The sequence below is a fragment of the Heptranchias perlo genome, chromosome 1 (assembly GCF_035084215.1).
Source record: "Heptranchias perlo isolate sHepPer1 chromosome 1, sHepPer1.hap1, whole genome shotgun sequence".
NCBI classification, from domain to species: domain Eukaryota; kingdom Metazoa; phylum Chordata; class Chondrichthyes; order Hexanchiformes; family Hexanchidae; genus Heptranchias; species Heptranchias perlo.
The window spans coordinates 130,365,809-130,509,987 of NC_090325.1; the positions used below are offsets into that span (position 1 = coordinate 130,365,809).

General features: G+C 44.4%; 1 protein-coding gene across 1 annotated transcript; it reads right to left on the reverse strand.

Annotated features, from left to right (window-relative positions):
- Positions 1-6,350: 6,350 nt before the first annotated feature.
- Positions 6,351-96,137, reverse strand: enpep (glutamyl aminopeptidase). The gene is made up of 20 exons (XM_067991007.1): positions 95,385-96,137; positions 54,847-54,988; positions 54,140-54,271; positions 52,919-53,039; positions 45,199-45,353; positions 43,257-43,370; positions 42,360-42,494; positions 39,173-39,238; positions 37,836-37,901; positions 37,569-37,720; positions 34,926-35,008; positions 22,963-23,096; positions 22,784-22,839; positions 14,721-14,871; positions 14,544-14,617; positions 14,349-14,450; positions 14,063-14,233; positions 11,220-11,360; positions 7,896-7,977; positions 6,351-6,915 (listed from the first exon to the last, which is right to left on the reverse strand). Exons 1-20 carry the CDS (start codon positions 96,068-96,070, stop codon positions 6,772-6,774), a joined length of 2,907 nt encoding a protein of 968 aa, XP_067847108.1. The 5' UTR covers positions 96,071-96,137; the 3' UTR covers positions 6,351-6,771.
- Positions 96,138-144,179: the final 48,042 nt, after the last annotated feature.

Sequence of the window (144,179 nt, forward strand, 5' to 3'; positions counted from 1 at the left end):
TGAACCAAACTTACCGTTTCTGATGCGATCGCATGTTGATTGATGATGATTAACGTCCTGTCTGGGTTTCGCGCCCAGCAGCTAGCCTGATTGACAGATTGGCTGCCATCAGGAGCTGCAACACGAGGGGGGGAGGGGCGAGAAAGAGAGAGAGCCAGACGTCATCTGGGGCTGGACTGGAAGACCGGGGCGGGGAGTGGGGAAGATCGGGGTGGGGGGGGGAGAAGGGAAGGTCGGGGGTGGGGGGGAGAGGGAAGGATTGAGGGGAGGGGGAAGATCGGGAGGACATCGGGAGGAGTGAAGCGTGGGACATCGGGAGGACATCGTGGGGGGTGAAGAGTGGAATATCAGGAGGACATCGCGGGGGGTGAAGAGGGGGAGAATCGGAGAGGGAGACATCGGACATCAGAGCAGGGTGCACTTCCGTCTATGTTTTTTTATTTAGATTATTTAGTATCTTGTTCCCTGATCCAGCCCGTCACGCCTGGTTTTACCAGGCATGAATCAGAAGTGGTGGGCAAGCCGCCCAGATAAGTTAAAAATTATTCTAATCACTTACTCTGTCACAGGTAAAGTGCCTGAAGTACCTCAATGAGGTACATTTGGCTCTTTAACTGTCATCCTGCCGGCTTTAATTGCCGGCGGGACTTCCGTTTTTGGGTCTCCCGCACGCACAAAGGTGGGTCCCTGGGAAACTTGGAAGTCGGCGGGTTGGAGCCGGCTTCTGAACCCGAACGGGATTTCCGCGATTTTCGGAGCCCCCCCCACCCCCGCAATTGCCTCCTAAAATTGAGCCCTTTTGAAGACCATAGACATTGGTTCTGATATTAACGTGAAGACAGTAACGCAGCGGCGGTGGGGGGGAGGTGGCTGATAGCGGAAGATGAACGCGAAACATCGTGGGAAGGGTAGGAGCGTCCGATTTCAAAGGGGATGCCTCATTATCATTTTAATTCCGGGTTTTGCATCTCCAGTGCACGCAAGTGGATGTGACACGGACCTGCACGACGTGATTTTACCTTGATTATTTAAAGGCCCAGTTCTGAGGAGCAACAGATGAGGACCTTTGGAGCTTAGAAGAGTAGTGTTTGAAGGATAAAAGTGAGTGACATGTCTGCAAAGGCTGTGCCCAGGTTCAGTGAGTCATCGCTGGATGTCCTGCTGGGTGAATTAATTGCTAGAAGGGAGGTCTTGTTTCCCACCAATGGGAAAAAGAAACCTGCTGCCACCACAAAGAGGGCTGGAAGTGGCACAGAGGGTGAGCAGCAGGAGCATCACCATGAGGACCTAGATCCAGTGCAGAAAACGTTTCAATGACCTGACCAGGTCAGGAAAGGTGAGCAAAGTTTCAGATATACCTACATCCTGTAGTGCACCCTCTCTCACTCTGTCTTGTCAAGTATTCTTCATTCACAGCACTCCTCACATCCACTTCACTCTCAACAGCACCCATCGTTCCATTTACATGCACATCCCTTCATCCTCACTCCCCTCTCATCCTCACTCCCCTCACATCCTCACCTACCCTTCCTCCTTCCACGGGTGCCGCTCACCCCAATCCTCATGTAATCTGATATCACCTCAGCACACGTTCCTCAAATGCATGTCAGTGCCACTCGTCATGCACCTGCCTGATTGTCACCCTCACCGAATACACTGCATTCATTGGATGCAGACATGCCTCAGAGCCATGCGTAGGTCTGTCGTGCCACCCTTGCAGGAGAAGAGAACGCAGAATGCGAGGGAGAGAACAAGGACCGGAGGCAGACCCCCACAGATCGTGGTGCTTTATCCGGCAGAAGAGGAGGTTTGGGAGATGAGAGGCATATCTGCCTCCCTAGGCATCGGTGATGGCATGATTGGTAATGCATTGGAGCAGGGTGACAGCATTAATCTCTCAGATCCATATATCCTACAAGACAAATGCATCTTGAGTTGACTTCTGCACTTCATTAAATATGATCACTTTATCATGTGTTTTTTAACATTTGTAAAGTTCCATTACTAAATCTTTCCCTTGGCTTCTCTCCTCCAGGGCCATCACACAAAGAAAACAAGCCCTTGCCCGGAAATTAAGAGGACTCCTCAGAAGAGCTCATTCCTGCTAAGGGCTCACCGTCACAGGAGGCATGCTTTGCAGGCACCCGCACAGATACTAGCACATCGGTGGGTCCTCTTAGACAGTTAGGTGGGATGTCACCTGGGGAATCACACGGCACAAGTGAGCATGGACAGCTGAGGAGAACCCTTGTTGGGATGCCGTTCTATCCAAGCTCTGCTCAGCTGGACAGAGATGCTGAACCCGGGGGGCCATCAATTAAAAGGAGAATGCTGGAGGCTCAGCAGCAACAGTGGGAGGTACTGGCAGTCCTGACAGGCACACTTTCCACAATGGCACAGAGGATGGAGGAGTCCAGCTCGAACACTTGTGGAGTGATTTCGCAGGCCCTTTTGAAGATTCAGTGTTCCACTGAAAGTCTGGCTGCCTCTATGGAAGTTATATCAGGGAGCACAAATGAGTCCTTGCAGGTCCAGACGGCGGCTTTGCAAACTCTGAACATGAACATGTCTGCACATCTCACCCGTTGCCACCCGCCTCAACCAATACCCGACACGCTGCCTCCTCTCCCGATGGCTGAGTCTGCCCCTGCACAGGTGTAGGAGGTGCAGTCATTGGCAGGGCCCTCACGGCTCCAAAACACAGAGGTCATCGGCTGCAAGAATTTCAAAAGACCGAGCAAGGAACAGAGCAGCCTGTCACTACCTCTGCTCAAGCCACAGGGGGTTGCACCACATAGAAGTGGAAAAGAAAGGCTTTATAGTTCACCAAGGGTAAGCACATGTTTTATTTTGATATTTGTTATTGAAAATCTTCAGTTGTATGACATTAAATTTATTAATTCGCACTACATTCCCGTGTGCCCCATTATTGAATGGCGAGCGCCCATTCTGTTTTTAATTGTTTGGTGCTGTAGATGGAGAGATGAATTGACTGACACCAATTGGAGGATGTGGAACCAGTGGATGAACGATTACAGGACTGCTTGTGTGAGGGGGAGCGGGGAATGGTTTTGTCACATTGGTCCAGTTTGAGTGACTAACTGAACCTTCAAACTACCAGGGCATCCCTGGCATCTTAAGCAGCAATGTGATCGGCTGGCCTTGCGTTGGGCACCCCATCTTCCTTCTCGCCATCGTGATCCTCATCAGATGAGGAGCCCTGAGCGGCTTCTTCCTCCTGGACCTCTAGTCCTCGCTGCTGCGCCATGCTGTGCCGAAAGCAGCACACCGCGATTATCCTGGAGACCCTCACTGGCGAGTTCTGAAGGGCACCTCCACACCTGTCCAGGCACCTGAAGCGTAACTTCAGCATGCCGATGGCTTGTTCGATGACACGTCTGGTTGTCATATGGCTGGAGTTGTACTGCTCCTGGTGCTCATTGGTGGGGTTCCTCAGAGATGTCATCAGCCAGGTTTGAAGGGGACATCTCTTGTCGTCTAGCCGCTACCCTTTAAGGACTGTTCCAGGAATATGTTGGGGATGTTGAACTGCCGCAGTATGAAAGCATCATAGCAGCTCCCAGGGAATCTGCAGACCTGCATGAACCTTTTCTTGTGGTTGCTCACCAGCTGCACACTGATGGAATGAAATCCCTTGTGGTTGACGAATGCTTCTGGTTGGTCAGGGAGGTGCTCGAATTGCAACATGTGTGTAATCAATGGATCCTGTACCTGTGGGAAGCCAGCCAGAAATGTGAATCTGGGTGCCCGCTCATTCTGGCTGTTGTCATCGCAGGGGAATTTTACATAACTCCCAACCTTGGCAAACAATTCACCTATCATCTGCCATATGCATTTATGTGCAGCCGACTGCGAGACCCTCGATATGTCTCTGGTAGTGGCCTAGAAGGAAACGGACGCAAAGAATTTGAGGCCGGTGGTGACTTTCACTGCCACTGGTAATGCATGGACACCAGGTCCAGCAGGCAACAGGTCTTCTTGTAGGAGGATGAAGAGATCTGCGACCACCTAATGTGACAATCTCAGCTTTTGGAAGCACTGCTCCTCCGACAGGTCAAGAAAGCTGAGCCTCTGTCTGTAGATCCTGTTAGGTAAGTAGGGCCTTCTGCGAGCCTGTCCCCTCTGTTGCTTCCTTCTCTAATGGCCACCTGCAGCTCCCTCCACATCACGCCCTTTCTGCTGTTGATCCTCATTCTCCTCCTCTTCCTCAGTCCAATCGAGGGCAGCCATTGTGCCACCCATCGTGGTCTTCTCTGTGTAAACACCTCCAAACTCTCCAAATAACTCTCCCGCACCAAGTACTCTCACCAAACCGTGTCCCACAGGGAACTGACAAAGGACCTGTGAGCACTGAACCATCAGGCCTCCTGACCTTTGACCACCTCGATAAAGTGGCGAGTAATCTCGCCTCCGTCTCACTAGCGAATTTCCCGACCCCCAGGTAACCTGTGCTGCATCAGTTGATTTCAATTCAGGCTCCCAATTGCATTGTAGGAGCCCGATTTAAATATGTTAATAAGCATACCACCTCTCCACGATGGGACACTCGGGTGCCCTGATACTGCCACCGTAAAAATAGCGGTGGACGTGTATGCAACAGGTTGGAATCAAGTTCTGCGAATTTCACATTTACCCCCCCCCAACCAACTCTCTCCTGCCTGTCGTGAGGTGGGGGGGGGGGCGGGGGTTAGTATCGAGGCCGTGATCTTTGCCTCCCACCACAAATTCCCTCATCCTTTGTCATCTCCAGACTTGACTATTCCAGTGCTCACCTGGTCGGCCTCCCATCCTTCCACTCTCTGTAAATTTCAGCTCATCCAAAACTCTGCTGCCCGTATCCAATTCAACACCAAATCTCACTCACCCATCACCCCTGTTCTCTTCGACCTACATTGGCTCCCGGTCCTCAAAACCTCAAATTTAAAATTCTCATCGTCATGTTTAAATCCTTTTGTGAGCTCACCCCTATCTATCTCTGTAATCTCCTCCAGTCTATAACCTCCCTATCTGAACTCTCTGTTCCTCTGACTCTGGCTCTTGTGCTTTCCCCCTCCTTTCTCCCCACCATTGATGGCCGTGCCTTCAGCTGCTTTGGCTCCATACTCAGGAATTTCCTCCCTAAACCCCTCTACTCAGCCACCTTTCTCCCTTTTAAGATCCTCCTTAAAACCCATCTCTTTGACCTCACCCCTCCTCATATCTCCTTCTTTGCTTCGGTGTTCATTTGTTTCTGATTACACCTCTGTTAAGCCCCTTGGGACATTTTCCTATGTTAAAGGCGCTAGATTAATGCAAGTTGAGATCGATATACAGTTTTCCTATTATAAAATGTTTACATACGTTTTTCTATTATACATGTTGACATGCAAAATGTTACAGGAAGTAACGTATGTGGACAGGAAGTGCATGCCATGAACAATATTTTTAATAATATAGATATCTTCCCAAAGCCTATTTTAACAACTTATAAAAGGATACAATTAAATTAGTTCCTTTAACACAGATCACTGTTAGTTTGTTAATTTTTATGTTTATTATATTTATTTATGTTTTAGGGTCATTCAGTGCAGAGCAACTGTTCATTTTTCAACAGATTTGAGACTGTCACTGCCAAATGGAAGAGGGACAGTTGGATACAGGATTGCTAATAACTACAGTTCTACCTGTCTTCTTCCCCCCCCACCACCTGACCAGCTAGATAGAATACTATAATGCACTTACTAAATAGTCTTTAAGTGCACTCAAGAAGGATTTTAATGTACTAGGCCTTCAGAGTCAGCCATGACATGTTTTTAAATACAGGCAGTCTTTACTGTTGTTAGTTACCAACATAGTGCAATGGGCACACAGATAACCAGAAAGCTGGTACAAAAGGAATATAAATTCAGGGCCATATAAATTCTCTACATAATCCACAGTATTTGTTCAATTGGCAAAACTGCATAAAGGGCAGGGGGGCAAAGGACACTGAATGGTGCAGTGGTTTATCAGACTGCCATTTTTTGCTTCTGGGTTACGGGTTCAATTCCAACCCAGACTAATAAAATGAATGTCTTTCTCTCCCTTTCATTGCTGAGGCTATCCGTTATTCACCTCTCCTGATTTTCCTCTCCATTGTCTTTGATGGAACGGAAAATCGGAGCGATGTATAATAGGCGGCCGATCCGATATCGCCCGTTTTATACTATCGCCAAAAGTTAAAATTACTCCCAGATTAGTCATAGAACTAAGCTGACATACGAGGGTCACCGGAAAGCATTTTTACACATGTAAACAAAGAAAACAATCCAGTATTACTGAGATTCAAATAAAAACAGCTACAATCAAGGTCTGTTGCATAAAATGTTCACATTTTATTTAGTTAAAAAACCCTCTTTGTTGTATGTGCTGCAAAAATGACAATGCATGGCTTATTCCAGCTCGATTGTATCGGTTGTAAACACTGTCATCATAAGGCAGAATGGTTGCAGTAGAAAAACAAAAGATAGCTTCTGAATTCTTGCACAACCTATATTGGTTGGCCAGGTCACAATTAAAACATTTTTTTAAAGCAGGAATACTATGGAAAAAAATATTTATCTCATCATTTTCCATAAAATTTTAAATTTTCCAGCAAAATAGTACAAATACAATTGACATGGGACCTTAATGCTACCCCAAAGCAGTTGATGCAATCTTCCTATTCCCTTGCATTGTGTTTACACAAAGGAGATTGTGCTCCTATTGATGCTTTGCACCATCCTTAGGTTGTTAGGCATTGTCCTGCAGCCACTGTTTGATTTCAGCCTTGTTGCTTTTTAACCAGTCTATGTTTGTCTGCACAGTTTCAAGAGCTTGTTTACGAGGAACCTCTCCTGCTCCAGCATTTGGATATTTTGCAAAGAAATCTTTCATCTTAATGAAAAAAAATAAATTGGGTAACTCAGAATCATAGAATCATAGAATCATAGAAGTTACAACATGGAAACAGGCCCTTCGGCCCAACATGTCCATGTCGCCCAGTTTTTACCACTAAGCTAGTCCCAATTGCCTGCACTTGGCCCATATCCCTCTATACCCATCTTACCCATGTAACTGTCCAAATGCTTTTTAAAAGACAAAATTGTACCCGCCTCTACTACTGCCTCTGGCAGCTCGTTCCAGACACTCACCACCCTTTGAGTGAAAAAATTGCCCCTCTGGACCCTTTTGTATCTCTCCCCTCTCACCTTAAATCTATGCCCCCTCGTTATAGACTCCCCTACCTTTGGGAAAAGATTTTGACTATCGACCTTATCTATGCCCCTCATTATTTTAATAGAATGTAAAATTTGTTAAACAAAGTAACAAAAGGATTGTTTTCCATGCAGGCTTTCATAGTTCTCCCTGTTATCTGTGACAAAATGTATACCTAAACTGTTTCACAATCCCTCATATACATCTGGATCATCTACCGTTAGAACAAGTTAGTAATGCTACTAAAGCACCTGAGTGCCCTTCCTAAATTGCTGTTGGGTTTGATTCTCTCTTGTCAACTCAATTACAAACCTACCTAGGCCAAGACCTTAGATTGCTAACTACCCACCATCCTTCCATGCCACTAACTACTCAAGCCACCCCCTTGTCTCACATCCAATAAATAATCTGCCCTGATCCCATCTTCCCTCCTCCCTCTTCGGTCAATGACACTTGCTAAAAATTGACATGACGCACACCTGTGAGTAATGCTCGCAAACCGTACTTAACTATCTACGTGTATACTTCTCAGTACGTATCTGTGTATGTTTATGACCTTGTCTCATATGTACCATGTCTCATTATGATTTGTGAACTCTGTAAAACTTATACTGACGCAAAAAATAAGAGCTTTTTAAAATACCCTTCCTGATGCTTACCTGCCACAGGCTGAGCTCAGTGTTAAATGAACTCGTTATTCTTGAAATTAGTCGTCCTAGATTTCTATCGTTAATTGTGTATCTGAAAGATGAACAAAATGGAATTTTACCAAGATGTTATTTAAAGCAATACTCCAAGATATTCCATGATGGCCTTATCCTGAATACTCATGTTTAAAAGGCAGCCCATAAGATTTTCTGAGTGAATACTGCCAGCAAGGGACCTTGTCCGCTGGCCACGCATATCAAGAAACGGTGGGCGTGTTAGCTACAGTTGCCTGATATGCAAGGCTTTCCGTTAACAGCATGTACTCAGAAAATCAGCCCTATTTGTGTACCAACACTTAAAAAAACAGATTATCTGGTCATTATCACATTACTGTTTGTGGGACCTTGCTGCACTGTCGGAGGTGCCATCTTTCGGATAAACCGAGGCCCCTTCTTCCCTCTCAGGTGGACATAAAAGATCCCATGACACTATTCGAAGAAGAGGAGGGGAGTTCTCCCTGGTCTTCTGACCAATATATATCCCTCAACCAACACCTAAAACAGATTACTGTTTGTGGCACCTTGCTGTGTGCGAATTGTCTGCTGCGTTTCCCACATTACAACAGTGACTACACATGAAAAGTACTTCACGGCTGTAAAGCGCTTTGGGAAGTCCTAAGGTCGGGAAAGGCACTATAGAAATGTAAGCCTTTCTTCTTTAATTAAGCAAAAGAAATAGAAGTTCAATTATTTTGTTGTTGAAAAATCCCAGTGTAAATGGGCTCCTAATTGAGACCTTCCTTACTTAAACATTTGAACATGGCATGTCTTTGCTCAGTGCTGGCTCCCAGCATCCACCCACCCCAACACTACAATTGTGAATTTCACCTCTAAAATTATACATTTTTGATGTTCCACTGCAAATTCTTTGAGTTAAATAGGTATTGTGAGAAGGACTGAGATGCAGTGGAACAATACCTGTGAAACTGACCATTAACAGCTGGGGAGAAACATAAATTTGAATAAGAAACTAAAGCTACATAGTCAGTAATTTTGGTGTAAGATAAGGTTAATCCTGTCAGTACTGGGAAAAGGAACATTTTGTTAGTACTTTTATTGCATTAAGCTTCAGCATCAAACACCCCTAGATCAGGTACAGCATATGCCAGGTTCAGTGTAGAGTTCCCATCACTCTGCCTTAACAACATGTTTTAATTCCAATCTCAGAAAGCCACTTCCTCTTACTCCCAGTAGGGAGCTATGCTCAATGGAAGCACGAGTCAGAGATTTGGGGCTACAGTGTTGCAGTCCCATCTCTGTTGCTTGCTCTGTTGAGCTGTGGCACCATGCTTAGGGTTGCCAACTTTGGTTGGAGGTATTGCTGGAGGTTTGATCACATGATGTCTGATCAAGTGACATCTGATCACGTGACGTATGCGAATGTCATTGCATTTATGATATAAAGGTTGGATCCCCGGTAGTTGAGCATCTTTGCTTGTTGTTTCGTATCAACAGCTGTTGTGCGAGAAGGTGCGAGAACCAGGAGGTCACCTGTGAGCAGGCAAAGAGGGCAAACCGAGGACGGGGAGGAGGGGAAACTCAAGGTGGGGAAGGGACTTGCGGGGGGGAAACTTAGAGGTGGGAGGAACTTTGATTCCACCAGTAACTCACTGAAATTAAACCGATAACTAATAATAATACTGGTAACACTCAGATTCCACTTGTAACCAGCAGTAATAGAATAACTCACTGATCGTCTATTGGTAACTGGTAGTAATAGGTGTAATGCCCCAATATCCTACCTGTAATCCTATAATCCACTGATATTCACCCTGTAACTACAGCTAGAATCCCCTGCACTACACAAGGTGCAGTCAGGCTCTCCAATCAATGCCACTTTTAATGTGCCCTATCTTTCTCCCTACCTCCTTGGACTCAGATTCTGTGTGAAGGTGACAACTCTGAACTGGGAGCCTTAGTCAGAGCCGATCTGTAATTGCACTTCACACGTCAAAACCAGCCAGCAAAGACTAACCTGAACCAAACCTAGAGATTGCACAAAGGACAGTGGGCTCTGTGTTAAGGAGACTTCTCGAAGGGCACATTGTCCTAAACTCAGCTCAGCACCCACATTTCTAAACCACATCCTGTCTTGGACTCAATAAAGAAGAGTTTTCATTGAATTGTAGAAATTACAGCACAGGAGTATGCCATATGGTCCCCCCCCCCCATACCTCTGCAGATGCTGGCTCTCTCTCCTGTAAACTCATTCCCCTAGATCCTTTTATATACCTCCTTTTAAAATACTTTTTCCACTGCCTTTTAAATTATGTTCTAGTTTCTCAATAGCCATGTAGGGTGAAGCATCCCATGGTCTAATATCCCTCAGTTCAAAAACTTTTGTTCTCCCTTCCCCTTTGGTTCTTCCAATGAAAATCCTCAATCCCTGTCCTTTTGTTCTTCATTCGCTCACCAGTGGAAACAATCTTTCACTGTTTACCCACAGTAAAGACCCAGGTTTTACTCAACCCCTTTCTCTCTTCCCCCCTCCACCCAGACTCCCAGCAACTAGCTGGTCCTGTTTCTGGTCTCCCCTAAGCGGGGGCCAGCTCTCTGCAATGGTGGGGTGGGTGACAGCACTGAACGGGAGGCTTCTCCGCAATGGCATCCGGTGAAGTCGGGGGTGGGGGGGGAGAGGGGGTGGCTGTGGAGGGAAAATTAAAGCTCAAAATTCTCCAAGGCTGCTAGCAGCAGTGCTCGGGAGATCCATGCCCTATTCATGGAGACTCCTGGATAATCCCAGGAGGGTTGGCAACCCTAACGATGCCGGGAGTGCAGAATCACAGAATCCCTTTATTTATGTAGGACCTAAAACTGGAATATTTAGCTCAAATAGTTGAGACTTGTGCATAAGATAGGAACTGAGCAGTGTGCTTAAAATGTCTTGTCAACCAGTTTTTATGGGTGTAATCCCATTTAATTTGCAGTATTTTACTTAAAAATTAAGAAGCAATCATGGAGCAGAAACAGTTTGTTCTGCTATATCTGCAGGCCGAGCTGATTTATTTATTTGAATCTCAATTCGTACTTTCCTGATTCTTTTAACCCATTTTTTTCATTTAATTTGCAGATTCATTAATCCTCCAAAAAATTTACAAAACCAAGCAATCATATCACTAGACTTGAATAGTACCTGACAGTGTAATATGTTTAGTTAAATCACTGGTTAGGGCTCAGTATTGTGCTGGTGCTAATTTGACAGGAATCACATCTATACATGTACATGTACCTACAATCAAATTTATACTGACAGATGGAGAGAAGAGATGATCCTACCTTCCCACTAAGTATTCCCAGTTGAGTCGTGTCCAATCCCAAGCCATAGTTTTCCCGTACTTGTTGTATGAAATGTAACGGATAATAGTGAACACATCCTGGCTCTTAATGAGACTTTCATTTTTAAGATATTTTAAGAACCTGTAGTACAAAGCAAAGGGAAATTTAAACATTTTCAAGAAGTGAACATTTTTTTAAAAATCAGCCAATTCAACACATTACAATTCGTAGGAAACAGAATTTTTGAGAAGACTGATTCTCAAGAAGCTATGATGTGGAGATGCCGGTGATGGACTGGGGTTGACAATTGTAAACAATTTTACAACACCAAGTTATAGTCCAACAAATTTATTTTAAATTCCACAAGCTTTCGGAGGCTTCCTCCTTCGTCAGGTGAACGGTGTGGAAATGAGATTTTCGAATCCTTCGCATTTTAAAATCACAGAACAATGCCCTAGTAAAAACGGGATATGATGCTCGACTCATCGATCGACAGTTCCGACGGGCCACAGCGAAAAATCGCGTAGACCTCCTCAGAAGACTAACACGGAACGCAACCAACAGAGTACCCTTCGTCGTCCAGTACTTCCCCGGAGCGGAGAAACTACGCCATGTTCTCCGCAGCCTTCAACATGTCATCAATGATGACGAACACCTCGCTATGGCCATCCCCACACCTCCACTACTCGCCTTTAAACAGCCACCCAACCTCAAACAAACCATCGTTCGCAGCAAATTACCCAGCCTTCAGGAGAACAGCGTCCACGACACCACACAACCCTGCCACGGTAACCTCTGCAAGACATGCCAGATCATCGACACAGATACCACCATCACACGAGAGGACACCACCCACCAGGTGCACGGTTCATACTCCTGTGACTCGGCCAACGTTGTCTACCTCATACGTTGCAGGAAAGGATGCCCCAGAGCATGGTACATTGGCGAGACCATGCAGACGCTGCGACAACGGATGAACGGACACCGCGCAACAATCGCCAAACAGGAGGGTTCTCTCCCTGTCGGGGAACACTTCAGCAGTCATGGACATTCAGCCACCGACCTTCGGGTAAGCATACTCCAAGGTGGCCTTCGAGACACACGACAACGCAAAATCGTCGAGCAGAAATTGATAGCCAAGTTCCGCACCCATGAGGACGGCCTCAACCGGGATCTTAGGTTCATGTCACACTACACGTAACCCCACCAGCGAACAAATGTTATCTGTTTTTAATATAACGGGTCATTGACTGTCTTCCTTCTCTCTCTCTCTCTCTCCTTTTTTTTGGGGGGTTTGTATATTCGGTGGCCTTTTTAGGTGACACCTTTCTGTCTGCTCACTGTGATTGCCTTGGCAACGGGCAGTAATCACCAGGCATTGTTCTGTGATTTTAAAATGCGAAGGATTCGAAAATCTCATTTCCACACCGTTCACCTGACGAAGGAGGAAGCCTCCGAAAGCTTGTGGAATTTAAAATAAATTTGTTGGACTATAACTTGGTGTTGTAAAATTGTTTACAATTCTCAAGAAGCTAATTACTGATATATTTTTGAAACTTATAAAGGTTTTACTGGCAGGTTGGGCACTGGGCAGGACTTTTGTGAATTGTAGTTAAAATGACGTTGAGGTGCTAATTGCATCATAGGGTCCCAATTTACATGTATTCTTGAGGCCCCAACCTGCCTGTGACGGGCACATTGGCTGACTCCCAAAAGTGCGCCGTTAAAATGGCAGCAGGCAGAAGCATGTTGAGAGTGCAGCAGTAAGTACTCTACTGTTATTTTAACCACCTGCCCCCGTTGCCATTGGGCGGGCAGGGTTAAAATTGGGACTTTGATTTCTGAGACCAGGGGACTGATTTTTGTATCCCTACTATCCCATTTACGCTGGACAACAGGGTGGCAGGCAAACTAAATTTTTTAAAAATAAAGTCTCACCCGCGTTCCACCTGAGGTCCACCCAACTCGGTTTTTGAGCGGGCCTGTAAAATGGCCATCCGTCGGTGCCGCCCAAAACAGGCAAGAGCCTTCTTTAAATATTTAAATTGAGGCCTTACACCCGTTGTAGGACCCCAATGTGATTTCCATGTACCAAATGGGTAGCGCACACCAGCCCATTGGTCCCTGGCATGTAACGGCCTAATCAGTGGTCCTTAAAGGGATTGCTGCAGGCTGCTCCAAAAATGGACAAAATACATTTTTTTCTTTAATTTTTGTGGAGCCAGGAAGAGCAGGAGTGCCCCTCCTGGCCCCACAACAATACTCCAGCCTGCTGCTGGTCCCGGTGTAGCCCTGCCCCACCGGGATTACCCCCCATCTCCTCCCCGCCACCCCAGTCTGTACTGTCAACAGGCTCGGTGTAGGAGTTAGCCAATTTCCCAACCCACCCGACCGGTGGGCTGCCTCAGAGTATCTGTTTGAGGCTCACAGCTTGCCAGCCGCATGTTAATGTGGCCCGACCACCAAGATGGCTCGGGCATCTCACTGCTGCAATCGGGTGAGCGGCTTGATGGCAATGGCTGCCGCCAACCCGATTACCACAGCAAACCAAAATCGGCTTCTGATACTTTTCTTGCCTTATTCTGTACCATCCCAAGAGCAATAATATACTTCCTACAGTATAACAACCAGTACTGGACACTGTTCTCCAGATAGAATCTAGCCCATCAGTCACTTAGGCAGCCCCATCAGGATTTTACTTGGTAGAAAATAGGCAAAAATCTTTAATTGGTTAAGTACTTCCATCCTGCTTATGAATTGGTAAAAAGATTGCAATAAATGTTTCAAAGTAGGTCAATAGAATGGTTAGCGATCTATGTAAATGGATGCAGTATTGGAACTACCTGTCCAAAAGCCAAACATCCTCCACTGAAGCCAGTCCGTACAGAAGCTTGACCTGCTCCTGAGCAAGAGGTGTTTCCTGGTACTTTTTAAACATAAATTCCCATGAAGACGTGTTCTTTGACCTTTGCATCCCATAGCGGTACACAATCAGACGCAGATTTGGTGATATCCTAGATAAAAAAAAGTGATTTTAAACTATTACCAAATGGCACTCTTCATTTTCCTTCCATCAAATTTAGATTATTCTTACTGGCTAGTATTTAATACAAAAGACAGTATATTCACCGATTTCCTGCCATCCATTGTTCAAATAATGTGGACGCATTGCTTAATGCTTCTGCATCTCCCATCCGGCATGCAAGTCCCAAAACATTTTCCCTCAATAACCTGTGCATACACCAAAATTAATCTTGTGGGTTAGTTTATATTTTGCAATAGATGGTGTGTTTCATAATTGTTTTACAAGTAACAATTGCAAACCTTTCCAAATGGGTCCCTGTATCTCCCCATCCAAGTTTGTTTGTAATGGGTTTAACCTGCTTCTTCCAATAACCCTACAAAAGTACAAATATCAATTTATCTTCATTGTCAAGGAAAACATACATGCCAAGTACTTCAGGCCTTTTTCTGGCCTTCAAGGTATTCATTTTAGCTCACCTGGAACTTCGAGTAAAGTATGTTATCGCCCTGTAGCATGTCCCGAATATACGCACTGGATGAAATCGCTTTCGCCCAAGGCAAATATTCTGCTTCACTATTCAGATATTTTGTCATGTTTAAAGCTACCGAGTAGTCTAAGAGAGTCGCTCTGCAACAAAAGGCAAAACATTAAAGGAATAGTAATTAGAGTTCAGACTCCCATTACATTTTACTCATGCCCAGTGCAAAGGTTGACTTTGAGAATCACTGGCAGTGCTGTAGAGATGTTACATGCTGCCTGGGAGTCTTTTCTGGAGGAGAATGTAGAGACAAGTCAAAGCTGAGACAAAGTTTAGCTGTCAATTAATGTAGTAAATAAATAAAATGTAATTATGAATAGAGGATGAAAGTACACTCCTTAAAAAAAAACTGGTGAACTATGTGCTCATCAAGAGGAGGGACGAGAGTGAAACGTTGGGGGCAATATTCAACTTCTGCAGGGGCACAAAATGGGCGGCAGCAGATCGGCCGCCTGAATACACCCCGCCCGATTCTCCTTTCCATTATCACTGCTTTTCTACTTCAGATCCCTAGTGCCAGCATCAAACTCTCCCACTGCAAGAATATCAAAGCTAGTTTCAGAGCAATGCTCCCGTAACCATGCCGCAACAATGGAATAAAACTTCCTATGTTAGTAACATTGTAAACATAGCTGGAAATTTCCTATGTTTGCTATTTCTACCAACATTGTACACTTTCAAAAACAACTTCATGATTTAGCTGGAAATGGTGATCAGAGGAAATCTCCCAACTTGCATAATTTTAACCTCTGGTATACAAGCGTCATATTCCGATTTCTCCCAGCAGCCATACTTGTGACCTAAGAGGACTGCAGGATAGCCAAGTAACAGCATGTTCAAAAAAGAAAAAAAGGAATAACCCGGTAACAATAGATCAGTTAACCTATCATTAGTAGTGGGTAAGTTTCTAGAGGCCATAATATGGGATAAAATGAATACTCACCTAGAAAGAAATGAGTTTATTAAAGACAGCCAACATGAATTTGTAAAAGTCAAATCGTGTCTGACAAATAAAGTTCTTTGAGGAAATAACAGAGTGGATTAAGAAAGGAAATGCAGTGGATGTTGTGTACATGGATTTTCAAAAGCTGTCAAGGTGCTACATAGGAGGCTTGTTGAAAACATTAAGGCACGTGGTATCAAAGGGAATATGGTAGCATGGATATGGGGTCAATTAAAAGACTGAAAATAGGGTAGTGGTTAATAGATGTTTTTGGCCTGGAGGGATGTAAACAGTGGTGTTCCCCAGAGTTCAGCGTTGGGACCATTGCTCTTCTCAATTTGTAAATGATCTGGACTCATGCATAGAGGGCACAATATCAAATTTTGCAGACAGCACAAAAGTAGGGAGTGTGGTTTACTATGAAGAGCACTCTAAGTGAATTCAGGAGGACATAGCCAGGTTAGTAGATTGGCCAGATGTCAGATGAAATTTAATGTAGATAAATGTGAAGTGATACATTCTTGAATGAACAATGAGAAGAAATATACACTAAGTGGTAAATCAGCCATGATCTAATTAAATTGCCAAACAGGCTTGAGAGGGTGAATGGCCTACTCCTGTGGTTATGTTCTTTGATTGTAAGAGCAGACACTTAGGAATTCAGATACACAAATGTTTAAAAGTAAGAGGACAAGTGGCTAAAACTGGGGAAGAAAATCAAATTTTTATAAATAGAGGCATTGAACATAAGAACATAAGAAATAGGACCAGGGCTAGGCAAAAAGGGCCCCCGAGCCAGCTCTGTCATTCAATAAGATCATGACTGATCTTCTACCTCAACTCCACTTTCCAGCCCAATCCCCATATTCGTTGATTCCCTTAGTGTCCAAAAATCTATTGAACTCAGTCTTGAATATATTCAATGACTGAGCATCCACAGCCCTCGGGTAGAGAATTCCAAAGATTCACAACCCACTGAGTGAAGAAATGTTTCCTCATCTCAGTCCTAAATGGCCGACCCCTTATCTTGAGACAATGACCCCTGGTTCTAGACTCTCCAGCCAGGGGAAACAGCCTCTCAGCATCTACTCTGTCAAGCCCTCTAAGAATTTTATACGTTTCAATGAGATCATTTCTCATTCTTCTAAACTCCAGAGAGTATAGGCCCATTCTACTCAATCTCTTCTCATAGGACAACCCTCTCATCCCAGGAATCAATCCAGTGAACCTTCATTGCACCCCTTCTAAGGCAAATATATCCTTCCTTAGGTAAGGAGACCAAAACTGTATACAGTACTCCAGGTGTGGTCTCACCAGAGCCCTATATAATTGCAGCAAGACCTCCTTACTCTTATACTTCAACCCCCTTGCAATAAAGGCTAACATACCATCTGCCTTCCTAATTGCTTGCTGTACCTGCATGTTAACTTTCTGTGATTCATGTACAAGGATACCCAAATCCTTCTGAATATCAACTTTTCTTAGTCTCTCACCTTTCAAAAAATATTCTGCTTTCTAATCTTCCGACCAAAGTAGATAAATCTCACATTTCCCCACATTCTACTCCATCTGCCACCGTCTCACCCATTCACTTAACCTGTCTATATCCCTTTGCAGCCTCTTTGTGTCCTCCTCACAACTTCCCTTCCCACCTAGCTTTGTATCGTCAGCAAACTTGGATACATTACACTTAGAACATAAGAACATAAGAAATAGGAGCAGGAGTAGGCCAATCGGCCCCTCGAGCCTGCTCCGCCATTCAATAAGATCATGGCTGATCTGATCCTAACCTCAAATCGAAATTCATGTCCAATTTCCTGCCCGCTCCCCGTAACCCCTAATTCCCTTTACTTCTAGGAAACTGTCGATTTCCGTTTTAAATTTATTTAATGATGTAGCTTCCACAGCTTCCTGGGGCAACAAATTCCACAGACCTACTACCCTCTGAGTGAAGAAGTTTCTCCTCATCTCAGTTTTGAAAGAGCAACCCCTTATTCTAAGATTATGCCCCCTAGTTCGAGTTTCACCCATCCTTGGGAACATCCTTACCGCATCCACCCGATCAAGCACCTTCACAATCTTACATGTTTCAATAAGATCGCCTCTCATTCTTCTGAGCTCCAATGAGTAGAGTCCCAATCTACTCAACCTCTCCTCATATGTCCGCCCCCTCATCCCCGGGATTAACCGAGTGAACCTTCTTTGTACTGCCTCGAGAGCAAGTATGTCTTTTCTTAAGTATGGACACCTAAACTGTATGCAGTATTCCAGGTGCGGTCTCACCAATACCTTATATAACTGCAGCAATACCTCCCTGTTTTTATATTCTATCCCCCGAGCAATAAAAGCCAACATTCCATTGGTCTTCTTGATCACCTGCTGCACCTGCATACTAACTTTTTGATCTTCTTGCACTAGGACCCCCAGATCCCTTTGTACTGCAGTACTTTCCAGTTTCTCGCCTTTAAGATAATAACTTGCTCTCTGATGTTTCCTGCCAAAGTGCATAACCTCACATTTTCCAATATTGCATTGCATCTGCCAAATCTCCGCCCACTCACCCAGCCTGTCTATATCCCCCTGTAGGTTTTTTATGTCCTCCTCACTCTCCACTTTCCCTCCCATCTTTGTATCATCTGCAAACTTTGATATGTTACACTCGGTCCCCTCCTCCATATCGTTAATATAGATTGTAAAGAGTTGGGGACCCAGCACCGACCCCTGCGGAACACCACTGGCTACAGGTTGCCAGTCCGAGAATGAACCGTTTATCCCAACTCTCTGCTTCCTGTTAGATAACCAATCCTCCACCCATGCCAGAATATTACCCCCAATCCAGTGATTCTTTATCTTGAGCAATAATCTTTTATGTGGCACCTTGTCGAATGCCTTCTGGAAGTCTAGATACACTACGTCCACTGGTTCCCCTTTATCCACCCTGCACGTTATGTCCTCAAAGAACTCAAGCAAATTTGTCAGACATGACTTCCCCTTCGTAAAGCCATGCTGACTTTGTCCTATTAAATTATGTTTATCCAAATGTTCTGCTACTGTCTCCTTGATAATAGATTCCAAAATTTTACCCACCACAGATGTTAGGCTAACTGGTCTATAATTTCCAGCCTTCTGCCTACTACCCTTTTTAAATAAGGGTGTTACATTAGCAGTTTTCCAATCTGCCGGGACCTTTGCCGAGTCCAGAGAATTTTGGAAAATTATTACCAAAGCATCCACAATCCCCACTGCCACTTCCCTCAAGACCCTCGGATGTAAGCCATCAGGTCCAGGGGATTTATCCGCCTTGAGTCCCATTAATTTACTGAGTACCAATTCCTTAGTGATTTTAATCATATTTAGCCCCTCCCCCCCTCGAGCCCCCTGATTGTCCAGTGTTGGGATATTCTTAGTGTCCTCTACCGCAAAGACTGAAACAAAATATTTGTTCAGCATTTTTGCCATTTCCATGTTTCCCACCATTAATTTCCTGGTCTCATCCTCTAAGGGACCTACGTTTGCCTTAGCCACGCTTTTTCTTTTTATATAACTATAGAAACTCTTGCTATCTGTTTTTATATTGTTTGCTAATTTATTTTCATAATCTATCTTCCCTTTCTTAATCAATTCTTTAGTTACTTTTTGCTGTCTTTTGAAGACTTCCCAATCTTCTATCCTCCCACTAAGTTTGGCTACCTTATATGTCCTTGTTTTTAGTCGGATACTGTCCTTAATTTCTTTACTTAGCCACGGATGGCTGTCATTTCTTTTACACCTTTTTTTCCTCAGTGGAATATATATTTTTTGAAAGTTGTAAAATAACTCCTTGAATGAACACCACTGCTCATGTACCGTTTTACCCTTTAATCTATTTTCCCAGTCCACTTTAATCAATTCCGCTCTCATACCATCATAGTCTCCTTTATTCAAGCTCAGTACGCTTGTTTGAGAACCAACCTTCTCACCCTCTAATTGGATATGGAATGTAACCATGTTATGGTCACTCATTCCAAGGGGATCCTTAACTAGGACATTATTAATTAATCCTGGCTCATTACACAGGACCAGGTCCAAGGTTGCTTTCCCCCTTGTAGGATCAGTTATATACTGCTCAAGAAATCCATCCCTAATACACTCAATAAACTCTTCCTCAAGGCTGCCCTGCCCAATTTGATTTGTCCAGTTAATATGATAGTTAAAATCCCCCATAATTATAGCTGTTCCCTTATTACATGCCCCGACTATTTCCTGATTAATACTTCTTCCTGCAGAGTTGCAACTATGAGGAGGCCTATATACTATGCCCACTAGTGTTTTTTTCCCCTTATTATTCCTTATCTCTACCCAAGCTGTTTCATTATCCTGATTCTTTGTCCCAATATCATTTCTCTGTATTACAGTGATTCCTTCCTTTACTAACATAGCCACCCCACCTCCCCTTCCTTCCTGCCTGTCCTTCCTGATTGTTAAATAACCTGGCATATTTAATTCCCAGTCGTTGTCACCCTGCAGCCATGTTTCTGTAATGGCCACAAGATCATACCCATACGTAGTTATTTGTGCCGTTAACTCGTCCATTTTGTTACGAATGCTACGTGCATTCAGATAAAGAACTTTCAAATGTGTTTTGTGACACTTAGTTCCTGCTTTTTCCTTTTTTAACACTTTACCTTTTACTCCATACCTTCTGTCCCTTCCTGACACGCTTTCCTCTGTCTCCCTGCTCAGGTTCCCAACCCCCTGCCACAGCTTTGATGCTGGGTTAATCACCTTACGCCTTCTAGTTTTTATTTTTTCTGTCGTGCCTAAAGTACACTTTCTTTCCGCTGCTCTACGTTTTTTCCTTTCACTTATTCTTGAACAACTGTTTGTATTATTTGTATTGTAGATTTCCCCTGGGTCTTCCCCTCTCTTGCTGCTCTCAATTTTATTCCCTTCTGACTCCCCGCTCAGGTTCCCGTCCCCCTGCCACTCTAGTTTAAACCTTCCCCAACAGCACTAGCAAACACCCCCGCGAGGACATTGGTCCCGGTCCTGCTCGGGTGTAACCCGTCCCGCTTATACAGGTCCCACCTTCCCCAGAACTGGTCCCAATGTCCCAGGAATCTAAATCCCTCCCTCCTACACCATCCCTGCAGCCACGCATTCATCCTGTCTATTCTCCTGTTCCGAAACTCACTAGCACGTGGCACCGGTAGTAATCCTGAGATCACTACCTTTGAAGTCCTGCTTTTTAATTTATCTCCTAACTCCTTAAATTCACCTTGCAGGACCTCATCCCTTTTTTTACCTATGTCGTTGGTACCAATATGGACCATGACTACTGGCTGTTCACCCTCCCCCTCCAGAATGCCCTGCAGCCGCTCTGTGACATACACTTGGTCCCTTCATCTAAGTCATTGATGTATATTGTAAATAGCTGAGGCCCAAGCACTGATCCTTGCGGCACCCCACTAGTTACAACCTGCCAGTCCGAAAATGACCTGTTTATTCCAACTCTCTGTTTTCTGTACTTTAACCAATCCTCAATCCATGCTAATATATTACCCCCAATCCCATGAGCCCTAATCTTGTGTAACAACCTCTTGTGTGGCACCTTATCGAATGCCTTTTGAAAATCTAAATATACTTTATTCACTGGTTCCCCCTTATCTACCCTGCAGTTACACCCTCAAAAAACTCTGATAGATTTGTCAACCATGATTTCCCTTTCATAAAACCGTGTTGACTCTGCCTAATCATATTATGACTTTCTAAGTGCCCTGTTACTAAGTCCTTAATAATATATTCTAGCATTTTCCCTACCACTTATGTCAGGCTAACTGGCCTGTAGTTCCCCGTTTTTTCTCTCCCTCCTTTCTTGAGTAAAAAAAAGAGGTAAATAGCTTGATAAGGTAAATAGTAAAATATTATTTCCACCAGTTGGTGAATTGATAACTGGAGGGCATAAATTTAAGATCATTACCAATTTTTTTTTACATAGATGCTTGTTAGGACGTGTTTTACCAAAAACAGTGGTGTATGCAGAATCCACAATAACTTTTAAAAGCAAAGTGGATAAATATTTGAAAAAATATTTTTTTAAAGGGTATGGGAAAAAGGCAGGCAATGGGACTAAGTGGGCAGCTCTTTCAGACAGCCAACACATGAGCTCCTTCAGTGCTGTCAAGTTCAACGGGGGAAACTTTCAACTGCTGGCCGCCCATTTCTCACCTGTAAAATTGGTGGGGACCTTGTGCACCCATTTCCCGCCTGAATCAACTTTCAGACAGGCCTTTAAATGAGTGCCCAGCACTCCTTCCCAAAACAGGCGGAATGCTGTTTGGATGTGCAAATTGAGGTCCCACACCTGTTTTAGGATGCCTATTGATACTTTCAAGGAGAAATGGGCAAAGCATGCACAGTGCATGTCAGTCCCATCTCTCCAGACGGTGGGAGGCCTATCCTGCAGTCCTTTTTGGGATTGCTGGAGGCCTGTCCCAAAAGACAAGTTATTTAAAAAAGATTTTTGCGTGGCCAGGAGAAGCAGAAGTGTTCCTCCCGGCTCCACAATAAATCTTCCGGTCCACTACCAATCCATTCTCGCACCCCCCACCCCAGCATCCGCTCCCCCAGCAGGTCTTACCTGCCACACAGCAGCGTGCCGTAGCTGGCCAATTTTTCTCCCAAGAAAACCTATTTGGAACCTGCAGCTCACCGAGTAAATGTTAATGAGACCCGAAAGTGAAAGTTGAAAGTGCTTCGGGCCTCCCGACTGCTTCATTAGGTAGGTACCACAGGCACATTGCTGATATTGCGCCCATTCACCTCCCAACTCAAAAGGCTCCTGCTATGATTATACAGGTGAAATAACCAATTAGCACTAATTTAGTTTTGTGTCGTAGGCCTTTGCCCACTAGGAATTGAGTTGAGATTTTCCAACCCTGAAAGCTATCAATTTGGCCTGGATTTGAATCAAAGTCCTAGAGGCAAAAAGACAGTGTGATAAACCTTTGCATCGCCCAGTTCCTCCTCTGGAAACATTCTCTTTCAAAAATCTAGAATTAAGTAACTCAAACACTTACCTTCCAAGTGAAAATGTGTCATCGATAAATCCTGTACGATCAGCAATTGAAAAGAGCTGAATAGAGAAGCAGATGTTATACAGAGTTTTGTAAGCACAGAGCTCTCTTTAAAGAAACTATACAGTTCCTAGTGTTTACATTTTGGAACCTAAAACTAAAGAAAGGACAATCAGTCTTACTGTATAGTTCGTTATCAGCTGATTGATGATATGATTCCAGGTTGGCGTTTCATACTTCACACGATAGAACCCAACATGGTCTGTGTTTATTTTCAGTAATTCATCAGTAGTTAGGTTATGCTTTAAAGTAATACCTAAATATTCAATAAGAACAGAAAAAAAAAACATTGATACCTGCATTGTAACAAGACAGATAAGCTGGACCAATGCTAGCCCACTGTGAGCCGTGTCTATAATGAGCAAAAGTCTTCTTTTAATGTAAAAAAACTCTTCCTTATCTCTTAATCTGACATCTTCTGTCTATAAGTTCTGTCCTTTCCTGTCTCTAGATGATCTAATTCATTAATTCACCAAAACACATTAATGCTGCCATTTTAAGATCACAACTGCTGCTTCCTGTAAGATTTTCTTTTTCTTGTCTATTGCCCTTCCTCCAGATCATTTACCGCCTATGGCCAAGATTTGCTCTCCGGCCGTCTGAAACTGGCAGCACTAAGCTTCATGAAATCTGACATCTAATTTTCCTTCCCTCTTGTGGGGAGGGAACCACTCAGTGATGCCCGCAAGTGGCACAACCCAAACATTCAGTCACTTTTATAATGGTGCCAGTTCTCCAGGACAGCACCAATCTCATCTCTTTTCTGTACCTGTGCACCACCAGTCTCCACTGAGGGGCCAATAGCAAGAGGCCTGCATTTTTCCTTGCCTCCAACCTCCATTCTTCAGATCCACAAACAATTGGGTCCCAGAAATAGCTGGAAACATGAGGGAGAATTTTAACTCCCAGGCAGGAAAGCCTAGGGAGCGTCTGGCCCATCTGTGACCTGTGACCAATAGCAGGAGACCCAAGTGATTTTAATGGCCAGGCTTCATTAACATACAGCTGACCGACTTCCCAACCAAAACGGCCAGGATGCTGGCGGGAAGCGACTGCTTGGCCATTAGAATCAGGCGACTCGGAGGCCAATGGTTGAACCCAAGATAAGTGCAGGAACAGGGGTTCTGGGGTGGTCAGCAGTTTGGGAAGGGGGTGGGAGGGTGTGTCTGGGCACGGTGGGCCTACACTTTGATTATGGGGCATGGAGGAGCACTCCTTACTTGGAGGGGCCTCTTCTCCTGTTGATCCTCCTCCTGCTAGCTTCAGCCTGTCGGGAAAGCCATAGCAACTTACCCACTTAGGCCAATGTTAAAATGGCAATCAGGTTCCACTGATATCATTGGGACCCGATCTGTATAGTTAGAGAAGGACCCCATTGCTTCAGGTGGGTGTCGATGTCGCCTGCAATTTAAAAATTGCAGTCTGCGGTATCGGACTGGGAGATCAGCAGGTAAGTCTCCCCCTTCATTATAACAGCCCTCCCAACCTGGTTTCCACCAGAAATAAAAACAGAAAATGCTGGAAAAGCTCAGTAAGTGAGGCAGCATCTGTGGAGAAAGCAACAGAGTTAACAAAGTTGAAGGCCTTTCGTTAGAACTGGAAGATGTAAAGAGTTAAAGTTTTTAAGCAAATAAAGAGCCGGGGAAAGGGGGGAAGGAGAGGAGGGGAGGAAAGAACTAAAGGGAAGGTCTGTGATAGGGTGGAGGGCAGGAGTGATTTAGTGACAAAAGGGATGATGGTGCAAGGCAAGGAAGGTGGTAATGGCACAGTAAAGAAACAAAAGATGGATCTAGAGGTAAATGGCAACAGCAGAACCATAACCAACTGCTGCAGTCCAATAAATATATATAAAAATTATCAAAAAAAAATGGGAGCAGTGGTTACGGTCTCAAGTTATTGAAATCAATGTTGAGTCCGGAAGGTTGTTAAGTGCCTAATCGAGAATTGAGGTGCTGTTCCTTGAGTTCCTGATTTCCACCAGAGTAAGAGGGTTGAAATTCCCCCCATGGAGTGGGCTTCCTTTGCAGTATAATGTGCTGTTGGGGTGGAAGTTTGCTGCTGATGGCATACCGTGAATTTAAAAGTGCCTTAAAAGTGTAGAAATGACGTGGGCCTGAATTCATATCTTCAAATTCTGGAGCAGATGGAATTACTGTTCCAGTGTTCTGTTATTTTTGTTACTTTAAAGGAACTGTATGTCACAATTTAAATTAAAACTTGTCTAAACAATATGTATTTAAAAAAAATCTCTCATCACATCTTTAAAAATATCTATTTTATTAAGCAGATGTCCCTCACATTGCCAGAACCACCATTTTGGAATCAACTGACTACGATTTTTCATTGCATGTTCACGACTGGCAAGGTACCTCGCTACGGGCAAGGACTCAGAAAAATCTACCGTGTAGAATCAAACTCACTTAATCAAGTTACAAATAACTAAGAACTGGTAAAACCAATATAGATATTTTATTGTCCAATACCTATATTGATGAAAGCATTAGAGAAAATCTTTACTCATATATGTGTAATTTGGAAGTTACTGCAGACACACAGGCAGCTCAGTACTGAATCCTTCCAACCTCCCTAAAATTAATTAAGGGAGCAGTAAAAGGGTTACTGAAGACTGAATAGTGAAATGTAGCAAAACAGTTAAGTTTAGTTAATAATCTATAAATTGAGGCATGGCAGGGCACCTCAGATGTGTCGAATGCACGTCTTGTGCCATGTGGGAACTCCAGGACGCTTCCCGTGTCCTGAACAAAAACAGGTGCAAGAATTGTCGCCAGCTGGAGGAGCTCAGGCAGCAGCTGGCATCACTGCACTGCATCTGCGAGGCTAAGAGTTACGTGGAGAGCATGTTTCTGGAAGTGGTCACCCCACAGCTTAAGAGTGTGCAGGCAGAGAGGGACTGGGTGACCGCCAGACAGACAAGGAGGACCAGGCTGGTAGTGCAGGAGTCCCCTGAGGGTATCTTGCTCTCCAACCAGTATTCAGTTCTGAATACTGGTGGGGGAGAGGGTTCCTCTGGGGAGTGCAGCCAGAGCCAAGACCATAGCACCATGGGTGGCTCAGCTGTACAGGGTGGGAGGAGAAAGGTCAAGAGAGCAATAGTGATAGGGGATTCTATAATTAGGGGAACAGACATGCATTTCTGCGGCCGCAGACGTGATTCCAGGATGGTGTGTTGTCTCCCTGGTGTCAAGGATGTCACTGAGTGGCTGCAGAACATTCTGGAGGGAGAGGGTGAACAGCCAGATTCATGGTCCATATCGGTACCAACGACATAGGTAGAAAGAGGGATGAGGTCCTGCAGGCAGATGTTAGGGAGTTAGGAAAGAGATTAACAAGCAGGACCTCAAAGGTAGTAATCTCCGGATTACTCCCAGTGCCACGGGCTAGCGAGTATAGAAATAGGAGGATAGAGGAGATGAATGTGTGGCTGGAGAGATGGTGCAGGAGAGAGTGCTTTAGATTCCTGGGGCATTGGGATCAGTTCTGGGGGAGGTGGGACCTGTACAAGCCGGACGGGTTGCACCTCAACGGAGCTGGGACCAATGTCCTCGTGAGGAGGTTCGCTAGTGCTGTGGTGGGGGGGGGGGGGGTTAAAACTAATTTGGCAGGGGGATGGACACCAGGATGTAGCATTGGAAAGGAGAAACAAGGTGCACAGAGAATTGGGAGAGAAATATAGCACCAGAATAAGAAATAGTAGAGTATCAGGTGGGATCAGACTAAGAACGAGTACAAGAAAGTTTAAGATTGGTATACAGTGCATGTATGTAAACAGACCAAGCATAGTAAACAAGGTTGGTGAGCTGCAGGCACAAATAGCCGCATGGGATATTATGTCATGGTGATAACGGAGACCTGGCTCAAAAAAGGGCAGGATTGGGTACTAAATATTCCTGGATACAAGGGACCCGATATTAGCGGGGAGGTGGGATGGCAGTGGGGGGGTGATTGGGCGTGTAACCCACCCAATAAAATCTGTCCGTTCCCCACGCAATCGCGGGTCAATTGGAGCCACTTGACGTGGCTTCCGGGTTTGCCGTCCAAACGCTGCGCAGCGGGCGGACTGCACACCCGCATTACAGGCTGTCAGTTGGAGGAGCTCTATTTAAAGGGGCAGTCCTCCAATAACTGCTCCTGGAGCAAACACCCACACGCCAAATTGGAGAAGCCCAGGGGAAAGGCTGCTCCTAGATTTAGTGAGGCCTCACTCCAGGTGCTACTGGATGGGGTGAGGAGGAGGGATGTGTTCTACCCGGCGGACGGGAGGAAGTGCCCTGCCTCTGCCACCAAGAAGGCCTGGCTTGAGGTGGTAGAGGAAGTCACCAGCAGCAGCAACATCTTCCACACCTGGATCCAGTGCAGGAAGCGCTTCAATGACCTAATTAGGTCAGCCAAAGTGAGTACACTTACTCATTCGCCTAAATTCCAACTTCCACATCACCGCCCCCACACCACAACACATTCTGCACTGCCAACACTACTCTATCACATCACTCCTCACACCCACTGAAAGCTCATCCTCAACTTACCTGCACTTACTCACCACTTCCTCACCTTCCCAGTACTCATCCCACCACTACCACTCAACCCAATCCTCATACAATGTCATGGCTCTGTCTCATACTCACCCTCTAATGCATCTCTTTCACGGTCAGCTGCGCCCAAACCAATGCATTCATCGGTTGGCCGTGTCACCATCACTCACTCACGCGTCTGTACTTTCTCCCCTTATAGAGGAGAGCCCAGAATGCACGGTAAAGGGTGGGGACCGGAGGGGGGCCGCAACAAATCGTCGTCCTCACAGACGCGGAGCAGGAGGCACTGCAGCTGAGCCGCACCCTCAAGTGCTTGTCCGTCGGGGACGCCGAGACTGGCACCAGACAAACATCTGGTGACAGAACTTTAACATTCAGCACACATAATATGAATTGATGTTAACATGCCTCGCCATCTTCAGCACCTCAGTTATGCTCATCGCAACATGACACATCTGTGATCATGCTTAATATTGCCTTCTGTTCTCTTACAGGGCCTTCAGCGGCCGCAGTGACGGCAGAGGTCGATTCCTCAGAGGATCTGCCGGCCGCTGAGGGTACACCGTCACATATAGTGAGCTATTCACCAGCGCAGATACACACACCTTGGTGGATCCCAGTCTGCAGTTAGTTGGGGGTCGCATATGTTGAGTTACCACATGCATGTGAGCACGAGCAGACAATGGTGGCAGGAGCAGCTGTGGAGAGTCCGTGTCAGTGGGAGCACTCCTCTCCAGGCTCTGCTCAGCTGGACACAGATGCCGAACTCTGGGGGCCATTTTTTAAAAGGAGAATGATCGAGGGGCAGCAGCACATTTGCGAGGTGCTGGAACAGGTGCCATGCGCACTCTCCTCAACCGCGCAGAGAATGGAGGAGTCCAACTCCTGCATGAGTGGAATGGTGGCACAGGTATGGGAGGGAATCTCTGAGATACTGTCACAGGGGCGTGAGGGCATCTCTGATATATTGTCGCAGGTAAGTGCGGGAATGTCTGTGATGGAGGGAAGGCTAGCCTCCATGGAGTGTCAAGCGCGGCTCACAAATGAGTCCATTGAGGCCCTGACAACGGCCGTTCGGACTCAGGGTGAACAACATCCTGCCGCCTTAAACAGGCAGGCAGATACACTAGCACTGGCCTTACAAGGCTTTACACATGTCCTCCAAACTGTTGTCCAGCAGGGTGGTAGGAGTGGTGTGGGCCTGGCCCAGGGGAGGGATGATGGCAAAAGGGGACATGGAAGTGGGGACGCCACTCAAAGAGTCCCCACGTCTCACCCGTTGCCCCACTCTCAACCAGTATCCACAAAGTTGCCTCCTCTCCAGGTGGTCAAGTCTGCCCCTGCACAGGTGCAGGTGGAGCAGTCTTTGGAGGGGCCCTCACGGGCACCAAAACCCAGAGGGCGTAGGCCCAAAGCATCTAATCGGTCAAGGCATGAACAAGAGCAACCTGCCACTACCTCTGCTGCAGCCACAGGGGATGCACCATGTAGGAGTGCTCGTAAGTGTAAGGCGAAGGTTTTGTAAGCACGAAGGGGATCCACAAGGGTGTTTGACGGTTGGTCATGTTTTTTATTTATATTTGCGTTTTGTTAAACTCACTTTAATATTATTATTGTCACCACTACTGCCATGTCTTGGTCATGCTTGACTGGCTTCTGTAATAAGGCCCTTTCATGAGGTTCACCATGAATGCCGACACTTGATGCCACCCACTGGGTCACTCTACAGTGGGCGTATGTGTAGTTGCAGGACTGTTTTGTGCAGGGGCGGGTGGGGGGGGAAGAGGGTTCTGGTGTGGCCGCTGCTCTCTCCAGGTGTTGAGGACTGGACTCTTCACACTGTCTGATGTTAGGAGAACCGTTCACATATCAGTGACTCCCAGGCCTCACAAGCAGCCAGGTGAGCCACTGTTCTGCCCATGGGTTGCTCCTGCTCCTCCTCCGCCTCCTCCTCCTCAATGTGGGTGGCAGATGTGGATTGGGCCTCCTCAAGCGGCACCCCTCTCTGTTGTGTCATGATGTGCAGGGCACAACACACCACTATAATGCATCCCACACTGTCTGGTGCATATTGAAGCGCTCCCCAAGAACGATCAAGGCACCTGAAGAGCATCTTGAGCAGCCCTATAGCCTGCTCAATTGTAGACCTGGTAGCGATGTGGCTGTTGTTATATCGAAGCTGTTGCTCGGTGGTGGGGTTCCTCAGAGGTGTCATGAGCCATGTGTGCAGGGGGTATCCCTTGTCCCTGAGGAGCCAGCCCGTACGGGTGCTCAGTGCGTGGAAGAGGGCGGGATGTTGGATTCCCGGAGGATGAAGGAATCGTGGCAGCTGCCAGGGTACCTGGCGCACACGTGAAGGAATCTCTTGCGGTGGTCACAAACGAGCTGAATGTTGATGGAGAGATAGCCATTCCTGTTGATGAACAGTCCTGGCTCATGTGGAGGTGATCGTATTGCTAAATGAGTGCAATCGATTACAGGGAATTACAGACCAGTTAGCCTAACATCAGTAGTGGGGAAAATGCTAGCATCTATTATAAAAGATGTGATAACAGAACACTTGAAGGGCATTAACGGGATTGGACAAAGTCAGCATGGGTTTATGAAAGGGAAATCATGCTTAACAAATCTGCTGGAGTTTTTTGAGAATGTAACTAGTAGAAATGATAGGGGAGAACCAATGGATGTGGTGTATTTGGTTTTTCAGAAGGCTTTTGATAAGGTCCCACACAAGAGGTTAGTGTGCAAAATTAAAGCACATGGGATTGGGGGGAATATACTGGCATGGATTGAGAATTGGTTGACAGACAGGAAACTGAGAGTAGGAATAAACGGGTCTTTTTCCGGGTGGCAGGTAGTGACTAGTGAGGTACCGCAGGGATCAGAGCTTGGGCCCCAGCTACTCACAATATATATCAATGATTTGGATGAGGGAACTAAATGTAACATTTCCAAGTTTGCAGATGACACAAAGCTGGGGTGGAATGTGAGCTGTGAGGAGGATGCAAAGAGGCTCCAATGTGATTTAGACAAGTTGGGTGAGTGGGCAAGAACATGGTAGATGCAGTATAACATGGATAAAAGTGAGGTTATCCACTTTGGCTGTAAAAACAGAAAGGCAGATTATTATCTGAATGGTGATAGATTGGGAAAAGGGGAGGTGCAACGAGACCTGGGTGTCCTTGTACACCAGTCGCTGAAAGCGAGCGTTCAGTTGCAGCAAGTAGTTAGGAAGGCAAATGGTATGTTGGCGTTCATTGCAAGAGGATTTGAGCACAGGAGTAGGGATGTCTTACTGCAGTTGTAGAGGGCATTGGTGAGACCACATCTGGAGTATTGTGTGCAGTTTTGGTCTCCTTATCTGAGGAAGGATGTCCTTGCCATGGAGGGAGTGCAACGAAGGTTTACCAGACTGATTCCTGGGATGGCAGGACTGACGTATGAGGAGAGATTGGGTCGACTAGGCCTATATTCACTCGAGTTTAGAAGAATGAGAGGTGATCTCATCGAAACATATAAAATTCTAACAGGGATAGACAGACTAGATGCAGGGAGGATGTTCCCAATGACTGGGGATTCCAGAACCAGGGGTCAGAGTCTCAGGATACGTGGTATGCCATTTAGAACCGAGATGAGGAGAAATTTCTTCACTCAGAGGGTGGTGAACCTGTGGAATTCTTTACCACAGAAGGCAGTGGAGGCCAAGTCATTAGATGTATTCAAGAAGGAGATAGATATATTTCTTAATGCTAAAGGGATCAAGGGATATGGGGAAAAAGCGGGAACAGGGTACTGAGTTAGATGATCAGCCATGATCATTTTGAATGGCGAAGCAGGCCCCAAGGGCTGAATGGCCTACTCTAGCTCCTATTTTCTATGTTTCTATGTTTCTATACTGCATAGCAGAGTTTTGGGTGGAAAGTAAGAATTTTGAGTGAAAGCAGAAAGGTCTTGCAGCCAAAACTTTTTCTGAAGTGACAGAGTGCCTTGCTGCCATAAATGACGTTTTCTCCCCACCTGTCAAATAAGCATTTGCATCTCCCACTGGCTGCTGGCTGAAACACGTCTGTTGCAACAGGGAGCATTTCCCACAGCACAGGAAACACACTGAGGTTGCTTCAAAATCGCACCCCTGCCAAAATGTCTGCTCAATCAAGTAGTTCAAGTATCTCAGCTATCGGACAAACTATGCAAATTATCATCCCATCAGCTTTAATTGCCGGTGGGACTCCTGCGTTCGGGAGGCACGCGCACACACGAACATATCACTGGGGAACCCGGAAGTCAGCGGGTTGGAGCCGGGCTCCGAACCCGCACAGCATTTTAGCGATTTTTAGAGCCCCCCCCGCCCCCAATGCACCCGCTCCATCACCCAAAAATCGGCCCCAAGGTGTTCAGGAAAGATAGGGAAGGAAAGAAAGGAGGGGGCTGGCAGTATTGATCAGGGAGAGTATTGCAGTGCTGGAGAGAGAGGATGTGCTGGAGGAGGCAAGAACAGAATCTATTGGGTTAGAATTAAGAAACAATAGAGGTGCCATTACACTACTAGGTGTAATCTATAGGCCACCAACTAGTGGGAAGGATATAGAGGAGCAAATTTGCTGGGAAATTACAGAGAGGTGCAAAAGCCATAGAGTAGTGATAACGGGATACTTCATCCTAATATAGACTGGGAAAGTAATGGTGTGAAGGGCAAGGAGAGGGAGGAATTTTTGAAGTGTGTTCAGGAGAACTTTCTTGACCAATCCGTTTCCAACCCAATGAGGAAGGAGGCATTGCTGGATTTGATTCTGAGGAATGAGGCAGGTCCAATGGAGCAAGTGTCAGTGGGGGAACATTTAGGGAACAGCGATCATAGTATCATAAGGTTTAGAATAGCTATGGAAAAGGACATGGACCACTCTAAAAAAAATATTTAATTGGAGGAGGGCCAATTTCATTGGTATGAGAACAGATCTGGCCCGGGTAAATTGGAATCAAAGATTGGCAGGCAAAACTGTAATTGAACAATGGGTGGCCTTTAAGGAGGAGATGGTTCGGGTATAGTCTAGGTACATTCCCTCGAGGGAAAAAGGTAGGGCAACCAAAGCCAGAGCTCCCTGGATGAAAAAATAGAGAGTAAGGTGAAGCAGAAAAAGAGTGTGTCTGACAGATGTCAGGTTGATAACACAAGTAAGAACCAGACTGAATATAGAAAGTTCAAAGGGGAAAAAGGAAATAAGAGGGACAAAGGGAGAGTATGAGAATAGACTGGCGGCTAACATAAAAGGGAATCCAAAAGACTTCAATAGGCATGTAAACAGTAAACGGGCAGTAAGAGGAGGAGTGGGGCCGATTAGGGACCCAAAAGGAGATCTACTCATGGAGGAAGAGAGCATGGCCGAGGTACTAAGTGAGTATTTTGCATCTGTCTTTACCAAGGAAGAAGATGCTGCCAGAGTCTCAGTAAAGGAAGATTTTACTGAGACTCTAGTTGAGATACTGAATGGGCGAAAAATTGATAAAAAGGAGGTACTAGAAAGGCTGGCTATACTTAAAGTAGATAAGGTACCCAGTCCAGATGGGATGCATCCTAGGTTACTGAGGGAAGTAAGGGTGGAAATTGCGGAGGTTTTAGAAACGATAATCCGGGACAGAATTAGCAGTCACTTGGACAAGTTTGGACTGCTTAGGGAAAGCCAGCACAGATTTGTTAAAGGCAAATTATGTTTAACTAACTTGATAGAGTTTTTTGATGAGGTAACAGAGAGGGTAGATGAGGGCAATGCAGTTGATGTGGAGCATATGGACTTTCAAAAGGCGTTTGATAAAGTGCCGCATATTAGGCTTATCTTCAAGATTGAAGCCCATGGAATAAAAGGGGCAGTAGCAGCATGGATACAGAATTGGCTAAGTAGCAGAAAGCAGAGAGTAGTGGTAACGGTACTAGGACCATTGCTTTTCTTGATATATATTAATGACTTGCACTTGGGTGTACAGGGCACAATTTCCAAATGTGCAGATGACACAAAACTTGGAAGTGTAGTGAACAGTGAGGAGGATAGTGATAGACTTCAAGAGGATATGTACAGGCTGCTGGGGTGGGCAGACACATGGCAGATGAAATTTAACACAGGAAAATGTGAAGCAAAACATTTCGGTAGGAAGAATGAGGAGAGGCAATACAAATTAAAAGGCACTATTCTAAAAGGGGACAGGAACAGAGAGATTTGGGGGCACATGTGCACAAATCGTTGAATGTGGCAGGGCAGGTTGATAAAGTGGTTAAAAAAGCATACAGAATTCTGGGCTTTATAAATAGAGGGGCAGAGTACAAAAGCAAGGAGGTTATGATGAACCTTTATGAAACACTGGTTTGGCCACAATTGGCGTATTGTGTCCAATTCTGGGCACCGCACTTTAGGAAAGATGTGAAAGCCTTAGAGAGGTTGCAGAAGAGATTTACGAGTATGATTCCAGGGATGAAGGACTTTGGTTACGTGGATAGACTAGAGATGATGGAGTTGTTCTCTGGGGAACAGAGAAGGTTGAGAGGAGATTTGATAGAGTTATTCAAAATCATGAAGGGTCTAGACAGAGTAGATAGAGAGAAACTGTTCCCATTGGCGGAAGGGTGAAGAACCATAGGACATAGATTTAAGGTGAATGGCAAAAGAACCAAAGGTGACATGAGGAAAAACTTTTTTACACAGCGAGTGGTTAGGATCTGGAATGCACGGCCTGAGGGGGTGGTGGAGGCAGATTCAATCATGGCCTTCAAAAGGGAACTGGATAAGTGCTTGAAAGGAAAAAAAATTCAGGGCTACAGTGATAGGGCAGGAGAGTGGGACTAGCTGGATTGCTCTTGCATAGAGCCGACGTGGACTCGATGGGCTGAATGGCTTCCTTCCGTGCTGTAACCTTTCTATGTTCTAAAACCTATGTTGATCTATAAGATTTTATTGCATTAGGTTTTCACTTTATTAAGTGATATATATACATATACATGTCTTTATCTATGAATATATATTTATAGACTATATAGTCATTTGATGTGTATGTTGTCTATTCTTCACTTTCCGTTGTCTGTACAGGAGTCCTTTAATTGTGAACTGTTGAGCTGGATCTATAGAAATAATTTGCTCCAAAATGAATCAACCAATCAGCCAATTATACAGGTGAGGTGACTATCCCCTTGTATTGTTATCTTGTAAATGGGTATATATGAGATAATTTCATATTCAATAAGCTCACAGAAATAAAAACAATTTGACATGTTAGGGGGCATTTTCTGAGTTTGCACTCCGAGTGGGCAGCCTCATCTGTTGGGAGCTCACCAGGACTTCCAGAGGCGGAGTTTCAATTTGCCACCGAGTGTAAAACTGGCGTTGCAGATTGGCCATCCATGAAAGGAACCAGACGATTTTCATTTCCATGACCTGCTGTCTACTTTCAGCATTTTCTGCTTTTATTTCAGATTTCCACCATGTGCGAGTTTTTGTTTTATTAACAAGCCTACAATTCTGAATCCCACCTTTCCGTCATCTTATACACACCTGCTGAATTTGACAAGTTGAATAGTTCTGTTCCATTCTTTCCACCCAGTGTGTGCCATTTTATGGGGATATTCCATCGGTATCTGAAATTGAAAAAAAAGGATTCAGTATTTTATGAGGCTTGTTGTACTGTTTTACCATAGTATTATGGGTTGTGCTGCTCTGAACTTTCCTCTCTTGTTCCTTCTAAGCTCCAATACACTGCCTTACACTCTTTTCCTCCTCACTACATTCCCACTGTGCTGAAATCAAAGCCTAGATTTTCTGGTCAGGAGCAAATCCAACTGTAAATGGGGCAACATAATCATATGAACATATGCAAATGATAGACAGGAGAAGACCAGCTGGCCCTTCAAGCCTGACCCGGAGGAGCAGGAGTGCACCTTCGGGGCCCATAAAAATAATCTGGGCCGCTGCCGCCCGGGGCCTCCCCCCTCCGCGACTGCACTCCCTTTACCCCTCCCAACAACTTACCTTGCTGGCGGCAGCTCCAGCCCGTCTGCAATCTGGAGGGCTGCATCGGGACGCCTATTTGGTGCCTTGCAGCTCGCCTGCCAAATTTAAATGAGGCCAAAGCCTCAAAATGACGGGGGCCTTCTTCACCACCGGAATGGGTGGCCGACCACCGCACTCCGCCAGTCGGCCACACAAAAGCCAAAATCTACCCCTTTAACTATGTAAGCTCTGTTTCAGGGTGTACATTCCTGTCACCATTCTAACATCATCATCTTGTGTTTCTATAAGTGTTCAAGAAGAAGCCGCCACAGGCGCCTACGAGCACAGTACATCACAACACTCAGAGTCATTCACTTCATCCATTTGTAGCAAGCAACAGCACAGGTACACCCAACTTGGGGTGTTTAAGTAGTCAGTTTGATGTGAGTGCACCAGGTGAGTCACAGAGCACATGTGGGAAACAGCTGGTGACAAGGGCAGAGGAGGTATAAGAACCTGCTGGGCAGAAGGACAACTCATGTCCTTCTTCAGCTGTAGAGGCCTGGGTTGTAGCTCATGAGACCTGTATTTAAAGGGCTGTTATCTAAGCACCAACATTTTTTGCAGTCATTTGAGGATGTGCCAACACTTTGCAAGATGTGCTCGTGATTGTGAAGTTCACTACCTGGCGTTTATGGCTGTTTAACAGAACTGCAGTCCGGCATGGAATGCAGGTAACTACAGGGCCTTCTGCAGCGTAATACCCCTAGTGAGAGAAGCCTTAAACCAAGTTGGAAAACCTCTCAAGCTGCTGTAGAGGTCTTGGGATCCAACCTCCAAAAGACTGTTTTGTTTGTTTCAACATGCTAAGGGCTTGGATGCAGACACTAATTACACAGAGCTTCATTGCTCATATTGTCCCAGAGATCTGATGCCATGGAGATTACTGCACATGCTGAGAGAGTGCTCAGCAGTAGGGGCATGGCTGGAACAGGCATAGATGCGGTTGCTCGCTCTCAGGGGTATTCGAATAACCATTTAAATGACAGGAGATGTGTTACAAAGTATGCAGCCACCACAGCAACAGATGCGGCTGAGAACAATTGCAGAGCCGTCTCACAACCCAGAACAAGGAGACAGAGGGTCACTTCAATCTCAAGAGCCCTCACTGACATACAGGAGCCAGCCACCAGACTCACTCCTGCCACTGAGACACCATCTCTATCACCAAGAAGGACAAAAGCAGCAAGATCATGGGAACACTGTAACCTCCAAATTCCCTTCCAATTCACATATCATCTTGACTGGGACATAAATCGTCCCTCGTTAAACATCTCTGGATCAAAATCACGGAATTCCCGATTCTATCATGGAAGACCATCAACTCAAGGACTGCAGTGGTTCAAGGAAAAAGCCCACCACCACCTTCTCAGGGCAACTATGGATGGGCAATACATGCAGCCTTGCCAGCATCAGCCACATCCCAGGAACAAATAAAAATTGTATTAAAGGAGCACTAAGTTATGTTCTAGAGCATCAACAACAGACACTGTCACCAAAGGGAAGCATTGGGGCAATAAATATTAGGTACATATATGCATCGCTTATAGAGTATTAAATATGGCTGCACCTTACTTTTATTGTGTAAAGTGATAACTGGTGAAAGGAATGGAATCCAATGGTAATTGAATGAGCACAGAGGTCAATGTTGGTGAGGGTACATTTGCCACTGCACTGTGCACATGTGGAGAACTATTAATGCAGTGGCAAATGGGATCTCATCGCTCGTTTTAAGTGATCAAATTTAGTGCACAGCTCATTCCAATGAGAATCAAGGTAAATTGCTTGTGCACTAATTATATACATAATTAAATAGATTTATATATTAAAATGAAGCTCTCATCTGTTTTTGTGAGAGCTCCTTAGGCCTGCCTTAAGGCCCAACTAGAGGCTTGCGTGTGGCGTAGAATGGGCCAAGATCCAGGAAGATCGATCACCACCCAGTTTCCTGACCGTGACCATTCTGCTACAGCATCATCAGTGATGGAGTCCTAAAAATGTACCCTGTTGTTCTTAAGCATGTTTAATCATTGGATTAAGTTAGTCCTATAATGCATATTTGAAACCAGTTGTAAGAGGTTATAAAGTAAAGAAGTGTATTCAAAACAATCAAAGTGAATTAGTTATACACTGGACTGGAAGTCTTACTTCAGAAATGAAGGAGGTTGAGTCGGATCTGCTTTTGCATCTAACAGGAAGCGTTTCTGTGTGATCGTTGAGTTTAATTCGACATTCAGCACAGGGAAACCCATCTGTCGTGTCCACGTATCCATCACTTCCTTTACAGGATCACCACTGACCTACAGAAGAAATGAAAACAGTGCTGCATAATAACAGTGGAAAATTGAGATGAGCACAAGCAGCAGATTCTCTCACATAAAATGGACCAAAATATACAACCTAAACTGGACCTACCTGAGCTAGGGCTTGCCAGAAGTCATCCGTTTTTGCATTTTGAAACTTATGATCCTTGAGGTATTTCTGAAGATAGAATGTAGCATTTAAAATATTTTCTTCAGCAATTGTAAACAAAGTTTTTTTTTGGTAAGGCAAGTACTATTCTCCTTCAGTCTCCTTCTTGGTTTCTCAGTGCTTTTAATCATTCACAGCCAAGATGTAGACAAGTGATTGGGGGTAAATTTTAACCCCCAAGAATGGGTGGATTGGGGAGTGGGTGGGAGGTTAAAATAACAGGTTTTTGGAGCGGGACCACATCCTGGCTCCAATTCACCCACTTCTGGGTTTAACCCAGGCAGGTTTTTGCATGTGGACAGCAGACACCAGGAAGTCCTGTCCCCACTTAAAGCCGGCGGGCCGATACTTAAAAGGGCAATGTACCTCATTGAGATACTTAAGGTACTTAATATTTTGTGCGTTGGACAATTAAAATGAATTTAACCTTACCTGCTCGGGATTCTCATCGCTTCCGAATCCCGTCAGGTGAAAGCAGGCGGGAAGAGCCAGATCCATGAGGCGAGTGCCTTTATTGCACTGCTTGTGGGTCCAGAGGAGCAGGAGTGTTTCATCCAGGCCCAAAAAGCTCACCTGGCGCGACAGGAAACCCGCGATCGGCCGCCATCCCCCCCCCCACCCTGATGATGGACCCCACCCCCCAAGGTGGGCGTCCACCTACCTTCGACTCTTCACCTGACCTCCAGTGACCTCCGATCTTCTTACCCAGCCCCCCGATCTTCTTCCCGATCCTCTTAATCTTTTTCCCGCCCCCCCCCCCCATCTTCTTCCCGGCCCCTCCTATCTTCTTCCCTTCCCTCGTCATCTTCTTCCCGGCATCCCCCCATCTTCTTCCCAGGCCCCCCCTCATCTTCTCCCCGGCTCTTCTCCCCGGCGCATGATCCCTCCCTCCCTCCCTCCAATCCCTGGGTGGCTATGGGTGCAAAACCCGGAAGTGAAATGGATTGGCCTCATTAAGGTCACAATCTGCCCACTTACCTTTCGGGTTTCGCACCCGAACATCTTCCCCCCTCCCTTCCCAGCTGGAAGTTAAAATTTACCCCTAGATTTCCATCAATGTCATTTGGATGACTCTCCTTCTGATTTGCCCTCCATCTCTGCTGGGAATCTGCTGGCCTCCAGTTGGTGTCCCCCAGGACAGCATTACTAATAATGAGGACTCACCATTAGAGGAATATCAGCACAGATAACCATCTTAGGACAATGGTCTGGAGCTCTACCATAGTGCTTTGTCTATTGCCACACCTCCTTATGAAAACAAAAAACTCAAAATGTTGTACCTGGCATCCCCGCTGAAAACTTTCTGGAGTCATCCAGTCACGCAACATACGTAGAATCGAGGCACCCTGCAACCATAAGCACATGGCATGAACAAAAACATAGTAGTCCCTCACAGTATGATCTCTGATTACAGCACACAATGTTATAGCCCTTACATTAAGGACAACAAAAAGAAAATAGGAAATGCAGGAGGAACTGTTTTTACTGAAAGGGTGGTATGTCTGTGGAACAGATTATTGGCATGGGTGGTGGAACAAGAAACTTTAATGGGTTTCAAGAAAAAATTAGACAGGTTCTTGTCAACAAATGGGATTGAGGGTTATTAGAAAAGCTCCAAGAGAATGCTCTGGATAGGTAGGCAAGTTGGATCGAAGGACTTCTCCGTCTGAAACTGGTAATGTGTTACTATGTTAATAGAAAAACCATAAGTAGAAAAAGCTCAATTCAAAGAATAATAGTTGGGGCCGATTGTGCTTCAATAATATCTGTTGCTGCAATTCTATGGTTCAGCAAGTAATTTGAACTTGTCCCACTTCATAGAGGCTGAGGGGTTGAAATTACTGGTTGAGGGAGAGAGGAAAAGATTTCCATCTAGGGAGGTTATGCGTTTGGTATGGAACATAGTTCCACCGGGATTACACCCCATTTATAGCGTTCCTTTAATTCCGGTGGGGGGGCACGTGGCGGACCATCTGTCCATACCCCCCCACCCCCCGCACCTCCCCGCCCCACCCCCCCCCACCCCGGTCAAGAGGGCATGTCTGGGGAAGTTCCTGGGTTACCTTGAAACACCTTTATAAAGTCTCAGGGGAACTCATGCAAGATTATTTTCAACAGAGCTCCGCTGGCTCCATTGAGAGCTGCAGAAAAGCAAAATTCACCGGTTTGTTATGCCCTTACTGAACTTTTCTCCCAGCCTTGGAAGGGCATGGAGCCCCTCCGATTTTCCAGGCCTCTGAGCGGGTGCTGCTGATGCACCCTTGCATTCACTGCTAGCACCCCCCTCCCCTCTCCCCAGCCCCCGACCATGTAAATGACCCCTGACGAGGTCTGCATTGGTGCATCTGGATGGCCAGGAGTTCTGCTCCACTGCACTTGCACTGGCAGAGTGGGATTCCAGCAGGATTCCTGCTGGATTTTCGTTGCACTGGAATGAAAATCGGGTAGGTTCTATAAAGAGTGGGCGGTCCATTCTGCCAGATTGCTACCCACACGGTGAATAGGAAAATCTCGACCCCAATGCCATTACAGAAACCTTTGACAAATTGCAAATTAATATTGGAAATTAATGAAATAGTGAAATATTCTTTCCACTTTTGGTAAATCAGTAACAAAGTGGCATAGACTCAGGATTATCACTGGGAGAAGGAAAATTAGAAGAAATATTTTCACACAGAAACTTATTAGAAAATGGAATGCATTACCACAAGTGGTTATTGGAGCAAAAATTATAACATCATTTAAAATGAAACTGAATAAATATTGAAAAGGAAGAATATAAAAGGAGATGGTGAAAGGGCAGGGAAATTGATAAGTCCAGTTGAAGAGAGAGCACCAGTTCAGGCACAATAGGCTGAATTGCTTCCTGCTATATTGTAGTTTCTATAATTCAACAATTCTATAATACTTGCAAGGCTACTGACTGTTTTTGATGAACATTGAACTGTATTTTTTTAATGTATATTAGCTTAGAAATTACTTTGGCAATATTAGCAGATGAACACCGATACATTCATAAAACATCCTGTTATTTTAAGACAGGTGTTAACTCATGATATAATACCTCCACTAAATAGCAGACAAAGGAATGATCACCCTTCCAGTGGAAAACCTTACCTCCCAAGAATGCATTCTGGAATTTCAGGAGCACGCTGGATTAAATTTTGGCTTTGTGCGATAATGTAAAGTGGGAGATAGTGAGTCAGCAGCCCGATTTTGTGTCTCTCCCAATTTTAATTTCCACTGAAGTCAATGCAAATAATAATCGGGAAAGATGCAAAACGGGCTGCCAACTCACTATCCCCCGTTTTACATTTTCGCACAAAGTCAAGATCTAACCCGCTAAGTTAAAGGCTGGAAAATAGTAGAAAGTATGTGACTACATTTCCAATATACACTGCTGATGGGCAAGGCCTCCTGCTGACAGCATGAGGTCACAAAATTGCCACTTTCACGTCAAAACACTGGTTTAAAGGGATCTTTAGTGTTAAATTGTGTGTGTTTCTTACAAGGTATCTAAACATGTGATATAAGCAGCCTCATACTAATTTATGGTGCTATTGCCTTTTAGAAATTAGAATACTTGTATGCAGTTGGGCAACAATCATAAAGGCTCATAAAATGAAATATTTGAACAAATACATTTACTGTGGTATGAATATAATATTCCAGTAAATTTAAAGTAGGTAATGCTCTATTACAAAGGCTGTAACTGGTTATCATTATGCTCCAAACTGGCCACTGTTTGCATTCAAAATTTATAGTTTGCAAGGCAGATATTGTTTACAACATTACTTTGTTCACAATCAATTCAGCATATCTTTCATTTCACCGTTAACATAATTCAATACCAAACTATCTTGCTGTTAACAGATGTGTGCAATTCAATTCAATAATACAGACAGATACAAGTGTTAACTGCTCACTATTGCACATTTCTCAAATATAGTGGCCCCTATTTACAGTGTCAGATTCTATGATCTACTATGAGGTTAAAATTGTGCAGTTGAGAAACACATTAATTCCTCTATCCATGATATTAATGAAAGCATTAACTTTAAAATAATGAATTTCATACAAATAATGCATTCCTTACTAGTATCACACAGCACAATTTCATCCCATAGTTTCTGAATCATTCTGTAATTGAAAACCATGTAAAATATTGCTGCATCTTTTATGTATGTAAGAAATCTTACAACACCAGGTTATAGTCCAACAATTTTATTTTAAAATCACAAGCTTTCGGAGATTATCTCCTTCGTCAGGTGAGATAATCTCCGAAAGCTTGTGATTTTAAAATAAAATTGTTGGACTATAACCTGGTGTTGTAAGATTCCTTACATTTGTTCACCCCAGTCCATCACCGGCATCTCCACATCATATTTTTTGTATGCCTCACAAAATAGCGCTACAAAGAAGTTCCCAATATATAACTCATTTATAATAACTAAAGGCAGTTCTTACCTTACTATACGATATCCCATCAAATACTGAGGTAATTTCTGCTGGCGTTGATACACTAACAATGATCGGATGGGATGATAACAAGGCATCATCAGCCATTACAGACAAAACATCTTCTATGAGAATCTGATCCAACTGTGAAAGATAATATCAGAGATATTACTGATCAAACCAATCATGCATAATTGTTCAATAAGTTACTTTTGCCCCTGGAACATGCCAGTGTGTTAACTTATAAAAATTGATGCAATACAATTAGAAAATAAGAGACGATAATAGCTGCTTTCACTGGAAAAAATAACAAAGAATTCCTAACTTTCATCATTAATTTTAATTAATTGTACATATTTGTTAATATACAGACAATTAGCCACATAGATCCTGGATTAGAGGATTAATAAACAATCGGAGTTGGTAACTAAGTATTGACAGCAGTGGTGTATCCAAACGTGCATACATTCTCTCAATGAAATGCTACAATTTAAGTTACTGGCACTAGAAAGTGAGCCATTGCTGTTTCACGTCACAGTGATGCAACATTATTAAATGAAGTGTTTTTCAAAAACCATTAGATTATTTTCAGGACCACTGATCAGCCACTTCATCCTTTGATGCAAATAGCCTTGTCAATTTTAAAATATTTTTTTTCTCTTCCATTGTCCCTAATTTTCTATTCCAGCCACCTTGCAGGACGTTGATCACCCTCTTCCAGCTCAGAAGACAGTGAGCTGCTAATTTGTTAACTCAGTGTTAACCCACTTACTTTAAACGGGTTAACACCTCCATTAATATCTCCACTAAAATAGTAGAACGAGGAATTTCCAAAGAATGTGTTGAGCATTTGTATGCTGGTATCCCACGATGTAATTTCAGAACCAATAAGAAAGATTGACTTACCATTAACCAACTAGGTTCAACTGCATTTACTCCAATGTACTCAAAGAAACTGGCAAATCCTTCATTCAGCCACAAGTCATCCCACCAATCCATGGTTACAAGATTTCCAAACCACTACAAGTATAAATACATGTGTTATTAACATGCTAATGAGTTTGATAAGTTTGGTTTCAGTATATTTGACTTCAACCAAAAGAAAATCAAACGAAACATCTGGAAGTACGAAATCTGGGGGTTTGCACATCTATTTCCGCAATTTGTCAATTTGCACCTCACATTTCTAGATCTGATGGCTCCCATGATTTTCCATGCAGAAAGACGCAACCTGCAATCAAAGTTCAACTTACAGTATGCCTTTAGGCAATCTTAATGTGACTTATAATATACAAATAGGTGGGTTTATTTTTTGAGTCTCACCTTCCTCCCTATTGTTCCTGGATTGTAAACACTGTGCATGTGCAACGTAGATCTGAGAGAAACCAGATGTAAACTACATATGCTAAACTTTCACAGGATTTTTCAGGTTTACACATGTTAATGAATGGCCTTCACATTAGGACAATGCACAATGTTAAGTGGACCCTTCCCTGCTTGAGCTATCCTTCAATTTGTTAGCACAGCCAGACAAACTCCTGATTCAACAGCAAGTAAAGCAATCTGGATTTAGGGTAAATGTTACAGTTTTGCAGCACAGAGCTTTATGGGACAAGAGTGCAAATAAGGAACTCAGGTTTGGGACATGCTGACCTCAGCACCCAAATTCCTGTTATGTGCTCCTGTTATGCAAAGATCTTTCCAAAAGTGCTAAATTTAAAATTTATCCCTCTAGTGTCAAAAGCTACAAAACAGACTTTTGCCCTGAATATATGTCCATGACTATGGAGGAGGAATTTAGCCACTACAGAACCAGTTTTTGAGCAATGACAGTTATATTTATCTTTCAAAATATGGACACGCGAATTGTACAATGGATTCAATAATGTTTTGCCACATACTGAACAATAGCATTAGTTAGATGAAAATAAGAAATTTGCACTATATTTCATAACCAAATCACTCATTCAAAACCTCACAACTTGCAAATAGAAAATATTTTTGAAATGGTCTCCCTCATAACTTCTGCCCATCTTGTATGTTACTGGGGATTTGATGACAGTATTTTTATTTGTTAGCTTTTTTGCATTTTGCACCATTTGTAAACCATGTTGAAATAAAATAACCTTTGAGATACTCCTAAGAACAAAATAAGGTATGAACAAGCCCTCTCAGCCCATATTCAGGACCTCACAGATCATTCTCATCTCTCCTTCCCCCTTACTAAGTCAGGATTCTTTACTTTTAGTTGAATTAGGAATCTTTCAGTGCGTTTCCTTAATTTTTCAAAAGGGTCAATAATCACCGAGTTTGATGGAGGGCTTTTCAATAAATGAACAACTTTACATGGTAAATAGTTGCTCTTTAACTTACAAATTGTTTAGTTTCCTTAACTTATACTCAGAACCCCGGTTTCTCTCTCATGCTTAACACAAAGAACTACACCTCCATCTCATTGATTCCCTTCATCATAATTTTAAAAATCCTGGATCATGTCTCCCTTAATCTTTTTATCCAATTGATTTTATTAGATCCCTTTGCCTTTTTTCATAGTTCATTGATTGATGTCTTATCAACATTATCTCCTTCTTTGAAATCTTATCAGTGTCTCTATTTCTTTTCCTAATTATATCTAATTTCTGTGCTGGTGTTCACCGTTAGTGGGAACCCAGCAATTCCAGACACACTGAATAGGCCAAAAAAAAACTTGCCTTAAGGAAGGCAGAGGAGACATTTATGATCTGGCACAAATCTTAAAACAGATCTCATTATCAGCAGCTCATTATAGATCCCTAATAATGCACAAATTGGGCATTCCTGAAAACTGAATGTTGCATCCTTACAGTACCTGGTGAACAAGTTCATGGGCAATAACTGTAGCAACCCGTTGCTTATTGTTTGACGAAGATTCACTGCTATCAAACAGCAGGTTAGTCTCTCTGTAGGTGATCAGTCCCCAGTTTTCCATTGCACCAGTACCAAAGTCTGGGATGGCAATCATATCTGCAATGTAAGTAATATCATCAAAAGGAGTTACATGATAGAAATGTGTACATTGTATTCACTTTATTATTTCAGAATTACAAAATAAGTAACAACCACTAGAACCACATGATGAACCAAATATTCATCAAATTTTGACCAACAGTTCACAGCTCCCATTTTCTTTTGTCATTTGTAGATTACCTGATGATATATTTGGTATTCAATGATTAGATGTCAGATCTTCATTATTTTATGATTAATATTAAGTACTAATTTCAATTACAATTTATTTCTTACTTTCGAGAAACTGATTAATGTTCTGATTTCCAATTGAACTCTGTATATTCCGAAGCTCTTTTTAGATATAGAAACTATTTGCAATGGGGAAAAGTAGATAACGGAATTTATTCTACAAATTAAGGATACCTAATTATTTATAGCCCATCAGATGCATTCAATTCCACCAGTTCCTGTACATTTTATTAGGTTTTGTACCTTCCTTTCCATGTTTTGTAATGGTTACCATCAACTAGGTGATTGAGACAGCAAGTGTTCAGAGAAGAAATGAACATATTGTGGATGTTGGTGTAATGAACAGCATGAACAATATATTTGATATAAAAAAACAGATGTGTATCCCATTCCCTTTCTTTGCTATAATGGTCAGGAATGAGTTTCAAGGGTTACCTAGCCAGTAGATTAAATTTTGTATTGCATTGTTAACCATTAATTGTTTCTTTAACATTAAAATAGTTCATTTCAAAAATAATAGACTATGAAATGTGTTTAATTCTATTAGATTAGATGTCTTTTATCTCTCTACTGATAGGCAGCCATCTTGAAAATCCCTGAAGCAGGGCTGCCAGAGCCAAAAATAGAGCACCAACAGTCATCTGATGCCTTGGCCTACTGGCCATTCTTCATCTGATGCCTTGGCCTGGTGGCCATTCATCATTTAATGCCTTGGCCTAGTGGCCAATCTTCATCTGATGCCTTGGCCTAGTGGCCATTCTTCATCTGAAGCCTTGGCCTACTGGCCATTCTTCATCTGATGCCTTGGCCTACTGGCCATTCTTCATCTGAAGCCTTGGCCTGGTGGCCATTCTTCATCTGATGCCTTGGCCTGGTGGCCATTCTTCATCTGATGCCTTGGCCTGGTGGCCATTCTTCATCTGATGCCTTGGCCTGGTGGCCATTCTTCATCTGATGCCTTGGCCTACTGGCCATTCTTCATCAGAAGCCTTGGCCTAGTGGCCATTCTTCATCTGATGCCTTGGCCTGGTGGCCATTCTTCATCTGATGCCTTGGCCTAGTTGCCATTCTTCATCTGATGCCTTGGCCTAGTGGCCATTCTTCATCTGAAGCCTTGGCCTAGTGGCCATTCTTCATCTGATGCCTTGGCCTGGTGGCCATTCTTCATCTGATGCCTTGGCCCAGTGGCCATTCTTCATCTGATGCCTTGGCCTAGTTGCCATTCTTCATCTGATGCCTTGGCCCAGTGGCCATTCTTCATCTGATGCCTTGGCCTACTGGCCATTCTTCATCTGATGCCTTGGCCTAGCATTCATTCTTCATCTGATGCCTTGGCCTACTGGCCATTCTTCATCTGATGCCTTGGCCTAGCATTCATTCTTCATCTGATGCCTTGGCCATTTTACATCTGATGCGTTAGCTAAATGGCCTTTCTTCATCTGTGGCCTGAACAATGAAGTCTAGGTTCTCTACTTTTGGTGTGCTCTAGATTTGAATGGCTTGTAAGGAGATTAAACAGACTTAAATACAAGTGTGCTGCTTACATCCAATTTTTCAAGGTCATCTCATTAGCATTGCTTTTGGTGCAGATTTGGATGGGTGCAGCAATGGTAATGGGAAATTGTATGTAAGTGAAATTCAAAGGGAATTTGGGGGTGGGGGGAGGCATAACAACTCTTAAAGCCTTTGATAAGTTTCAGAAGTCATCTTAACCAATTAGAAGCCTTTTCTAAGACTGGAGAGGGAGGAGACTAAGAAATAACAGGAAAAAAGATGGTAAAGGAAACCTAAGGAACAAACATGAATCTGTAGGCACATGCAAGAATAACCCGGTGTTCAACCTCTATTTGGTGGTTGTTAAAGTGGAGGTGGTACTACATGAGGTGGTTGCAAGCCTTCTGTGCCACTCCATGGCACCATCCCCACTGACGAACATTGCAGAACGCCTGTAAGGCTTCAGGCCACAGCTGATTGTTACTGTCACTGAATGTGCCAGTCCTATGTTGCAAGGTAGCTGTAGATCAATGCAGAAAATTGCACAGCTGTGCACCTAGCTCTCTGATGATCCAGAACCTGTGAAAACAGTTACCCACAGTCACTAGCAGGTAGGTGCACCAAGACCTGAAGATATGGTTAGTAATGTTTTGGTGGGGTGCAGCCAATTAAGGTATGTCCAATTCAAATGATCATCTTTTAGAATTGATGTCCTGCACACCTGAATGTCGGAAAATGGCATTCCTGCACCCAAATGCATATATCAATAAAGTCCTGCCTATTTTGAGGTGGACACGTCCAACAGCGTTGCTCTACACCCTCTGGAAACTACATAATGGCATGAAACTCTTATTCATTTTTGGCTACTGACAGCCTGATTAATGCCACTACCACAGTGAACAATCTGGGTTTGAGCACCAATATGTTATTCAGCTATGGAGAGCATCGTAGCCAAACCTAATTCTGTTCTCACCTGACATCCAGACACATTCCACCAAGAGTCACTGGACAGCGATTAGGGGCAGAAACTCCAATTGATTATTTACCCTCTAATCCTGGGGCTCTGTGGCTAATTGTAGCACCCGAACTGCTTCACCAGCTAAATTCAGCTAGATCAGCACAGACTGGGAATCAAACCTGGGACTATATGGTCTGTATTTATACCGGGGAGTAACTTTTCCTACTAATGATCAGGGGAGCATGGTGGAGAAATATATATATTTTTAAAAATATTTTACCGTTCTTATATTGTTGTTTAGAGATTTCTATTTGCAGTAAACTGGAGGCACAAATCATTGGTACCAACACAAAGCATCAGAGTGGTAGAAGATAGATTTATGCCTGTAATTTCCCACACAGTGAGGTTCTACTATCTGAGACATCAAGGGGCCAAAGTAGCAAGTAGACCAGGCATTCCTTTCCACAGGGTCCTGTGCCTAGAACTTGTATGAGGTAATGATGGGAAGGAGGGCAAATTCAAGGATGAGTTAACCCAGTGAACTTTCAAGGATTTCTCCACCTATGTTGACTACAGAAAGGTACTATCAAAATCCTGAGACCAGGATGTTCCATGCCCACCTTTCTCACATTTTCCTATTCTAAACTCTTCAATCCTGCTTTCATCCCACTCTTAGCATCGAGACCGTCCTGGTCAAAGTCACCAGTAACATTATTTTTGATTATGACTGCTATTTGTTATCCATCCTTTTCCTTACTGACCTATCAGAGGCTGTCAACCTATCTTCCATCACCACCTCTTCTTCCTGATCCACTTCCACTGCACTGCCCACTCATGGTCCAGTCTTACCTGAATCAATAGTGCAAGTACATCTCCTGCAATGGCTTCTGCTCACCTGCCCCCATTGTCACCTCTGGTCGACCCCAAATTTCCATCTATGCCCCATCTCAATCCTCATTAATATGTTGCTCCACAGCGACATTATCTGTAAGCATGGTGTCAGCTTTCTCATGTAAATCAACAATGTCCAGCTTTAACTTCCATTATAACCCTTGATTTCACAACTGTCACTATGCTATTGGACTGCCTGTCCAACATCAAGTTGTGGATGAGCCAGAATTTCTTGCAGCTCAGCACTGGTTTGACTGTTTGGCCATCATTACAAACTCTGCATCACAGACTTCAACCCATTCCCTTCAGTTTACACTCAACCCAATGGTCCACAACCTCATACTGCCACTGAAACCCTCATCCTCCCCCTACTCACCTCCAGATTTGATTTTTCCACTGCCCTCTCAATGGCCTCCCAAGCTACAAACTGCATAAACTCCAGCTCATCCAGAACCCCACTATTTGCATGCTTTACTGTACAAAATTCCATTCACCTATGACCCTGACCCAATGCTACCTTAATAGGCTCCTGCACCCCTACATCCCTGCTTGCATCCTCCACTATTCCAGCTCTGGTCTAATCCATATTCTCCCTCCCTCTGCTCTACCTACAGGCATCTTGCCCCTACATTCTGCAACTCACTCCTTGAATCCTTGGGCCTCAGATATTTACAATCTATATTAATGACTTCGATAAAGGGACTGAGTGTAATGTATCCAAGTTTGCTGATGATACAAAGCTAGGTGGGAAAGTAAGCAATGAAGAGGACACAAAGTGTCTGCAAAGGGTTAAGTGAGTAGGCAAGTAGGTGGCAGATGGAGTATAATGTGGGGAAATGTGAGTTTATTTACTTTGGTAGAAAGAATAGAAAACCAGAATATTTTTTAAATGGTGAGAAACTATTAAATGTTAGGGTTCAGAGAGACTTGGGTGTCCTGGTACAAGAAACACAAAAAGTTAGCATGCAGGTACAGCAGGCAGTTAGGAAAGCAAATGGCATGTTGGCCTTTATTGCAATGGGGCTGGAGTACAAGAGTAAGGAAGTCATACTACAGTTGTACAGGGCTTTGGTGAGACCTCACCTGGAGTACTGCGTACAGTTTTGGTCTCCTTATCTAAGGAAGGATATACTTGCCTTAGAGGCAGTGCAGAGAAGGTTCACTAGAGGGTTGTCCTATGAGGAGAGGTTGAATAGAATGAGCCTATAATCTCTGGAGTTTAGAAGAATGAGAGGTGATCTCATTGAAACATATAAGATTCTGAGGGGGCTTGACAGGGTAGATGCTGAGAGGTTGTTTCCCCTGGCGAGTCTAGAACTAAAGTGCATAGTCACAGGATAAGGGGTCAGCCATTTAAGACTGAGATGAGGAGGAATTTCTTTACTCAGAGGGATGTGAGTCTTTGGAATTCTCTACCCCAGAGGGCTGTGGATGCTGAGTCATTGAGTATATTCAAGGCTGAGATGGATAGATTTTTGGATTCTAGGGGAATCAAGGGATATGGAGATCGGGGTTGAAGATCAGTCATGACCTGATTGAATAGCCGAGCAAGCTCGAGGGGCCGTATGGCCTGCTCCTACTTCTATTTTTTATGTTCTTAATGCAACATCTTGCTACATCTGTTCCCACCTTCAAATCCTCCTTAAAACATACCTCTTCAACAGCTACTTCAGCCACCTTCCCAAACCGCCCTTCTCCCTGCTCCACTGCTGCTCAGACCTGTTTCCCCCAATTGTGAAGCACCGTTGGATATTTAGCTAAGTTAAAGGCACTATATAAATACAAGTTGTTGTTGCTGTTGGCCTGCCCATTCTATTAGCCTGGAAATGAAGCATAGAGTTGAGGAGAAGGGCAACGTAGAGGCAGGGTAGTTATTTGAAAAATGGAAGGGGAATATAATAAAAGCCTTTATTGGTAACAATGATAGGAATGAGGTTAATAGTCTTGGGCTACTCTAGTAAAACAGCAACTGGCAGTAATTCGGTGCAGTTTTCAGAAAAGGATATTAACGACATCTTTGATATTGTAGTCAGTGTGCTGTGAAATAACTGGAGCTCATTACTGGGAAACTACATGCCCAGTATTCACCAAATGAATACACACATCTATTTACTGTATTACATTATCAGGTTGCATCAGTTCCCGCAAACTTGTCATTAAACAATAATATAGTTGAAAGTAATAACTGTATAAGGTAATAAATAATTCCTCCGGAAGTTAACCCTGGAAAGTCTGGAGAATTTACTGATCTGCAACCTTCAAAAGTAATCTATTAGTTGTTAAATGCTTTGGAACTCCTGTGGACATAAGACACTACATAAATGCAAATTTTTTCCTCCTATTGTATAAAGGATGGTTGCGTGACCCACTTCCTGTATTGTAATTGGCCCAATGCTTCCATCACAGAGTATAATAATATATTAACAATACACCAGAATCGAGCCTTTGGTGTAGTGGTGGGATTCCCGCCTGAGTCCGAAGGTGTAGGATTGAATCCTGCTTCAGCCACTCCTGCCAAGCTCCGCCTCTGAATTCTGGTTTGACATTCAGTGGGATACTCGTGCCCAGTGGGTGTGGGTGCCCTGTCGTATGGGTTGTGGGAGTCCATGAAACCCTTCCACCATACAGGACTAAACACCCTATCAGCTGGTATAAAGATGGTTACAGCCATAGAAGGAGCGTTCATGATGCAGCTTGTCAGATTGTTAATCAGCCTGTGAATCCGTCCACCATTTCACCCTGTTCTCCAAGGGAAGAGTGTGAAGATACAATTAAATAAAAACACACCTGTAATGCGTGGGCGGATAAAAAGCAAAAAGGTAATTAGAATTGGTAACAAATGTGATCCAAGACTACTGACAGAAACCACAGATAAATAACTACATTTTTCTACTTTGTTTCATAGAAATGTTACAGCACGGAAGGAGGCCATTCGGCCCATCGAGTCCGCGCCAACTCTATGCAAGAGCATTCCAGCTAGTCCCACTCCCCCGCCCTATCCCCGTAGCCCTACAATTTTTTTCCTTTCAAGTACTTATCCAGTTCCCTTTTGAAGGCCATGATTGAATCTGCCTCCACCACCCCCTCGGTGCATTCCAGATCCTAACCACTGTGTAAAAAAGTTTTTCCTCATTTCACCTTTGGTTCTTTTGCCAATCACCTTAAATCTATGTCCTCTGGTCCTTGACCCTTCCACCAATGGAAACTGTTTCTCTCTGTCTTCTGTCTGGACCCTTCATGATTTTGAACACCTTATAAAATCTCCTCGCAACCGTCTCTGTTCCAAGGAGAACAACCCCAGCTTCTCCAGTCTATCCACGTAACTAAAGTCCCTCATCCCTGGAAACATTCTAGTAAATCTCTTCTGCACCCTCTCTAAGACCTTCACATCTTTCCTGAAGTGTGATGCCCAGAACTGGACACAATACTCCTGTTGTGGCCGAACCAGTGTTTTATAAAGGTTCATCATGACTTCCATACTTTTGTACACTATGCCTCTATTTATAAAGCCCAGGATCCCATATGCTTTTTTAACCGCTTTCTCAACCTGCCCTGCCACCTTCAACGATTTGTGCACATATGCCCCCCCGATCTCTCTGTTCCTGTACCCCTTTTAGAGTTGTGCCCTCTAATTATATTGTCTCTCCTCATTCTTCCTACCGAAGTGTATCATTTCACATTTTTCTGCGTTAAATTTCCTCTGCCACGTGTCTGCCCATGCCACCAGCCTGTCTATATCTTCTTGAAGTCTATCACTATCCTCCTCACTGTTTACTACCCTTCCAAGTTTTGTGTCATCTGCAAATTTTGAAATTGTGCCCTGTACACCCAAGTCCAAGTCATTAACATATATCAAGAAAAGTAGTGGTCCCAGCACCAACCCCTGGGGAACATCACTGTACACCTCCCTCCAGTCCTTACCGTGTTGTAATTGTTTAATCAAACTTTGTAATAAACAACAAAAAAGATAAAATCACATTAACATTACCTAATTTAGGAAGAGCATAACTTATATTAAAATATTGTTCGAAGTAGTCAAATATTGTTTTCATTGTGTCTGCTGCATATATTGCCGTGTGCTTCTGTTCAGGCTGGACATAAATTCTCAGCTGAAAAATGAAAACAAAGAAAAATAGAATTAAACAAATATAGTATTATTGAATTCAGTTTATTCTGTAAGAAAAACCTTTGTGACCTTACATCTTTTCACAAAGAAACAGATGCATTCACTTTTCTTACAGCAATTCAATCCCAGGTGTTTGATGAACTCCATATATTTTTTTAAATCTCTCCTTCCAATTTTTCCCTCCCTCTCCTAAAGCTTCTTACTCGTGCTGGGGTCAGGGTGCGCAGGTGCCAGGCACTCCCTGATATTTCATCCAAGTGGTCACTCTTCACAGATAAGCTGACGAAGTGAGTGTCGACAGATTATTCTACTATGGGGGCATCACAGCTGAACTTGATGCTGACATCGGGCAGCATCTACACATGTACATTTTCCCAGCATCACTGGATAGTAGCCAGGAGCAGGAATCTTGGCTGATTTTCCCCTCCCTAGCTCATAAGTACTAATGCCAATTGCAGCATCCTAACTGCTAGGACCATCTAACTCAGCCCAGATTGAGGATCGAACTTGTGGCCTTTCAAATCTTTGTGGCTAAACTCCAAATATTTTAAGAAAGTCACTAGGCAGTGCTGCAAAGTTGTAACACCCGTGTTGGTCTCTCAGCGCCAAATCTGTTTAGGTGTCATGGACCCACGACATATGACACTGAACCAATGGGTGATCCGGACCAAACAACACACAATGGGGGTCATTTTGACTGTGTGTGAAATTATAAAACAGATCATAGTGAATAGACAGTTTGTTTTACATCTCTTCCGATTTTTATTTCAACTGAAGTTAACGGAAATAAAAATCAGGAGAGATGTTAAATGGGCTGCTGATTCGTTATCACCCGTTTTATACTATCGCACAGCCAAAAGTATCCCCTATTATTGCAATACCCTTCTACTAGTTAGTGTCAGCGATAACTTTTACTTCATTTAGTTACTTCGCAGTGACCACTATGTGGAATAAACAGATCTCTGGAGTGTGTGGAAAGTTCATGGAGGGTATGGAAAGTTCATGGAGTGTTCAGATTTTGCAAAACAATGAATACTTTGGTATAAAAATGCTATCTTGTTCCCAAGATATTAAATAACTCACAGGGATTCCACTTGATGATATTCTTTCTTCAAATGCAAACTGATGAACAGCAAAACAGACCAAATAAGTACTCATTTTGACGGATGTTTTAAATGTTGTTTTTTTCTGGCCACCACTCAGATTTTCCTCTTTCTGGAAGATAAAGAAGCTCATTAAATCCACGCTCCATGTACCATTGAGACACCTGTATGTGTGGATTTGTTTCAGTGTCTTTATATCTATCATTGTACTAAAAATATATATATATATATCGTGCATCCACCTCATTTCAGGGGTCACAGTTTAAAGTGTCAAAAGTATAAAGAGAAAAGGCTAGTTATGTCTGGGCTGTTTTTAATCAAGAGCAGAATCTTCAAACCTTTCCCAACCCCCCAAAAGCAGAATCTGAGGATTTACGTGTTAACTGCCAGTTTACAGAAACTTCCCTCGGCATTGGCCTATTTAGATCACTTCCCCGTATGGAGTACTTGAACAGTCGCCTTAAAGTGATAGGCTAGGTTAAACACAGCTCCACCTTAGCAGCTAAACAAACAGCCAGGCTCCAGATTCTAGATTACCCCTGAGCAGCACCACAGGAGTTCAGCTGGTAAAGAGAAATTCAGATTAAACATGCTCCCCATTTACCCATAAACACATCTGTGCATGTGCTTCAGCAATTCTAGGCCAATGACTGCACCGATCTTATTTTTGAAGTGTTATATAATTACCTCAATTGGCATGTTTGAAAGTACTTGATATGGCTCATTGTATATTAAAGAGATGGTGTATGTCGCTTTCTTATTGGGTTCATCGAAACAAGGGAAAGATTTCCGTGCATCTGTTGGTTCATGGTCAGTAGCTGCAATGCTCCTGTTAGTAAAACAACACTTTTATGGATACTTAAAAAAAAAGAATGAAAAGCACCAGAAAAATCAAAAATAACAAAATCACTCTGGAAAATAATTTTTTCAACTTTTTCTGATCAGGCATTGTTATAGCAAAGTACAGGTAATGGGCAAACGAGAAGCAACACTCAGTAAAAAGCAAATCCCTCCTGCCCCGGTGAAGTTTTCACCATCTTTTAAATAACTGCCTCTGCAGTCGACTAATCTCCCACCATATACACTGTACTGTGTATAGATAGAACATGCACAAAAACCGCAGTATGACTCTCATCCAACTACACAAATACATGGTGCATGATCTTAGTCTGGAAAAACGGGTGGGTTGGGGGGGCGGGGTAGTAATAATTTCAAAAATCTAAAACCCGCCCCCAATCCACTCATTTACGATTTTCAGGGGGTGGGATGAGGGGTGGGCAACCAACCCGCTCTTAGGAGGCGAGTCAGGCATTAGAAGCTTTTAAGGAGGCTGTGGGACTCTATTTTCAAAGCTTTTTTGATTTTAACCCCTGGGAGCTGGGATTCCAGGCTTTCTCCTTCACGCCATGAGAGGAGGCGAGAAGGCCCGAAACTACAGGTAAGTGCCTTTAGAGCACAGCTTGTGGGCCCGGAGGAGCAGGATTGCTTCTCCAGGTCCAACAAGCCGACCTGCAGCGACCCTACAAACCCGATCGACCGCACCCCCCCACCCAGTGAACCCTGATCCCCTCCACCCGGTGACCCCCGACACCCCCCCGATGACCCCCCCCAATCTAACACTTACCTGTTCACGTCCTCCCCCTTCTTCTTTTCCCTTCTGACTAAAAGCCAGCCTGTCAATCAGGTTGGCCTGTCGGGCAGGAAACCAGCACAAAAAAAACGTCCTTATGTTAAAATCGTAAGGATGTCCGAGAAACCCCTGCTTCCGGGTTTCCCGCCCACCCCCCACCTTCCCGGCTCCAGGCGAAAATCATGCCCATGATGTCTTGCTAAATATTATGCAAATTAGGCAGCATAATTGACATGAATCGGCCCAATTGTAAATATCAGCAAGGAGATAGGGAACCAAACTTTTGTCCAGAAATTGCAACCTTATGTGAATCAGTGTAAACATTTCTGCCTACAGTAGTTGAAAACAGCTTACAACAATTACTTCCTTTGACTAATGAGTTTCTTGTGCCACTTACACTGATGTTTAACTAGGTGTGAGCTTTCTCTTTCTCACCTTTTACTTTCTCACATGGAGTACAGTTGATTGCTGACCAGCAAACATGTTTCCCACATAATTTGATTATTTGCAGGATTATTTACTTAAAAGTTAATTAAACCTAAATTCTAAATGTAGCCTGAAAGAGCACTCACTATTGCAGACAATCTTTACTTTTTTAGTCCAGTTGAGCAATTTTGCTGCTGCCAACCACTGCACACAATTTACTACTGTTCGAAAATTACGGTCACCTTTATAAAATCACCCTATAATATCTGGTTATTTGGAAGCAATAACATAGCTGGGAACAGGAAGTTCCTACTGTAAGCAATCGCTTTATTTGCCAGGAACCGTGTTGCATTCATTTAGTTTGTTGGTTTTATTAATAAAATGTACTAATTAAATCATAGAGAAGAGAGAATGTGAAATTGGTTCCACTAGCCAATTTCTGCTCAGCATAATTGTTGCACGTATTCTTTTTATTGTCAGCATCTGTTACAGAAATTCACTAACGCAAAGTGCAGATATGATCCTTTAAAACGAATTTGCTCAAACCTTCCGGCAAATGACTCTCTCCTCAGTTAGTCACTCCCGTACGCAGTCTGACGTCTTTCTTTTGTGGGAGTTGACTCACACTACCCTATATCGGCTTGTATAATTGTGTGAGGCGGGGGGTAGCAATCGTACCCCCTTGCCACCAGAACTGGTCACATGTGTCTTTTGCATGTGTACTTCTTCAGTTTCTCCGAAGGCAGACCAAGCCTACACGTGATGAAGCGAGGCTTGATATGAATAATTCAGCTGCTTCGTTACTCAGCATGTGAACATACAGAAGAATGTGATCAGATTCACATTTCCATCAGCACAACTTGGGCTGGATTCTTCTCGGTGTTCCTGCCTGAAATTGGGCGGGATTGTGGCAGAGAATGATTGAAAAATCAGGCAGTAGGGCCTCCCGCTGCCTTACTGAGTAGCAATTCCCTGCCCCACCCGCCAAGACTGGTCACTCCTTCCCCGTTCACCACATGTAAACGATGGAGGAAGGCAAGGCCAGGTCCCTGATCGATTTTTATGGCGTCAGCCCCTGTTACTGCTAATTCCCAGGGCCACTATGGGGAAGGTGCAGTATTCCCCAGAAAGAGATGGTAATTTCCCTGAGGTGCCTCCATGGAGGTAGAGGGCCTTGTGGTGATCTCTTCTTCCTTCATTTCACCCCCCCGGCACTTACTTGCTGAAGGCCCCAGTCTTAGCCGAGGCCTTCAGTGAGACATTTCTTCCAATCTTTGGTAAGCTTCAGCTCCTTTAACACTGAACCCACCTTTTCTGGTGCTCCTGCCACAGCATCAGCAGAATTTTTCCCTTCTGCAAAGGCAGGCTGCCTCTTGGTGGTGGCAGTTCTGCACACCAAACAACCCCGACCCGGGATTGCAGCAGGCGGAAGTCCCACCTCGCAAGAACACTGCCGCTGGGTGGAGAATCCTGGCCCTTGTTCTTGTGTAATAACACAACATAATGAACATCCTGCACTCATACATAGCAGTGAGTTCTTGACTGAAATAAAATAACTTCTCTGCATTCTAGCCTTCAACCCACGGCAGAATCTCCTTTCCCTGCAGTCTTGTGTCTTTGTTTTCCACTCAGCCGGACTCGAGTGTTCACTTTTAGTTAAACTGACTACACCCCTCCTCCCACCCAAGAGCAGAATCCACCAGTCTAACTTGACAATGACCCCTGTAGAATTGAAATCAAGAGTTGTCACAGCAGCAAGGAGTGTGAACAGTCACTGGAATGTCAAACTATCTTTCATCGTCTCTGCCATATTGGTTCACACAATCTGAATCTTGGGCCCTGTTATTTACTCGGAGCCGGTAAGAGTGTGTGGGTGGTGGGGAAGAGATTTTCCGACGGGAAAGCCAGAAGTAAGGGTTTCCCGCACATCGTGGCGATCTTAGATTTTTTCAACAGGTTTCACGTCAGGCAGCCAGCCAGATGGACAGGCAGGCTGCCTGTCAGGCGGGAAAGCAGCCAGGGAGCCAGGGGTCTTTGGGGTTGGAGGGGTGGGGGGAAGAGATTGGGGATTCAGATTAGTTGGGGAGTCCAATCGTGCAGGGGTAGGGGTGGGGAGGTTGAGTCGGACATTGCGGGGGGGGGGGGGGGGGTGGCTAAAATTCCTCTCTTAATCTACCTCTCCCAGTCCTGCTGTACTGTGAATGTAACCCCTTGAGGGCTAAGATTAGCTCGATAATAGTACTCTTATCGTATATTATACCAAAGTCACCCCATAGGTACATGGTCTGAAATCCTAAAATATGACAAACATGAATTTGCAAACCCATATTTACAAAATATATATGGAAAAGATATTAACAGCAAGAAAGAAGAATTAATTATTGTCATTCTCTTTTATTGTGTATTTAAATTGTCTTATTTTAATGTATTTTTATTGTATCTTCTATGGTTATTGCTTGCATCTCTCCATGTTGCATTTAGCCACCAGGCTACTCTGTTACCAGGAAAGGAAGAAACCTTGAATGTTTACTCCATAAAGATGAAAGATTTAATTGTGCATTATATTTGCAGTTACTATGCAAACACTGCTGCAATTCTGAAAGGCTAATTTAATTTCCAAGCTCCATTGTGACAAATTACAGAAACTCCTGACTTGAAAGCTCAGTCCTGTCCAGGTTTCTGCTGGATAAGAAAACAGATTAAAAAAATACCAAATTCTTAAAATTAGTCATTCAAATTTGAGCAGATTATTATACCTTACAAATTACTGTTAGCAATGCTAGTGCAGTACATTTGTATTACATTTTTGTCCATTATTTTAAACACAGTCATTAATCCATTTATTTTAAATGTGTTATTGCCTCCGTGAAAGTAGCAGACAGAGCAATGTCATATCAACATTAGATGTTCATCGGCTGATATTGCCAACGGTAATTCATAGGTTTATGTACATTTCTAATAAAGCTGGATGCAAATGGAAATAAGTTTCACAGTAAAAAACCCAAGCATCTATTAGAATATACTCATTTGTATTCCGATCTGAAACTCTGTTAGTCTGAAGCATTACAAATTCTTCAATAAGGTGAACACTTGCTTCAAACAAATAGACTGCCAGCTCCAATGGCACTATTTTAATGACTTTAAGCCCTAATATTTGGAAATGCATAAATGTATGGTCAGTGCTCACAGGAAATTTGTAACGTCATTGAACATTACCCAAAACTGCTTCCCTTTCCTGTGCAAAAGTGAAAATGGAGATGGAGTAGGGTTGGGCTTCAAAACATACAATTCTAAATGCTAAAAATGCCCTAACTAGCACAGTTACATCTTACAGTTTATTGTGGTGAGATTTGACCAGATTCATTAAACTTCCTGTTTCTGTGTGCCACATTTAACCCTTACAACAAGTTGGCACGTCCAGTACTGTTGTACTCCAGGGTCAGTGATGAGACATCTCATTTAACAGGGTCCCTTCCATGTCTGATCAATGATGTCCAATCTTTGCATTCTGAGCTTTCGATTGGCTAAAAAAGCCTTTAAAACCATGACATTGTGGGGCTCAAGAGGAAGATAAAAGTAAAATGCTTCAGTTAGTTTTCCATGGGAAAAAGGCAGAGCAAGCACAATTTCAATATCTGGGGTCTACAAAAATCACAGTGTGAGATATTTTGCAAATTAATTAATGCCCTTTATTGTCTTCCTATTACAACAGGATAATAAATATTAAACATATGTTTTTGACAAAAGGCTATTAAAATTGATAAGAAAATGGTGAGTGATAACTTATGTTATGCACAGTGATAGTAGTAATCCATGAGTAAACAGTAGTGTATGATTTAAAACAGTGTTTTCTCGCCTCTAAGTTGCTCCTATAACATGCTGAATTACTAAAATTTTTCAATTTTTACAATAATTTCTGCAGTTATGATGCACACAAACTTGCCTGTAAGAGTGGCTCTTGACCCCACTTTGACTGTATGTTTACCACTAGTGCAAAAGATACTTTCCACCTCAACAAACATAATCTTGATGATTTTTGTATAATCAGCAGTTTGTTGGAAAAGGCAGCCTTTTCCAACAAACTAGTAGAAAGAAGCAAAGAAAGAAGGCAAAGAGAAGAAAAAAACTTCTATTTATATAGCACCTTTCATGATCTCAGGTCATCCCAATGTGTTTTACAGCCAATGAATTAATTATTGAAGTATAGTCACTGCTGTAATGTAAAGAAATGTGGCAACCAATTTGTGCACAACAAGGTCCAACAAACAGCACTGAGATAAATGACCAGATAATCTGTTTTTTAGTGATGTTGGTTGAGGGATGAATGTTGGCCAGAACACCGGGATAACTCCCCTGCTCTTCTTTGAATAGTGCTATGGAATCTTTTATGTCCACCTAAAAGAGCAGACGGCACCCATGATAATTACATCATGGGATACTAAAGTACGAACACCAAATGTGTTCATTCTAAATTACTTTCTCTACTATTTCAGAGTCATTAGCCAATTTATTTTAGATGGGTTAATGGCTCCATTAAATAGTGGAGAAAGAATTGTAGACAAACATGTTAAGCACTCATGCTCTAGCATGTCACAGTGTAAATTGCCAGGTCACAGTCTGGGGCAATTGAAAGATCCCTCGGACAAGACAACAATACATAATAAATTTAGTAGTACTAGTTGATCTCATGTGACATTGCTCACAGACAAAAAATTGTGTGCGTGTCTCTCTCTGTAATTATCTCCCACTATAATCCTATCTCTTATTTCTCTCCATTTTTCGTTCACTCTTTAGGGGTAAAATGTTTTGGGTAATAGTATAAAATGGGCAATAGTGATTCAACTGCGCATTATACATCTTTCCCAATTTTAATTTCCACAATGGATATGAAAATTGAGAGAGATGCATAACGGGTGGCTGAATCTATATATCGCCCATTTTACACTATCACCCAAAATCAAAATTGCCCCCTTTCTGTCTCCTTCTTTCTCTCTGTATGGCTTTCCCATAGTTTATCTAACTCTTTTTCTCTCTCTTTCTAGAAATCTCTTCTTTCATCAATCTCTACTTTCTTCAGTATGTCTTTTACATCCTCTCTATGCCTCTCAGTTTATTTTTCTCTTTGCTGTGTGTATCTCTACCTCTCTTTCTTTCTATGTGTTTTTTTCTTTTTTTCTTCATATCTTGCACAGAGGTCTGGACCCAGACTTTAGAGTTCAACCCAGAGATAGCTGCAGAAATGATTTTGTCTCTTCCTAGATGTGAAGGAAAGATTGGGAGGAATGAGGGCAGGGTCTGGGCTGAGAAGGAGGGAGAGGTTGCAGTGGGGAACGTAGATTTGGAGAGCTCGTAGGGCCGTAACATTCACAAACAAATATGCATAGAAACAAAAAATATTCACACAGACTCACATACTCTTGCACTCACACATATACACAAACACATTCATGCTTACACTTAAAAGTTTTTTTTAAAAATTCTGTGCAGAGGATCATACAAATGCCTGGGAAGCACTGAAGAGGAACAGACGATAAAGTTATAAAATACTAAAGATCAGCTCTGGCTAGGCACTGGCTACAGGATGACTGGAGCTACTGCAGACCTGATTTTTTGAACATAAAGAGACATAATGCAGTTCTTGTCAAAAGAGCTGACTGTCTTGTGGCTGGAGCTGCGAGCTTATGTTTAAACATTTATGTCTGAAGCTCTGATTTGTCTAAGTCGATGGCAATGTGAGTGGTCAGTTTTACCATAGTTACCGTCCACACTGCTCTCACAAATGGTGCAGATATTCAAACTGAACTCCGCAGATCTTAGGGGACCCACGAGAGGATCCGGGGGCCATAAAGTCATCAGGTTCCTGTCTATCATCAGATTTCTGTATTCTGCCTTACAAGTACATCATTTGTGCCACTGTATACTAACCAAAAATGTTTCCTGATCAACTTTTTCTAGCTGACACTGTAGGCATGATATTTACTAGGAGACGTGAAGAGAGCAGGGAGGGTAGATTTTTGTGTGGGAAACCCTGAATTGAAGTGAACGCGTCGGGATTTATGATCGCAGTTCAATTCAAGGCAATTATTTTTGCTTCCAGGTTTTGCATCTCCAAGCTGTGCAGTGGGTGTACTGTGCACCCACATGATGCAATCTGAACTCCACTACTTCAAGGGCCAATGTAAAAATGGATTTTGGAGGAGAAAGGAGGAAAGAAAGGTATGGATTCCCAGGTTCATGGATGCTTCACGTGAAGTACTGCTGGGTGTAGTGAGAACCAGGAGGGAAACAATTTATCCCAGTGATGGGAGGAAGAAACCTAGTTCTGCCATCAAGGAGGCATGGATAGAGGTGGCAGTAGAGGTGAGCGGCAGGAGCACGGTGCCCAGGTCTTGGCTGCAGTGCAGGAAGCGGTTTAATATCCTAACCAGATCAGGAAAAGTGAGTACAGTTGCTGATTCACCACATCCTGTGATGTGCAAGAACCCTTCCTCCCCCTCACTCAGTCTTGCCAAGCCTACTCCATCACATCACTCCTCACACCCACTTAAGTTTCAGCAGCAACTATCCTTCACTTTCTATGCACTTCCTCACCTCCCCATTTATCCATCCACCGCTGCCACTCACCCCAATCCTGATGCAATGCGGTGCATCTGTCTGATAGTCAGCCTGACCCAATGCACTGCATCCATCAGGTGAATGGGTCACCTTCAGTCACTCACAGGTCTGTTCTTTCGCCCCTTGTTGGAGAAGAGAGTGCAAAACGTAAGGGAGAGGGCGAGGACTGGAGTTGGACCATCAAAAATAGTCCAGCTGACAGACGCAGAGGAGGAGTTAATGGAGATAAGCGGGACAGCTGCACCCCTCTCCGTTGGAGGTGGGGAGACTGGGAACCCGCAGATGTCTGGTGACAGAACTTAAACATCTCTCACACATGTGATGACTTTATTTCATCAATGACTGAACAATGAGCAACCTGACTATGGTGATTTTCAAGATTGTTACTTTGCCAGGACTATTTCAACTCCAACATTAATTGTGAGAATGTCTGCCATGGAGAGAGTGGCCACCTCCACGGAGCTTTATGCATGGCTCTCAAATGAATCTATGCAGGCCATGACCACAGTCATGCAGGAGATGTCTGCTGCCTTCAATGAGATGACAGATACCTTATCCATGGCATTACAACGTGGCACATATGTTCACCAAGCTGCTGTCCAGAGTGATGATGGCGAAAGGGGACATGGAAGTGGGAACTCCACTCAAAGCACTCCCACGTCTCATCCGTTGCCCACCACCCCCCCATCAATAGGTACCCGCGGTGCTGCCTCCTCTCCCAATGGACGAGTCTGCCCCTGCACAGGTGAAGGTGGAACAGTCTTTGTCAGGGCCCTCATGAGCTCCAAAACACAGAGGTCGTAGGCCAAAAGCATCTCTGCAGTCAGGGCAGGGATTTGAGCAGTCTGCCTCTACCTCTGCTGAAGCCACAGTGGATGCACCATGTAGAAGCAGTAAGAAACTGTAGTTCACCAAGGGTACGCACAATGGTGCGTGAAGAAATGTTGTTAAGTGTTCTTTTTTAATATTGGCACATAAAATTTATAAATTAGCACCACTTCCGTGTCTTGGCCATTATTGCGTCCCAAGTGTTAAGACGCCCTTTCATTTGCTTCATGGTGAATGACAATACCTGACGGTACCCATTGGGTGGATATGCTATGGGTGTACTCGTGGTTGAAGGACTGTTTTATGCAAAGGGGGGGGGGGGGGGTGGGGGGGGGGGGTTGGTGTTGTTGGTGGTAGTCGGCCGGAGTACCTCAATTGAGAACTAAGGTTCTCTTAGTTATTAAGAGAACCTATGAGAGATGAGGACATCCCTGGCATCAATAGACGCAGCTGGTCTGGCAATGGGTGCCCCTTCTTCATGTTCCTCCTCCTCCTCTTCCTTTTCATCACCGATGATGCTGCCATCAGAGGATGATTGACGAACGCCTTTATCCTCCTCCACCTCTAAACCTCTCTGCTGCACTGTGTTGTGCAGGACGCAGCACACCTCAATGATTCTGAAGACCCCTACTGGCGATTACTGAAGGGCACCTCGACCTATCCAGGCACCTGAAACGCATCTGCAACATGCCTATTGTTTGCTCAATGACACACCTGGTGGTGATGTGGCTCTGGTTGTATCTCTATTGTGCCTCGATGGTGGGGTTCCTCACATTATCATGAGCCAAGTTTGCAGGGGGTATCCCTTGTCTCCAATGAGCCAGCCCTTAAGTCTGTCTCCTGTTTGGAAGAGGTCTGGAATGTTGCACTGGCGCAAAATGAACACATCATGACAACTGCCAAGGAATCTGGTGCACACCTGCATAAATCACTTTTGGTAGTTGCACACCAGCCGTGCATCGATGGAGTGAAAGCCCTTTCAGTTTATGAAGACTCCTGGCTGATGTGGTGATCCTCGGATTACCACGTGTGTGCAATCGATTGTGCCCTGCACACGTGGTAAGCCAGTCAGAGAGGTGAAACCGACTGCCCATTTGCAGAGGACAGTCACGTAATCGGACGCCCTGGCAAACAACCTGTCACCTGCCTTATACACTTATGTGCTGACGACTGACGCACCCTGGAGATGTCACCGGTGGCACCCTGGAAGGAACCAGAGGCAAAGAAATTGACGGCAGTAGTCCTGAAGGATATAGCTGCCAGACTGGGCCTGCAGCAGGTGGTGAGCGAACCAACACGAGGGAAAAACCCACTTGACCTCGTCCTCACCAATCTACCTGTCACAGATGCATCTGTCCATGACAGTATTGGTAGGAGTGACCACCGCACAGTCCTCGTGGAGGTGAAGTCCCGTCTTCACACTGAGGACACCATCCAATGTGTTGTGTGGCACTATCACCGTGCTAAATGGGATAGATTCATAACAGATCTAATAGCTCAAAACTGGGCATCCATGAGGCGCTGTGGGCCATCAGCAGCAGCAGAATTGTAGTCCAGCACAATCTGTATCCTCATGGCCCGGCATATTCCTCACTCTACCATTACCAACAAGCCAGGGGATCAACTCTGGTTCAATGAGGAGTGTAGAAGAGTATGCCAGGAGCAGCACCAGGCGTACCTAAAAATGAGGTGCCAACCTGGTGAAGCTACAACTCAGGACTACATGCATGCTAAACAGTGGAAGCAACATGCTACAGACAGAGCTAAGCAATTCCACAACCAACGGATCAGATCAAAGCTCTGCAGTCCTGCCACATCCAGTCGTGAATGGTGGTGGACAATTAAACAACTTACGGGAGGAGGAGGCTCTGTAAACATCCCCATCTTCAATGATGTGGAGATGCCGGTGATGGACTGGGGTTGACAATTGTAAACAATTTTACAACACCAAGTTATAGTCCAACAAATTTATTTTAAATTTCACAAGCTTTCGGAGGCTTCCTCCTTCCTCAGGTGAACGGTGTGGAAATGAAATTTTCGAATCCTTCGCATTTGTAAATCACAGAACAATGCCTGGTGATTACTGCCCGTTGCCAAGGCAATCACAGTGAGCAGACAGAGAGGTGTCACCTAAAAGGCCACCGTTGTCTACCTCATACGTTGCAGGAAAGGATGCCCCAGAGCATGGTACATTGGCGAGACCATGCAGACGCTGCGACAACGGATGAATGGACACCGCGCAACAATCGCCAAACAGGAGAGTTCTCTCCCTGTTGGGGAACACTTCAGCAGTCATGGACATTCAGCCACCGACCTTCGGGTAAGCATACTCCAAGGCGGCCTTCGAGACACACGACAACGCAAAATCGTCGAGCAGAAATTGATAGCCAAGTTCCGCACCCATGAGGACGGCCTCAACCGGGATCTTGGGTTCATGTCACACTACACGTAACCCCACCAGCGAACAAATGTTATCTGTTTTTAATATAACGGGTCATTGACGGTCTTCCTTCTCTCCTTTTTTTTTGTTGGGGGTTTGTATATTCGGTGGCCTTTTAGGTGACACCTCTCTGTCTGCTCACTGTGATTGCCTTGGCAACGGGCAGTAATCACCAGGCATTGTTCTGTGATTTACAAATGCGAAGGATTCGAAAATTTCATTTCCACACCGTTCACCTGAGGAAGGAGGAAGCCTCTGAAAGCTTGTGAAATTTAAAATAAATTTGTTGGACTATAACTTGGTGTTGTAAAATTGTTTACAATCTTCAATGATGGCGGACTCCAGCGCGAGTGCAAAAGACAAGGCTGAAGCGTTTGCAACCATCTTCAGCATGAAGTGCCGAGTGGATGATCCATCTCGGCCTCCTCCCGATATCCCCACCATCACAGAAGCCAGTCTTCAGCCAATTCGATTCACTCCACGTGATATCAAGAAGCGGCTGAGTGCACTGGATACAGCAAAGGCTATGGGCCCTGACAACATCCCGGCTGTAGTGCTGAAGACTTGTGCTCCAGAACTAGCCGCGCCTCTAGCCAAACTGTTCCAGTACAGCAACAACACTGGCATCTACCCGACAATGTGGATAATTGCCCAAGTACGTCCTGTCCACAAAAAGCAGGACAAATCCAATCCGGCCAATTACTGCCCCATTAGCCCGATGCTCAGTTTGGATTTTGCCAGGTCCACTCAGCTCCAGACCTCATTCCAGCCTTGGTCCAAACATGGACAAAAGAATTTCAGAGGTGAGGCCAAACGTTTGCCTGAGAGAACTGAGAGACCAGCTTCAATACCTGAGCTTTTATTGAGATGGGTCAATCACAGGTTTAAAAACCCAAATTAACTTCGGCTGAATCTACCTCAAAAAAAATCTACCTCAAGTATCTCAACTCGGTAAACTGCCCCGTTAACGATCTGCCTGTTAGCATACGTGAATCACGAATCGCACGCAACCGAATGCGTCCACGTTAAACGCAGCAGTGGGCATATAGGAGGTGGGTTGCGATCGCGATCACAAAAACTGGAATTTTCACCTTCCGCCCGACTCCAAACCAACCGTTCTTGGGGATTAAAACTCCCCCAGTGTCTTTCAGAAGTTCACTCAAGGGGTTGTGTCAATACTTGCAGGGAGATCACCACACAGAAATATTTCAGAACAGTTGCTCCACTGCTTGGTGCAAAACTATGTTGTTTGCACTTCAGAACCTCTTCATCAAACTCAATTGTTTTCAGATGTACACCACATAAAAATGTCACAGGGCTCAGCATTTGTTCATGAAGGAACACACTCTTTGTTAGCCTGCAGCACCATCTGCTGTTCTGATAGGTTTGTTCCTATAAAACAGACTGCAGGGGCCCCATTCACTTTAACAGCCAGCAGGTCAGCACCTTACTGGTTCCCCAGAGAGGTATGTGAAATATAAAACTTAAGAAGTAGAATGTAACCATAAAACATTTTAGTCTATTATTACCCTACATATGGTGGTTCCATTAATGTAGTAAGCGCTTTATGCTAACAGAAAAGAAAAGCTGGTGTCAAGAGGATAAGGGAGTTCCTGTAACTGGAGGCTGTTTCCTTCATTTTTTTTAGACTGGATAATATTACAGTTCTACAGAGGGACGATATACTAGAGACTTCAAAGATTAAATCTATTTGGTTAGAGTTAAGGAACAGAAAAGGAACTGTTATATTGTTGGGTGTTTACTACAGACCCCCAAATAGTGAGAAGGAGATAGAGGAGCAAATCCGTGAGCAAATTTCAGAGAAATGTAAAAATAATAGAGCTGTAATAGTAGGGGAATTCAATTAGCCTAATATAGACTGGGGGAAAAAAAACTGTTAAGGGCTAGGAGGGTGAGGAATTCCTGAAATATGTCCAGGAGAACTTTCTTAATTGAGGAAGGAAGCAGTGCTGGATCTGGTTCTGGGGAATGAAGCAGGGCAAGTGGAGTGTGTTTCAGTGGGAGACCATCTGGGTAATAGTGATCATAATATAATTAGATTTAAAGTAGTTACAGGAAGAGACAAAGAAAAATCAAAAGGTGAAAATACCCAACTGGAAGAGAGCCAATTTCAGTGATTTGAGAAGGGATTTAGCACAGGTGGAGTGGAAACAAAGAATGGCCAAGAAAAAAGTAAATGAGCAATGGCAGGCCTTCAAGGTGGAGATAGTTTGGGTACAAACCAAGCATATTCCCATAAGGAGGAAAGATGGGGCATCCAAAGCTAGAGCTCCCTGGATGACAAAGGAAAAAGAGGTTAAAATAAACCTCCTTTTTTCTGTTTTATGACAGAATACTGTAGAATATAGGTACAGAAAACAGTAGAAAACCAGGCAGAATACAAAGAGTGCAGTGGGAAATTGAAAAAAGATACAAGAAGGGCAAAGAGAGAATATGAGAAAAGATTAGTGATTAACATAAAAAGGAACCCAAAAATCTTTTATGAACATATAAAAAGTAAAAGGATAGTTAAAGGAATGACGGGGCCGATTAGGGGCAAAAAAGGAAATCTTCTTATGGAGGCAGAGGGCATGAGTGAGGTACTGAATGAGAACTTTGAATCTATCTTCACAAAAGAAGAGGATGAAGTTAGTGTCGCAGTAGAGGAGGGGGGAGTAGAGATATTGGATGGGATAAAAATAGAAAGGAGGAGCTAAATAGGTTAGAATCACTCAAAGTTAAATGTCACCTGGCCCAGATGGGATGCATCCTAGATTGCTGAGGGAAGGAAGGGTGGAGATAGCAGAAGCTCTGACCACAATCTTTCAATCCTCCTTGGATTTGGGAGTGATGCCAGAGGACAGGAGGATTGCAAATGTTACACTCCTGTTCAAAACAAAAGGGGAGGGGGATAAACCTGGTAACTACAGGGCAATCAGTCTAACGTCAGTGGTGGGAAAACTACTAAGATCATTGTCAAAGACAAAATGAATTCTCACATCAAGAAGCATGGGTTAATAAGAAACAGCCAGCACGGATTTGTTAAAGGCAAATCGTGTCTGACAAACCTGATTGAACTCTTTGATGAAGTAGCAGAGAGGGTTGATGAAGGTAGTGCAGTAGATGTCATATATATGGACTTTCAAAAGGCATTTGATAAAGTACAACATAACAGACATATTCGGAAAATAGAAGCACGTGGGATTAAAGGGACTGTGGTAACTTGGGTACGTAATTAGCTAAGGGATAGGAGGCAGAGAGTAGTGGTGAACGGATGTTTTTCTGACTGGAGACAAGTATGCAGTGGGGTCCCCCAGGGATCGGTAATAGGACCATTGCTTTTTTTTTATATATAAATTATCTGGACTTGGGTATAGGGAGTAAAATTTGAAGTTTCCGGATGACACAAAATTTGACAACATAGTAAATAGTGAGGAGGAAAGTAGCAGACATCAGAAGGACATAGACAGACTGGTGAAATGGACAGACACGTGACAGATGCAATTTAATGTGGGTAAGTGTGAAGGGATGCACTTTGGGAGGAACAACATGGCGAGACAATACAATCTAAATGGTACTATTTTGAGGGGGTTGCAAGAGCAGAGGGACCTGGGGGCGGTGCATATTCACAAATCTTTTAAGGTGGCAGGGGAAGTTGATAAGGCAGTTAAGAAAGCATATGGGATACTTGGCTTTGTAAATAGGGGCATTGAATACAAAAGAAAGGAAGTCGTGCTGAATCTTTACAAATCACTGGTTGGTCCTCAGTTGGAGTAGTGTGTACAATTCTGGGCACCACACTTTAGGAAGGATATCAAGGCCGTGGAGAGGGCACAGAGGAGGTTTACCAGGGTGATACCAGGGCTGAAGGACTTCAGTTATGTGGAGAGATTGGAGAAGCTGGGATTGTTCTCCTTAGAGCAGAGAAGGTTAAGAGGAGATCTGATAGAGGTATTCAAAATAATAAGGGGTTTTGATAGAGCAAATAAGGAGAAACAGTTTCTTCTGGCAAGTGGGTCAGTAACCAAAGGTTATAGATTTAAAATAATTGGCAAAACAACTAGAGGGGAAATTAGGAGAAATTTTCTCACACAGAGGGTTGTTAAGATCTGGAATGCCCTACCTGAAAGGGTGGTGGAAGCAGATTCCATAGGAAGTTTCAAAAGGCAATTGGATACGTACTTGAAGAGGATTAATTTGCAGGGTTAAGAGGAAAAGGCTGGGGTGTGGGACTAAACTGGACAGCTCTTTCAAAGAGCCGGCAGAGGCACGACGGGCAGAATGGCCTCCTTCTTTGCTGTAAGATTCTAATATCATCAAATCAATACAACCTCAGCAAGAGAATCCTGATATTTACCTACCCTACTTGGTCTTATCTAAAGATATTGTTATCTATACAATCTCAGCTAATAGGGGGTCTCATGCATGCTGTCTCAACCATACTTACTTGTAATTATCTTAGTCAGGTAGGGAGTAATGTCATCTGTTTAGTCTGTACCAGAAGGCATTCTCCTCAGTGACCTTTTAAAAAGAACAGTCTCATTTATACTGCTTCAGGCAGGAAAAGAGCCAACCACATCTCCAAGAGTTGACTAGAAATAGTGTCACCTTCAGTATAGCCATGAGGCGTACTTGATAAACATAATCTCTGTCAAAATTACTGCCATTGCAAGTCTTGGCTGGGAGACTTTCCCATTTACAATCATTTTATAGAGGAAATAGTTTCACTTACATAGTCTGAGCTGGGAGACAAACAGGAGGAAAAATTGGATAAGGACCGTTTTTGGACGTAGGTAGCGTGACGTGCTATTACCCCGTGCCCAATGACCCCTGCGCAGGCAGGATGCAAGTTTCGGTCGGCCCGAGGACTCACCTGCAATCAGCGTTCCATTCCAGGCCTTGCACATGGAATCAATACAATTTGCACTTTCCACCACCAGGGGGAGCTCAATCTCTTAAAGGGAGGATGTTTCTTAGAAAACTCTTAAAGGTAGATGGTACCTGTTATTTGTTGAAAATAACAGTCTACTGTCTGCACGGAGTCTGAACGGAGATCAGACATCGCACACTGTAAAACACAGACGCAGGTCCCATCCCTATGTTTACACACTGATGAGTTATGTTAAAACATTGGATAAAGGTTGCACACTATAGATAGATATAAATCCCACATCCTCCAATCTGCATGCCAGACCTCACCAATCTGCCGATCTGAGTTGGTACCAGGCCTGCGAGACAGCGTGCACCAAGGTTCTCTGCTGATGCACTAGAGACCTTGGTGAAAGAGATGGACAGAAGGAGGGATATCCTATATCCACGGCGGGGGGGGGGGGGGGGGAGCGGGGTGGCAAGAGGCCCTCCGGACATATATGCAAAAGGCAGTGGGAGGCAGTGGGGGACGAAGTCAATGCCAGTTGCACAGCATCATGATCATGGATGCAGTGCAGGAAGAAGTTCAATGCTTTGACATGAATGTAAGGGGAACAGATAGGTGTTTCTGCGGCCGCAAACGTGACTCACAGATGGTATGTTGCCTCCCTAGTGCTAGGGTCAAGGATGTCGCGGAGTGGCTGCAGGACATTCTGGAGGGGGAGGGTGAACAGCCAGTAGTCATGGTCCATATTGGTACCAATGACATAGGTAAAAAAAGGGATGAGATCCTGCAAGGTGAATTTAAGGAGTTAGGAGATAAATTAAAAAGCTGGACTTCAAAGGTAGTGATCTCAGGATGACGACCAGTGCCACGTGCTAATGATTATAGGAACAGGAGAATAGACCAGATGAATGCGTGGCTGCAGGGATGGTATAGGAGGGAGGGATTTAGATTCCTGGGACATTGGGATCGGTTCTGGGGAAGGTGGGATCTGTACAAGTGGGACGGGTTACACCCGAGCAGGACCGGGACCAATGTCCTCGTGGGGGTGTTTGCTAGTGCTGTTGGGGAAGGTTTAAACTAGAGTGGCAGGGGGATGGGAACCTGACCGGGGAGTCAGAAGGGAGTAAAGTTGAGAGCAGCAAGAGAGGGGAAGACCCAGGGGAAATTTACAATACAAATAGTACAAACAGTTGTTCAAGAACAAGTGAAAGGGAAAAGCATAGAGCAGTAGAAAGAAAGTGTACTTTAGACACTACTGATAAAGTGAAAACTAGAAGACGTAAGGCAATTAACCCAGCATCAAAGCTGAAGGCCAGGCTAGGGTGTGTGGCCCAACTAAGAGTTCTATATACAAATGCACGGAATATAAGGAATAAATTAAATGAACTACAGGTTCAAATTCAAATTGGAGGGTATGACATGATAGCTATTACTGAGACATGGCTGCAGGATGGTCAGGATTAGGAACTAATTATACTAGGTTATAAGGTCTACAGGAGAGATAGGGAAAATGGAAGTGGGGGAGGAGTAGCCTTAATGATTAGAGATGAAATCACTTCAATGATAAAGGGGGATATAACTAGAGGTAACCAGCCAACAGAGACCTTATGGGTTGAATTGAGAAATAGGAAAGGATCTAAGACTATAGTGGGAGTTGTGTATAGGACCCCTGGCAGCAGCTCTGAAGTGCTAGATTGTATAAATGCAGAGATTAGACAAGCGTGTAACAAAGGCATAGTGGTCTTAATGGGGGACTTTAACCTTCACATAGATTGGGAAAAGCAGAATAGCAACTGTCAGAAAGGTAGTGAATTTCTTGAGTGTGTCCAGGATAGTTTTCTACAGCAGTATGTCCTAGAGGCAACAAGGGGCAAGCCATACTAGATTTAGTAATGAGTAATGAACCAGATTTAGTTAACGGCTTAACTGTATGTGAACATCTATCCAATAGCGATCATAACATGATCGAGTTCAATGTAGTGTTTGAAAGGGAAAAAAGTGAATCAGCTGCTAAGATTCTAGACTTGGGTAAGGCCGACTTCAATGGGATGAGACAGAGACTGTCCACAGTAAACTGGGCAAATCTGTTAATGGGTAAAACGACTGATGATCAGTGGGAAATGTTTAAAGAAACATTTAACGTGATACAGAATCGGTTTATATCCCTGAGGGGCAAGAACTCTACTTGCCAAAAAAAAGCCATGGACAACTAAAGAGGTAAGGGACAGAAGTGCCGAGTGGATGATCCATCTCAGCCTCCTCCCAATATCCCCACCATCACGGAAGCCAGTCTTCGGCCAATTCGATTCACTCCACGTGATATCAAGAAACGGCTGAGTGCACTGGATACAGCAAAGGCTATGGGCCCCGACAACATCCCAGCTGTAGTGCTGAAGACTTGTGCTCCAGAACTAGCTGCGCCTCTAGCCAAGCTGTTCCAGTACAGCTACAACACTGGCATCTACCCGACAATGTGGAAAATTGCCCAGGTATGTCCTGTCCACAAAAAGCAGGACAAATCCAATCCGGCCAATTACCGCCCCATCAGTCTACTCTCAATCATCAGCAAAGTGATGGAAGGTGTCGTCGACAGTGCTATCAAGCGGCACTTACTCACCAATAACCTGCTCACCGATGCTCAATTTGGGTTCCGCCAGGACCACTCGGCTCCAGACCTCATTACAGCCTTGGTCCAAACATGGACAAAAGAGCTGAATTCCAGAGGTGAGGTGAGAGTGACTGCCCTTGACATCAAGGCAGCATTTGACCGAGTGTGGCACCAAGGAGCCCGAGTAAAATTGAAGTCCATGGGAATCAGGGGGAAAACTCTCCAGTGGCTGGAGTCATACCTAGCACAAAGGAAGATGGTAGTGGTTGTTGGAGGCCAATCATCTCAGCCCCAGGACATTGCTGCAGGAGTTCCTCAGGGCAGTGTCCTAGGCCCAACCATCTTCAGCTGCTTCATCAATGACCTTCCCTCCATCATAAGGTCAGAAATGGGGATGTTCGCTGATGACTGCACAGTGTTCAGTTCCATTCGCAACCCCTCAGATAATGAAGCAGTCCGAGCCCGCATGCAGCAAGACCTGGACAACATCCAGGCTTGGGCTCATAAGTGGCAAGTAACATTCGCGCCAGATAAGTGCCAGGCAATGACCATCACCAACAAGAGAGAGTCTAACCACCTCCCCTTGACATTCAACGGCATTACCATCGCCGAATCCCCCACCATCAACATCCTGGGGGTCACCACTGACCAGAAACTGAATTGGACCAGCCATATAAATACTGTGGCTACGAGAGCAGGTCAGAGGCTGGGTATTCTGCGGCGAGTGACTCACCTCCTGACTCCCCAAAGCCTTTCCACCATCTACAAGGCACAAGTCAGGAGTGTGATGGAATACTCTCCACTTGCCTGGATGAGTGCAGCTCCAACAACACTCAAGAAGCTCGACACCATCCAAGATAAAGCAGCCCGCTTGATTGGCACCCCATCCACCACCCTAAACATTCACTCCCTTCACCACCGGCGCACTGTGGCTGCAGTGTGCACCATCCACAGGATGCACTGCAGCAACTCGCCAAGGCTTCTTCAACAGCACCTCCCAAACCCACGACCTCTACCACCTAGAAGGACAAGAGCAGCAGGCGCATGGGAACAACACCACCTGCACGTTCCCCTCCAAGTCACACACCATCCCGACTTGGAAATATATCGCCGTTCCTTCATTGTCGCTGGGTCAAAATCCTGGAACTCCCTTCCTGCAGCAATGCCCTGGGGCTGAGATGATTGGCCTCCAACAACCACTACCATCACTGTGGGAGAACCGTCACCACACGGACTGCAGCGGTTCAAGAAGGCGGCTCACCACCACCTTCTCGAGGGCAATTAGGGATGGGCAATAAATGCTGGCCTTGCCAGTGACGCCCACATCCCGTGAACGAATAAAAAAAAAAGACATAAGGAAAGGGCATACAAAAAGGCAAAAAAAGGGCACAGATCCTGGCGAATGGGAAAGATACAAAGATCAACAAAGGGTCACAAAACAGTTAGTAAGAGCTACAAAAAGAGAGTATGAAAAGAAACTTGCAAGGGATATCAAAACCAATACGAAGAACTTTTATAGTTATATTAGGAAAAAGAGGGTGGTCAGGAGCAATGTTGGCCCCTTAAAAACTGAAAGATAACTGAATATTGTCATTGACAATGGGGAAATGGCGGACATGTTGAACAATTACTTTGCGTCAGTATTTACAGTAGAAAAAGAGGATAGCATGCCGGAAATACCAAGAAAACTAATACTGAATCGGGGACAGGGACTCGATAAAATTAACATAAGTAAAGTAACAGTAATGAAGAAAATAAGGAACATAGGAACAGGAGCAGGCCATTCAGCCCCTCGTGCCTGCTCCGCCATTTGATAAGATCACGGCTGATCTGTGATCTAACTCCATATACCTGCCTTTGGCCCATATCCCTTAATACCTTTGGTTGCCAAAAAGCTATCTATCTCAGATTTAAATTTAGCAATTGAGCTAGTATCAATTCCCCTTTGCGGAAGAGAGTTCCAAACTTCTACCACCCTTTGTGTAGAAATGTTTTCTAATCTCGCTCCTGAAAGGTCTGGCTCTAATTTTTAGACTGTGCCCCCTACTCCTAAAATCCCCAACCAGCGGAAATAGTTTCTCTCTATCCATCCTATCCGTTCCCCTTAATATTTTATAAACTTTGATCAGATCACCCCTTAACCTTCGAAACTCCAGAGAATACAACCCCAATTTGTGTAATTTCTCCTCATAACTTAACCCTTGAAGTCCGGGTATCATTCTAGTAAACCTACGCTGCACTCCCTCCAAGGCCAATATGTCCTTCCGAAGGTGCGGTGCCCAGAAGTGCTCATAGTACTCCAAGTGACTGTCAGCTAAGATAGAAGCCCATGGAATCGAGGGAAAAGTACGAACTTGGTTAGGAAGTTGGCTGAGCGAAAGGCGACAGAGAGTAGGGATAATGGGAAGGTACTCACATTGGCAGGATGTGACTAGTGGAGTCCTGCAGGGATCTGTCTTGGGGCCTCAATTATTCACAATATTTATTAACGACTTAGATGAAGGCATAGAAAGTCTCATATCTAAGTTTGCCGATGACACAAAGATCGGTGGCATTGTAAGCAGTGTAGACGAAAACATAAAATTACAAGGTGATGTTGATAGATTAGATGAATGGGCAAAACTGTGGCAAATGGAATTCAATGTAGACAAATGTGAGGTCATCCACTTTGGATCAAAAAAGGATAGAACAGGGTACTTTCTAAATGGTAAAAAGTTAAAAACAGTGGATGTCCAAAGGGACTTAGGGGTTCAGGTACATCGATCATTGAAGTGTCATGAACAGGTGCAGAAAATAATCAAGAAGGCTAATGGAATGTTGGCCTTTATATCTAGAGGACTGGAGTACAAGGGGGCAGAAGTTATGCTGCAGCTGTACAAAACCCTGGTTAGACCTCCTGGAGTACTGTAAGCAGTTCTGGGCACCGCACCTTCGGAAGGACATATTGGCCTTGGAGGGAGTGCAGCGTAGGTTTACAAGAATGATACCCGGACTTCAAGGGTTAAGTTACAAGGAGAGATTACACAAATTGGGGTTGTATTATCTGGAGTTTCGAAGGTTAAGGGGTGATCTGATCGAAGTTTATAAGATATTAAGGGGAACGGATAGGATGGATAGAGAGAAACTATTTCCACTGGTTGGGGATTTTAGGAGTAGGGGGCACAGTCTAAAAATTAGAGCCAGACCTTTCAGGAGCGAGATTAGAAAACATTTCTACACACAAAGGGTGGTCGAAGTTTGGAACTCTCTTCCGCAAATGACAATTGGTACTAGTTCAATTGCTAAATTTAAATCTGACATAGATAGCTTTTTGGCTATCAAAGGTATTAAGGGATATGGGCCAAAGGCAGGTATATGGAGTTAGATCACAGATCAGCCATGATCTTATCAAATGGCGGAGCAAGCATGAGGGGCTGAATGGCCTGCTCCTGTTCCTATCTTCCTATGGTCAAGGTGAGTGAGGTCAACTGTCAAGTGGCGTCTCCTACCAACTGCACCAGGCACTACACCCCCCATCCCCCACATACCAATAAACTCTTTCCATCAGTACTCAATTCTTCCAACCAGATGCTTCCTCTCACCCCCTCGTTTCATGCTGCCCACCCACAACTCACACACTGACAGCTATTCAACCACGACAGGCACATCACCCAGACACACATCCCGCTTTCTTGCAGGAGGAGGTGGCGCATATCAGGAGGCAGCAAGTGACAGTGGCATTTAGCCCCACGAGTCTGTTCCACCATTCAATGAGATCATGGTGGACCTGTGACCTAACTCCATATACCCGCCTTAGCACAATATCCCTTAATACCCTTGGTTCACAGAAATCTATCAATCTCAGATTTAACATTCACAAGTGAGTTAGCATCAACTGCCATCTGCAGAAGAGCATTCCAAACGTCTCCCACCCTTTGCGTGTAGAAGCATTTCCTAACTTCACTCCTGCACGTCCTGGCTCTAAATGTTAGGGTATGTCCCTGCATCATAGTATTCAAGTCTAGGAGACCTCCAAAAACAGTTACAAATGTCTCTGCAGCCAGAAGCAATAATCCAGCCACTAACCTGTAAATCCTGCATGGTCCCTTTAAAAAATGCTGGTGAGGGGTCCTCCAGGTATTCTAAGACATGTTTGGGTGGTCGGGGTTAAGACTGTGCGTTGAGTTGAGCGTTAAACACCATTTTGTGACTTTTCACTTTAAATTAGCGTTGCACACTGATTGAAGCCATTTTCTCCCTACTTTACACGATTCCAGCGTTCGTTATCTGCGCCTGCGCCAACTCCTATACCAAGATGGCGTCCGGCACACGTCACACGTGCATGCGCATTCAAGACGCCATCTTGGATGTCGGAGAGGCTGTGTAGCGCCGAAACAACAGTCTCATGGAATGTATTCCCTTCTGCATGATCGTGTCTATGGACTAGTTCTGTTCATTCAGCAGTTCACACTGAATTATTAATGTTCAACTTTTTAAAATTCTTCAATCTATGACAGCTTGTTTTCAAGGTTAAGTAATGACACTCGTGGAAATGATCTGAACAAAGCTGTCATGAGCTGTCACTGTTCTGCAAATTTATTTAAATTTTATTCTCTTTGAGGTTACTGGGCTTCAGTTATCTGTCAAAAACTTTTACTAGGCAGTTATGATTAGGATGTTAATTATTACAATAGAAATAGCTGACATGATGCTTACCAGTTTCATGCACTGATATCTCTAAAAACTGATATTTAGACGACTCCTATTAAACACATTTTCGATCCTAGTGCAAAACTCAAATTGGAAAAACCACAACCCATCATTTCCAATTTTGGAATTTCATAGCAAAGCAAAACATAAAATGTTCCCCAATGATCTGTTTTTTTTTAACATTTATCATAACAAATGCAGTCAACCCACTATCCAGTTTGCACATCTGATCACTTTGGTATAAAACATACATTTTTGTTCAGTTTCTTCTGTTGTTTTCATGTACATTGAACTGCAGATTCATTACTAACTGCACCTAGGACAGAAATGAATAAGTTGGCTATTTTCTACCTAATACTTGCAGAAATCCAGATCCAAGCATAAAATTGGTTGGCCTAGTAGTTGTAACAGTATTCAGGTGCACAGTGGAGCCCTCTGAGTCCCACCTCCACACTGCCAAAACATGTCTTATGCTATTAAAGGAATGGCATCACTGTAACAAATCTTAAATATGTCTGTCATATTTATGCACAGGAGGTTTGTTCAGTAATATGCACAGCACGATAAATGTGGTAATTTTTCATTAAAATTTAGATAAGAGTAAAAATACATTGTAGCTAAAAATGTTTCAATTAGAAGTTAGGAGTGCTAAGACTCAGTAGCCAACACTGAGGCTCTGTGTCTGAGTCTTCAAAGATGGCTGTTTCAGGAATTAAGCTTATAATTCCCAATTATCCACTGCTTAAACATTTCCCTTTTCTCTCAAAACACTCATGGATCAGCTTAAGTTCACAAATAAACATTAGCCCCAAAGGTCTAATCCTGCTAATATTAAGATTTACTCTATCAGATGAGAGTGCAGATTAGTTTAGGTTACCATTATAATTTCTTGCTAATTCATAGAATCAGAGAATGGTTACAGCACAGAAGGTGGTCATTCGGCCCATCGAGCCCATGCTGGCTCTCTGTAAGAGCAATCCAGTTAGTCCCATTCCTCTGCCCTTTCCCCGTAGCCCTGCAAATTTTTTCCCTTCTAGTACTGATCCAATTCCCTTTTGAAAGCCACGTTTGAATCTGCCTCCACCACCCTTTCAGTCAGTGCATTCTAGATCATAGCTACTCGCTGCGTAAAAAAGTTTTTCCTCATGTCGCCTTTGGTTTTTTTGCCAATCACCTTCAATCTGTGTCCTCTGGTTTTCGACTTTCACCAATGGAAAGAGTTTATCTCTATCTACTCTGTCTAGACCCCTCATGATTTTGTACACTTCTATCAAATCTCCTCTCAACCATCTCCACTCTAAGGAGAACAACTCCAGCTTCTCCAGTCTATCCATGCAACTGAAGTCCCTCGTCCCTGAAACCATTCTAGTAAATCTTTTCTGCACGCTCTCTAAGGCCTTCACATCCTTATTAAAGTGGGGTGCCCAGAACTGGACACAATATTCCAGTTGTGGCCGAACCAGTGTTTTATAAAGGTTCATCATAACCGCCTCCCTCTTGTACTCTATGCCTCCATTTATAAAGCCCAGGATCCGATATACCTTTGTAACCGCTTTCTCAACCTGCCCTGCCACATTCAACGAACTGTGCACATATACACCCAGGTCTCTCTGTTCCTGCACCCCTTTTAGAATTGTACCCTTTAGTTTACATTTCCTCTCCTCGTTCTTCCTACCAAAATGTATCATTTCGCACTTCTCTGCATTAAATTACATCTGCCATGTGTCCGTCCATGCCACCAGCCTGTCTATGTTCTCTTCAAGTCTATCTCTATCCTCCTCATCATTCACTACACTTCCAAGTTTTGTGTCATCTGCAAATTTTGAAATTGTGCCCTGTACGCCCAAGTCCAAGTCATTAATATATATCAAGAAAAGCAGTGGTCCTAGTACCGACCCCTGGAGAACATCACTGTATACCTCCCTCCAGTCTGAAAAACACCCTTTCACCACAACTCTGTTTCTTGTCACTTAGTCAATTTTGTATCCATGCTGCCACTGCCCCTTTTATTCCATGAGCTTCAACTTTTGCTGATAAGCCTATTATGTGGCACTTTATCAAATGCCTTTTGGAAGTTCATATACACATCAACTGCATTGCCCTCATCAACCCTCTCTGTTACCTCATCAAAAAATGCAATCAAGTTAGTTAAACATGATTTGCCTTTAACAAATCCGTGCTGGCCTTCCTTAATGAAACCACACTTGTCCAAGTGACTATTAATTTTGTCCCGGATTATCGTTTCTAAAAGTTTCCCCACCACCAAGGTTAAACTGACTGGCCTGTAGTTGCTGGGTTTATCCTTACACCCTTTTTTGAACAAGGGTGTAAGATTTGCAATTCTCCAGTCCTCTGCATTCCATCCGGACCGGGTGACTTATCTACTTTAAGTACAGCCAGCCTTTCTAGTACCACCTCTATCAATTTTTAGCCCATCCAGAATCTCAACTACCTCCTCTTTTACCGTGACTTTGGCAGCATCTTCTTCCTTGGTAAAGACAGATGCAAAGTACTCATTTAGTATCTCGGCCATGCACTCTGCCTCCATGAGTAGGTCTCCTTTTTGGTTCCCAACGGCCCCACCCCTCCTCTTACTGCCCGTTTACTATTTACATGCCTATAGAATACTTTTGGATTCCCTTTTATGTTAGTTGCCAGTCTATTCTCAATCTCTTTTTGCTCCTCTTATTTCCTTTTCCACTTCCCCTTTGAACTTTCTATATTCAGGCTGGTTCTCACTTCTATTATCAATGTGACAGACAGCTTTTTCTGCTTCATCTTACTCTATTTCTCTTGTTATTTATATTAGGCTGGAATTTGCTGGAGCACGGCATCTCATGGCGTGCCCAATAAGTTAGACCTTATCCTGCATCCTTCAGCTCAAAAAACCTTTGCCCTGTAAGTTGCTGGAAGTGCGAGCTGATAATGGCGTGATGAGGGCAATAGGGCATCTGGGACCTTGGTAACGGCGGGACCAACAGTGTATCTCCCTAACCAATGAGATTTAAGGATTGAGAAATAAACAGAAGAACGACAGTGAAGGAGGGTGAATTAGAATGGGTGGATTTAATGTCAAATCAGGTACAGAAAGAGAAATAAAGAGTGGGAAAGAAAGACTGGATTAAGAGAGAGAGGAAAAAAAAGACAGAAAGGAAAATAAATTTTTTTACAATTTAACATTTTAAAATCGCCAACAACTATTCATTACCTGAAGGAATGAGACTCCACAATTTTAATTGTTCACTTTCTCGGCCAGAGAGGCAGTCATTAACAAAAATCACATCGTTAAAAGAGTACTTACAATATTAATTAGTAAATTTAACTTTTTGTGGTGAGTTTAATGGGTAATTAATGTGCAAATGCAGCAACTTCTTAAAATTACAGGGGGGTTAAGCGCGAGATGCCATTTTCATGAAGCTAAAGGCGGAGCGAGGCAAATCGTCCAGCAACTTGTGGGAATTCGAAATTCACAGGGTATCTTTTCCTCTCCACAAGTTGCTGGCCAATTTGCACATTAATAATGGCGTGCGTCATTCACACGGCATTATTTTCTCAGCAAATTCCAGGCCATTGACTTCAAAATGTGTTATTTTCAGATGTGCTATATATTTGCTAAACTCTAAATTGTAGTTACAGTATATTCTAGCTGATGGAGGTGTTACAACTCAAGGATCTGTGCTTTTATCGTTTCTAACACATTCATACCCACTATCATTATGCATTTTTGTCAAGGTCGAACCTTCCCATGTTAGGAAATGTCAGAAAGGTAAAACTTTTTTTCTTTTTGTTCCTTTCTAAAATGCAGTGAGGACACTATAATTGGCCTCCCCACGTCCCAACCAAGAAAGGCAAAACAATGGGCAAAGGAATCCCACTGCTGATTGCTAAATGAGTAACTCCTGTTGGAAATTTGCATTTGTGGACACTGTGAGGACAGTGCTATATTCTGTGGAGATGTCCCCATAATTGAATTCATCATCCAGGCATACAGATGAAGAATGACCGCTAGGGTGACATGCTGTAGCACTATTGCTGCCCATGGAATTCTATTCCATCTGAAGTTACCAACTTCAGGGCAGGAGGTGTAATGGAAAAAAATTGGATGTGAATAAAAGTGCAATGAATATTTAAAATGTGCTGACAATCTTCCCATTGATGAAGCGAGCAATTGTAGGACACATTAGGGGTATTTTTGACTTTGAGCAATATTATAAAACAGGTGATAGCGAACCGGCAGCCTGTTCTACATCTCACCCAATTTTCATTTCCATTGACAGTGTCTGTAGTATAATTGAAATTTGGATCTACCTGACCACATAATTGGTTAAAATCAATTCTTACAGGACAACTGTATGTTTTAACTCACAAGTAAGAATACTTCTTAAGATGGTTACTTCATTATTACTGCTAATTTTGTGATAGACACACATCATGGACTTTGTTGTTAATCATCCTCATATAATGGTTGTGATGCCTTTAGCAAAGTGAAAGCCATGATGTGGAGATGCCGGTGATGGACTGGGGTGGACAAATGTAAGGAGTCTTACAACACCAGGTTATAGTCCAACAGCTTTATTTGAAATCACAAGCTTTCGGAGGCTTCCTCCTTCATCAGGTGAGTGTGGGATTCCATAAAGGTACAGCATATATAGTCAGAGAACAATGCCTGGTGATTACAGATAATCTTTCCAACTGCCCGTTATCAAGGCAATCAAAGGAGTTGAATAGTGTTCAGACAGAGAAACATTACATACAAGACTACTGAATACACAAACGGTCAGAACACAAAGACCGTTTGTGTATTCAGTAGTCTTGTATGTAATGTTTCTCTGTCTGAACACTATTCAACTCCTTTGATTGCCTTGATAACGGGCAGTTGGAAAGATTAACTGTAATTACCAGGCATTGTTCTCTGACTATATATGCTGTACCTTTCTGGAATCCCACACTCACCTGACGAAGGAGGAAGCCTCCGAAAGCTTGTGATTTCAAATAAAGCTGTTGGACTATAACCTGGTGTTGTAAGACTCCTTACAAAGTGAAAGCAGCAGTACAGCAGACCTACCTTTGATTATTACAAGCTAATTGTTGCACCATGTAACCATATTTCACAATGGAAAGGTCATAGTACCAAAGGAAACATCGAAATTTTAGTTAAACGGAGGAAAACACATTGAACACAAAGGGCCCGATTTTAGCACCCGGTCTCAGGTGCGTTCTCGGCGGGGGGGCCTCTAAAATCCCGAAATCGAGGAGCGGGACCGGATCGCGCCTCGATCCCGCCCACTTCCGGGTTCCGCGCTGACGTGCGGGGGTGCGTGGGCAGCCCCCGCTGGTGGGAATCCCGCAGGCAATTAAAGCCAGCGGGGTTCCACTTGAGTGTATTTATCTAGCTATTTCAGGTCATTAAATGACCTGATTGAGCTGTTTTTTAACAAGTGTGGGATTTTACGGTGAAATGAGACTGTTTCCCATACTGGGGGAAACACTCTCACTCCCAACGGACGTGTTGCAACCAGCAGCCCGTGGCAGCTGCCAAGGTGCATTCCACAGGTGGGGGGGGGGGCGGGGGGGAGAGCCTTCACCAACGCAGGAGGACACTCCGTAACATTGGGCAACGCTTGCCCTCCATCACCCTCCTCCAAGCAAGAAGATTCACCGGCGTGGAAGGGCAACCCCTGTGCGAGGACACACTTTTCTACCGTGCACAACCCCGCAGACCTACACCTGCCAGATGGGTGCTGCGTTGACATCCTCGGAGGACGAACAGCATGACCAGCCTCAGCAGCCTCGCAGTCCACGCCGTCCGCCTCAGAGACGTGCATCCCCACAACACGGTGCTGTGGCACATTCACCTGCACAGCAGGATGGAGGGCAACCGCAGAGAGAGATGCGTCGCAGGAGGCACTACCCTCCGCACAGGGTCTACAGACCGAGGCTCAGCTTCATGGACCTCTCTGAGCAGCAGTGCATACGTAGGCTCAGAGTCACTCGCCAGGTAGTCGTCAACATCTGCAGCCTCCTTAATGACGAGCTGCTCCCGGATGGACCAAGCAGCATCTTCTTACCCGTCGCCGTCAAAGTCACCACTGCCCTCAACTCCTTCGCCTCCGGATCCTTCCAGGGTGCCACGGGGGACATCACCGGGGTCTCTCAGTCGTCTGCACACAAGTGCATAAGGCAGGTCACCGATGGGTTGTTCCGCAGGGCCTTGACCTACATCAACTTTGCCATGGATGAGCGCAGCCAGACGGAGAGGGCGGTTGGATTCCATGATGTGGCTGGCTTCCCACGGGTGCAGGGTGTAATCGATTGCACCCACATAGCAATACAGGCACCTCCACATGAGCCAGGGCTGTTCATCAACAGGAAAGGGTATCACTCCATGAACGCCCAGCTCATTTGTGACCACCGCCAGAGATTCCCACACGTGTGTGCCAGATACCCTGGCAGCTGCCACGATGCCTTCGTCCTCAGGGAGTCCACCGTCCCGCCCCTCTTCCACGCACCCAACACTGGCAACGGCTGGCTCCTCGGCGACAAGGGATATCCCCTGCACACGTGGCTTATGACACCTCTGAGGAACCCCATTACCGAGCCGCAGCGTCGATATAATGACAGCCACATTGCTACCAGGTCTACAATGGAGCAGGCTATAGGGCTTCAGGTGCCTTGATCGTTCCGGGGGAGCGCTCCAATACACGCCACTCCGAGTGGGATGAATTATAGTTGTCTGCTGTGCCCTGCATAACATGGCACTACAGAGAGGGGTGCCGCTGGAGGAGGCCCCATGCACACCCACCACCCACATTGAGGACGACAATGAGGAGGAGGAGGAGGAGGAGGAGTACGAGCGAGAGGAGGAGGAACGACCCATGGCCCGAACACCGGCTCACCTGTGTGCTCGTCAGGCCAGGGAGGCACTCATATGCCAACGGTTCTCCTAACATCACACTGTGTGAGGCGTTCACATGTCATAACGTGCACAGACGAGGGTCCATACAGGCTCCCTCCACAGAAGAGTGGTGCCTGTACACCTGCACCCACTGCATTATGCCCAATGGGTGGGACGGGGTGGTCGTCGTCATGATGAGGCACACGGAAGGGACATATTGCACAAGCCGCAGAATTATGGACAAGAGGTGGCAGCATTGGTGAGAAAAAGTGAGTTTATTTTGTGTTGCCATTCAAAGACTGGAAATAAAAAGATAACAAATAGACAAACACCCTGGTGCAATCCCTGTGTGCTCACGGAACTTTGGGTTTTCGTTTCCTGGTACCCCTACGTGGTGCTACCCCTGTGGCTCCAGCAGAGGTGGTGGCAGGTTGCTCCTGTTCATGCTCTGACCTGGTAGATGCTTTGGCCCGACGCCCCCTGGGTTTCGGTGCCCGTGAGGGCACCTCCACAGCCTTCCAGGCTGCAACCGGGGACATCCCCGGTGTCTCTCAGTCGTCTGCGCAGAAGAGCCCTGCAAATACACCTACACCCACTCTGCAGTGACACACTGGGTGGCATCAGTGGTGGGTCCTCATAGGGATACCCAGGAGCGGGCATTATTGCACAAACCGGACAGGATTCGCGAAGACATGGCAGTAGTGGAGCCAATATAATGTGTGATGTGAGTTGTTCTTTAATTCAATAGAATTAAGAACCATGACAAACCCTCAAACACCCTTGTGCATCCCCTTCATGCTCACGACACGTTTGCCTTACGCTGCCTACTGCACATATGTGATGCATGCCCTGTGGCTGCAGCACAGGTGGTGGCAGGTTGAGTGAGGCTGGCCGTGAGAGAGATGCACGAGAGGGTGAGTATGGGATAGAGCCATGAGATTGTATGAGGATTGGGTTGCGTGGTAGTGGCGGGGTGAGTACTCGCGAGGTGAGTAGGTGCAGGTAAGATGAGGATGAGGTTTGAGTGGGTATGAGGGGTCATGTGACAGAGTAGTGTTGGCAGTGCCGAAGGAGATGTGGGGTGGGGGCAGTGTTGTGGCAGGCGGAGTGTAGGGGAAAGACTACGTGTTCTCACTGTGGCTGACCTACTGAGGTCATTGGAGCGCCTCCTGCACTGTATGCAGGTGGGCGATATGTTGGTGGCGCAGCTGACCCCCTCTGCCACCTCGAGCCAGGCCTTGGTGGCAGAGGCAGGCCGCTTCCTCCCGGCCGCCGGGGGGAAGATCTCTGTCCTCCCCCTCCTCCTCACCCCATCTAATGATACCTGGGGTGAGGCATTATTAAACTGGGAGCAGCCTTCCCCCTGGGCTGCTCCATGCTGTAATTTTTTCTGTTTGTTGCAGCATCTGTCAGTGGAGGACTGCCCCTTTAAATAGAGCGCCTCCAGCTGACAGATCTTACTGCGCATGCGCAGCCCGCCCGACGCGCAGATCAGCATCGGGGAACCCGGAGGAGCAGGTAAGTGGTTCCAATTAGTGTGTTGCCTGCTACGATCGCGCGGGCAACCCACTAATTTCACCGGGCGCGCTGGCCTACCCGCCGGGAACCCGCACCCCTGGTAAAATCGGGCCCAAAGCCTCTCATCCCTGATATTATCTTAATAAATCTCTTTTTAATCTTCTCCATGGCCTTGACATCCTTCCTGAAACTGGACACAATGCAGGTAAAGTTCAACTTTGACGAGGGCACAAGACAAGCGATAGCAGATTGTCCACGCGTTATACACCCACCCGATTAAAGGAAAATCAGGCGAGGTGTATAACAATCTGCTGCCATCTGTTTTGCGCCCCGCCAAAGTTGAATTTAACCCCAATATTCTAATCGCAGCTTACCGATGATTTGTATAGGTTTACCATTATCTTTTTTCCATTGCACTTTATAATCCTATTTATAAAACGTAGAATCTCATATGCTTTTTTTTTTAAAAAGACCTCTATCAACTTGTCCTCCCACTTTTAAAGATTTGTGTATCTGAACCACTAAGTCTCTCTTCTTGTCTACCCCTTTTACTGTTTTATTATTTAGCATATATGCCCTCTCCTTATTCTTTCAACCAAAATGTATCACATCACATTTATCTCAATTATATTTCATCTGACAGCTATCTTCTATCCTTGTGAAGTCATCAAGTTGCTTACTGTCCTCTTCACAGTTAACCATGCTTTCTGTTTTTGTGTCTTCTGAAAATGTTAATATTGTGCCCCCTATACCCAAGTCCAGATCATTTACTTATATTGAGAAGAGCAATGGTCCCAACACTAACCCCTGGGGGACACCACTCTTTACATCCCTCCAATCTGAAAACCATTCATTGACCACAGCTCTGTTTTCTGTCTGATAATCGGCTTCCTATCCAGGCTGTCACAATACCTTCAATACCACGTGCCTTAATTTTATCAATAAGCCTACGTAATTAGCACCTAATCAAATAACTTTTGAAAATCCATATGCACAATATCCACTGCATTTCCTTTATCTTTCTGTTATTTCCTCAAAGAACTCTATTAAATTTAGCAGACATGACTTGACTTTTACAAATCCATGCTAATATGTCCTTAATTTGCCCATGTCTTTCTAGATGAATATTAACTTTATTCCAGTTACAAATTTCATGGCCCAGAATTTACTGTGAAAATAACGTGAGGCTAACAAAGCTCACCGTCATTTATTCACAAATCGAACAGCAACTTCAGGCAAGTGCACATCTGCAGTTAAACATGGAAATCCACAAGTTGCTGCCCCATTCGCAACAGCTTCGTGAAAGTGGCATCTTGCTGTCTGACTCACCATTCAAATATATTAAACGGCGTGAAATTCCTGTACTTACATGGTTGATGTGGACTAAGCTTGTCACAAAAAGTTTGGACTTGTCCATTCCAGTCTCAGTATCCTTTTAATGACATGGTAAGTCTTAATTACTGCCAAACAACCGCTCTGGCACTTAAAATTAACTTTTACAAGTGTGGAATCTCATTCCTTCAGCTTTAAATTATTTTTGGAGATTTAAAAGAAAATTTAAATAACCTTTTTTTCTTTCTGTCTTTTTTATCTTTCTCTCTTAATCCAATCTTTCTTTCCCTCTCTTTATTTTGCTTTCTGTACCTGATTTGACATTGAATTCACTATTCTAACTTACACTTCCTGGTTCAGACTGAGCTGTTATTAACGATTCTTCAATAAAAGCATAAGCAATAGGAGCAGGAGTAGGCCACATGGCCCCTCGAGCCTGCTCCACCATTCAATGAGATCATGGCTGATCTTCGACCTCAACTCCACTTTCCCACCTGAACCCCATGTCCCTTGATTCCCCTAGAGTCCAAAAATCTATCCATCTCAGCCTTGAATATACTCAACGACTCAGCATCCACAGCCCTCTAGGGTAGAGAATTCTGAAGATTCACAACTCTGTGAGTGAAGGAATTCCTCCATATCTCAGTCCTAAATTGCTGACCCCTTATGCTGTATCTATGCCCCCTAGTTCTAGACTCTCCAGCCAGAGGAAACAGCCTTTCAGATCTATCCTGTCAAGCCCCCTCAGAATCTTATCTGTTTCAATGAGATCACCTCTCATTCTTCTAAACTCCAAAGAGTATAGGCCCATTCTACTCAATCTTTCCTCATAGGACAACCCTCTCATCCCTGGAATTCAATTCAGTCAACCTTCGCTCATCGCCTCCAAGGCAAGTATACCCTTCCTTAGATAAGGGGACCAAAACTATACACAGTACTCCAGGTGAGGTCTCACCAAAGTCCTGTACAATTGTAGTAAGATTTCCTTACTCTTGTACTCCATCCCCCTTGCAATAAAGGCCAACATACCATTTGCCTCCCTAATTGCTTGCTGTACCTGCATGCTAACTTCTTGCGATTCTTGTACGAGGTGAGCCAAATCTCTATGAACACCAACAATTAATAGTTTATCATTTAAAAAGTATTCTGTTTTTCAATTCTTCCTACGAAAGTGAATAACCTCACATTTCCCCACATTATACTCCATCTGTCACCTATTTGCCCAATCACTTAACCTGTCTATTTCCCCTTGCAGACTCTTTGGGCTAGATTTTAAAACAGAGGCCGGGCATGGGGCGGGGAGGGGGGTCAAATTGAGGATGGGAAACCCATTGGTACGATTTTTCCCGGATGTCCTTGCGATTTTCACGTAAGGACGTCTTTTATTTTTTTTTGTCGGTTTCTCGTCCGACTGACCGGCCTGAGTGGTAGGCTGGTCTCAGTCAGATGGGAGACCAGCCAGGGAGAGGATGTCCTCAGGTAAATTTTCTTGCAAGTCTTTGTTTGTATGGATTGAGGGGCTGGGGGGGTCACGGGGGGGAGGGGGCATGGTTGGGCGCAGAGGCATGGTGGACATTGGTGGGCACAGGGCATGAGTGCACAGGTTGGCACGGGGGTCATGAATCATGGGGGGAGGGATCAGGGGTCAGTCACAGGGGGGGGGGGGTTGTCGGGATCGGGGGTCATCGCGGGGGTCCGTGATCATTGAGGGGTGGGTCGGGGGTCGGAGGATCAGAGTGGGGGGAAGGATCGGGGTCGGGGGGAGGATTAGGGGAGAATCGGCGTTGAGGATCGGGGGATGCCAGGATCGGGAGTCGGGGCGAGGCGTAAAACAGAAGGCCCAGGAATACTGGCCCCCCCAGGGTTGAAATCAGGAAGTCCACAAAGATGGAGGCCTGAAGCCTCCTTGAAAGGTTTTAAGGCCCGACCCGCCTCCTGGGAGCGAGTTGGTTGCCCCCCGCTTTTCCCATCCTGGTGAAAACCAGAAATGGGCGGGTCTGAAATGGTGGCAATTTTCAATGCCCCCCAACCCACCCATTTTGCACAGTTGAAATTGAGCCCTTTGTGTCCTCCTCATAGCTTACTTTCCCACCTAGCTTTGTATCGTCAGCAAACTTGGATACATTACACTCGATCCCTTCATCTAAGTCATTAATATAGATTGTAAATAGCTGAGGCTCAAGCATCAATCCTTGCAGCACCCCACTAGTTACAGCCTGCCAACCTGAAAATGACCCGTTTATCCCTACTCTCTATTTTCTGTCCTTTAACCAATCCTCTATCCATGCTAATATATTACCCCCTTACCTTGTGTAACAACCTTTTAAGTGGCACCTTATCGAATGCCTTTTGAAAATCCAAATATACTACATCCGCTGGTTCCCCTTTATCTACCCTGCTAGTTACATCTTCAAAAAACTCTAATAAATTTGTCAAACATGATTTCCCTTTCATAAAACCATGTTGACTCTGCCTAATCATATTATGATTTTCTAAGTGCCCTGTTACCACTTCCTTAATAATGGATTCCAGCAATTTTCCCGACAACTGATGTCAGGCTAACTGGTCTGTAGTTCCCTGTTTTCTCTCTCCCTCCATTCCTGAATAGCGGGGTTACATTTGCTACCTTCCAATCCACTGGGACTGTTCTAGAATCTAGGGAAATTTGGAAGATCACAACCAATGCATCCACTATCTCTGCAGCCACCTCTTTTAGAACCCTCGGATGTAGACCATCAGGTCCAGGGGATTTATTGGCTTTTAGTCCCATTAATTTCTCCAGTACTTTTTCTCTACTGATATTAACTACTTTAAGTTCCTCACTCTCATTAGCCCTTAGTTCCCCACTATTTCTGATATGCTTTGTGTGTCTTCTACTGTGAAGACAGATACAAAATATTTGTTTAATGTCTATGCCATTTCCTTATTCCCCATTATAATTTCTCCTGTCTCAGCCTCTAAGGGACCAGCATTTACTTTTGCTACTCTCTTCCTTTTTACATACTTGTAGAAGATCTTACAATCCGTTTTTACATTGCTTGCTAGTTTACTTTCATATTCTATTTTCTCCCTTTTTATCAATTTTTTGGTCATCCTTTGCTGTTTTCTAAAACCCTCCCAATCCTCAGGCTTACTACTCTTCATAGCAACATTATAGGCCTCTTCTTTTAATCTAATAATATCCTTAACTTCTTTAGTTAGCCATGGATAAATCACTTTTCCCATGGAGTTTTCATTTCTCAATAGAATGTATATTTGTTGAGAATATTGAAATATTTCTTTAAATGTTTACCATTGCTTATCTATCATCCTACACTTTAATCTAATTTTTCAGTCTACCTTTGCCAACTTGCCCCTCATACCTATGTAATTGGCTTTATTTAAGTTTAAGGCTCTAGCTTCTGATTTAAGTATGTCACTCTCAAACTCAATGTGAAATTCTATCATGTTATGATCACTCTTCCCCCGGGGATCCTTTACTGTGAGATTACTAATTAACCCTGTTTCATTACACAGTACAAGATTTAAAATAGCCTGTTCCCTGGTTGGTTCCATGATGTATTGTTCCAGGAAACTGTCTTGAATGCATTTCATGAACTCATCCTCCAAACTACCTTTGCCAATTTGATTTGTTCAGTCTATATGTAGATTAAAGTCCCCCATGATTATTGAGTTACCTTTGTTACAAGCTACCATTATTTCTTGATTAATACTCTGTCCAACAGTATAGCCACTCTTAGGGGGCCTAAAAACTACTCTCACCAGTGTTTTCTGCCCCTTGTTATTTCTTATTTCCACCCATACTGATTCTACTTCTTGATCTTCCAAGCCAAGATCCTTTCTCACTGCTGTCTTTACATCATCCTTTATTATCAGGGCTACACCCCCTCCTTTTCCACTCTGCCTGTCTTTTCAGAATGTCAATCTGATTGGTTAAGGAGATACACAGTTGCTTGCCCTGTTCACACAGGTCCCAAATGCCCTCTAGAGGGCACCATACTTTCTGGATGTCCCGCTGACAGCAACTTGCCATGCAAAACCACATGGAAAGTCTATGTGCAAGTGCAAGTCTAATGAATGGTGGGTGCCGTCCATTCGCCACTCGCAGTAAATTCTGGCCCCTGTGCTTTATGCTAGATACGCTCTTTAGTTCAATGTCACTGGTCCCGCTCATAAGCAGACCACAAATCCCCTATTATCCGAAGTGATAATTAAATAATGCGTAACCCAGGGATCATAATATAATCCATGTTGCATGTACTGATTACTGTAATCTCGCAAATGCCACCATTTACATTCTCCCATCTTTACAAAATGCAAATTAAAAATCACACTAAAACAATGAGGCATGATTGTAAACAACAAACTGGCTTATTTTACATATACCACACGAATGAACAGAATACAATTTTCACTTTGAAACCCAACCATTTCCTATTGTTCCTCGAACCATCAAAAACAATAAAAATGCATCTCTGCTACTATTCTAGGTGAAAACTCAATTTCAAGCTAGCTAATCTTAAAATAACTGGTACTACATTTAGATTACAAGCAGGATGTGACTGCACACCCCAGGCTAATGTCTCTGACTGTCTGTATGAAGGCAAAAATCTATTCTGATTTAATTAGCCTACGATTGGTATTCCAGCCACATCGATTCAAAGCCAGTGGTACATCAGAGTCCAGCTGGCACCATTAACTGGAAAACTAAAACCCAGATCAGATTACCAATATCATCGAATTCCAAAGTGTGTCAAATGCTTCAACCTCTGCTATTCCTTTCACAGGTAGAGTTGATGGAGTGGCGTTATTCACTTTTCTGCAGTTTTTTTTTGCAGCGATCATGATAGAAAGCCAGTAGAGGGGTGAAATCCCAACTTGGACTCATGCTGACCTCTTGCTAAAATTATTAACAGCAGGAATTTCACCCCCACTCCAGGTCTCGGCGATCAAATTGCGTGATTCAAACTAAGTAGTTTTGTAACACAAGATCTGAACTATCAGTAGGGCGATTTTCTTCTCCACGAGGAACGCCAGTGTGTTCCCAGCATCTAGATTTACTAAGGCTGTGGAAGGGGGAGGATTTCAACTTTAAAGAGTCACCTGCTAGTGCTACTGATGCCAACAGCCATTTCGCTGTCTCTCCCTCCACTGAGGCAAGTGACCCAGCGGTGGTGAAAAAAACATCGGGAGCACACCAGATTTATGGCAGTCAGGCTCACCCTGGAAAATCTTCAGGGCTCAGGGCAGCAGACATGGGACAAGCTGAAGTCTTGCCCTGCCACAGCTGCACTGCCATGGGAGTGAGAGGAAAATCTGCCCCCCAGATATTTTTTTCACGGGGCTGCATGTGAAAATAGCATACCCTGCATCTGATAGAACAACTTTATCACACCAGAATCTGTGTGATCTTCTCTATTGCCACAACAGGGCTGTAGGATGCTCTTAGCGGCGGGGGGGGGGGGGGGGGGGAGGGAAGGCGGGGAAGTTATATTTTATCATTAGCGCTCCCAGTAAAGAACTTTATGCTCTGGCGCACATGTCAGGAATTAGAGGACGTCCCCTCCATTTAACAATGGCCCAGATTTTGTTGTAGCAGGGCATCTAATGGTGTCTGCCGTTAGTTAGACATGCACGTTTAGGTTTTTGAAATTTTTTGCGTGGCAATTTGCTGAAATTGCGAGCTGATAATGGCACAGTGAGGGAAACAGGGCATCTGAGACCTGAGTGAACAGGGCAAGCAAATGTGTATCTCCTTAATCAATGAGATTGAAGGATTGTGAAATTAAAGCACAAGGACTGAGAAGGCAGTGTAAATTAGGGTGGGTGAATTCAATGTCAAATCAGGAACAGAAAGAGAATTAAAGAGGGGAAGATTGGATTAAGAGAGAAAAAAAGACAGAATGAAAAAGTTAAAAAAAATTAATTTACATTTTTTTTAAATCGCCAACAATTACAACCTGAAGGAATGAGACTCCACACTTGTAATAGTTAATTTTCAATGCGAGAGAGTTTGTTTGGTAGTAATTAACACTTATCACGCAGTTAAAAAGGGTACTTAGACTGAAATGCACAAGCCCTAACTTTCTGTGGCGAGTTTGGCTCGTGATCTACTTCACAAGGACAGGAACGTCACGCCGTTCAATGTATTTCAACGGTGAGGCGGGCGGCGAGATGCCATTTTCATGAAGCTAACAGCGGAACGGCGCAACTCGGACCGCAACTTCCGGATTTTTGCGTTTAACTGCACATCTGTCCTCGCCTGAAGTTGCTGTGCCATTTGCACATGAGTAAGGGAGAGCGCCATTTGCCTCATTGTTATTTTGACAGCAAATTCTGGGCCATTAATTTACCTCATGAAGCAAATGAGGTAAAGATATGATGTGGATAAATCGTCGAGCAGAAATTGATAGCCAAGTTCCGCACCCATGAGGACGGCCTCAACCGGGATCTTGGGTTCATGTCACGCTACACGTTACCCCACCAGCGAACAAATGTTATCTGTTTTTAATATAATGGGTCATTTGCTGGCTCTCTCTGCCTTCCGGATGTTTCTGCCTCTCTCTGTGTTTTTTTTCTCTGTTTTTTTTCCCTGTTTGTTTTTTTGTTGAATGTGTATTCGGGGGTTCTGCAGATGACACCTCTCTGTCTGAACACGGTGATTGCCTTGGCAATGGGCAGTTGCAGGGGCAGTCTGTAAACACCATGTATTGTTCAATATGTATAAATGCGTAGGCTTCAAGGAGCTCTTGAAACATTTGCCTGAGGAAGGAGAAAATCTCCGAAAGCTTGTGAATTTAAAATAAAATTGCTGGACTATAACTTGGTGTTGTAAAATTGTTTACAAGAGGTAAAGATAGATTAACCTGAGCATTAATCTGATGTGTCGCAATGCAGTCAACCCAGCATCTTTTGTGCCTTCTTCCATAGCAGTTATCGAAATTTCAGGTCATTCGCCGTGTGACGCGAGGTGAGACTCTCTATGAGTGGAAATCGCGTCTATCAGTTAACAGGTAGGCAGACTGACTTTTCAAGTTCGCATGGATGAGAGGGGAGACGGGGAACAACAGGCTGTGCCGCGAAACAGCCGGTTTATTTAGCGCATCCCAACACAAAGTTCACTGAACTTCACCGCACGACCTACTGCAATGCAATTATCGCTGACAGCTCTTGCCCGGGTACAACCGTTGCACGTTGCTACAGAAATAAATGTTTTTTTTTTCCCACATCGTTCACCTGAGGAAAGAGGTAGCCTCCGAAAGCTTGTGAATTTAAAATAAAACTGCTGGACTATAACTTGGTGTTGTAAAATTGTTTACAACAGAAATAAATGAGAGACGGGTCACATTAAAAACAGCAAAAACTTACTTCGTGACGCCGTTTTCCACGTAAGTGGTTTTATAAAAGCCGACCAGGGAGCCGAGGAGACTGCCCTCAAACTGCAAGGTGAGTAGATACTCCTCGCCGGCGGCGGTGGTAGGCGGCAGTTCGTGCTCCGCTTCGAGCACCAGGTACTCCTGAGCCTTGTACTCGAAGCACCGCAGCAGCTTGAGCTGGCCGGACTGGGACGAGCCGGGTCTCTTGTGGAGAGCGGGCGGCGCGGTGACTCTGCTCGCCCTGATGTGCAGCCACAGGTACCTGGTGGGTTTGGTGGTGCGGATGCTGACCACGTTCGTGCCCGCGTACCGCCCGCCATCCATGTCGGGCTTCAGCTCCAGGTCGTAGTGGGTCGGGCTGATGTAGTCGGGGAGGCGAAAGTGGTCCCACGGCCCCTTGGAGTCAGAGCTCGGGGGGCAGAAGGAGGAGGTGGGCGGCGGGGCGGGGGTGCTGCTGCTGCTGCTGCTGGTGGTGGTGGTGGTGCTGGAGACGGCGGGGCTGCCGGCCGTCGTGTGACTCGCCACCTCGCACACTTCACTCCTGTTGCTCAGTCCCACTCCCAGACCGACCGCCAAGCCGACGGCGACCACCACCCCGCAGATGACGATGGCCGCGTGTTTGGCACTGAAGCAGCTTTTCTTCCCCGCTCCATCCTCGTAGCTCTCCATTTGGTGCATCTTTCACCCGGCGCCAAAAAAAAAAAAAAATTATTGGAAGGGAGAGAAGGTGAAGTTTACTCTCCCAACACCGCCAGCCCGCCCGGGGAGATATTTTGGCCAGCGCGCAATGTCCGCCCCAGGATGTCCCACCCGAGTTAAATATAAAACTGCAGCATGTTAATTAGCGATGGGAAGCTTCCAGAGGTCAAATAACACGTCAAGAGCTCCAAAAAAAAAACCACAAGTGGTGTGGCCCAGATTGGGGGTTCAGGTATGCAAATTGCAAGGTTTTTATTTTGTTGCTTGTTTTTATAACTCTTCACTTCTGACACAAATAGATTGCTTCATCTTGGATTCTGAATTGTCAGGTTATTTATTGACTTTTTTTTCCATTTCAGTTTTTGACTTAACACAAATCCTACGGTGGGGAAGGAAAAGTTAACAGAACATTCAGTTTTATTTCAGAGTTCGTTGTTTCTGAGTGTGACGGTGTTTCTGTGGACTTAAACCGGACTGGACTGAAGCTGAGGGCATCAGCACGGAAAGGTGAGTTAGCCCGTGGGTCAAGTACCCAAGAAGGATTTAAATGACACCTTTAAAGACATCATCTTAATCTGAATTTGGCATTTGTCTTTATAAAATCTTGAAGTGGAAATGGATAATTTAACAATAATTGAACTAATACTTGGTTGTGTTTACATGATCTTTCAGCAGCTAGGGGTGTATGTTTAAATGGGATATTGTTTGAATGTCCAGTTCTCCTGGTTTATCTGGCATTCAAGCCACACAATATTTTACACTCGCTGATGCCTAACATATGTAACATTTCTGATTTATAAGAATTTAGCAGTTTGGCACTGGTGAAAGATCACTACTAGTACTGAAATCTGTAAAGAATTATTAAAATGTAAAATGTGCAGTTTGAACAGTTCTCCAGCAGCCTACTGTACTACATTGGCATTTCTAATATTAGAGAAAGTTGTTACATTGGCTACTCTCCAGCACCATGGCACACTTTTCATGTTGGAGGAGGATGGAAACATTGTGGCCAGAACCCCCTGCTGTCTCCTGTCTGACTTCTTTCAACAGCCTGAGGTTCATGCGGTCAGAGCCTGGTGATTTATCTACCACTTCTGATAATTTTCTTAGAACCAATTGCTTTTCTCCACTTATCTCTAGTATTGTTCTGTATCCTACTTTAGTACATTCACATTCTCACTTCTACCATCATTTGTATGAACCAATGCAAAATATTTACTATCTCTACCATACTTTCATCCTTGACCATTACACTCCCCCCTTTATCCCTGAGTGGCCCTATCCTTCCTTGAAGTATTCTTTTACTCTTTATACACTTACAAAAGCCAATTCAAATTATTTACTAGACTTTTTGCATTTTCCCTTTTAGCCCTTCTAACCTTTTTTTATACAACTGCACTTTCTATATTCCTTGTAATTTCCTTTGGTATTATTAGCTCTAACTTTATCATTTGCCTCCCTTTCAAGTTTCACTTTAGTTTTAATCTCTTTATTTATCCAAAGAAATCGATTCTTTGGTGCACCACCTTTTTATCTTATTTATTTATTTAGTACTTTATCCAGCACATATTTGAAGATTTCCCACTGCTGACCCATGCTCCTATTTGCTAACTTTTCTGCTCAGTTGATTTGGGCCAGATCGCTTCTTCTTTCACTGAATTTTGCCTTTTTCCGATCAAGCACCCTTATATTTGACTCTTCATTTCTCCTTTCAGTTCTAACATCGGAGGTTGTGGTCACTATTTCTCAATTGTTTCCCTACTCTGATGACAGTTATTTGCTCCACTTAATTTACCAGAACTAATTCAAGCAATGCTTCTTCTTTGTTGGACCAGAGACATACTGATCTAGGAAGCAGTCCTTCATGCATTCTAAAAAGCATTCCCCACTTTGACCATGTGCATTACCTTTATTCCAGTACATCTTGTGATAGTTAAAATCACCCAGTATTGTGGCCCTGTTGTTCTTGCATAACTCTCTGCAGATCCGTATTGCTGTCTCATCTCCACTGTTCGGTGGTATGTAATGCACACCAAAATTGTATAATTTCCCTGCTGTCACATACAAGCAGGATCTTCTAACAGCTCTCCTGCAGAAGGTACAAGGGCGTGTTATCTGGTGGGCAATTCCTCTCTCATCTCCAACATCTAAGCTTTGTATTTCCATTGTAATCTTTCTTGTCTCTATTTTGAAGATGATGGTAGAAATACCATCAGGACCAGAGATCTTACTGAACTTGAAAGACCATGGATTAAACTTGATGTTGGTTATAATGGCAGAATGTAGCAATGGAAAGACATTCTTTAAGCAAGAACATTAAAATTAGAGTGAGAAACAAAAGTAAGCCAAGAAAGGTCAGCTTCCTCTTTAAAGGAGCTAGTGAGTAATCAGGATGGAAAAGTTGTGAAAGAGGTTTCACAGAAGTTAATAGAGATAACTTTGACAAGAGACCTGAAAGACCGTACTGGAGTTTCGGCAGAAACCTCATTTACACTCGTTATGATGACAGAGCAGAAGAAGTTATGGTGACAGAGCGGGAGAAGCCCCGAGGAAATTCACCCCTTATAATCATTGAAATTATTGCACAGAAAGGAGAGCATTTGGCTTATTGCACCTCTGCTGGTGCTAGCTCTTCAAATGGAACTATTTACTCTAATCCCATTTCCCTACCCTATTCCATCCCCTTTTCATAGAATCATAGAATCTTACAGCATAGAAGGAGGCCATTCGGCCCATTGTGCCTGTGCCGGCTCTTTGAAAGAGCTGTCGAATTTAGTCCACATTCCAGTTTTTCCCCATAAACATGCAGATTAGTCCTCTTCAAGTACATGTCCAATTGTCTTTTGAAAGTTCCTATGGAATCTGCTTCCACCACTCTTTCAGATAGTGCATTCCAGATCTTAACAACCCTCCGTGTGAAAAAATTCTCCTCATTTCCCCTCTAGTTCTTTTGCCAATTATTTTAAATCTGTGACCTTTGGTTACCGACCCACTTGCCAGAGGAGACAGTTTCTCCCTATTTGCTCTATCAAAACTCCTCATAATTTTGAATACCCCTATTAGGTCTCCCCTTAACCTTCTCTGCTCTAAGGAGAACAATCCTCGCTTCTCCAATTTCTTCATGTAACTGAAGTCCCTCATCCCTGGTATCATCCTGGTAAATCTCCTCTGCACCCTCTCCAAGGCCTAGACATCCTTCCTAAAGTGTGGTGCCAGAATTGTACGCAGTACTCCAGCTGAGGCCTAACCAGTGATTTGTAAAGGTTTAGCTTGACTTCCTTGTTTTTGTATTCAAAGCCCCTTTTACAAAGCCAAACTTTCTTAACCGCCTTATCAACTTGCCCTGCCACCTTCAAAGATTTGTGAATATGAACTCCCAGGTCCCTCTGCTCTTGCACCCTCCTCAAAATAATACCATTTTAGATTATACTGCTTCTCCATGTTGTTCCTCCCAAAGTGCATCACTTCACACTTATCCCCATTACATTGCATCTGCCATGTGCCTGCTTATTTCACCAGAATGACTATATCCTCCTGAAGACTGCTACTATCCTCCTCAGTATTTACTATGTTGTCAAGTTTTGTTTCATCCGGGAACTTTGAATTTGTAGTCCCTTTACCCAAGTCCAGATCATTTATATATAACAAGAAAAGCAATGGTTCTAATACCAACCCCGGGAGACCCCACTGCCTACTTCTCTCCAGTCACCACTATTCTCTGCCTCCTACCTCTTAGTCTTGGATAACTACTTATCCAATTTGATAATTGATGTTATTGGGAGAAATTTTCCAAGATCCCCACATCACTGGTGGACTTTGTACACCACAAGCGGCTTATTCTAAAATCCATCACAGTGCATCCACGATTTTCTAATAAGTCATTTGTGTTTTTGAGGATACTCTGCTGGCGTGGAGTCTCAGAAAATTTGTCCCAGAAATCTCTGCCTCAATAGCCAATTGTAAAGCATTCCATGTCCTAATCCTCTGTCTGAAAAATTCCTTCTATCTCCCCTCTTCATTCGTTTAGTGGCAAATCAACCAATGGAAACAATCTTTCACAATTTGCCCTCGCAAAAAAATGAACTACCAATGGATTAACAGAAGTGATGAGCAGAGATAAATTTCTCTGTGTGTGCTTCAGACTGACCAAGAGGCTGAATACAATAGAGAGGAGACACAGCAGAACAACAGGCATGATTGCACCAAGAAGTTTTACCAGATCTAATAGAAGGGGCAGTGTGAGGTATCAAACTTTCTTTGCCATATAGATAACTGCATGTACTTTAAATAAAATAAATTCATGCCACTGATTCTCTGGGAGTAATTTTAACCTCAAAGAACGGGTGGGTTGTGGGCAGGTGGGTAGTGAAAATCATTGGTTTTTGTAGTGCGACCGCAACCTGGCTCCAACGCCCCCACTTCCAGGTATAACATGGGTATGTTTGAATGCGCACGTGTAGCCGAAACCCGGAGGTCGCGTCCCCAATTACTGCCGGCGGGCGGATACTTAACATGTTAATTAAGGTTGTTGAGGTACTTCAGGTAGGTGTTTTTTAATTGATTCTGCAACAGAAACAAATTTAACTTCTCCTGCATGGGTTTCCCATGCCTTCTGAATCTCACCAGTGAAGCAGAGGCAAGATTAAGCTAAAGTTCATTTGAGCTTTTAAGCCTGTGATTGACACATCTCAATAAAAGCTTAGGTTTGCAGCTGGTCTCTCAGTTCTCTCAGGCAAACGTTTGGCTGAGAGATCTCGTGTTGAGACTGAGGGTTCTAGTGTTGAGACTGAGGGTTCTTGTGTTGAGACTGAGGGTTCTTGTGTTGAGACTGAGGGTTCTTGTGTTGAGACTGAGGGTTCTAGTGTTGAGACTGAGGGTTCTTGTGTTGAGACTGAGGGTTCTTGTGTTGAGACTGAGGGTTCTTGTGTTGAGACTGAAGGTTCATGTGTTGAGACTGAGGGTTCTTGTGTTGAGACTGAGGGTTCTTGTGTTGAGACTGAATGTTCTTGTGTTGAGACTGAAGGTTCATGTGTTGAGACTGAGGGTTCTTGTGTTGAGACTGAGGGTTCTTGTGTTGAGACTGAGGGTTCTTGTGTTGAGATATCTTTAGCAAAACTTTGGAGCCTCTCAAACTGACAAGATCAGGATGGGGGCGCGCGCAATGGATGTATTCCAGAGGACATCTGAGGAGGAGGAAAATGACCATCCACGGCAGCCACATCGTGTTGTGTGGGATCTGCAGGTGCACAAGACAGAGGTGCGTAACAAGGATCTGGAGAACAGCAGAGAGGGGAGCAACAGAGGGGCTGAGGTCGCAGGGGGGCACTACCTGTGTGATAGAGTCTACAGGCAGAGGCTGAGCTTCCTGGACCTCTCTGAGGAGCATTGCCTATGCAGGCTCAGATTGAGTTGGCAGGTGGTAGCAGACATATGCAACCTCCTTCAAGAAGAGCTGCTTTCTGCTTTACCTGGTGGCCACAAATTGCTCATCACAGTAAAGGTAACCACTGCCCTCAATTTCTTTGCCCCTGGGCCTTTCCAGATGGCCACCGGTGACATCTCCAGGGTGTGTCAATCATCTTCACATAAGTGTGTAAGGATGGGTTGTTTGTCAGGGCGTCCGATTACGTAAACCTCCCCCGTGATGACAACAGGCAGAATGAACGGGCAGTGGGTTTTACCTCTCTGGCTGGCTTCCTACGGGTGCAATTGATTGCACACACATGGCAATCCGAGGACCACCACTTGAACCAGGAGTCTTCATAAACTAAAAGGGCTTTCATTCCATCAATGCACAGCTGGTGTGCGACCACAAGAAGCGATTTATGCAGGTGTGCGCCCGATTCCCTGGCAGCTGTCATGATGCGTTCATTTTGCGCCAGTCCAACATTCTAGACCTCTTCCAAACAGGAAATAGACTTAAAGACTGGCTCATTGGAGACAAGGGATACCCCCTGCAAACTTGGCTCATGACAGGAGGAACCCCACTAATGGGGCACAAGAGCGATACAACCAGAGCCACATCACCACCAGGTGTGTCATTGACCAAGCCATAGGCATGTTGAAGATATGCTTCAGGTGCCTGGATAGGTCTGGATGCGCCCTTCAGTACTCGCCAGCGAGGGTCTCCAGAATAATTGTAGTGTGCTGCGTCCTGCACAACATAGCACAACAGGGAGGTTTAGATGGAGGAGGATGAAGGCACTCGTCAATCATCCTCTGTTGGCGACAACATTGAGGAAGAGGAGGATGAGGAGGTGGAGGACGAGTAGCAGGAGGAATATGTTGATGGTGCACCCATTGCGCACATCGCTGCCAGGGATGCCCTCATCTCTCACAGGTTCTCTTAATAACTGGCAAAAGAGATACATGGAGACACACAGGCCGGCTGGCACAACCACTACCAACCCCCCCGCCCCCACACCCTTTGCACAAAACAGTCCTTCAACCACGCATACACCCATTGCACATCTACCCAAAGGTCACCATCATGTATTGGTATTCATCATGAAGCAAATGAAAGAGCGACTTAACACTCAGGACGCAATGATGGCCAAGACATGGAAGTGGTGCTAATCAATACATTTAATGTGTCTCTATAAAAAAAGGAAACATAACAACATTTCATCAAACACCCTTGTCCATACCCTTGGTGAACTACAATTGCTTGAACTTGCGTTTCCTACCGTTTCTACATGGTGCATCCCCTGTGGCTTCAGCAGAGGTAGTGGCAGGGTGCTCAGATCCCTGCCTTGACTGCAGAGATGCTTTTGGCCTACAACCTATGGATTTTGGAGCCCGTGAGGGCTCTGCCAAAGTCTGCTCCACCTGCACCTGTGGCAAGGGCAGACTCTGCCATTGGAAGAAGAGGCAGCATTTCGGGTACTGGTTGAGTGGTGGGCAACAGGTGAGATGTGGGAGCGTTTTGAGTGGAGTTTCCACTTCCGTGTCCCCTTTCACCATCATCCCTCTCCCGGGCCAGCGCCACATCACTCCCACCACTCTGCTGGACAGCAGCTTGTTGAACATAGGTGCCGCGTTGTAAGGCCATGGATTAAGGTATCTGTCATCCTGTCTAAGGCGCAGACATGCTGGCTTCCAAATTATGCACAGCCATGGTCATGGCCTGCATAGATTCATTTGTGAGCTGTGCTTGAAGCTCTATGGAGTAGATCACTCCCTCCATTGCAGACATTCTCGCAATTACCTGCGACATCAATCCACTAATGTTGGCGTTGGATTCCTCCATCCTCTCTGCTATTGTGGAGACTGAGCATAGCACATTTTCCAGTACCTCGCAACGGTGCAGCAGTACCTCAATCATTCTCATTCTCAACAATGGCCCTCGGGGTTCAGCATCAGTGTCCAGCTGAGCAGAGCTTGGAGAGGAGTGCGCCTTCTGACGTGGACTCTCTACAACTGCCTCTGCCACCAATGTCTGCTCGTGCTCACGTGTGAGTTGTGGATCACTAGGTGACAACACACTGACTGTGTAAGAGGACCCATCGGAGTGTCAGTATCTGCGCTGGTGCATGACTGTGTCTCCTGTGACGGTGCATCCTCAGAAGGAATGATGTCCTCCAAGGAATCGATGTAATCCATCTCGCCAAATTCTTCTTCTACATGTGAAAGCCCTGGAAGACAAAAGAAAGCGAGATGAATTAGTCATGGCAAAGTAACAATCTTGTCAGTCACCAGACTCAGGTTTCTCATAGTTCAGTCATTGATGAAATAAAGTCATCACATGTGTGAGAGATGTTTAAATTCTGTCACCAGACACCTGCGGGTTCCCAGTCTCCCCACCTCCAACGGAGAGGGGTGCAGCTGTCCCGCTTATCTCCATTAACTCCTCCTCTGCGTCTGTCAACTGGACTATTTGTGGTGGTCCACCTCCAGTCCTTGCCCTCTCCCTTACGTTTTGCACTCTCTTCTCCAACAAGGGGCGAAAGAACAGACCTGTGAGTGACTGAAGGTGATGTATTCACCCGATGGATGCATTGCATTGGGTCAGGCTGACTATCAGACAGATGCATCGCTTGCATCAGGATTGGGGTGAGTGGCAGCGGTGGATGGATAAATGGGGAGGTGAGCAAATGCTTAGAAAGTGAAGGGTGGTTGCTCCTGAAACTTAAGTGGATGTGAGGAGTGATGTGATGGAGTAGGCTTGGCAAGACTGAGTGAGAGGTGGGGGGGGTGGTTCTTGCACATCACAGGATGTGGGTGAATCAGCAACTGTACTCACTTTTCCTGATCTGGTTAGGACATTAAACCGCTTTCTGCATTGCAGCCAAGACCTGGGCACCGTGCTCCTGCTGCTCACCTCTACTGCCACCTCCAGCCTCGCCTTCTTGGTGGCAGAACCAGATTTCTTCCTCCCATCACTTGGGTAAATTACCTCCCTCCTGGTCCTCGCTACACCCAGCAGTACTTCAAGTGAAGCATCCGTGATCCTGGGTACTGGTCTTGCTCTCTTGGAATCCATATCTTTATTTCCTCCTTTCTCCTCCAAAATCCATTTTTACATTGGCCCTTGAAATAGTGGAGTTCAGATCGGGTCATGCAGGTACACTGCGCAGCTTGGGAGACATGAAACCCGGAAGCAAAAATAATTGCCTTCACTTGAGTTGCGATCGTAGATTTCGATGTGCTAACATCATTTCAGGGTTTCCCAGGCAAAAATATAGCCTCCCCGCTCTCTTGGCTTCTAGTAAAAATCATGCCCAAGTTATAGCAGCTAAACATTTTAATAAACCATTCCCAATGATATCATAAAAGACATTGATCAGCAAAAGGATTTGGAACTGAGTTTGCACTATAGTGTTGATTGAGACAAACCTCACATCTCGGTCTGATTCGCTTCACAGACAGCGCATTTTCCACTTTTCACCTTCCCTCTATCTTCCGTTGCTAAGTTGATTCTCATTCCACATATACAATTTGCCGTCTATTCCATGACCCTCAACTACCTCTGGTAGTTTCACATGGGATACTTTTTTGAATGCCTTTTGAAAATAAAATAAACTACATCTACTGGATTATCCTCATCCACTGGTTTTGCTCCCTCCTCAAACAATTCCAATAGTTTTGTAAGGCATTACCCATTACTTCTAAAACCATGCTGATACTGACTTTGACTATGATACCTCATTCTGGCTATTAGAAACTGTAACATTCAGGATCTTCCTATGCAATCTGGTTTCCAATTGCCTGTAAAAACAATGTCGAATTTACCTGAGCTGGTGCAAAATCTGGATAAGTCATCTACATCCAAACCCTGGAAAAATCGATTGCAGCGAAGCTACTAGCTGGTTTCCACGATCGTGTTGGCAAATGTAAGTTCTTTCTGCTGTGTAGTTTTCTCCTAGCTATTGCTGTAAATGTTATGGTTTTGTTTCCAAACAAATTATTAAAAAAAAACTTATGGTAGCAGGAAATTAGACTTTGCTGTTAAAGTAGGCACAGTTGTTGAAATATAATTAATACGTGAAGGCAAATTTTAATGGATAGAAAATCAGAGCCCCACAAATCGGGCACGGCCCTAATTCCCAATACACGCTCCTAGTTCAGGAAGCTCTGTGCTGGGAGCTCGAAAGATTAACGTTTACCCCATGGGCTTTTATTAAAGCAAGGCAAAGGGTTTTACAGACCTTTGAGGAGATTAAAGAGCCAGACAAGCCATGTGTTAGTTTCACAAATGTGTCAAGCACCAGTGATGTGGTAATGCATCCAAATTATAAAGATATTTTTTTAACACTTTTTCTAATAAAGATAGTACCCCATTAAAACTCAACAAAGAAAGGCCCTGTTGGCCCTTGTAAAGTGTTTTGAAATGGATCCTCGGGTTGCTTGTGCATGACATCAATAGGACAAAATTGGTGCACAGATATCTGGCTCCAGTTCCTCCTCAAACAAATAAGCATATTGAACACTCTTCCATTAAGATAATGCAACTTTAAATTTCCAGAAAATGCCTGATCAATTGTCTGCGTTTTAGTTTTAAGCAGAAAGTAGACATCCACATTGGTCAGTCTGACCTCAATATTTTGCATTATCCAGAATTATTTTTTTGCCCTATCTTCTGATCTTATTACCCAGGTATTCTTTGAAAAATTTCCTAATCTTTCAAATACTGCTGTAGCTAGGATATACAACTAGAAGAATCTGTGGTGTTTTCTATAACCAGAGCGGGAATTTTGTGGATTTATCCATGATACAGCATCACAGAGTTTCATTCCTTTACTTCTTTGCTAGTTCAAACTGGTACAGCTTGTGAGGCATGGGTTCCTTCAGGATTAACAAAATAAAAATGTTTAAGTCCTGTACACATTAGGAGGATTGTAAAATTTCAGAGAAAAACACAGATGTGCAAATTCTGTATCTAATTATTTCCTCTACATGTATCATTATTTTTACTCTAGGCATGCCCCTTGTAGTGCTATTTGATAGCTCAAAGTTTTCAGTCCCGATTTTGTCAAGGACATTGATTTTCTTTCTGCAATGGACCATTTCCAGGATCAGCTCAAGCCTTTACCACCATAGACCCAACGAGGACATTATTGTCCGTGTCACGTTCTTTTCTCCTGTCTTCCATTTGGTTGCTGGATTTCCATTGTGGTCCCATTCTTTTAACCATTTCACTTTTTCTTATGAATCCTTGAGATTCAGGACAATGAGATGTTGAATTCTCTTGTAACTTCTATCTGTGAATTGCTGTCATTTAATGCCTTGTCAGCTTTCATGTTTTGGTTCAGACTTACATTTTATTTTGTTTTGCAGCACGATGCCTATGAGAAAACTACTGCATAATCATGCAGGACAATCTGTTTACAACACAATAGGGAGAAGTGAAAACAGGGACAGTTCATGCAAATAAACAGCCACAAATATTAAGGATGAAATGAAACTTCATAGAAGTGCTTATGTATAAAGCTGCATTTTATGGATAGAATGCATTTACATTAGCAATAATAATGGGGAAAGAATGAATACAGTTAGAATGATTATCTGTATTGTAATCAAGTGGAAAGCACCTTATTTTGTTTTTTTCTACTTCTTCCTGTCTGGTCTCTCAGGATTTTAAGCCTCTCCATTTACGTGACACACTTAATTCCTGCACTAACTTCTCCATCACACTTTTCCCTTCATAATTTGTTGATTGTCTTAGAGCAAAACAGCAGCAAATCAGAACTGAAGATATAGAGAATGTACAAATCAAGAGCAAGGAAAGCGGCTAGAAAACTTACTAAGAAACTGCTAGGAACTTATGAAAATAAACAATCCTGAACTCCAGTCGGGAGAACCTACCAAAAAAAGAAATGATGTGGAGATGCCGGTGATGGACTGGGGTGGACAAATGTAAGGAGTCTTACAACACCAGGTTATAGTCCAACAGCTTTATTTGAAATCACAAGCTTTCGGGCACCTGACAAAGGAGAAAAGCTCCAAAAGCTTGTGATTTCAAATAAAGCTGTTGGACTATAACCTGGTGTTGTACGACTCCTTTAAAAAAAAAAGAAAGGAGGAGGTGAGCCAATTGAATCATGTAGAACTCTTTTTGAAAATTTTCAGCTGCCCTTTTATTTCCCAGTAACTAGAATTTCTAATGTCCAGAAATAAGGATTGTAATATAAAAAAGGCATTTAAAAGTTGTATATTTCACAATTACATGATTAAACTTAACTATTAAGTTGTCTTTTGTAACCTTGAGTAACTCAATAATGTAAATTACCACATAGAATATTCCGATTCATATAATTGCTGAGCTATTTTTAGACCATTACGATATTGTTGTTAAGAAATAAAACAGTAGCACTGTGTGGTCTGTACCATAAGAGATTACCTGTTACATTTACTGTCCTTGAAAGATAAGGGGGCTGAAAATCCATACAGGAATGCTTTCCAGTGTACATGCTGGGATGCACCTACTCCGGGACCTGCGCTGCTGACTCTGCCAGAGTATACAGCATTAGGAGGGGTCGTTTAATTTAAATGTCAATGGCAGGTGCCCATGCCACTAGAAACATATCTCGGGTGCCTGCCAGACTGGGGAGACTGAGAATTCCCACACATATTGACTGCTTCAGGGAGGAGTGCCACCATCGGCCCTTTTATAAGGAGGCCAAATAATCTTCAGCTGTACCTGAATCTTCAGAGGTGTAGGCCATGTCCTAGGCCTGGCTTCCCAATGTGGGCCCCACGGTCGTTATTCATGAGGTCAGTATGCCTCGTTCTTCTGGGCATACTGGCCACCAATCCCCCTCACCAGCATTTCCCAGATTGGCCACACAGCAACTCCTGACTGAGAGTTCCTGACTCAACTCTTACAGAACTGACCTTGTAAGAAGTGAGCAGAGGCTTCCCCTTTACAAGGCCTGGGAAACTCCAGTTTTAGCTCAGGACCCAGTGTATCCTGATCCTGGTCAAATTTATTGCCTTTCCAGTGCACTCCCTTCGGACTTATGACAGGAGTATGCCAGAGGGCCAAAGATTTTCAGCTCCAAGATGTTTTGAACTTCTGAGTTTTGTGACAAGATGACTGTTGAACTTGAGAAGCATCATTCATTTGTGTATCTCACACCAGAGCCCACACATTGAGAACAGATTTGTTCTTCATGGAACTTATGGGTTCTTTATAGCATAGTACGCTGACCCTGGTCGTGTGCCAATTAAAATAAGACTGCACTTGATTACATAGCCTCCCTGCCCATTCACTCAGGCTGAACCAGTCTATGCAAAACCTTGACATCCTGCTCAAAACAGAGCTGAGCTTCAAACCACATTCTTTCCATCACCAAGACTACACACTTTCACCTCTGCAACATTGCTTACCCCCTCCTCCTACCTCAGCTCCTCTGTTATTTACACTTTTGGCCCCTCTAGATTTGATTTCTCCAACGTCCTCCTTGCTGGCCTCCTAACCTCCACCCTCCGTAAACTTCAACTTGTCCAAAACTCGGCCGCATATATCTTGTCCTGTGCTAGCTCCTGCTCATAATCATCTCCACTCCCCCACCCCCTCCCCTCCGCCCCCCCACCCCCCCATTCTCTCTGCCCTACACTGGCTCCCTGTCCTCCAACTCATTCAACTTTAAATTCTTATCCTTGTCTTCAAAAAATTCCGTAACCTTGCTCCATCCTACCACTGAAACGTCCTCCAGCTTTACATTCCTCCTGCAATTTTTATTCTTCTGACTCAGGCCTTTGGTGCATCTTGCACACCCTCCGTCCTACCATTGGTAATGCTGGAACTCCTCCCTAAACCCCTCTGCATCTCTACTTCTCTCTCCACCTTTAAAAACTTCCTCAAAACCCATCTTTTTGACCAAGTTTTTGGTCACCCCCCTCCTATTCTCTGTCCCATCGTTTAACTATTTTTTCTCCCCCTTGGGACATTTTCTGCATTGAAGACAATGTATAACTGCAAGCTGCTTTTGTTGCTGTTCTCTTAATAGTACACGTGTGATTCCATTAATTTCAATGGAATGAAAATTGGGCAGATTCAGTGAAGTGCGGGCAATCCGCTCTGCCCGATTACCACCAGGCGGTGTAGACGAAAATCTCCCCGGACTTCCCTTGTGTATTTTTCTGCAACAAAAGAAACATTACACAGTGGTGTTCTGTATTCACTCCTGGACGGCTGCACAGATCTGATGAGGCTGCTGGCATGCTGTTTATTCTGTTCTGCAGTGGGTGTTGTAAAGTTGCTGAACTAACCAATTTCCATGGATGTTTGCAGCTGGTCACACATTGATGCGCATGAAGGCCTTCAGGGAGCTTCTACTTTGTTATATATTACTAGCCCCACCTAACAGCACATATTGTGTTTTTTCCATTCCCTCCACAATTGCCAGTGAACTTTGATTTCTTTTAGTATAAATATTTATTATCTTTGCACACTTTATTGTTGTGGGTGCAGCTGCAAGGGAAATAGACTGTTTATGATATTACAAGTTTGAACATCTGTTGAAAATTTCTGTAGCTATTTTATAGACATTTTTCTTGGGTTCCTATGAATAAAAGTTAAGATTTTATGGAAACATTGAAGATAGAAAAGTAACTTATTGGTATCAAGGTGAACATTTTGATAATATCGAACAAGATGCAGAACTAAAGGTTTCTAGGAACCTGGGTACTGGGTACTGTATTGTCACTGTATGCACTATTATGCTATTGTGCATGGAAAGTAACATATTCTGCAAATCATAAACATATAATTAATATATGGAAATTCTGTGCACCCTACTAACCTCTGGGTCATGATTTTAACCCCGAAGAATGGGTGGATTGGGGGCGCTGGCAATTTAAAACCGTCGGGATGACATTTAAAGGGGGAATTAAAATAGCTGAAGTACTTAAATCAATTACATTTGTGGGGATTGAGGCAGACAAACGATTTTAACTCTGCCTGAATGTGTCTCCTGTGGCCTCTGAAACACGCCATGGAATCAGAAATGAGTTGCAGCCGGCAGCCGTTTGGACATTTAAACCAGTGACTGATAAATGGGGATAAAAGGTGAGTTTTTGCAGCAGGGCAAGCAGTTCTCTCAGACAAACCTTTGACTGGTAGTTCTTGGTGTTTAGACTCAGATTTTTTTGTTCACACTCAGAATTCTTTGGTTCAGACATATTTGCCTGCAGTTTGGACCCCCTCAAACTGACACCATCAGGATGGGGGGCATAATGGATTTATTCAGCACTACATCTGAGGAGGAGGCACATCACCATCCACGGCAGGCATGGCGTGTAATTCTGGGAGTTGCAGCTGCACAAGACAGAGGTGTGCCACAGGGACCTGCAGAAGAGCAGAGAGGTGAACAACGGAGGGGCCGACGTCACGAGGCATTACCCTCGTGAAAGGGTCTACAGGCAGATGCTGAGCTTCCTGGGCCTCTCTGAGGAGCTGTGCCTACCCAGGCTCAGATTGAGTCGCCAGGTGGTCACAGACATCCGCATGCTCCTTCATGCAGAGCTACTCCCGGTTGGGCCTAGTGAGCACACATTGCCCATCGGAGCTAAAGTCACCACTGCCCTCAACTTCTTCGCCTCCGGATCCTTCCAGGGCATCACCGATTACAGCACCAGGATATCTCAGTCGTCTGTCCATAAGTGTATACGACAGGTCACAGATGGCTTGTTTGTCAAGGCATCCAACTACATCAACTTCCCAATCGACGACATCAGCCAGTTTGAGAGAGCAGTGGGTTTCCGCTCTCTGACTGGCTTCCCACGGGTACAGAACGCAATTGATTGCACACATGTAGCAATCCGAGGACCTCCACATGAGCCAGGAATGTTCATCAATAGAAAAGGACCTCATTATCAATGCGCAGCTGGTTTGCGACCACCGGAGGAGGTTTCTGCAGGTGTGTGCCAAATTCCCAGGCAGCTGCCATGATTCCTCATTCTGCGTGAATCCAACATCCCAGTCCTCTTCCACGTACAAGACACACTTAAGGGATGGCTTCTTGGAGACAGGGAATACCCCCTGCAGACGTGGTTCATGACAACTGTGAGGAACCCCACAAGCGAGGCACAGAAGCTGTACAACGACAGTCACAGCGCCACCAGGTCTGTCATAGAGCAAGTCATAGGACTGCTGAAGATGCACTTCCGGTACCTGGATCGATCTGGGGAAGCCCTTCAGTAATCACCATTGTAAACGTACCCAATGGATGGCATCAACGCACCTTTCATGAACAACCACATGTGAGGGCGCTTTCACAAAAGGGTCTCAAGAAAGGGCAAGATGTGGCAATGGTGGTGAGAATCATAACATTTAATGTGATGTTAACATAAACCAAATAGAAATGAAAAACATGACAGTGTGTCAGACACCCTTGTACATACCCTTGGTGATTACAAAACAATTGATTTCCTCTTCCTAACACTTCGACATGGTGCATCCCCTGTGGCTGCAGCAGAGGTAGTGGCAGGTTGCTCATGTTCATGCCCAGGCTGCTTACATGCTTTCAGCCTATAACCGCTGAGTTTTGGAGCCTGTGAGGGCCCCTCCAAAGACTGCTCCACCTGCACCTGTGCAGGGGCAGACTCGGCCATCTGGAGAGGAGGCAGCATTGTGGGTACCGGTTGAGGGGGAGGCAACGGGTGAGACGTGGGAGGGCTTTGAGCGGTGTCCCCACTTCCAAGTCCCCTTTTGCCATCATACCTCTCTTGGGTCAGGGCTACATCACTCCTACCACTCTGCTGGACAACGGTTTGAAGGACATCAAGGAAGCATTTGACCAAGTGTGGCACCAAGGAGCCCTAGTAAAATTGAAGTCAATGGGAATCGGGGAAAACTCTCCAGTGGCTGGAGTCATACCTAGCACAAAGGAAGATGGTAGTGGTTGTTGGTGGCCAATCATCTCAGCCCCAGGACATTGCTGCAGGAGTTCCTCAAGGCAGTGTCCTAGGCCCAACCATCTTCAGCTGCTTCATAAATGAACTTCCCTCCATCATAAGGTCAGAAATGGGGATGTTCGCTGATGATTGCACAGTGTTCAGTTCCATTCGCAACCCCTCAAATAATGAAGCAGTCCGAGCCCGCATGCAGCAAGACCTGGACAATATCCAGGGGCTCATAAGTGGCAAGTAACATTCGCGCCAGAAAAGTGCCAGACACTGACCATCTCCAACAAGAGAGAGTCGAACCAATTCCCCTTGACATTCAACGGCATTACCATTGCCGAATCCCCCACATCAACATCCTGGGGGTCACCATTGACCAGAAACTTAACTGGACCAGTCATATAAATACTATGGCCACAAGAGCAGGCCAGAGACTGGGTATTCTGCGGCGAGTGACTCACCTCCTGACTCCCCAAAGCCTTTCCACCATTGGCAAGGCACAAGTCAGGAGTGTGATGGAATACTGTCCACTTGCCTGGACGAGTGCAACTCCAACAACACTCAAGAAGCTCGACACCATCCAGGACAAAGCAACCCGCTTGATTGGCACCCCATCCACCACCCTAAACATTCACTCCCTTCACCACCGGCGCACAGTGGCTGCAGTGTGGACCATCCACAGGATGCACTGCAACAACTTGCCAAGGCTTCTTCGACAGCACCTCCCAAACCCGCAACCTCTACCACCTAGAAGGACAAGAGCATCAGGTACATGGGAACAACACCACCTGCAAGTTCCCCTCCAAGTCACACACCATCCCGACTTGGAAATATATCACCGTTCTTTCATTGTCGCAGGGTCAAAATCCTGGAACTCCCTTCCTAACAGTACTGTGGGAGAACCTTCACCTCACGGACTGCAGCGGTTCAAGAAGGCGTCTCACGACCACCTTCTCAAGAGCAATTAGGGATGGGCAATAAATGCCGGCCTCGCCAACGACGCCCACATCCCATGAACGAATAAAAAGAAACACGTGTGATGCCTTATAAGGTCAGTGCTAATGTATCTGTCTGCCTATATAATGCGGCACAAAGTATTTCGCCCTGAGTCCGCACGGCTGTTGCTAGGGCCTGAATGGACTCATTTATGAGCTGTGCTTGAAGTTCAATGGAGGCTGCCATTATCTCCATCACAGATATTCCCGCACTTACCTGCACCGCCAATCCACCAGCAATGGAGTTGGACTCCTCTATCCTCTCCGCTATTGTGGAGAGTGTGCGTGGCACGTTTTCCACTCCCTCACAAAGTTACTCCTGTACCTCTATCATTCTCCTTCTCAACGATGGCCCCCAGGGTTCAACATCTGTGCCAAGCTGAGCAGAGCTTGGAAAGGAGTGCGCCCCCCAACGCGGACTTTCCACCGCTGCCCCTGCCACCAGTTTCTGCTCATGCTCACTTGTGTGTGTTGATTCACCAGGTGACAACCCAACTACCTGTCTAATAGAACCCACCGAGGTGTGAGTATCTGTGCTGGTGGATGGCTCGCTAAGCTATGATGCGAGCTCCTCTGAGGAATTGCCCTCGACCACGTCTTCGGTGCATGTCGCCCCTGGAAGAGAACATACAGCAATATTAATAATCATCGCTGAAGAAATGTTGCGACGAGCATACTGAGGTGAGCAACAGATCAATCATTGCTAACATCAATCCATGTTGCACGTGGGCAATGTTAAAATTCTGTCATCAGACATTTGCCGGATGCCAGTCTCGGCACCCCCAGCGGCCAGGCACTCTTGTCTCTTGAGTCATAAGGTTACAGTTTCAATCCCCACTTGAGAACTTAAGTACAGAACCTAAACTGATGCTTTAGCAGAGTACTGAAAGTATTTCATTGTCAGAGATGCAATCTTTTGGATGAGATGTATAAACTGAGGCCCCCACTACCTGTTCAGGTGAATGTAAAATATTCCATGGCAATATTTGAAGAATAGAGAATTGGCCTGGCCAATATTCCTCCCTCAAGCAATATCGCCAAGAAGGGATTATCTGATCATTCATTAATTTGCTGTCTGTGGGACCTTATTGCACGCAAATTCGCTGCTGTGTTTGTCTACATAACATCAGTGAGTGCACTTCAAAGGTAATTAATTGGTTCCAAGGACGGATTAATGCATGGTCCTTTCAGTCAAATATGGGGCCCCTGGTCAAAATCACTTGGGTTGCCAACCCTCTCAGATTGTCCTGGAGTCTCCAAGAATGAAAGATTAATCTCCCAGGCCCGATTTGTGCATCACACCTGTGGTTTGCGCGCACATGTGGACTTTTTTTTAACCTGCTCGCAGTGGCCTCCCGGCTCTTGGAAATTCTCGCACAAAGCGCAACAGCGTCTAGCTCCAATCTCTCCCTGCCCCCAGTCTCACAAAAGGCTCCAGTGCAGAACAATCAAACACCAGGGAAATGGCCGTCATGACAGTGTGAATTCTAGGGTTAGCAATGGGCTAGGCTTTGCCTTTAAATAGTTCCAAATGATGTTACTTAAAACTGCAGTGTTTTTAGTGCATATTTTAATCTTGAGTATTCATGGTAATTACAGGACCTCCTGTCCCCCAATGGATCCCAGTGTAATATTGAATAATTGCTCCAATAGCTGGACTGAACACTCGTTTGATTCAGCATTGAATATAGAATCTGCCAGAACCACTCTGCCTCGCCTAACAGCTAAACTCAATCCTATTTAGAGACTGCAACTGTTTGACACAAACCCATTTTTAACGGGAGCAAGAGCAGTGGAGAGACGGAGGATGAAGATTCTTTCCATGAGGGACAGATTTCATCCTTGTGCTACATACCGTGCTGTACTTTTATTTATATGTGCAGCATACAAGGAGACAGCACTATATAATTTATCAAACCACTTCAGTATTTAATTACAATTGTATACTTTGTTTCCCATTAAACTGCAGGATACATTTAAATCAGCTAATCAAATTCTGCGATACTGTTGCAATTTTAAAATATGATGTTGATCTGAATATGAATGAATATAGCAGGAAATATAGAATGGATATAGCATTGACCTAACTGGAGAAAGAATTTCATGAAACAGTTTCATGGGTGACAGATATTAATTTCCTGCTTACATCAGCCACTGCGTATAGCAGGCAAATCACGTTCACACAAACATGCCTGCTATGAGTGGTGGGGATTGTAATTTGAATTCAGTTTCTTTTTTTCTTAACAGCCAGCAGACACAGGAGACTTGTATCCCATCAGTCTAAGAAAGATTCAAATCCAGGACCCAGAAGTGAAAAGATAGTGGGGAAGATTCCATGCTCCCACATCCCCAGCCGTGCACCCACTGGGAGTGTGAAATTGTCCCTAGTGTGCTAACTAAGTGCACCAACCAGTCCCCCATCATGATGTATATTACCCTGTGATCTCTTTACTAGAGGGAATAAATAGATTTCTCTAAATCCCAGTTCATTTGAAATGACCAGAAACACACTACTGCTGAGATATGTACTGGAATTCCCCCCCCCCCCAGTGACAGGACATCAACCCAACCACTTCTTCGTCCAGGGTCATGTCGTAAGCAGGGCTACGGATTCTTGCCACCAAGAGAGAGCCTGTCACTTATTAACCAGTTCTAATTGAAGCTATAATTAAGAATCAAATAGCAAGTCATTTTTTTGTCTTTACGTTCTTTATAGAACCCACTATAGAAATCAACGGAACGAAAATAAGGTGGCTTCTATAAAAGGTGGGTGATCCACTCCACCAGATTACCACCCAGGCGGTGAAGACAGAAATCACCCCATAAATTAAAGCAGATTATTGTAGCCTTGTAAAGATCATTAGCCCCAATTTTCTGACGGAATTCCACCTGATTTCATGTGGATCTGGGATGGGCAATCGGCTGGGAAACTGCTTGCTAATCACCAATGCTTATGAGATTTTCCACTGGAAGTGACAAATGTGGGTGGGCATATTCGAATAGCACATTTTCCAATATTGCTACCATAGCACCTTCGGAACACCAGGAATGCTGGTTTGTTTTTCCTACCCTACATCGAGGTTTGCTCCCACGTGTAAGAATATCAAGTTATATCGAGTCTACAGCACAGAAACAAGCCATTTGGCCCAACTGGTTTATGCTCTACATGAGCTTCCTCCCCTCCCCCCTCCCCCACTTCATCTAACCCTATCTCATACCCTTCTATTCCTTTCTCCCTCGTGTGCTTACCTAGTTTCCCTTTAAATGCATCTATGTTATTTGCCTCAACTAATCCTACTGGTAGCGCGTTCCACATTCTTACCACTCTTTGGGTAAAGAAGTTTCTCCTGAATTCCCTATTGGATTTATGAGCAATTATTTTATATTTATGACCTCTAGTTTTGGACTCCCCCACAAGTGGAAACATTTTCTCTACATCTACTCTATCAAACCGTTTCATTATCTTAAAGACCTCTATCAGGTCACCCCTCAACCTCTTTATATGTTTTTACATTGTTTTAATATGGAATGAAGACAGAGCAGCTGATGTAGCAATTATGGTTAAACCACAATTAGTAGATCAGAATTGATTTTAACTGTATGCTGGCAGATCTTATCTTTTGATCACAATGACACTTGTAACATTGGGGAAGGATATTGACCAAGGTATGTGTTCAGCAATCTGTTTGATGATTTAAGGGTTATAAAATGTCTGACAAAGATAAATTCAGCAAGAATTAGACAATGAATGCTTGTTTTCTAAAATGCTATAAAAAGCGATACAAAGCTTCACTCACTTAGGAACTTTGGCTACTTTTAAGAAGAACTACTGTGAACAGCCTGGATAGGAAATTGCTCACGATTCCTGGGAAGCTCTTTGCACATAAGTTTCTAGACGTAGGACTGCGTATACTGCTCTTTATGTCGTCTTAAGATGAAAGTTTTGAAATAATAATAAATAAAGTTAATTCATAGAATCATAGAATGATACAGCAGAGAAGGAGGCCATTCGGCCCGTTGTACCTGTGCCAGCTCTTTGAAAAAGCTACCCAATTAGTCCCATTCCCCTGCCCATTCCCCATAGCCCTGCAATTTTTTCCCCTTCAAGTATTTATCCAATTCCCTTTTGAAAGTTATTATTGAATCTGCTTCCACCACCCTTTCAGACAGTGCATTCCAGATCATAACGACTTTCCGCATAAAAAAATTCTCCTCATCTCGCCTCTGCTTCTAATGCTATTTACCTTAAATCTGTGTGCTCTGGTTACCAACTCTGCTGACACTGCAAACTATCAAAATCCTTCATGATTTGGAACACCTCTTAATTTTTTTATTATTCGTTCATGGGATGTGGGCATCGCTGGCAAGGCCAGCATTTATTGCCCATCCCTAATTGCCCTTGAGAAGGTGGTGGTGAGCCGTCTTCTTGAACTGCTGCAGTCTGTGTGGTGAAGGTTCTCCCACAGTGCTGTTAGGTAGGGAATTCCAGGTTTTTGACCCAGCGATGATGAAGGAAGGATGATATATTTCCATGTCGGGATGGTGTGTATCTTGGAGGGGAACGTGCAGGTGGTGTTGTTCCCATGTGCCTGCTGCCCTTGTCCTTCTAGGTGGTAGAAGTCGCGGGTTTGGGAGGTGCTGTCGAAGAAGCCTTGGTGAGTTGCTGCAGTGCATCATGTCGATGGTACACACTGCAGCCACGGTGCACTGGTGGTGACGGGAGTGAATGTTTAGGGTGGTGGATGGGGTGTCAATCAAGCGGGCTGCTTTGTCCTGGATGGTGTCGAGCTTCTTGAGTGTTGTTGGAGCTGCACTCATCCAGGCAAGTGGAGATTATTCCATCACATTCCTGACTTGTGCCTTGTAGAATATGGAAAGGCTTTGGGGAATCAGGAGGTGAGTCATTCGCTGCAGAATACCCAGCCTCTGACCTGCTCTTGTAGCCACAGTATTTATGTGGCCGGTCCAGTTAAGTTTCTGGTCAATGGTGACCCTCAGGATGTTGATGGTGGGAGATTCGGCGATGGTCATGCCATTGAATGTCAAGGAGAAGTGGTTAGACTCTCTCTTGTCCCCTTAACCTTCTTTGCTCTAAGGAGAACAACCCCAATTTCTCCAGTCTATCCAGGTAACTGAAGCCCTTCATCCCTGGTACCATTCTAGAAAATCTCCTCTGCACCCTCTCTGAGACCTTGACATTGTTCCTAAAGTTTCGTGCCCAGAATTGTCCACAGTACTCCAGCTGGAGCCTAACCGGTGATTTATAAAGGTTTCGCATAACTTCTTTGTTTTTGTACTCTATGCCTCTGTTTATAAAGCCAAGAATCCCGAATGCTTTTTTAACAGCCTTCTCCACTTGTCCTGTCACCTGCAAAGATTTGTGTATGTACACCCCCAGGTCTCTCTGTTTCTGCATCCTCTTTAAAATTGTCCCATTTAGTTTATATTGCTTCTCCTCATTCTTCCTATCAAAATGCATCAATTCACACTTCTCTTTGTTAAATTTCATCTGCCATGTGTCTGCACATTTCACCAGTCTGTCTATGTCCTCCTGAAGTCTGCTATTATCCTCGCTGTTTACTACATTTCCAAGCAATAGTCAGACATATTGCTATTTCTGGCTTTAAAGAATCTGTTATTAAAAGGCTAAGGATTATCCCAACACCCACTGAAAATGGGAATCCCACTGGGAACCTACGATAATTATTTAAATTAGACTGGGCCCAGAAAAATCACTGGAGTCAGTGGCGCCAAGTCAGATGGATATGTTATGGCAACATATTCCTTTCTGCATTTGCTGCACCCAAGTGACCAATATGCCAAGTGCAGAAATGGGAAAACCTGTGTTTCCTGCGCTATTCAGGCAATGGAGTGGGGATGGAGGAATATTGTCTGTAAAAGAAAACAGGCTAGGGTTGAATCTTGGCAATGTTGAGGTAGATAAAAATTCTGGAGGTTTGCTTGAAAACCTTTAGGATCAGAGGTTATTTATGCAGACCTTTACCTCAGAAAATTAAATAGATGTAGAAGATGGATTGCACGTGGTCTGTGGAAATAGTCGGCTTCATAGGTAAGTGGCCTTTTCCGTGCTTTCTTAGATTCTTATCATGAGTATGTTAAAAGAAACTGCAGCTCATCCAAGATTAGATGCCGGACTAGCAGTCTGACAGCACAGAGGCAGTGGAGGCATCACGAGGTAGTGCTGGAGTACACGTGGAAGATGACCCTATACCTGTGGATGGTGTCACCAAGGTGCATCATGTAGATAAGAAAGAGGAGGGGGCCAAGGACTGATTCTTGGAGGATTCCAAAGGTAATGATGTAGGGGTGGGAAGAGAAGCCATTGCTGGAAATGATCTGGCTATGGTCTAATAGGTAAGAGTTGAACAAAGTGAGGGCAGTCCCACTTAGCTGGACAAATGAGGAGAGGCATTGGAGAAAAATGGTGGGGTCAATCATGTCAAAGGCTGCTGTCAGATCGAGGAGAATAAGGAGGGATAATGCACTATTTTCACAGTCACAGAGGCTGCCTTTTGTAACTGGTTAGGGTCATTTCTGTGCCGTGGCATGGGTGAAAACCTGATTGGAGAGTTTCAAATAGGGAGTTGTGGGAAAGGTGGGCTCCAGGGTAGGGATGGCGTGAGCGGCGGTTTGCCTTGGTGGGCAAGAGGAAGGGGGGAAACAGCAGAAGCAGCTGAATGAATGATCTCAATCTTAGTGTCAAAGAAGTCCATGAACTCCTCACACTTGTTGGAGGTGACAGTGGAAGGGGTGTTTAAGGTGATGGAGTGGAGAAAAGGAGCCCGGAGTTATCTTTGCTCTCCAGGAAGATCTTGGAATAGTGGACGGTATTAACAGAGGAGATTGAGGCCCAGTAACACTTGATGTGGTGCAGCCAGATCTTGTAATGGATGGTTAAACCAGTCATGTGCGAGATACAAGCACGTCTGTGCCCCTTGAACTTGAGGGAGTGATTATGGGAGCCATAACACGGGGAACAAATGTGTTGGGTGAGAGTAAAGGTTTTATTGGGGACAAGTGCATCAAAGGCGGAGGCGAGGGAGCGGTTGAACAAATCAACTGCTGCAGAATGGAAGGCCAAAGGCTAGGCATTTGGGAGTTCAAAAGTGCAGTTATTAATGACCTGGGGGAGAGGTTTTTCCACGGGCGGATGCAGAATGAAATGAAGTCGGAAGGTGGTAGAAGATGTGGGTGGTGAGGTTACAAGGAAGTGGGGGAGATCACCTTGTCAGTGATTGAGACCATTTGAGTAGAGAGGTCACGGGAGATGGCAAGGTGAAGAAGAATTTATATGGAGGGAGAGGTTTAGGGAGGACAGGAGGGCAGTAAATTCAGAGGATAGAGGGTAATGGGAGCTGAGATGCAGATTGAAATTACCGAGGATGGGAGAGGAAAGGAGAGGGGACACTTAGGATGTAGCTAAGGGAGTGGTAAACAACAAGGATTTTAAAGGAGAGGCAAGGGGGTGGAACAAGGTGAGGTGCTTGAAGGAGAAGGTGCCAGAGAAGTAGGGGGAGAGACCAAGGTGTAACTTAGTGATAAGTATCACAGGGCCACCACGGTGGTTTGGGTAGGGCAGGTGGCAGAGAGTATGACCAGATGGGAGGCTTCAGTAAGAGGCAAGATGTCACCACCCATGAGCCAAGTTTCAGTCAAAGCCAGGATATCAAAGCAGTCATCCACAGTAAGCTATTGGATGGCAAGGGCCCAGATATTCTGGAGGGCAATGTGGAGAGGGATGATGATTATTGATCCACTGACAGAGTGCAAAGGGGCAGTGGCGGGTCGCATGAGCACGACAGGAAGGAGGTTGTCAAAGTTAGCCACCAGCGGGTGTGCTAGGTGGGAAGATCAGCAAGAGAGGAGGATGGGGCAGTTTCGATTGCTGCTCATAAGGAGGCAATGATGCGTGTCTCAATAGGCCCTTCGGAGAATGCCAAGAGAAGCACAGAGAGTAACTGTGGGCTTAGTCAAGGGGGATTTAAGCCTGGACAGCAGGAGAATAGGAAGGCAGAGGAGTAGTGATGGGTTTAGGTAGGATGGGGGTAGGGATTGGCGGGGTCAAAGTACCCGCGAGGGGAGAAATGAAAGGTGGAATAACTGGGTGATAGGAAGGGGAGTAGACAGGAGAGAAGGACCTGAGAGAGGCCAGGAGGGAAAAAAAGGGAGATAGATGTTATGGGTTCAGGTCCGGAGCAGCAGCCAAAGTGTCCATGTTAAAGGCCACAAAGAGATTTCAGGTTACATAGGCGTGGCAGAGATTAGAAGAGGCAGGTTCTAGTTGTAAACAAAGAACAGAGAGGGGGCAATATGAAATAATTCAAAGTTAACGTTTTGAGGCCCTGTGGTAGGATGGTCAACTTGTAAATAGTGTAGAGTCAGCTTGGAGCATCCATGAATCAGTATCCAGGTTCGGAGACTGTTGTGGAGCAGGAGCCATTCAAGGAATAGCGTATCAGTGGACACTGAGGTTATCCAGTGAAATCAGAGTGCCAAGGAAGAGCTCAGAGTTAACCATGAGCCGGCAGAGGTTGATCCAGGGATCCAGCTGAGGTGCTTCGTGGCCTGGGATTGGAACCCAAGAACCAAGAGCAGTTAATTCCAGGGAGCCTGGGGATGATGAAAGGTAAATTTACAGGATCAGTGCAGACGAGGGAATTGGTCTGAGAGACAGCTGTAGAAAGGTGAGCAGCACACAAAATGAGGAGCAGGAGTTTGAGGACTGAGCCCAACCCTGTCCAATGAATAATATAGGAGGAATTCTGAAGGACGAGTGGAGCAGAGCAGAGTCAGCAGCCACGGAAAACAAGCATACGGCAGCAAAGCTGAGATCATTCAACAGCAGGGGAGCAGAATCCAGGGCAGGATGGGAGTCAGCAGGAACAGATCAGAGCTACCTCAGTGTAGAGTGAAAAGTCCTGGCAGAAGAACAGAAAATTGAGCCCACAGAAGCATGCCAGGAAGTGGAGTAGAGGCATGCCAGCAGAGAGTGCAACCTTGGTAGAAAACAGAGGCAAAAGTGAAGGCCCAGAAGCCAGTGAGAAGTGGAATTCAGCCCAAGAGAAAGCAGATTTGTGCCTAGGACCCAACACAATAGAAGAGTACAGCTGAGAAGCCAGCACTAAAGTACAGTCCTGAAGCCCAGCAGCAAACAACAGCAGGAACTGTAGGCTGGAAAAGGTTACTTTAAACTTGAAGAGATTGAGTGGCAGAGCAGAGTCATAACAGTTGAAGCATACAATGTAGGCCATCAGAGCAGCGTATTCCTGATGCCACAGGAGTCCAGGAAATCAAATGTGAGCAGAGTCCCAGGCGTTGAAAAGAGCACAGGTAAAAACACAGAACAAGCAGGACCAGGAACGGGCATTATGCTCTGTACAGGGAACATGAACTTGTAGCTCAAACTTGTAAATTGAGCTAAAACGTACCCACTATTAGTGGCAGGCAGTCTTAAACAGTGGAGGAGAGGAGACTGGAGGGAAAGGGTAAAGGATGGCAATAGATGGACTCACAAAGGAGAGGAGCGCAATAGATTGCTGCCAGCCAGGGAATCTGTGTTTATCTTGTGTTTGACCTTTGTGTTTTGTCCTATTTGCACAAACATGTAAATGCAGCTGTGGGTACAATGTTCTTGATATACACGGGCTACACAATTTGGTGTAATGGGGTTAATTTTAACCTCACCCACCAGGCCAGAAATGGGTGGGCTCGGGTTGGACGCTGGCTGCAGTGACTTCAATGGAGAGTAAAATTGCTAGGTGTAAAACAGGCGTCTGACCCGAACCCACCTGGCGGTTTATGTTAAAATCACCCACAACCTCCCTGTATGCTATTAGATGATTTTCATGCCTTGGATAAACTCTATGCACAGTTCACATACAGCGGATTTTTATAGGGACAGAAGTTGTACACAGGAGTTGAGCTTGAGATCTTTAAAAGAATATCATTTTTTTTTAAAATGTGTATGGATTGAAGGTGGCTTTACAGAGAAAACTGCGACACATCCCTTCTTCCTGTTCATCCTGACAATGGTAGGAACTGTGCATATTCAGTACATATGTTTGCTTCCTTCCTCTCTGACCAAGTTAGAACGTAATGATTTTGTTGATGAATACTTGGCAGGTCATGTACCACCACTTCAGTGGGGCTGATTTTTAAGTGCCTCCACCTGGCGAAACGGAGTGATAGTGGCCTGAAAATGGTGCTGGGTCACTTACTGCCCCGTTTATGATAGTGCTCCTCTGATCCTCTGATCTTTCCGTCCTTTATAGGGGAAGAATCTGGTCCCCACTGAGCACGTCCCCACAGAGCAGAGCTGAGATCAGCAGCTTGGTGTCAGGGTGATCACACGTGAAGTCCCATCCCTCCACCATGCAGGGTGTTTATTGCTTTCCAATCTTGTTTCTCCTGTTACAATGCTATTTCTCCTGATAGTCATGTTGAAATATGTTGTGAGATGACTTTATGACATTTTATCTCATCCGTTATTGCATAACTGGTTAATCTTTTACAGCACAGCAAAGAAAATGTTTTTGTAAACATTAACTGAGGAAAGGCTCTTCTTGAAATCATGTGTTTGGGGAAATAGCACAAAAAGTATCAAGTTTTCTCCCTGTGGCAATGACGCAGATGTTTAAATGTTGAGATTCTGTCAAGTATGCCTTAGATGTGGCCATTTTATTCTACAATTGATATACAGTTGGTGATCAGGTCACCATTATTGTTGGAATCATTTTCCTCATTGCATGGGTTAAATCTTGTACCATTGAATACAGGACTACAAACCACAATAATGGCAACATGGACCCACAGTGCAAATTGTCCTATTTCCACCACCAATAGATCCCTTCACAAAAGGGAAAGATTAGATATAAACTCCTAGTGGCTGCTCCCCACTGCAACCACTTAAAAAAAAATGCATACAAAAGGTGAAATTCATCTTGTTGGTAATTATAGCAAAAAAAATCAGCATTTTCTATTACACGGAGTTGAGGCTTTTACATAGATCTGGGGCTTTTAAGAGATGGGTGCCTGCACACTGACGATAAGACCCTTAGTAATATTAGGAACAGGAGTAGGCCATTCAGCCCCTCGAGCCTGTTTCGCTATTTAATCAGATCATGGCTGATCTGTACCTCGACTCTATTTACCCACCTTTGCTCCATATCCCTTACCTATCAAAAATCTATCAGTCTCAGGCTTGAAAATTTTAATTGACCCAGCATACACAGCCTTTTAGGGGAGAAAGTTACAACTTTCTACTACCCTTTATGTAAAAAATTGCTTCCTGATTTCACTGCTGAATGGACTGGTTCTAATTTTAAGATTACATCCCTTTGTTCTTGATTTCCTCTGCCCGCCCCCCCAACGCCAGAGGAAATAGTTTCTTCATATCTACCCTATAAAAATCCCTTTAACATTTTAAACACCTCGATCAGATCACCCCTCAATCTCCTATACTCAAGGGAATACTCACCAAGTTTATGCAACCTGTCCTCGAAATTTATTCTGGTGAATCTACGCTGCACCCCTCCAAGGCCAATATGTCCTTCCTGAAGTGCGGTGCCCAGATCTGAGCATATTACTCCTGATGGGGTACCTCTTTTTACCTCAATGAGGTAAAATGTTATCTTTAGCGCTCCGAGTGCACAACTTCACATGCCAGGGGTGCAAATGAGGAATTCCAGAGCACACCCCGATGAATTTCCATTTGCTAAAATTTATGGACGGAAAACCGTGGATGGACGTGCCTGGGGTTACAATATGTGCTTCCATCGCGTGAAGCTCTGTTCCAGAAGCACTAAAAATAAAAATTTATCCTTATACAAATGAACTGGATGCTACTGCTTGCTGCCACAAATCTGCTGCAATTCTGGCTTTAAACACCAGCAGAACACTAATAGGGGAATCAATCAAATATTTTAACCCAGCAATTCCTACGGGTAGTGGAAAGTACACCAAGTCATTGATTGGCAGACTTTTTTAACCATCAATTGTGATGAATTATAGGGTTCAAACTACATTCGGGATAAGGTAAATATTATGAATTCAGAGCTTAACCTGCCAGCGAGCATATTGGGAATTTGGTGATGAAGTCAGCATGTGTAGGATTTGTTGCTATTAAAATGAAAGGACAGAAAATGCTGCAGGGCTCACTAACATTCATACCCAAACACCCGATGTGCAGTTCTGGCAAGCGAAGCTTAGCACCAGAGGGTAAATCTGTAAAGCATACCCTACGACTCTCAGATTGCAGTACTGCATGTTACAGCATACAGAGAGTGGCTTTCTAAATACTAATTCTCTGCACTCAGTAATTTATAGTCACTCATCCTGTCACACACATATTTTAGAATCTTGGTGCTAAACTGGTCATATGATCATAAGTAGGTATAACAAGAATTCATCATTCTCACATTTCACTTTCCCAGGCATAGACCATGAAGCGCTTTTCATCATAAAATACAGATGGAGGACCGGGCACAGTTGCATAAAACAAAAACAGTTTTTTTGAGATACAGAAAAACAGGACATCAATCAGTACAGTTTAGGTCAGATGACACGCCAAAGAAACCTCAGCAAACTACAGGCACAAGCCTGATCCATTAGTTCACTTTATATACCATTAAGTAAGCCCGTTATAATCAAATATCTACCGTGCTACCCAAGAGCCCAGGATTACAGTTTTGCATTTAACTCACAGCACACTGCATTAAGATCAGGCCCAAGTTAAAGGTACAGAAAGCTGAAACAACAAAACCCAGGACAGGTCCTGGCTGTAGCTGCGTTCTGGCGCTCCCTGCGAGCATATCTCAGGAAGTCACTGTTGCATACTTCTTGATTTTTCATTCATTATTGGTGATGAACAGAAAATCACAGGCTGCACACCCATGATTTCCTGAGATGCGCTCGCTGCAAGTGCCAGATCGAGGAACTGGCACTGTTGAGTTTGCAATTGACTCTGCAATTAGTTCTGAGGTAAGCCCAATGCTAGGATATTGTACGGGAGATTTAATCTGCATCCCACCTATGCTATACCTAATCTGGGAATGCTTCATCATCTGATTTTCCTCCATTTTTCCGCCAGTTTTTAGGGCAGTTCAAGAGTATGTAAGTGAGGGAAATGGAACGTGGAGGCTTTCAGCTGAATCCCCACCCTTAGAAATGGCTGCACTCATTTTTCTCCCATCCCTCTATGCCGGAACAGGTCGAAATTGGGCCTCAGGCCTCATTTAAATTAGACTGGCAAGAACAGATACTTGTTATAGGAGTTACATCAGGTTGGAGAGACCGAGTGGGCTGCCCCATGGCCCAGTTTGGGCCTACTACTGTTTCTAATATACAGCAATGACTTGGATTCAGAAACTTAATGCCAATTAGTCAATGTTTTCAGGCACAGATGGAATGTATTGGACACTAATGTTGGCTCCATTACATCTCTAAGAACAACTATAACCTATGGAAACTAGTACTCCTGGTTCAGAGTTCAAGTAAAATAAAAGCAGACTTCATTACAGTTCACAGGGATGAACCAGGGACAAAGTTAGGGCCGTGCATTTCCCCGAAGCCCCAACCCAGTCAGGGGCCCAGTGGTACACACTTTGTTATGCTAGAGAACTGTTTCCAATTTGCCAATATCAACACAGCGTTACTGACAAAAAACAAAATGCCACAATGTCCAAAACAGAAACTGATCATAACGAAAATGTCTCTGTCTCAACTCTTCATCACCCTTCGACCAGAGCACTATCACCTTTACTCTCAATCAGCCTGCCATGACTGCTGGAGGTGGGGAGAAGATCCGTTGACTTTTTTTTACAATGGCAACCAAGCATCCAATCCATTGTAGCAATGCGCTGACCTGACCGACAGGTGCTGTGTCCAGTCATGGTTCAGTGACAGTGTGGTAACGTTCCAGAAAGAAGATGCAAAGATCAGTGAGAGGAGAGGATGGGCAGAGAGGGGAATCATGGAGAGAGTACATGAAGTTCGCAGGTCTGGGCTGGGTTTGTAGGATCTGTGTGGAAGGCTGTGCAGGTGTTTAACTGAAACTGCTAGGATCACGTATTAGACCGAGTCTTCAATTTTACCAAATGCCAGCAAATGCTTAAATTTATTCGGAAACAAAATGGAGGTTAGAATAAAGGAATTCCGAATTTGATATAATCCTGATCAAGACATTTCCTACTATGAATGAAAAAATGTAACCAATATCAACTATTTTTATATTACCTATTGCAAACGTGCCTTTTCAGGATCATGCGTGTGCTGATTTGACACCAGATTAAGTAGGCAGCATTTAGTATCACTGTCTAGTAAAATGTAGCGGTCCCAGCAAGGCAAACGCTGCCCCTTGGATGAATTGCAAAATATTGGCCATTAAGGCTTTAATGGAGGAATTGTTGTTGCAAGTTGAACAATACTCAAACACGTGTGAGTGTTATAGTCTCCTGTAAGGCAACTGTCAAACCTATTATTCTTGTTATTTAGTGAACTAAATCATAGCATTGCTGCAATTATCAATCATTTGCACCTTAACAACCAAGAAATAGGCCTTTCAACTCCTATTAGAAAGAAACTGGTCACTAATCCAAATGTTCTGATTGGAAGCTTCAGGACAATTCAGAATCTTTGCAGAATGTCCTGCTTCATCAACACTGAGTTGTCATTCATTGTGAAAGAGGTACTTGCAATGAGGACAGCAGTACTCAGCTCAGGTATGCACCTCTCATTTCAAAAACAAAAATCTAGCCTGGGAGGAAACCATCAACAGAGTCAACTCATTAGGGGTAATTTATTGAAATTGTAATCTCGGTAGAAAGCCTCATCCTCAGGAATGCATTTCAGGAATTCATCACACGCTACCCATAATTTTACACCTATGTCCAGTAAATCATGCGGAGTGCAAACCCGAATTCCCAATACTATTAGCGGGCGAGCCTTCTTGCTGGGAGCACATTCTTGTAAAATTATCCCCATTAAGCTTGACAGAAGATCAGGTAATATTTCCATGAGATTAAAAAAAAAGAAACAGAAATTGGCCTTGAAGCACAGACACATGAGATAAAGGATGATGAAACACAAAGGGGATCATTTTCTGACTTTGCATTTCAGAACAGGAGCTTCAACAGCCAGAGCACATATCCGTTTGTCTCTTTTACCTTGTTCACCTTCATTGCTATCTGTTTCCCTTCTCGTGTTTGATCAGGTATCTACTAAAACTCACGTTCACAGCAACATCTCTTTCCTCGGCAACTGTCTCTGACTCCGACGTATTACACGTGGATTCCAACTTAAGTTCCACCCTTCATGTTTTGGATCCACCCATGACTACAGATATCTCCATGATATTCAGTGTTCCTCGAACCACTGCTTTCGTCGCTTCATGAGACCTACTCTTAACACCAAGTGCTGCCACTTGCACGCTCTCAACCTCTTCAGCAGCACTGACTCACTTTATTTCAGAGCAATCCTAGTCCGCAGTTCCATTTCATCCATCGCCTCATCCGGCGCTTTAACTAAAAACTTTTTTTCTTCCTTTCAGGTGTCAAGGACCATAAGCTTCAACAACTCTTAGATACCAACGCCCCTACTGATCCTTCTTCCCCTTCACTTTCCTCTGACCCCATCCCTCCTTCCAATCTCACCCATAATCCTGTTTTCACTATCCCCTCTGACCTTCCCATGTCTGACCCCGAACAATCAGTCCTCAGCAAAGGCCTCAGCTTCACCCCATTACGCCCCCACCTCAATGAATTTTGAGCTCGACATGACGCTGAGCTCTTCTTCCATCTCTACATGCCCACCTTTTTGGCCAGGAGTATTCCCCCCACACTGCAGACCCTTTCTCCCTTCTTCAGAATTCTCGTTCCACCTGGACCCCTCCCTCTGGCCTCTTACCCTCTCTTGAACTTTTCATTGGGAACTACCGGTGTGACATCAGCTATCTCAATTTCTCTACTGACCTCACTCACTCTAATCTACCTCCCCCTGAACTTGCACCACTCCGTTCTCTGAGGACCAACTCTGACATTGGGATTAAACCTGCTGACAAAGGAGACGCTGTTGTTGTTTGGTGAACAAACCTCTACCTTGCGGAGGCTGAACGCCAACTGACTGACATCTCCTCCTACTGCCCCCTGGACCATGCTCCATTGCCAAACATCAAGCCATAGTTTCTCAGACCGTCACTAACCTCATCTCTTCTGGAGATCTTCCCCCCAACGGCCTCCAACCTCATAGTCCTCAAACACCGCATAGCCTACTTCTACCTCCTTCCCAAGATCCACAAACAGGACTGCCCTGGTAGACTCATTGTTTCAGCCTATTCCTGCCCCACGGAACTTATTTCTTCCTATCTCGATTCCATATCTTGTCCAGTCTCTTCCGACCTACTTCTGCGACTCTTCCGACTCCCGCCGCCACTTTAACAATTTCCAGTTTCCTAGCACTAACCGTCTCCTTTTTACCATGGATGTACAGTCCCTCTACACCTCCATCCCCTACTAGGATGGCCTGCGAGCCCTCCGCTTCTTTCTTGAATGGAAGCCCAACCAGTCCCCATCCACCACCACCCTCCTCCGCCTGGCTGAACTTGTTCTTACATTGAACAGCTTCTCCTTTGACTCCACCAAATAAAAGGTGTCACTATGGGAACCCATATGGGTTCTCGCTATGCCTGCCTTTTCATGGGATATGCGGGAAATTCTTTGCTCCAGTCTTACCTAGGTCCCCTCCTCTCACCTCTTTTTCCGATACATTGATGATTGTGTTGGTGCCATCTCCTGCTCTTGCCCCGAACTGGAAAATTTCATCAATTTTTCTTCTAATTTCCACATTTCCCTCTCCTTTACATTGTCCATCTCTGACTCTTCCCTTCCCTTCCTCGACTTCTCTATCTCCATTTCTGGGGATAGGCTGTCCACCAATATCTACCATAAGCCCACCGACTCCCATAGCTACCTTGATTACACTTCCTCCCACCCGCTTCCTGTAAGGATTCTATTCCATTCTCCCAGTTTGTCTGTCTCTGTCGCATCTGTTCCGATGCTGCCACCTTCTACACCAGTGCTTATGATATGTCTTCCTTTTTCCTCAACCGAGGATTCCCCTCCACTGTGGTTGACAGGGGCCTCAACCGTGTCAAGTCCTATTTCCCGCACTTCTGCCCTCACCCTTTCCCCTCCCTCCCAGAATCACGATAGGGTCCCTCTTGTCCTCTTCCACCCCACCAGCCTCCACATTCAATGGATCATCCTCCACCATTTCTGCCACCTCCAGCGCGATGCCACCACCAAACACATCCCCCCCCCTCCTCTCCCCTTTCAGCATTCTGAAGGGACCATTCGCTCCATGACATCCTGGTCCACTCTTCCATCACCCCCAACCCTGCTCCCCATCCCCTAGCATCTTCCCATGCAAGCACAGGAGATGCAACACCTGCCCTTTCACCTTCTCCCTTCCCACCATCCAAGTTCCCAAACATTCCTTCTAGGTGAAACAGCGATTTACTTTTACTTCTTCCAATTTAGTATACTGTGTTCGCTGCCCATGCTGCAGTCTCCTCCACATTGGGGAGACCAAACACAGATGGCGCTATTTCCTTTGTTAAAAACCTCCGTTCAGTCCGCAAGCATGACCCTGAGCTTCCAGCTGCTTGCCACTTTAATTATCCATCCCACTCCCACTCTGAACTCTCTGTCCTCGGCCTCCTACATTTTTCCAATGAAGTTCAGTGGAAGCTCGAGGAACAGCACCTCATCTTTCGTTTAGGCACTTTACAGCCTTTCAGCCTCAACATTGAATTCAATAACCTTAGATCATAACCACCGCTCCCATTTTCTCAGATGGCAGGTGCTGGTAATGGTTCTGCTGTAACCATATACACTTCCTCTAGACCCATCTTTTGTCTCTTACTTGTCCCATTATCACCCCCTTTTGCTTTGCACCATCTTCCCTTTTGTCATTTAATCACTTCTGCCCTCCACCCTTTCACAGGCCTTCCCTACTTTGTTTGCCCCCCGCCCCCACCCCCCCGACCTCCTTTTCCCTGGTTCTGTACTTGCTTATAAACTGTTAAATCTCTAACTTCTTCCAGTTCTAATGAAAAGTCATTGACCTGAAACGTTAACTCTGTTCCTCTCACCACAGATGCTGCCCGACCTGCTGAGTGTTTCCAGCATTTTCTGTTTTTATTTCAGAAGTTCAGGTGCACACTGCACCTGACTTTCCAAAGATTTAAATTAATAGTTAGAAAATCGTGCACAGCACCTTCTGAATTTTGGCCGAGTTGATGCACCGTTGCAAGTCTAGTAGCCTGCAACCTGTGACCTGCTCCTGCTATGCAAATGACCCTGTCCTTACGATTTGACCAGGGTTTCCCGCCCTGGGCGAGGGTACTTACACTGCCAGAGCAGGGATCCAGGATCTTCCAGGCCAATATATCAGCTGCCTTGGACAGTATGTATAAGCTGTAACAAAACCTCAGGGTTCAGAGAATTCCATAGTCTGAACCATTTCGCTCCTGTAAGTCACACTCACCTGAACTGTCTGATTATGTTGTGGTCTTGTACTCTGAAAGGGAGGTAGCTTTTTTTTTAGCAGGCTGATCTCATGGCTGGAGGAAATCCCAGAGCCACCCCTTTCAGTGGGGAGAACCTGAGGTCTTATTGGCCCTGAGGAAAGTGGAAATTTTGGGTCAGAGGGAAATCCTCCAAAAAGAGCCAGAGTACTGGAAGCATGTCTCCTCAGTGCATTGCTCATGGGAGCAAATGAAGAAACAATTCTCTGGATTGAGGAATGCTGCCAAAGTAAGGAGAAATAATGGGTGCCCACTCAAAGCAAAGGGATGGTTGGACTTTGCATGCACTAATTCTTAAACCACAACGTGCTGCCACATCTGCATTGCAGCCTGCAAACCATTGGCCCCACTTCACTCACTGAGGTAGCTACATCTGCCCCTCTGCTGCAAGGCACCATAGTGGCATCGCTACTGTGTGCAGAACCATTGAGAATCCCTACGTGGTCAGTTTTTGGTAAAATATTAAAATGCCTACGTGGCAAAGAAGCAGAATGCAAAATGGTTAGAAAGGATTAATTAGTTAGTAACTGAGATTGGTACAGGTGGCCTGGCCTCCTGCTGGGCCATATGTTTGCGTAGTCAGCAGGTTTGCATTGTCTCATCAATGTAGAGTCTTTGATGTGATTCAAGGACTGGTCTGAATGTCTCCATGTTTATGGCAGATCAATATAGGTAACGAGCTTAGCCAAAGTTGAAAGACATTCCAGGTTGGGAGATAAGGAACAGAAGGAACAGGGAAGAACATTCCAAGTTGGAAGGTGAGGAAGTATCCCCTTTGATGTCTAACAGCAACATGGTCAGCACATGGACGATCTATGATTGGCCGGCAATAATGTAACCTCGCATGGCAACCTGTGCCCGGCTTATGATTGGTGTTGACTCTTGTGTTAATGATGTTCCAACCCCTATCGATCTGTATAAAGGTATGAGTTTTTGTCTTTGTCTTTGTCTCCTTATTCTGTTAGAATCGTTCGGATTCTCTCAGGAATCTGAATTGAAGCTACAGACTAAGACCTGCTATTAAAGTTGTGATGAACTTTAAAATGTATTCGACTTCAGTTTTTACTGAACCAGACTGAGGGGAAAGAATCCAGATCGTCACCATTGGATGCGTAATCTTTGCTAACACATGTTCCCTTTCTCCTTATGTAAGGGTCTTTCAAAATAAGGAAGCTGGTACTAGGAAGGAGCTGAAGCCAGCCCTATCACACGAGGACCTGTCAAACACTTCAGACCCCACAAGCACCAACCTAGATTCATGCACTTTGGGGCATCAGAAGGGAAAACCAAGCACCAGTGAGATGGGGCAAGCAGAGATGACAGCAAGGGCCAGCAACCAGAGGAAAGGAAGGCAGCTGCTGGAGGACCTATAGATTTGTGCCGTGAAGGGCTGCGTACCAAGCACTCATTAAACAGCAGAAGTTGTTCCTTTGAGAATCTTCAGAGCTTGTGGCATAAAATATTGGACAAAAAACAGCAGTGCTGCTCTAATATCTGAGTAAGTATGCAAGATGCTTTTGGGAACCTGCAGAGTGTCGTAGAGCTGGTGGCAACTCCAGGGTCCTGCGGGGAAATCCCCAAGGATAGAGGGCCCAAGATCTGATACACTTTTGCTCTCTAACTGTGTCTGCTGGTATTGAGACCTTTGGCCCCAGTTTACAGGCGTCTCTTACTTCTAGCCCATGGAGGCTAGAGGATCAGATTGAGTGCACCTTGATGGCCTGCTTCTTATTTTTTAGTGCTGGGTAAAGGTCTGATCACACACAGATCTCTATTCATTGGCAAAAGCAACTGGGATGTGGCAAGAAAGGCAATGAATGACGATCTCACCTCTCGTGTTGAGTGGAATACCTAGGGTCAGCATTGCTCGCAGCTGCTGGAGTATCATTGCCAACTCTGGTTGGATGAATTCCTGGAGGTTTCATCACACGTCCTCCCGTCTGCAACCACTCCATCTTTTTTGTCCCCATCTCCAATATTTTTGTGTCAAATAAATGAAAGCGCTCAAAGAAAATGAAAAAAAATCACATTTTTTTTTAATGCCCGTGTGATTTTTCTTTTGGGTTGCTCACATCAGTGTCCAGGAGGCTAATCTTTAATTCCTGGAGACTCCAGGAAATCCTGGATGGTTGGCAACCCTATGCTGGAGTGAGCTGTGGGAGGTTTGCACTAAAAGGACTGCTCGAATTGAAGGAAACTATCAGCAAAAAAAAAAGATTCTAATACTCGAAGTTCAGTGAAACAAGGCCAAAATAGCAGGGAGAATACAAATCTCAATCCTATAGTAACCTAACTTTAAGTGGTGAAGTTCTTCAACAAGCATCTTGTAGTACCAATTTTATACAGTTGCTTAGTAAATCAGGTGCAGCACTACAGAACCGCATGGGAATACAGAATGGTGCCTATTTCCGTTCATTTGCATGATTTGTAATATGTAACGAGACCAGCACATGACATAGTGTGATCTCAGAATTGAAAAGTTCTTCACTCATGGAATCAGCGGTGAGTGCACTGAGGCCGAACTTCCTGATTCCGCGGACCACGTGTACTGCCGTCGAGGGGCCGCTCATCCAGCGCCCCGCCGCAGAGTCAGCTCTTATATTGGTAAAACTGAAGAGAATGTTGAAAAATACACCTCTTCCTGGGTCTGAAATGGATACAAAAATATCATGCAATTGACTGCCAGACTTTCTAAAAATAATTGTTCTTTCCTGCTGCAGTCAATCTCACTCATCAGATGTTTCCTTAGATGAGACAACGCCTATCCTCTTATCAATAACTAAATACATCGTGCTGGAGTGCACAGCGTATCATTAATGTTGGAATATTTTTTAGAAGAATAGTTACATAGGATTGAGTTATTAATTCAAAATGTTTTTAATTGCAACGCCATGAGTATTATAATTTAGGAACTATCTACAGAAAACACACTGGGGATAATTTTGACTTTGGACGAGAGTATAAAACATTCGATAACGACTCGGCCAACCATTAAACACCTTCAATGGAAACGTCAATCAGGAGAAAGAAAGAAAGATAGACTTGCCTTTATATAGCACCTTTCATGACCTCAGGATGTCGCAAAGCACTTTACAGCCAATGAAGTACTTTTGAAATGTAGCCACTGTTGTAATGTAGGAAATACGGCAGCCAACACGCAGCAAGGTCCCATAAACAGCAATGTGATAATGACCAGATAATCTGTTTTTTAGTGATGTTGGTTGTGGGATAAATATTGGCCAGGAAACTGGGGACAACTCCCCTGCTCTTCTTCGAACAGTGCCATGGGATCTTTTACATCCACCTGATAGGGCAAATGGGGCCTCGGTTTAACATGTCAACCAAAATATGCCACCTCCCACAGTGCAGCACTCCCTCATTGTGGTGAGGCTTGAACCCACAAGCGTCTAACTCAGAGGTGAAAGTGCTATCACTGAGCCACAGCTGACACAGCAGAGGTGTTTAACGGATGGCCAAGCCAGTATCATGCGTTTAACACCATCACCCAAAGTCAAAATTACCCCCACTTCTGGGAGGGAGCCTCCACACCAGGAGGGCATATCGAGAAATCGCAAGTGTGCTTCCCACGATTTTCCATGGATTAAACTTAGCGGATGGAAAATTATGGGGTATGAGCTCATGATTTCCTGATATGTGCTCTCATTGTGCGAGGCTGCAGTCTGGAAGTGTGCATTAAGAAAATCATATGTGTATACTGTTATCAACTTGGGAATTTCCAAAACTGGCTGTTGTATAGATATCAGTGTGGTCAGTGAACACCTCTGAGGAAATTTCATCTCGCTACCACCCCATTTACGCTCAAACACAGGGCGGTAGTGGAACTACAATCAAGCGGTGGTGAGTCGCACCGACTCATTCTGATCTCATTCTGATTTTCAGGTAGACTTGATCAAAGAAACTATTAGAGCCCTGGAAAGGGATGATGTAGGAATATGGGAAGGAACATAGGAACAGGAGCAGGCCATTTAGCCCCTCGTGCCTGCTCCGCCATTTGATAAGATCATGGCTGATCTGTGATCTAACTCCATATACCTGCCTTTGGCCCATATCCCTTAATACCTTTGGTTGCCAAAAAGCTATCTATCTCAGATTTAAATTTAGCAATTGAGCTAGTATCAATTGCCGTTTGCGGAAAAGAGTTCCAAACTTCTACCACCCTTTGTGTGTAGAAATGTTTTCTAATCTCGCTCCTGAAAGGACTGGCTGTAATTTTTAGATTGTGCCCCCTACTCCTAAAATCCCCAATCAGCGGAAATAGTTTCTCTCTATCCATCCTATCCGTTCCCCTTAATATCTTATAAACTTCGATCAGATCACCCCTTAACCTTCGAAACTTGAGAGAATACAACCCCAATTTGTGTAATCTCTCCTCATAACTTAACCCTTGAAGTCCGGGTATCATTCTAGTAAACCTACACTGCACTCCCTCCAAGGCCAATATGTCCTTCCGAAGGTGCGGTGCCCAGAACTGCTCACAGTACTCCAGGTGCGGTCTAACCAGGGTTTTGTACAGCTGCAGCATAACTTCTACCCGCTTGTACTCTAGTCCTCTAGATATAAAGGCCAGCATTCCATTAGCCTTATTGATTATTTTCTGCACCTGTTCATGACACTTCAATGATCTATGTACCTGAACCCCTAAGTCCCTTTGGACATCCACTGTTTTTAACTTTTTACCATTTAGAAAGTACCCTGTTCTATCATTTTTTGGTCCACTGCAGCCACTCTGTGCTGGTGGTGAAGGGAGAGAATGTTTGGGGTGGTGGATGGGGTGCCAATCAAATGGGCTCCTTTGTCCTGGATGTTGTCGAGCTTCTTGAGTGTTGTTGGAACTGCACTCATCCAGGCAAGTGGAGAGTATTCCATCACACTCCTGACTTGTGCCTTGTAGATGGTGGAAAGGCTTTGGGGAGTCAGGAGGTGAGTCACTCGCCGCTGAATACCCAGCCTCTGACCTGCTCTTGTAGCCACAGTATTTATATGGCTGGTCCAGTTATGTTTCTGGTCAACGGTGACCCCCAGGATGTTGATGGTGGGGGATTCGGCGATGGTAATGCCGTTGAATGTCAAGGGGAGGTGGTTAGACTCTCTCTTGTTGGAGATGGTCATTGCCTGGCACTTGTCTGGTGTGAATGTTACTTGCCACTTATCAGCCCAAGGCTGGATATTGGCCATGTCTTGCTGCATGCGGTCTCGCACTGCTTCATTATTTGAGGGGTTGCGAATGGAACTGAACACTGTGCAATCATCAGCGAACATCCTCATTTCCGATCTTATGACGGAAGGAAGGTCATTGATGAAGCAGCTGAAGATGGTTGGACCTAGGACACTGCCCTGAGGAACTCCTGCAGCAATGTCCTGGGGCTGAGATGATTGGCCTCCAACAATCACTATCATCTTCCTTTGTGCCACTGGAGAGTTTTCCCCCTGATTCCCATTGACTTCAATTTTACTAGGGCTCCTTGGTGCCACACTTGGTCAAATGCTGCCTTGATGTCAAGGGCAGTTACTCTCACCTCACCTCTGGAATTCAGCTCTGTTGTCCATGCTTGGACCAAGGCTGTAATGAGGTCTGGAGCCGAGTGGTCCTGGCGGAACCCAAACTGAGCATCGGTGAGCAGGTTATTGGTGAGTAAGTGCCGCTTGATAGCACTGTCGACGACACCTTCCATCGCTTTGCTGATGATTGAGAGTAGACTGATGGGGCGGTAATTGGCCGGATTGGCTTTGTCCTGCTTTTTGTGGACAGGACATACCTGGGCAATTTTCCACATTGTCAGGTAGATGCCAGTGTTGTAGCTGTACTGGAACAGCTTGGCTGGAGGCGCAGCAAGTTCTGAAGCACAAGTCTTCAGCACTACAGCCGGAATATTGTCGGGGCCCATAGCCTTTGTTGTATCCAGTGCGCTCAGCCCTTTCTTGATATCATGTGGAGTGAATCGAATTGGCTGAAGACTGGCTTCTGTGATGGTGGGGATATCGGGAGGATCATCCACTCGGCACTTCTGGCTGAAGATGGTGGATGAATCTTGTGGATGCAGAGTGTATGGGTGAGGTACTAAATGAATACTTCGTATCGGTCTTCAATAGAGAAGAGAATGCTGCCAATGTAGCAGTAACGTAGGAGGTAGCAGTGATGTTGGCTAAGATAAAAATAGATAAAGTGGAGGTACTTAAAAGATTGTCAGTACTCAAAGTAGATAAGTCACCCGGTCCAGATGAGATGCATCCTAAGTTACTGAGGGAAGTAAGGGTGGAAATTGTGGAGGCTTTGGCCACAATTTCCATTCATCCTTATATGGGGATGGTGCTCAACGACTGGAGGATTGGAAATGTTACACCCTGGTTCAAAAAAGGGGAGAGGGATAAACCCAGTGATTACAGGCCAGTCAGCCTGACCTCGGCGGTGGGGAAACCTTTAGAGACAATAATCCGGGACAAAATTAATTGGCACTTGGAAAAGTATGGGCTAATAAATGAAAGACAGCACAGATTTGTTAAAGGAAAATCGTGTTTGACTAACTTGATTGAGTTCTTTGATGAAGTAACGGAGATGTTTGATGAGGTAGTGTAGTTGGTGTTATGTATATGGACTTTCAAAAGGCATTTGATAAAGTACAGCCTAATAGACTTGTAAGCAAAATTAAAGCCCATGTGATTAAGGGGGCAGTGGCAGTGTGCTTACAAAATTGGCGAAGGGGCAGAAAGCAGAGAGTAGTGGTGAACGGTTGTTTTTTAGACTGGAGGGAAGTATACAGTGGTGTTCACCAGAGGTCGGTATTAGGACCACTGCTCTTTTTAATATATATTAATGACCTGGACTTGAGTATAGAGGATATAATTTCAAAGTTTCCAGATGACACGAAACTCAGGGAACGTAGTAAACAATGTGAAGGAGAGTAACAGACTTCAGGAGGACATAGACAAACTGGTGCAATGGGCAGACACATGGGAGATGAAAGTTAAGGCAGAGAAGTGTGAAATGACGCATTTTGGTAGGAAGAATGAGGAGAGGCAATATAAACTAAATGGTACAACTTTAAAGGGGATGCAGGAACAGAGAGATCTGGGGGTGCATATACACAAATCTTTGAAGGTGGCAGGACAAATTGAGAAGGCAGTTTAAAAAGCATATCGGATCCTGGGCATTATTAATAGAAGCATAGAATACAAAAGCAAGGAAGTTATGCTAAACCTTTATAAAACATTGGTTAGGCCTCAGCTGGAGTATTGTGTTCAATTCTGGGCACCACACTTTAGGAAGGATGTCAAGGCCTTCGAGAGGGTGCAGAAGAGATTTACTAGATTGGTTTCGGGGATGAGGGACTTCAATAACATGAAGAGACTGGAGAAGACTGAGGGTTCTATAACAAGGGGGCATAGATTCAAGGTAAAAGGCGGGAGGTTTAGAGGGGATTTGAGAAAGAACTTTTTCACCCAGAGGGTGGTTGGAGTCTGGAACTCACTGCCTGAAAGGGTTGTGGACGCAGGAACCCTCACAACATTCAAGAAGCATTTGGATGAGCACTTGAAATGCCATAGCATACAAGGCTACGGACCAAATGCTGGAATATGGGATTAGATTAGACAGGGCTTGATGGCCGGCGTGGACACGATGGGCCGAAGGGCCTCTATCCGTGCTGTATAACTCTATGACTCTATGACTAAGTTGGAGTTGTTCTCTTTAGGACAGAGAAGGTTAAGAGGAGATTTGATAGAGGTGTTCAAAATCATGAACAGTTTTGATAGAGTAAGTAAGGAGAAACTGTTTCCAATGGCAGAAGGGTCAGTAACCAGATGGCACAGATTTAAGGTGATTGGCAAAAGAACCAGAGGCGACATGAGGAAAAATTTTTTTAAGCAGAGGATTGTTAGGATCTGGAATGCAGCCTCAATCTTAAATGCAAATAGGAGTCAAGTGACCACATTTAGGCCCCAACACCATTTTTGTCTCTGCTAACCTGACTACTGCAAGTTCCTGTTTCTGCCCAACAACCTTGGGCCATATAAGTTGAGTGGCAGTCATTCAGAGCTTATAGTTAAAGCTATTGCCCGGTAAAGCTGGATGGAGCTTTCGTAGACATTTTTCTGGCAATCGCTTTTGGGTTTTCCACCTTAACAGATCTGAAAGCTTATGTACTTGTTGCTGTAGGTTCTGCACTCATGTTGCCCACTGCTTCACAGTGTTGCTTCTTTTTGTTCCTGACACTAAAGTCGTCTCTCCTTTAAGCCGCTGCTGCAGGCCCTTGACAAATGGCTGCATCACCCAATTTCTGGCCTCCAAATCAGTAAACTGTTGATAGGGAGTGCATTTTGTGCTAGCAGCTCGCAGATTGCATTATAATGAGGGCTGACCACGAAAATCGATCGGGTCACATGTCGACTCATCCAGACAGCCACCTTGCACACCCCATCTGTTATCCATCCATTTACTGCACGTGTATGAAAATCGTCCCTCTGATTTACACGCAGATGAAGCAGATGTGGAGATTCTTCAAATTTCATCTTGTTTCCCATTTGTTAATTTGCCATTATATGTCGGATTCTGATGTTAACTGTCCAGTCCAAGATAACACTAACAACACTGTCAGCCTGGAAAATTTGAGTACATTTTTAATTCCAGGAAGGTTCAGGAATACTTCAGGAAATTCCTCAAAATATGGTGCCTTTCCATAGTATCATTGAATGGTTACAGCATGGAGCCCATTGAGACCACGCCAGCTCTCTGCAAGAGCATACCTGCTAATCCCACTGCCCCCCCCCTTCACCGTAGCCCTGCGAATTTTTTCACTTCAAGTGTTTAACCAATTCCCTTTTGAAAGCCATGATTGAATCTGTCTCCACCACCCCCTTAGGCAGTGCATTCCAGATCATAACCACTCGCTGTGTACAAAAGTTCTTTCTCATGTTGCATTTGGTTCTTTTGCCAATCACCTTAAATCTATGTCCACTGGTTCTTGACCCTTCCACCAAAGGGAACAGTTTCTCTCTATCTAATCTGTCTAGACCCTTCATGATTTTGAATACCTCTATCAAATCTCCTCTAAACCTTCTCTGCTGTAAAGAAGCCAACCCCAGGTTCTCCAGTCTATCCATGTAACTGAAGTTCCTCATCCCTGGAACCATTCTAGTAAATCTTTTCTGCACCCTCTCTAAGGCCTTCACATCTTTCCTAAAGTGCAGTGCCCAGAATAGGACACAATACTCCAGTTGTGGCCGAACCAATGTTTTAAAAAGATTCATCATAACTTCCTTGCTTTTGTACTCTAAGCCTCCATTTATATAGCCCAGGATCCCATATGCTTTTTTAACCGCTTTCTCAACCTGCCCTGTCACATTCAATGATTTGTGTACATATACCCCCAGATCTCTCTGTTCCTGCACCCCTTTTAGAATTGTACCATTTAATTTATATTGCCTCTCCTCGTTCTTCCTACCAAAATGTATCACTTCGCACTTCTCTGCATTAAATTTCATCTGCCACGTGTCCGCCCATTCCACCAGCCTGTCTATCTCCTCTTGAAGTCTATCACTATCCTCCTCACTGTTCACTACACTTCCAAGTTTTGTGTCATCTGCAAATTTTGAAATTGTGCCCTGTACACCCAAGTCCAAGTCATTAATATATATCAAGAAAAGCAATGGTCCTAGTACCGACCCCTGGGGAAAACCACCATATACCTCCCTCCAGTCCGAAAAACAACCGTTCACCACTACTCTCTGTTTCCCGTCAATTAGCCAATTTCGTATCCATGCTGCCACTGCCCCTTTTATTCTGTGGGCTTCAACTTTGATGACAAATCTATTATGTGGCACTTAGACGCCTTTTGAAAGTCCATATACACTACATCAACCACATTGCCCTCATCAATCCTTTCTGTTACCTCATCAAAACACTCAATCAAGTTAGTTAAATACAATTTGCCTTTAACAAATCCGTAATTCCCTAATTAATTCACATTTGTCCAAGTGACTGTCAATTTTGTCCCGGATTATCGTTTCTAAAAGTTTCCCCACCACCAAGGTTAAACTGATTGGCCTGTAGTTGCTGGGTTTATCCTTACACCCTTTTTTGAACAAGGGTGTAACATTTGCAATTCTCCAGTCCTCTGGCATCACCCCCATATCTAAGGATGATCGGAAGATTATGGCCAGTCCCTCTGCAATTTCCACCCTTACTTCCCTCAACAACCTAGGATGCATCCCATCCAGACTGATTGACTTATTTACTTTAAGTACAGCCAGCCTTTCTAGTACTTCTTCTTTATCAATTTTTAGCCCATCCAGTATCTCAACTACCTGCTCTTTCACTGTGACTTTGGCAGCATCTTCTTCCTTGATAAAGACAGATTTAAAGTATTCATTTAGTACCCCGGCAATCCCCTCTGCCTCCATGAGTAGATCTCCTTTATGGTCCCTAATCCGTCCCACCCCTCCACTTACTACCCGTTTACTGTTTACATGTCTATAGAAGACTTTTGGATTCCCTTTTATGTTAGCTGCCAGTCTATTCTCATACTCTCTCTTTGCCCCTGTTAGTTTCTTTTTCACTTCCCCTCTCAACTTTCTGTATTCAGCCTGGTTTTCACATGTGTTATCAACCTGATATCTGTCATACACCCCCTTTTTCTGCTTCATCTTCATCTTTATCTTCTATACTCTCTAGCTCATCATCCAGGGACCACTGGCTTTAGTTGCCCTACCTTTCCCCCTCATGGGAATGTACCTAGACTGTACCCGAACCATCACCTCTTTAAAGGCCGCCCATTGTTCAATGACAGTTTTGCCTGCCAATCTTTGGTTCCAATTTACCCAGGCCAGATCCGTTCTCATCCCACTGAAGTTGGCCCTCCACCAATTGAGTAATTTTACTCTAGAGTACTCCTTGTCCTTTTCCATGGTTAATCTAAACCTTATGATACTATGATCACTCTTCCCTAAATATTCCCTAATGTTCCCCTACTGACACTTGGCCCACCTCAATCCCCAGAATCAGATCCAGCAATGCTTCCTTCCTCATTGGGCCGGAAATGTACTGGTCAAGAAAGTTTTCCTAAACACACTTCAGAAATTCCTCCCCCTCTTTGCCCTTTACACTATTACTATCCCAGTCTATATTAGGATAGTTGAAGTCCCCCATTATCACTACTCTATGGTTCTTGCACCTCTCTGTAATTTCCCTACAAATTTGCTACTCTATATTCTTCCCACTACTTGGTGGCCTATAGAATACACCCAGTAGTTTAATGGCACCTCTATTGTTTCTTAACTCTAACCAAATAGATTCTGTCCTTGACCCTTCAGGGACATCATCTCTCTCCATCACTGCACTATTCTCCTTAATCAATACTGCCAACACCACCACCCCCCCCCCCCCCACCCCGCCCCGCAACTTTCTTTCCTTCCCTACCTTTCCTGAATACCTTGTATCCAGGAATATTTAGTACCCAATCGTGCCTTTTTTTGAGCCAGGTCTCTGTTATCACCATGACATCATATTCCCATGTGACTAATTGCGCCTGCAGCTCACCAACCTTATTTACTACGCTTTGTGCGTTTACACACATGCATTCTAAACCTATCTTAGACCTTCTTGTATTCTCTCTTAGTCTGATCCCACCTAATACCGTACTATTTCTTATTCTAGTGCTATCTTTCCCAATCCTTTGTGCACTTTGTTTCTCTTTTTCAATGCTACATCCTGGTGCCCATCCCCAAATTAGTTTAAACCCTCCCCCACAGCACTACTGAACCTCCCTGCGAGGACATTGATCCCAGCTCTGTTGAGGTGCAACCTGTCCATCCTGTACAGGTCCCACTTCCCCCCAGAACTTTTCCCAAGGAGCTGGCCCCAGGAATCGAAAGCCATCCCTCCTGTACCATCTCTCCAGCCACGCATTGATCTGCTGTATCCTCCCATTTCTATACTTACTAGCGCGTGGCACCGGGAGTAATCCAGAGATCACTACCTTTGAGGTCCTGCTTATTAATCTCTTTCCTAGCTCCCTAAAATCTGCCTGCAGGACCTCATCCCTCTTTCTACCTATGTCGTTGGTACCGATATGGACCACGACCTCTGGCTGTTCACTCTCCCCCTTCAGAATGTTCTGCAGCTGCTCAGTGA

Coding starts and splice junctions, on each gene's coding strand:
- enpep (XM_067991007.1), bottom strand. CDS start 96,070: ATGCACCAAATGGAGAGCTACGAGGATGGAGCGGGGAAGAAAAGCTGC. Junction 35,009..37,568: donor CAACCTCCTTCATTTCTGAA/GTAAGACTTCCA, acceptor TTTCAATTTCAG/ATACCGATGGAATATCCCCA. Junction 14,451..14,543: donor ACAGGGACCCATTTGGAAAG/GTTTGCAATTGT, acceptor GTGTATGCACAG/GTTATTGAGGGAAAATGTTT.